The following is a 136748-nucleotide window of genomic DNA, read 5'->3' on the forward strand; positions in this document are numbered from 1 at the left end:
CTGAATAACTTGGTTTATGTGGGATACCAATAAAATTCCAAGACAAGGAATTTGCACCATCTACGTTGGGCCACCGGTGCCACTTGAATATCGGAAGGTGCCCCTCCTTGGGCTCCTTCTGGCATGGGCTTGAAAACCGGGGCAAGTAAGTAGACGTGGCGAGCACCCACGCTCCAGATGGGAATTGAGCCAGAGAAATGGGGAGCAGAAAAGAACGACATGAGGGAATCAGTCTTTCTGGAAACTGATCTGATTTCTTTATTTTGGGGTTTGCTTATATACGTTTTGTTACACATTGGGATGAATACACAGTCACGTGGGGGTCAGCAGTCCTGACCTTTATCAAAATCAGGTGCTTCACATAAAAAGGTCTTAGGGATTTTACATCATCTTCTGGCCATTAGACCTGTTGATATTTTATGATCCTTTCTTCCTGATAACCAAAAATCTTACTTTTTCGAAGGTTGTTTTTTCTTAAACCAGGCACCACCCTCCAAATAAAGTTGCATTCCTATAGGGTGAGGGTGTAGTGAGTTACAATCAAGAAAGGAATTTATTTAACCCAAGGTTCACATGATTAATCTTAAAGGTTAATTCTTATTTCTCCTATATGCTAGTTATATTCATTATAAGGGCAGGGAATATGGAGATTTAGCAGCAAACATCAGCCCAACAAATGAAAATCCTTTCACCAATGTTCCCCTTAAGATCTATTTAGTCTTAAGATAGTGATCAAGTTACCTTTTTACATAGCAAGGACACAGTGATTTATAACAAAGTACAGTGATCTATTACAAAAGAGAAAATTCATTAGCTCAAGAAGTCTAGTATTGCTAACATCAAAAACTATTCTATTTCCTTTTCTGAATTCCAAATACATTGATTAATATATTCCCAGGTGCCTGAGGATATGGAGGCCTGGAGGCAATCATTGACTCAACAATGAAAAAAGCCCTATGCTACTTAAGACTCTCAAAATACTCAAAAACTCTCTGTGCTGTTTATGGTTGAGAGGTAGTCAACAATCATGTGGCAGGAGTATGGATAATCCTGTTACACAAGCTAGTCTGTCAGCAGAGAGGTTTGACCTGAGACATCCTTGTCCCACCCAGAGCAGGGAATTAGCAGCAATTATTGACACAACAAATGAAAAACCCTTCACCAATATAATTCCTAACCAACCCACTATACTGACATTTTCCCAGAAGAATTTGCCTTTAGTAAGTCTAAAACATCTCGTGCCTCTCAGATTGGGAGGCTGTAAACAATCACATGCGGCCGGACGAACCTATACAGGCGGGCTAGATAACCTTCAGAGGAGTCCGTAAGCTGAAACACTCTTGTCATGCCCAGGAATTTTTGTTGCCTTGGAGCTGCACGTTTACTCCTTCTCCAAGAGAAAACGGTTATGGGGGAGAGCCCCCCGTAAAGTCAGAGGTGTAGGTGAGAGCATAAAACAGACTCTGGTTTTGGGGTAGATGCTCGGGAACAGTGGGTTTCCTGAGGCTTGATCACGCCTTTGCGTATGACAAGCTTCCTTCCTCATGACCTTTGCCATGGGTGGAGTTCCTCACACTGGCCCCCAGCACCTTGGACTGCAAGGAGATCCAACCCGTTCATCGTAAAAGAGACCAGTCCTAGGTGTTCATCGGAAGGACTGATGCTGAGGCTGAGACTCCAATACTTTGGCCATCTCATGTGAAGAGTTGACTCATTGGAAAAGACCCTCCCTGATGCTGGGGCAGGAGAAGGACGACAGAGGATGAGATGGCTGGATGGCATCACTGGCTCAATGCACATGAGTTTTGGTGAACTCTGGGAGTTGGTGATGGACAGGGAGGCCTGGCGTGCTGCAATTCATGGGGTTGCAAAGACTCAGACACGACTGAGCAACTGAACTGAACTGAATATGAAAATACATTAAGCCTCAGTGTCAGGCCTTCATCACCACAGCGGTCAGCTCTGCCCACTGAGCCACATGTTTGCCCACGAAAGTGTAGAATCGAGGCCAAAGTGAAATGTGAGGCAGATGTGGACAGAGAAGATCCAACTTGAAATAAAAGGGAGATGTCATGACTGAATCACCCAAGGGAAGCATGAAGTGTGTTCTCGGCCAGCTCAACAAGGAGAGGCTGTAAATTCCATTTGGCCTGTGCTCCCATGTGGAGTGGTGGGATGAGGAGGTGTCCCCCCATGTTTTTCTTCTCTGCTTGTCCCACAGGACCGTCTGCCCCAGTCAGTGCTGTTACTGCTGTCTTGCAAACTAGAGGTCAATTTACCACTTCCATTGTGTGTGTGTGTGTGGGGGGGGGGGGGGGGTGAGCAGTAGGGAGTGTCCGAGAGTGGACACTGGAGGATGGGCAAGGCGGCCTGGGGCAGAAGTCTGGGCTGCTCAGTTGTCTGGAACGACAGGAGGAACCAGGAGGGAAGGGGCTCCTCACTGAGGGCCCGGGGGTGGGGGGGGCTCAGTCAGCACCCTGCTTCCCCTTGGCCTGCTCCCTCCCAGGCGGGTGCATGGATTGTGCTGTCTGCCCCATGCCGAGCTCTGTGTGGGACCCCAGCCAGCCTCATCCCAGACCTCACCCGGTCCTCCCCAAAGGTCACCCGGATGTGGCTAAAGGCAGCAGACTCGGGGTTTCTTGGGGGGCTTGCGGCTGAAGGAGGCTGACTTGATGGTGTCTCAGGGCTCGTGACTCCCCTTTTAGGAATTCCTAACACAAGCTTCCCTGGTGGTTCAGAGGGTAAAGCATTTGCCTGCAATGCAGGAGACCTGGGTTTGATCCCTGGGTTCGATCCCTGGGTTCAGAAGATGCCCTGGAGAAGGAAATGGCAACCCACTCCAGTATGCTGGCCTGCAGAATCCCATAGACCATATAGTCCACAGGGTTGCAGGGTCGGACATGACTGAGTGACTTCACTTTCTTTTTCTAACACACGTTCATTTCGGGTCTTGGACTTGTACCACTGCACCGCCATTTTTTTGAAAACAGATCTGTCTACTCTCTCTGGCTTGCCTTGTTATTTTGGAAAGCTGGCTGTTCCCCTCATTCTCTGTTACTTTGGTTCCAGGGGTGGATCAGGAGGTTCAGCAAGAGGCGGCAACAGGGCATCTGGGGCATCTGCTCCTTGCCCCATGGGCTGGGGCAGCTGCGTGGGCTGGGGTGGCCATGGGGTGGCCATGGGCCGGGGCAGCCACATGGGCCGGGGTGACCATGGGGTGGCCGTGGGCAGGGGCAGCCGCGTGGGCCGGGGTGACCATGGGGTGGCCATGGGCCGGGGCAGCCACATGGGCCGGGGTGACCATGGGGTGGCCGTGGGCAGGGGCAGCCGCGTGGGCCAGGGTGGCCGTGGGGTGGCCGTGGGCAGGGGCAGCCACGTGGGCCAGGGTGGCCGCGTGGTGGCCGTGGGCAGGGGCAGCCACGTGGGCCGGGGTGGCCGTGGGGTGGCCATGGGCCGGGGTGGCCATGGGGTGGCCGTGGGCCAGGGTGGCCATGTGGGCAGCGCTTTTCTGGGTCAAATGTGCCCACATCCCTGCACAGTCTCTGGAGACCGCTAACAGGTGCCCTGCACGATGTAGGTCAACGCCCACATCTGTGAGCTCTTCCTGCGAGTCACAGGTCAAGCGCAGTTGGGCCCTCTGGCCAGGGCCTTGCGTGGGTGACAGGGAGGCATGGGCTCTGATCCGAGGTCTGGGGAGAGTCCCCTCCATCTGCAGGCTCCCCCACCGTGGGTGCAGCTCAGCTCCTCGCTGTCACGGGACTGAGGTGGCTTCCTGGCTGTCCAGCCTCTGTCCCTTCAAACCAGCGATGGTGGGCAGAGTCCTTCTCACCATCCAGCCTCTCTGACCCCTTTCAGAGGGCAGAGGAGACAGTGCTCCTTGTCTGCCAGGGTCTGTGTCACAGGTCAGACCCACTGGACCGTCTGGGATACAGTGCCAACCTCAGGTCTCTGGTCTTAGCCACTTCCCCAGGGTCCTTTGGCCCTGAGAGGGGACATATCCACAGGTCCAAGGATTGGGACGTGGAGTGGGCCTGTCGGCAGATCGGAGGCCCATAAACAGGGTGATGTCCAGTGAATCAAGCGCACACCCACCGAGAGCATCTGTGGGGAGAACAAAGAACAGCTCGCTGGCTATCTGCAGATGGCTGGCTCGACCCCACAGACCAGCTCACAAGCTGGAAAGGACAGCTTGTTCGTGCCAGGACTGGGGGCTCCTGGAGGCTGGGCCCTTCCTCCCTCAGGGGCCGCTCCTGGGCCCTGAGGGGCTGCAGCCGCTCTCCAGGGCTGGAGAGGGATGAGGACCTGGGGAGGACACAGGCCTCTTGGCTAAGCGGAAGACTTGGGCGACATGGGCAGGAGCTTACTCTGCTGGGTCCTTAATGTTTGCGGCGGTGACAAAGGCTTTTTAAGCTTATGTCTGTCACTTGGTGCTAAGAGCTCAGCCAGCTGGCTGAACTGGCTGAACCGCTGCTCCTTCAGGATGATGACTTAGATTCTGGGCTTCGGTCTCCTGGGTGAAGTTCACTGTGGGCTCCGTCTCTAACAGAAGCCACTCTGACTTCCATGGATGTCAGTGGAAAACAGAATTCGCTTCACTGTGACCGAATATAAACCTTAGTCTACCATTTTCCAACCATTTCTCGAAATAAGAGCCAATCAGCCTCACCTTTTACAGAACAATGACTGGTAATCATCCTTGACTGAATAAACGGACCCACTTTGTGCAGTGCATGCCTTCTTGCGTCTAGATTTCATTCTCTCTCCCTCTGGATTTTTAGCCTAAAAATCTTAAGTGAAGTCAGTCAGTTTTTGGAGAACAAGGAGCCACCAAGGGCAATATTTTCAAGGTTTTGGGACAAAGCCCTTCTCAGGAGCTGTTTGTTGTTAAACAAACAGGATGGGAGGTGGGAAACCAGAATGAGCTCTGGCCTCCCAGGTGCAGGGAGATTCTTGGAGCGCTCACTTGTGGCTCGCTCGTCTTAGACACTCTGCGCACAGAAGGCTCTGGGTGTGGGGCTGCCTGATCCCACAGGGTGTGGGGCTTGGGCTTGTCCCGGTCTGGGGGGAGACAGACTCTCCCTGGTCTGAATGGTGGGAAGCCATCTGCTCCTGACAGTGGGGGAGCAACCCGTGTCTGGGGGCCTTGGTGGTCTGACGGGAAGGGGGAGCGGTGACTGAAGGCCCATCCTCCTGCCCGTTACTGCCTGGCAGACTCAGGATGCCTGGGAACCACCTGCCCTGCCTAATGATGTGGCCTTTGGATGCTGTGTGAGGCCTCTCTTATATTTGGCTAAGCCCTTGCTGGCCTTACGATCCAGGCCACGGACTTGAATCTTACCACCTCTCCAGGTGGGTCCATCACACCCAGGTCCTCCCAGGTTGGGATGGAAGCTCTGAGAGTGCACGTTGTGCCCCAGCATCTCAGATGCTCTCACGGGACCAAGGGGGCGTCTGGAGTCCCACGGATGCCTGTCCGCTGAGTCAGTCACTGTTTACAGGTGGCATTAGGCAGGTGTGTCAGTCAGCACTGAGGAAGCAACACCGTGTGACACACTGCCCGGATACTCTGGCTGACAAGAGGCACTCATTCCCACATGCATGCACTGACTCTACCGCGTGTGTCTCGCCCTCCTTGTCCTCTGGCTCCCTGGCCTTGCTCCTCCCCATGACGGAGCATGAGAGACAGGGCCACATGCACATGTGCTAGCGCATTTGTTCTCGGGCATCTCACAGCACTTGATTGGCTGATGGAAATCTCATCGATGGGGCAGAAAACACACTGGAATCGCGTCTGGGGGAGCACAGGCATGTCATATGACAAAGGGTGTGTGCACAAGTCCTCTCACAGAGGCAGACGGGACAGGACCAGTGACCCCATCTGTCTACCTGGGCAGGGAGGAAAAGGGGGCCAGGTCCAGCAAGCACCCTTGCTTCCTTCTGCTCTGGTCACACCTGAATTTTATATACACTAATCCCTGCAGCCCTTCTTAGCAGAGTTGTGAAATGCTGATAAAAATCTGAGGATGAACAAACTTCAGGAGCTGACTCCTGAAGCCCAGGCCTCTCCTCTGATCTCGGAGCTTCTGTTAGAGCAGGAATCCTGATGCCTTGCTGTGTCCTTTGGATCCTGCTGGGCGCTGTGGGCAATGCCACACTGAAAGCAGCTGCTTCCTGCCCCTTCCCTTTCCAGGGGGCAGGTACCCAGTTGGGGACGGAGGGGTTGAGCTGCAACTCTGTACATGCTTTTGCAAGGGAACTGTCCCAGGCCAGGATTGACCAGGTGTCCCAGAGGGCAGGGCTGCTCCCTACTTCATTATGTCCTGGGGCATCCTCATCCATGAGGTTGGGAGGGTGACTGTTTCAGAACCACCAAGGTCGGTGCCTGATTGCTGAAGCAAGTCAGGTTTTCAAGAGGCTCCGGCTAAGTGCGGGAGATGCTCTGAGTCCCAGATGCAGTGTGAGCCTGGCAACACTTCCTTCCTGTGCAGACTCTGATGGCCAGGAGCTTCATGCTCAATTCCTGTATATTATGACCTTATTATAGGACCTAATGGATGGCATCATGGACTCGATGGACGTGAGTCTAAGTGAACACCGGGAGATGGTGATGGACAGGGAGGCTTGACCTGCTGTGATTCATGGGGTCGCAAAGAGTCGGACACGACTGAGTGACTGAACTGAACTGAACTGAATGTTTATTGGCTTTGAAAGTCAGCCATTTGGAATATTCTGGGATGATGGATCCAGGAGTTTCCCAGCCTCCTCTCCTGTTCTCACTCCTGCAGGATGGCCTCAATCTTCAGCCTCTGGCAGCCTCTTCCGCGAGGCCATCCAGGCAATGTGCCCCAGCTGTCACAGGGGATTTCTGCCCCCAGGCACGTGGACCACTGGGATGACGTCTTCCCAGGAAGGCCCGGGTGGCCCTGGCCTGTAAGTGGCCTTAGCCCTGCGGAGACCCCAGCAGAGCCCTGCTGGGAAGGAGGCCGTGCAGCCAGCAGATGCTCCCCGTGGTACCGCCAGCCCTGTGCGCACGGCGAGGGTGCCTGCTGTCCAGGACGACAGCTTCGCATTAACGATTAACTCAGACTTTGAACCCGAGCTCGGTAAACGTTGTGCTGAATCGGAAGGTCTGGAGACAAACATACAGGTTTTACCAGGTCGCACGCTGGCATTGCAATGATCTGTAAATCTGAGTTTTCTTCTGTTGTTCACTGTGGTTCTCCTGGACTCCCCAGACAGTACCTTAGTTTTCATTCTCTGCCAAGTCCCTGCAAAGTGGACGTTAAGAGGTAGGTATTTAAAGTACTGAGTATTTGAAATGGTCATATATTTTATGAATATATTTTGTTACAACATATTTTTAGTCTCATTATTTTATTAACAGTGTGGCTTTGCATCCAATTTTCTAACAATGAAAAGTTTAAAAGTTTAAGTGGTAGAAATTGTTCCAATTTGATGTTTTACTCATCTGCAGGCCGAACATTTCAATCACTTCTCTGTGTGGCTGGGTGCCCCTAAAAGTGCCTGTTTTGTGCACCTCGAGGGCCTAAGAAGTTCTCCTTTGGGGATGGGGTGAGGTTTGTTCCAGGAGGTGCAGCGCTTGCTCAGGGAACCTCTGAAGCACACGGTGAAGGCTGATGTCAGTGCCTTCAGGTTTCCATAGTAACCCCGGCTCCCTGCATGGGACCCTCAGGCAAGGACGTCGTCCCCTGGACCCAGAGCCTCATCCAAGCAAAGGGTGAGTGAGGAACATGGGTGGATCCAATGCCCCCCACCCTCCAGACCCGAGGGCAGTGCCCCCGCCAGGTGCACTGAGGAGTGCTCTTCCCTGGTGGTCCTCTGGGGGCTCTCCTTCCTCTGCCTGCGTCCCACGCGCCTCACGGGGTGATGCAGTCCCTCCCATCAGCTGGTAAAGAATCCGCCTGCAATGCAGGGGGCCCAGTTTCATTCCTGGGTTGGGAAGATCCACTGGAGAAGGGATAGGCTACCCACTCCAGTACTCTTGGGCTTCCCTTGTGGCTCTGCTGTTAAAGAATCCGCCTGCAATGCAGGAGACCTGGGTTCGATCCCTGGGATGGGGAGGTCCCCTGGAGAAGGGAAAGGCTGCCTACTCCAGTATTCTGGCCTAGAGAATCCCATGGACTGTATAGTCTCTGGGGTCAAAGAGCTGGACATGACTGATATAAGGTATATCAAGAACCATTTCCACTGTAGATTACATAAAAGAAACACTTTTATGTTGTAAAAATAAAGATACCCTAAATTTAAATGTTAAAAAGTGTGTGTTGGTGGGAATGTAAATTGATGCAACCACTATGAAAAAATTATGGTGGTTCCTCAAAATATTAAAAATAGGGTGACCTTAGGATCTAGCAACTTCACTTCTGGGTGTTTTTCTGAGGAAAACAAACACACTAACTTGAAAAGACACATGCTTTCTTATGTTCTTTGTAGCACTATTTACAACAGTGAAGATGAGGAACTGACCTAAGTGCCACTGATAGGTGAACAGATAGAGAAGCTGCAGTACATGAGCATAGTAGAATATTACTAACCCATGAAAAGAATAAAACCTTACCACCTGCGACAACATGGATGGACCGGGAGGGTTCTATGCTAAGTGAAGTATTAGAGAAAGACAAATCGTCTATGATTTCACTTATATGTGGAATCTAAAAAACACAGCAAGCAAACAGAAATGGAAACAGACCCGCAGACTCAGAGGATGTACAGTGGTTGCCACAGGGGAGAAGCTGGGGCACCAAGTGACACGGGTGATGGATCAGAGGCTCAGGCCTCCAGGGGTAAAGTGACTAGGTCTCGTGTGGGCGCCGGCATTGTAACAGCCTCGTGTGAAGACAGATGGCAACTCGACTTACCGCATTAGTCATTTGATAATGTCCACAAGGGTCAAATCATCTTGTACACCTGAAACTGATACAGTTCTGTAAGTCAAATGTACTTCAAAAATGGCCCAACAGCTTGGAAACAGTGGTTCATTTCTCCCCTTCCTGGGTGACTATTTGACAAACAGTGTTTGGTTCCAAAAGAAGCTGGGAAATGAAATACGTGTCATTCATGCTTTCTAATATTTGTGCGACACCCCCCCTTCTTCACGCTCAGATGCCCATGTTGGTTAGTGGGTTTCGACAACGTTCCTCCAACCCCCACCTGCCGGGAGCCAACACGGGAGACCCCACCATGACAAGGTCATGCAGAAGAGACCTAACGGGCAAGGTGGATCAGGACTTGAGGGACCCCCTGGACCTGCTCAGCATCTACCCCAAAACCAGAATCTGTCTGTCTCGCTATCTTATGCCTTTCACCAACTCCTCTAACATTAACAGGGGGCTATTCCCGACCACCTTTCTCTAAAGGAAATCAACTTAGAGCTCTAGTTAATAAGTCTCCTGGGCATAATTGGAGTGTTTCCATTCAAACCCCTCTGATGGCTTTCTAACTTGCCTGACAGGTTTATCTGGACTTTTACAACCACGCCTGTGATTGTTCACAGCCTCCCAACCACGAGAGGCACGGGAAGCTTAAAACATTCTAAAAATACAGAGCCTTTTGAGGAGTTAAAGTTATTAGAGTAGTACTGGTGGAGGGTTTCATTGTTGAACCAATGCTTGCTGCGAAGCTTTCATATCTTTCATTGTGTGCCTGGGAGTGCATTAATTAATATAGTTGATATATAGAAATATAAGTAATAGCCTTGGTATTAACAACATTAAACCTTAAGTTAATAAATTCTTTCTTTGTTATAGCCCACTGCACCTTTGCCCTATAGAAATGCAACTTTATCTAGTGGTTTAGGAGAATGGTGCTAGACTTTAGAAAAATCACCGTTAGAGAAAATAAGCTTTTTGGTTGATTAACCTTTATCAGAAGAAAGAGTCATAAAATGTTATCAGGCCTCCTGGCCAGAAGATGATGTAAATCATCTAATACCTTTGTAAATGGAAAGGTATGCAGAAAGAAAGCCTGGTCTCGATAAGGGTCAGGACTGCTGACCCTGCATGACTTTGCATCTTCCATTATTCTCTATGTGCAACTTAAGGTATAAAACCTCCTTTTGAAACTAAAGTTGTGGGCCTTGCTCACCGAAGCTTGGTCTCCCCGTGTCATTGTTTCCTTCTTTCTCTTTCTCTTTCTTTTTCAGGTTGATCCCCTGGAGCACAGAGGCCCTCTGAGTTCACTTTCCTGCCCGGGCTTCTAAGACCCTCTCAAGAAGGTGCTCTGCACCTTCATCCCATCGAGAAGGCACCTGAGGTCTTCGTGAACAGAGGAAGTCCCTTGCAGGGGCTTTATTGGCTTTCTGTGTAAACCAAGGAATAGCAACCTCTTCCTCTCCTCTACTTTCTTAACTGCAACATTCATTTGCTCTCTCTCTCTCTCTCTCTCTCTCTCGCCAATGCCGTCTCTCCTGAGGGTACCCTGGATCCTGCTGGGGCTGGACCCTGGCACCCACTCCTGTCCTCTAAGCCCCTTGGCCCGTGGAGATGTCATGGATTTAGTTTAGTTCACTCGGCTATTCTGTTAACTTGGCCAAATCATTCTAAGATCCGTCTCTTAGGGGTGGGGGCTGGTGGGTGGAGATTGGCCTGACTGTGGCTCCGTCAGCTTCATCCTGCCCCTGGGCTGTCTGTCAGTGTCCCCCACGGTGGACCCACAGGTGGGTTGCAGAGCCCCTCTGGGATGTGGGGGCTCTGCATCACTGTCTGCCCCCGACTTACTGCACACGAGGTATTACCAACTGCACAGGGTAGAGGGCTTTTCTCCCTACACGGAATCTCCCTACATGGAGTTTCAGCTTCAGCATCAGTCCCCCCAATGAATATTCACGGCTGATTTCCTTTAGGATTCACTGGTTTGATCTCCTTGCAGTCCAAGGGCCTCTCAAGGGTCTTCTCCAACACCACAGTTCAAAAGCATCAATACTTTGGCACTCAGCTTTCTTGCTAGTCCAACTCTCACATCCATACATGGCTACTGGAAAAACCATAGCCTTGACTAGACAGACCTTTGTAAGCCAAACAATGTCTCTGCTTTATAATATGCTGTCTAGGTTGGCTGTAGCTTTTCTTTCAAGGAGCAAGCGTCTTTTAATTTCATGGCTGCAGTCACCACCTGCAGTGATTTTGGAGCCCCGCAAAATAAAGTGTCACTGTTTCCATTGTTTCCCCATCTATTTGCTATGAAGTGATGGGACTGGATGCCATGATCTTAGTTTTCTGAATGTTGAGCTTTAAGTCAACTTTTTCACTCTCCTCTTTCATTTTCATCAAGAGGCTTTTGAGTTCCTCTTCACTTTCTGCCGTAAGGGTGGTGTCATCTGCATAGCTGAGGTTATTGATATTTCTCCTGACAATCTTGATTCCAGCTTGTGCTTCATTTAGCCTGGCATTTCACATGATATATTCTGCATATAAGTTAAATAAGCAGGGTGATGATATACAGCCTTGAAGTACTCCTTTCCAATTTGGAACCAGTTTGTTGTTCTATGTCTAGTTCTAACTGCTGCTTCTTGACCTGCATACAGGTTTCTCAGGATGCAGGTAAGGTGGTCTGGTATTCCCATCTCTTTAAGAATTTTCCACTGTTTGTTGTGATTCACACAGTCAAAGTCTTTAATGTAGTTGATGAAGCAGAAGTAGACATTTTTCTGGAATGCTCTTGCTTTTTCTATGATCCAATGAGTATTGGCAATTTGACCTCTGGTTCCTCTGCATTTTCTAAATCCAGCTTGAACATCTAGGTATTCTTGGTTCATGTACTGTTGAAGCCTGGCTTTGAGAATTTTGAGCGTTGCCTTGCTAGAATATGAGATAAGTGCAATTGTATGGTAGTTTGAACATTGTTTGGCACTGCCTATTTTGGGATTGGAATGAAAACTGACATTTCCTGTCCTGTGGCCATTTCTGAGTTTTCTAAATTTGGTGGTATATTGAGTGAAGCACTTTAACAGTGTCATCTTTTAGGGTTTGAAATAGCTCATCTGGAATTCCATCACCTCCACTAGCTTTGTTCATTGTGATGCTTCCTAAGGCCCACTTGAGTTTGCATTCCAAGATGTCTGGCTCTAGGTGAGTGATCACACCAGTAGGTTATCTGGGTCATAAGCTCTTTGTGTATTGCTGTTAGGTTTAAGTTCATTCTTTAAATTCTCTTAGGCAGTGCATGTCATGTGAGCTTTTTTAAAAATGGAAAGCTGCTTATTGGAAAAGCAGCTGTTCAGAGCATATGGGAGATATTAAGAAATACTGAGAAACCAGAATTGAGTGTTGAGCTTTTGAAAAACTGCTTCGAGTCTCCATATGGGGAGGTGAAACTTGAGGCACCTCATTACCCTTGATGTCAAAATCTGACAAAGACTTTAAATAAAGGAAAATTATGAAAACATGTCTTTCACGATAGCAAACAAAAAAATCCTAAACAAAAACTAGCCAAATTATATAGAAATGCTAATATGTCATGATGCAGTGGGTTTATTCCAGGAAAACAAGGGTGGTTTAAAGCTAAAAAGTCAATGTGACTCAACACTTAATCAGGTGAAAGAGAAAACCCCATCTCAATGGATGCAGGAAAAGTATTGATAAAATGCAAACTCCATTCATTGTGAAGCCTTTTAAGCGACACTAGGAACTGAAGGGAACCTCCTCAGTCCAATAAAGAGAGCAGGTAACTGCCCAGCCACAAGCAGCCTCGTGAGTTAGTAACGCTGCCGCCATGTGTGCTCCATAGCTCCCTAGGCGAGAAAAGCACGCCTCCTGATTTGGAAAGAGGAAACAAAATTCATAACGTGACTGTGTACAGACAAAGAAAGAATACATTTTAAAACTCCCCAAATTAACATGGAAACAGATCAATATTAAGAAATCACTTGTACTTCTCAATACCAGCGACAAATAGACAACAGAATCCTAAGACAGCATCCAGCGGTATGTGGATGCCATGTGCACTGAGAACCAATCCCAGCTGAAGGCAATGAAAGGTGAGTGGGGCGTCAAAAATTGACAGTTTTTAAATGTCAATCTTCCTCAAACTGGCTATAAATTCATTGTGATTCTAATCAATATTCACTGTGATTCTAATCAATATTCTAGCTGATTCCTTTTCTGGAAATCAACACTCTTACTTGGAACTCAATGTGTGTGGTCATCAGCCTCTGAGATGACCCAGGAACCCCCAACTCCCCTCCTGTAGCCACCCACCCCCCGCCCTCGCCAAAGTGGACTGGCCCAGGGACCCTCTTCAGTGAGGACACAGTGTCACTTCTGAAGCGCTGTTACCTTCACTCAAGGAAGCCACTTCTGGATTCCTGATTTACGCTCAGAGATAATAAGTGAGGGTGTTTACACTGCCGAGTTTTGGGCCCAGCCATAAATAACCAACACAATACAGAAGTGCAGAGGGCCTAGAAGAGCCAGAGCACGTGTGAGAACAAAGCTGGAGGACTTCCTGCGAAGCGACGGTGACTGAGACGGCGTGATGCCGGTGTGCGCTTTCCTGGTGGCTCAGTGGCAAAGAGTCAGCCTGCCATGCAGGAGCCGCAAGAGGCGTGGGTGCAATCCCTGGCTGGGGAAGGTTCCCTGGAGGAGGGCGTGGCAACCCCCTCCAGTATTCTTTCCTGGAGAATCCCATGGACAGAGGAGTCTGGCGGGCTACGGTCCACAGGGTTGCGAAGAGTTGGACCCGACTGAGCGACTAAGCACACAGGCACCCGTGACACTGATGTAAAAGCAGACAAATGGAGCCAAAGGACCAAACAGACGACACAGAAACCGCCCCTGATCCAGGCCACGGTGGCGCCTCACTGTGGGGAAAGGACGTTTCAAAAATAAAATGTGTGTGCTAGTTGGTTCAAGGTGGGAAAGAGTGAATTTTTGACTCTTTCCACATTTTATGCAAAAACAAATTCACATTCTAGGTGTACTGCAGGCCCACACGTGGATGAGGAAGCAGTCAAGATTTAAGCAGAAAGCAAAGAGCATGTCTTCCTTTTTCTGGGAGGTGAAGGCGTCTTAAGCAGGAAGCACACACTCGATAAACATGAGGAACCGGCTTGCTACTTGTGCGACGTTGTGATTAAGAACATCTGCTCATCAACAGACACAGCGAAGAAAGTGAAAATGCAGGTCACAGAACAGGAGGCTTTGTCTGTACCTGTTTATCTCTATATACGTACATGCATCAAAGCATCTCATCCAACGAAAACTACAAATTGCTCAAATACAGGCACAGCAAATAAAGTATTTACCACAGGCCCTTCAGAAAAGCAAAATATCCAGACAGCAAGTAAATAGCAAAAGGGCTAAAGTGTTACTCGTTAGGGAGTAAGGCGTAAAGCCCCAGCGTGACACCATGGCACACTCACCAAATGGCTGAAAAGAACTCACGTGCTGACTTGCGGCTGGCATGGCATGAGTGCAGCCATCACGCTGGAGGGCAGACAAAAGCCGTGTGTGTTCTGAGCCCGCAGCCCTCTGCCTCCCTGGCTCAGAGTCCCCACGGCCCCACGGATGCATGCGCTTGAGCTGCTGCCAGAGCGGGCAGCCTGAGGCAGGTCCAGGCTCAGTGACAGCGTCCGAGGGGAAAAGAGCTCCCGGGGATTTAACAGAAAGAGCCCAGCAGACTGGCTCCTGAGGGGAGACTCTTACCGAGATGACAGAAGCTCCAGAAGGAAGTTGCTGTGCAAATCTGTGACACAGCCAGGAACCTTTAAGCATTATTGAACAGCAGCCCTGGGGCCACAGAGGCTGGGAAGCGGGCTGGTTTCCAGACACCGTGGTGTGAAGGCGGGAGGTGCGGGCAGTCGTCTGCTGGTCACTAGTTCCCCAGAAGGATCAGACCAGTTACATTCATTGTTGCTTTACTAACCTGAAGTTGTTTCAGCAGGAAGCATCATGCGGATCAATATAATTAAACCTGCAGCAAATCTGAGGGGCTTTATTTTATCCTTTGATTTAACAGCTTTCCCTCTTTGATCTGGCTTGTAAAGAACTGAGCCTAAATGCCTGTGCGGCCCTTGTGTGGTGATTTGGTTGTAAGATTTCAAACTTTATTCAATTTCAATCATGGAAGAATCACATTTTATTATAGTTTTTAGGTATTTCCCAAAATTAAGTCCCAATGCCAGCAAAGTCATAACTGAGATGCCTGTTTAGATTACTGTAAAATAGGTATCTGATTTCTTTGAAACTATGGACCAGATAGTAACGGAAGACATTAAATTTTTCTTTTATATTGAACAATATTTCTGCAATATTAGACTCGGTGATTTATGACAATGGTGAACTGCTTTATTGAAATAATAGAGACAAATGAATTTCAGACAGAAAGCCTGGGAAACAGCAAACTGGACCCTGGGGTTCTAGAACATTCACTCTGACGGTACTTTCCACCTCCAGGTTGTGAGATTTGACGTCACCAGGTTGAAGCCGGGGCTGTTCCAGAAGCTTGGATGGATAGGCAGACGGACGAGCCCCAGGGTGCGGGTCTCCCTCGAAGTTCCAAGCAGGGAGCAGCAGCCCCACAGCCCTGCGCGTGGGGAGAAGCTGCTGGTAAAGAAAACACTTTTCTGAAAAAGCCTTAATTGGCGTAGAGGCAGCCGAGGGCTGGGCCTTGCTTTAGCGGGATTTAAGGGTTGGTAGCGATGGCACCCAACTCCAGTACTCTTGCCTGGAAAATCTCATGGACGGAGGAGCCTGGTGGGCTGCATTCCATGGGGTCTTGAAGAGTCGGACACAGCTGAGCGACTTCACTTTCACTTTTCACTTTTATGCATTGGAGAAGGAAATGGCAGCCCACTCCAGTGTTCTTGCCTGGAGAATCCCAGGGACTGGGGAGCCTGGTGGGCTGCCGTCTGTGGGGTCGCACAGAGTTGGACACGACTGAAGCGACGCAGCAGCAGCAGCTGTCGGTCTAGCTGTCTGTCTGGGGACTCCACCAGCTGCTGTGGGCGGTGCTTGCTGGGGGCCCGCCCACCATCTGCTGCGTCAGAGCGGAGGCCCCCAGGGGCGGCCTTAGGGCCCTCTGAAGGGCGCCTCCTCATTGTCCGATTCGGCAGCTCTCACAGCTGCGGGAGGCCGGCCTTTGTTTACGTGCCTGCGTACTGCAGTGAACTTGTGCACACACGCACACACACATGCGTGTTGGCTCCGGGGGGGCCCAGTGTACTCCCCGCAGGGTTGTGCGGCTGTAGATCGGGGCCTGACCTTCGCTGCCTCCCAGGAGGGTTGGTTCCCGTCACAGCAACACAGGGACTGTTGAGGAGCCGGGCTGGCGGGGGGGGGGGGGGGGGGGGGGGGGACAGTGAGAGGCAGGGGCGCCGGGGGTCTGAGACGCTGGCTGGAGACCCTCAGGGCCTCCCTAAGGGCACCTGAGACAGCGGTGAGGCTGGGTCACGTCCGTGTGTGAGATGTATCACCTGTAATACGGCTTGCTTTTAACAGAAAATGGAATGATGTATAGAAATAAAGCTTTGGGGAGACACAGAAGTTAATAGAAAAGGTAAAGCTGACCATTGCAGTCACAGGCAACAAGGAAAACAAGCCCTGGGAGAAATAACAATAGTTACAGGAAAAGGAATCGAATTAGAGGAAACACTGTCTCTGAGAGAGGAGGTCAGCAGTCTATCATGGGCTCCAGGCTTAACCTTGTGAAACTGCACGTTGAATTCTGTGGATTACGGTCCTGTGCATGTGTCCTGAAGAGCTGAGCTTCAAATGTCGAATTGCAACACATGGAAGCTGACTCTGCCCTTCAGACACCCGTCTCCCTCTGCTCCTGCTCCCTTGCTGCAGGCAACTCCGGAATTCTCGAAGTGCCATGTGCCGGGGTGGCCGACCTGACCTTGAGCTGGTGTTTGGGAATCCTTGCTCCAGGGATGCTGGATCATTCCGGGAGTGGAGGGGCAGCGAGAGTCCCGCGGGAGGAGGAGGCCCCGCGTTTGTGGGTGGTGGTCCAGGCGCCCACCGCCCTGCGTCTGCGGGAAGGCCCCCTTACTCTGCTTTCTGTGTCTCGTGCGTCCAGCTCTCTGTCTGGGACGGTGTGCTCGTGTCCTGGGGATGGACGGTCTGTGGGAGCCGTGTGCAGGGTCCCCGGAGCCCCGGGAGCATCACAGCGGCCGTCTGTGCATCTCTCCAGGACAGCCCGCCAGGCCCAGACACCATGCCCTCAGCTCAGGGTCTTATCTGGGAGGATTGGAAGCCGACATGTTATTATTGCTCCAGGAAAATGTCTTTTGCAGCAAACGTGTGCATGGTAGGGACGGCCATGTGAGGTGCCCAGGACCTGCCGTGACACAGGCGGAGAGACACCAGGGGAGCAGAGAGGTCAGGGTCAAAGTCAAGGAGCAGGTGGGGTCTAGCCGGGCCTGGCAGAGGTGGAGGGTGCAGCACCCCTGACCTCGGGGACTGGGGGCCAACGGGTCACCTCCGCCCGGAAGGTGGGCCTCTGACAGCTGCTCTGAAAGGAGAGGCCTCAGCGCTTGGGGTCCACACGGCCCCTCACTGACTGTCACCTGCTGTCCTGGGCACCAGGTGGCAGAGTAGCCGTAGGCCGCTCTCTGGGGTGGGAGTTCTGGTGATGACTGGTGTGTTGGCCACGGTGACCACACTGACTCTTCTGGTCTGGCCCCCCTACCCCTGTTCAGACTGCGGCATCCAGACAGGGGCCGGGGTGGCATGGACCGGAGCCCTCCTGCTTGAGGCTGTGAGCTTCTAGGGCTTGTTAAAAATCGTTCAACTTTAAAATAATTAGAGTTACAAAAAATGTTTGCAAAATAGTACAAGTAAGTCCAGGAAACCCTTCCCCCAGATTCCCCAGACATCATTGTGTTGCATTGAGTCATCATTCTTGTGCACCTGGCGCTTTCAGGTGGGCAGGGATCCAGGCAAGGGGAGGGTGGGCAGGGGGGTGGCTGGCTGGCTGGCTGGCTGGGTGGGCAGGTGGGCAGGTGGGTAGGTGGGTAGGTGGGTGCCTGGCTGGCTGGCTGGGTGGGCGGGTAGGTAGATAGGTGGGTGGCTGGCTGGGTGGATGGGTGGGCAGATGGGTGGCTGGCTGGCTGGGTGGGCGAGTGGCTAGGTGGGCAGATGGGTGGGTGGTAGGTAGAGGGAAGAGGGTGGTTGGATGGGCAGAGGGTGTGCATGTCTAACTCTTTTTCAGAGACTTCTTGATGTGCTTATTGTATCCAACGTGTCTAAATTACTAGAGCTGCAACTTCTAGATTCATAGTAAAGTATCCATATTATGAATATTTTAGTAATAATCACCCTGTTGATTGGCCTAGTTCATGACTGGCCCTTAAAAGCATCGGTTCCTTTCCTTCCGCATTTGAGGTCGGCAGCGGCGTCCGGAGCGCAGAGCTGCTTCTCCCTGCTACTCGCGCTGCGGGCTGGTCTGCAGTCACAGATGGGCGGCGCCTCAAGGGTTATTCTCCCTGACCACACCGTGTTTCTGACAAGTAATGCTTTATAAGCACGCGGCCTAAATTCTAGCAGCTGAGCACTCCCTGCCTTGAGAGAAGAGATATCACAAAGGCCAACAGCAGCAGAGTCATTTGCTGCCGCTTCGACCCTCAGGCTCCTGCCTGCTCGGCCTGTTTTGTCGGGGGTGGTGGGGAGGCAGGCAGACCGTAAGCCCACCCAGAGAAGAGCGGCCGTGGTGGGGGGCTCCCCAGGGCACAGGGAGAAATGCCGAGGGAGGGGAGGAAATGTTCTCACGTTTGGGGGCTGCAGAAGACACGAGAAAGTGTGGTGTGCAGTGATCAGAGGGCGGGGCCCAGCCTTGCAGGGATGATTCCAAGATGCTCCCCGGGAGGGAGGGAGGGCTGGGTGATGCTAGGTCTCATCGCTCTGGTTTTGAACTTGGTGGCACGTTCTGTTTGGTCCAGTCAGGAAGCACCCAGTATCTCCAAAGGTGTCTGAGATGGTGGGGGGACTGATTGCCTAAGACCAGGTGGTGCAGAGAGCCGGAGCGGCAGTGGCTCCATCGGTCACTCCTCACTGAGGAACAGTCAGGAGTGGCCCCGAGCATCTGCGCAGTGGCCCTCCCAGCAGAGCCCATGGCGCTGGGCAGAGGAGGGGCCTGACCCTGAGGTGGGGAAGCTTGGGCACCTGGGGAGGATGCGTGCAGGTGGGGTGGGGCTCTGGGGCCTGGGGCCGCCCACCCTAATAGCAGGGACCAGAATGCAGAGGGGGAGGGGAGGGGTCCGTCTTCGGCGAGGGTTGGGCGCACTGGGGAAGCCCTTCCAGGGGGTGGCCCCTTGAGTGCCCAGGCCTCCAGCGCTGGGGTGAACAGCACCTGCAGACCCCCGGGGCTGGGCAGAGCCCTCTCCCCCATGGCTCACCCTCCCGCTCCCAGGCTCACAGCCTGGCTCTGTGCTCTGCAGCAGACGCCTTCTCTGTGATGAGTTCACCTTCGGGCATGCTTCCTGGCAGCAGGGTCTTTCCAGCTTCAAGCCATTGAGGAAGGGTTCCTTTTCCAGACAGGCCCCCCACCCGACTTCTGGGTCCTCCAGCCTCCACTTAGATTGGTCCAGCTAGAACATAGTCAGGATTTGGCAAAATCAGCCGCATACAAACAAAGTAATTCTCTCTTGGAGCAAAACAGAAGGCACAGGACAACCTGGTGGAAAATGAGTCGTAAAACTTTAAAAAAAAAAACGTTTAAAATGTGTCTCAGCCACAACGGAAGAGAACTGAAGCTCCACACAGATTCCAGGACATGGGAGGGGATGAGACACGACCCTCAGATTCGTCGGGTCCCAGGCAGATGGGCTGTCGGAGCTCACTTCTCTGGGGTTTCGAGCCGACGGTGCAGCCACCCACGTCAAACGCAGACTCAGTCTGGAGACCATCCCCATTTCTGTGGCCAGCGGAGCCCCAAGCAAGTCAGATCTGCACCACACACGTGCAGATCAAACGATGTTTCTTTACAGGCTGACAAGCAACCTTTTAAGTTTGAATGTTTACTGTTTTCAGTCCTGATTCCGCTTCTATACCTTAATTCTGAATAGCCTTCCTTCCCACTCCCACCTTAGGTCCAGGGGGTGTATCTCCTCTCTGACTGCACCACAGGTGCTGACCCCTGAGCTGGTCACGTGTTGGATGAAGCACTGTGGCCTCATCACGCCCAACCGTGGCAGGCAGGGGACATCACTGGCGTTGGTGATACAGCTGGGGACCTGGGTTCAGCTGTGAGTCCACAGCCGGATGCCTCTGTTGACACAGGGCCCCTTAGAAACAGCACCGGATGAACGCTGGGCCTTTCTCTTCATGCCTGTTTCAGCTCTCACTTAAGAAGGCACATGCGCTTTCCAGAGAAATGTTGGGAAGAAGTGGGGAAGAATTAAAAGGGAAGAAAACACCAGATGTATTGCAAACAGAATGCATTTTACAGTGAACACCTGTCCGACTCACTAGGAACTGCCAGTTAGATCTCACCAGTCGCCTGTCTCCACTTCTCCGCCTTTTATTCTCCGTCCATCCTAGGTCGATGCCCATTCACAGTGTTTCTCCTTCTGGAGCAGAGCTCACACACAGTGAGTGCTTGAGCACTCGTGGAGCTTTGACACGGGTTACCCTGAACAGTGTGGGACGGACCCTGCAGAGACAAGGTTCCCAGGGCCCCTCCAGGTCCCCTGCCATTTCCCTGATGCAATCGTGGGTCTGACATGTCTCCACCAAGGGCTGGCCTGCCCGTGGCCTCACAGGACAGGATGCGTGACAGGCTCACCTGTCGAGACTCACCTGTGCGGTGGGGACAGGAGGGACCTCTGTGAACACTCCCTGTTCTCCACCCCTCCTGCCTGCGGGCTCCTCTGCAGCAGGATGTCTGGCTGCTGAGCGTCTGCTATGCCTCTTCTCTTCCTGAAAACGTCTGTTTCCATTGCCCCTGGGGGTCGGGGCTGCAGGGGCGGCACCGGCTTAGTTTTCTGGAGCTGCTGGGCATTCCCCCCGGCTTGTCTTCAATGTTCCCACTGGCGCTGTCAGCTGTGTGAATCCTGCCATTCTTCTTGTTGTGTGGTATTTACGCTTGACTCCCTATGGCTGGTCTGGCTTGGTGTTTGTTCAAATGTTTTCACCGTTATTATTATTTTTTTTGAGTGGTTTGTATTACTGAATTTTGATGTTATTTATTCTAGGTGTCAGTCCTTTGTCAAATATGTTTTTGAGAATTATATATATCTGCAGTCAGAGCAGTGATTTGATGAGCAAAGATTTTAATTTTGATAAAGTCTAATCGTCAAAGCTATGATTTTTCCAGTAGTCATGTATGGATGTGAGAGTTGGACCATAAAGAAAGCTGAGCGCTGAAGAATTGATGCTTTTGAACTGTGGTGTTGGAGAAGACTCTTCAGAATCCCTTGAACAGCAAGGAGACCAAACCAGTCCATCCTAAAGGAAATCAGTCCTGAATATTCATTGGAAGGACTGATGCTGAAGCTGAAGCTCCAATACTTTGGCCACCTCATGTGAAGAACTGACTCATTGGAAAAGACCCTGATGCTGGGAAAGATTGAAGGCAGGAGGAGAAGGGGATGACAGAGGATGAGATGGTTGGATGGCATCACTGACTCAATGGACATGAGTTTAACTAAGCTCCGGGAGTTGGTGATGGACAGGGAAGCCTGGCGTGCTGCAGTCCCTGGGGTTGCAGTGCAGAGTCAAACACGACTGACTGAACTGAGCTGAATCAACAGAAGTAATGTGAGTGTGTCCCTAATGCACGTTTACGTGGTTCATGTGTTCTTCCGGATTCCTGTATGTGTCATGTGAAATGTGGCGACTGTGCCCCCCACTGTGTAAGCCCACCACACACCCTGCTCTTTCGGTACAGGTGTTGCAGGCAGGACCTTGACACGAACTCTAAGTTGCGGTAGCTTTTTCTCTGAGCATCACATGCAGTTGATACTTTCCTGCAAAACCAGGGGCTGCATCTCAGTGTCCTGAACCCACACTGTGCAGCCTTTTGCTTTGTCACCACAACAAGGTTGGCCAGAGGGGAAGAATGCTGTGATGCAGGGTCTTCAGCAGCCTGGAAATTCCTGGAGGTGGTGCTGTCTGGGCACCAGTCGTCTGGTGTGGCTCCTGGCCCCACCATGGGGGAATCCAGCTAAACTGACAGGTCCCTGACCTCCAAACAGCCAAATGTCTCCTCGAAGTGTTCTGGGCACCCGTGTAACAGCATCTGGGCTGCTCACATTCCATAGAATGTGAGAGTGGTCGGCTATACCTGTCTGCTTCCTGGCGGCAGGCAGCGTAATGATGACTATTGAATGGTTTTCAGTTTATGTTGACAAACAGCCTCAGCCAACCCACTGAGAGAATAGTGCTGTCTGCATTCGGGGGCCCTTCACTTTAATGCAATTAGGTTTCCCTCCCCCTTCAGCTTCCAAGCAAAGCAGTGGTTCTGCCGTTAAAAGTCTGACACTTTAATTGGAGTTTCAATTAGAAATTTCAGGGTATGGAATTGTTACATGGCACCAGGTTTTGGTAGGAATGATGGCTTCACATATGAGTCATATGAAATCTTCATAGTTTCACTGGAGAGCTTTACTGAAGCCTAGTATGGGGGTTTTGAGGGTTTGTCCAAGACTGAGGAACAAACAATAATCTTCAGATCTCCACCCACCCTGGTAAATAGGCATGAAATTGAAAGGGAAAGTCCCACAGTCATGTCTGACTCTTTGCTTTCCATGGACTGCAGCCTGTCCCACTCCATGGAATTCTCCAGGCAAGAGTCCTGGGGTGGGTTGCTCTTCCTTCTCCAGGGGATCTTCCCAACCAGGGGATCGAGTCCAGGTGCCCCACATTACAGGCGGATTCTTTACCAGCTGAGCCACCAGGGAAGCCCAAATAGGCATGAGAGCGACCCAAACCGAAAATATCACCTCCAGTGGCATTTCTCCTAAAAGCACTGAAGTGGACCAATCAGCATTGCTAGATGGGAAGACGGGTAAGTGAAGGTCAAGGACATTGGCATCAAGAAGGACCTGGGAGAGGTATATGTGCAGGGCTGGCTCGTTACGGGGTTACACGTGCGTCACAGCCGACAGGCCTCTGCCTCTCGAGTCAGGACACTTCCTGACTGAGCCCGTGGGTGTTGACGCTGCTGTGACCTACATGAAATCGATGCTCCAATTCCAAGTGTGGGTTAAAAAGCGGTCACTGTGGGTTGTTGGTGGTGTTTCCCAAATTAAGCTGCTGACCGACTGGAAGGTCACAGACGAGGTGTCCATCAGCGGAGAGAAGGCCCGCTCCATCCATGGTGAGGAAATGAAAAGTGGCCTCGGGACACTCTTCCCCACAGACTGCAGACGCCGGGCTTGGGGGGACCCGAGGGGCCTCCTCGCCTCAACCCAGGGCCAACCCGCCACCCTCCTTCCTGTAGCTGCCCCCACGCCCCCCACACTCCCCACGCCTGCCCGCCCCTCCCCACACCCCACCCCGCCCCGCCTTCCTCTAGTCCAGCCGCCCTCCTTCCTGTAGCTGCCCCCACGCCCCCCACAGTCCCCACGCCTGCCCCCTCCTCCCCGCCCCACCTTCCTCTAGTCCCGCCGCCCTCCTTCCTGTAGCTGCCCCCACGCCCCCCACACTCCCCACGCCTGCGCCCTCCTCCCCGCCCCCCGCCCCGCCTTCCTCTAGTCCAGCCGCCCTCCTTCCTGTAGCTGCCCCCACGCCCCCCACACTCCCCACGCCTGCCCCCTCCTCCACCCCACCCCGCCTTCCTCTAGTCCCGCCGTCCTCCTTCCTGTAGCTGCCCCCACGCCCCCCACACTCCCCACGCCTGCCCCCTCCTCCCCGCCCCGCCTTCCTCTAGTCCCGCCGCCCTCCTTCCTGTAGCTGCCCCCATGCCCCCCACAGTCCCCACGCCTGCCCCCTCCTCCCCACCCCCCGCCCCGCCCTGCCTTCCTCTAATCCAGCCGCCCTCCTTCCTGTAGCTGCCCCCACGCCCCCCACACTCCCCACGCCTGCCCCCTCCTCCCCACCCCCCGCCCCGCCCCGCCTTCCTCTAGTCCCGCCGCCCTCGGCCCGTCCTTCCCTCCTGGACCCTCCCACCTGCCGAGACCCCAGGGCCGGGCCTCCACCCTGCACAGCTCTGGGCCCGGGGATGTCAGGGGGGCCTGGTCCCCCACCCCGGGCCGCCCCCTCCCTCACCTGCGTCCCCTGCGGGGCGCCAGGCCGCCCCTGACCCATCACTGTCTGACCGTCTCCCTCACGGGGTGGCTCATCCACTCCTGTGTCTCCCGCTGAGGACCCCACATTACCCCTAGGTGCCCAACCCCTGCTCACACTCCTGCTGACTGTGACTCTGAAATCCGGGGACAGCTGTCCTATGACCCTGCCACTCCCAGCTCCATGGTGTCACCAAACCTCACGGTGAAGTGGATGAACCAGTGGGAGGTGTTTCTCACTTAATCACAGACACGCCCACCTGACCATGTGTAACAAGACCCCACACAAGTTCTGATGATAGTTGAGGGTGAAATGCATGTTCTGGTGCCACTTTTTGGCATTTTAACCATTTTTCTCTCTCTTTCATCTGGGAGGTTTGCCTCTTCTGTGTTTCACTCACGTGCTGGTTGACTTTTTCTCAGGTTCTCTCCAGATTCATCTCTGAGGGAGTGTCCTTTGCTTCGTGCTCTGAAAAGTTCCTCTGACTTTACTCTTTACCTCACTCAAGGTAGGGCTTGACGTCCGGGTTGGAGCAGGCCTGTGGCCCTGCGGTCGCTCTGCCTGGGGTTTTCTGCCAATCAGGGCCTGTTTGGGCCACTGAGACGATCCTGGCTTGTTTCCGCTCATCCATCAGGTGCTGCTGCCCGTTGACTGGGGTTTACGAGTAATGACGTCTGTGTCGCTCGTACTTGGAGCTGCCCCATCGTGGGGTGCAGCCCACTCTCTCCCTGGGGCCCCATTCCCGTTAGAATGTGTAGAATTGGTTCAACTGTCCCTGCAAAGAGTCGATGTGACTTAGCAACTGAACGGCAGCAAGAGGAGGGGAGCCCAGCTCTCAGCTGGTGTGTTTTTAGCTCCATTTTGGAAAAAGAAAGACACGATGGAGAGAAGCATAGCTGTCACCCTGAGAAGTATCAAGGCAGCGATGGAGGTTTTAAATGACAGAGAAGTTGGTGTCCACACTGGAGGTACCACACGGCTGGCATTCAGAGGGAAGGTGCTGGAGACCATCACCCTCTTTGCAATTCAGCGACCCCACAGGCAGGTCAGCCGAGTGGCCCCTGCTTGCCGCTCACTCCTGCCGTCTGGGGTGAAGTCTGGGGTTGCAGTTGCATTTGCCCATCAGGCGGCCATAACAGAGTGTTATGGATGTAGTGCAAACAACACATTTCCCGTCTCCCGTCGTGGAGGCTGGAACCCAAGACCCAGGTGTGGGCAGGACCGGTCCTCCTGAGGCCTCTCCCCTTGGCCTGTGGATGGCCATCTCCTGCCCGTGTCCTCGCTTGGCCACCCTGTGTGTGTGGGTCTCTATGTCCTGACCTCCTCTTCCCACAAGGACACCGGGTCTATTGGATCAGGGCCCACCTGAATGGCCTCATTTAACTCAATTCTCTGTTCAAAGACCTTGCTGTCACAGGCAGGCCCGATGGGAGGTGCTGGGGGCAGGGCTGCCACACATGTGTCTGAGGGGCAGAATCTGGGCATCACGCCAGCCAGAGGCATTGCGGCCTTTGTGTGAAAGTGAGAGACCGGTATCCCCCACGGTTCTGGGGCTGAGCTCCCGGGGCAGAACCACGGCCTGCCTGAGGACTGAAACACTTGCGCCTACAGCTCCTGGGGAAGGACGTGGATTTGGAACTCGAGTTGGGACCTGGCTTAGTGTGTGGATGGCACCCACAGGCCGAGCAGACCCGCTCCAAAGTGGCCATGTCCTGGCGCCCTGCACTAAGCCAGGGCTCCCAGAATGAAGCCTCTGCCAAGTTCCTGTTAGGCCAAGCAGAGGGTTTGTGATCCACGTGGTGATGGTTGGAGCTGGAGGTACAGTGCAGACCTGTGGGGACTGAGCACAGATGTGGGCAGGATGAGATGACACTTTCAGACACGTCTATGCACGGGTCAGCACACGAGTGTCCCTTCAGGCATCGATGCCTCGCTCCGAGTATCTTGGAGGTCCTTGGTGTTTATTTACTGGACACCTTCCACCATTGCCTCCCACACGCGAGCCGCAGCTGTGGGTGTTTGGGACCGCCTGATTTTCTGTAACAGCAAAGAACATTTGCGGTTCACGCTACTTCTCCGTTATTCCCACATCTGCCCCCTTTGCCCTGGGATCACTAGATCTTCCCTGTTTACACCTCGGCCTCCCTCGTCGAGGGGGTGCGTCTGCCCAAGTGAGCTCTGTTACCTCTGATCAGCCCGAGGGGCGGTGCGGTTCTGAGAACTCCAGCCCGGACAAGAGCAGTGGAGGGGCGCGGACGTGGCCTTGGATCTGTCATCCCAGGAACAGACGCTGACTGTGGAATGGTGAAAGTGCCTGACTTTGACCCGGACTCTGACTCTGACCCCAAGCCTAACCCTTCCGATCTCATCTGCCCCATAGACACACAAGCTCCTCTTTAGTGGGGAAGACTTTTACTTTGAAAAATACTCTGACAGTAGGTAAGGTTCAGTTACTCAAGAAATACCTGCCTTCAGGCCCTGTGTGAAGCATTTCGGGGGCGCATCAGGTGAGCCGGTGAAGCAGGCTTGGGGATTGCCCGGCCTTGTAATGTTCCTTCACTGGTCCAGGTGCGCGCCCAGCGTGGATGGGTACAGAGAGCACTTTCCCGCAGAGGATTCAGTTGGCGGAGGCGACTCACCGTCCTTGCGGGGCGGGCGGAGGGTGTTCAGGAGGGCGGGACGCGGCCGGCGAAGAGGTGCGGGCGGTCACAGGCCCGTCGGTCGGGCGCCCTCTCCCCTGACCTCCGAGTCTCCGCCGCAGACACGGCTGAGCTCACCCGCCCCTCCCGCCGGCAGGAGGAAGGCGCCCGGAAAACGTCCGCTTTGGGGAACTCTGTCTCTGGGGTCCGTCTACCTGAGGGCAGCCTCGGGGTCCGTCAGGGCTCTGTGCCCGCCCCCGCTTCCCTCCGACGAGCGCTCGGCCCGCCGGCCGCAGCGGCCTCTCCGCGGTCCGCTCCGCGCTCGCCCCGCCTCCGCGCTCGCCCCGCCTCCGCGCTCGCCCCGCCTCCGCGCTCGCCCCGCCTCCGCGCTCGCCCCGCCTCCGCGCTCGCCCCGCCTCCGCGCTCGCCCCGCCTCCGCGCTCGCCCCTCCCCGCGCTGCCGGCACCGCCCCTCCCCGCGCTGCCGGCACCGCCCCTCCCCGCGCTGCCGGCACCGCCCCTCCCCGCGCTGCCGGCACCGCCCCTCCCCGCGCTGCCGGCACCGCCCCTCCCCGCGCTGCCGGCACCGCCCCTCCCCGCGCCGCCCCGGCTCCGCCCCTCCCGGCTCCGCCCCTCCCCGCGCTGCTGGCACCGCGCCGCCCCGGCTCCGCCCCTCCCGGCTCCGCCCCGGCGTCTTCGGGCGGGGAGGGAGACCAGGGGGCGCTTCTGCCCGCCCTGGGGTCTCGGCGTGAGGGCTCTGCGCCGGGCGTCCCAGCGCAGGGGCGGGCCGGCTCCCTGCGGCCGGCTCCGGGGGCCTCGCTGGCTGGGTCCCGCCCCTCAGGCCTCTCAGCTTCAGGGATGTGACATGAACGCCCTTTGTGGTGAGAAAAGAAGCGGAGGAGAGAGAGGAAAGGCTCACCCCGCGACCAGGAAAGCTGCAGTCGCAGGAGGGGGGAGGGGCCTCCCGGGGGGGCGGTGGGCAGGGGCGGGGTGCGGCCACCCAGTGTGGGCCCTGCCAGGCACCTGGCGTCTCAGGCCCCGTGCCCCTGCTGTGACGTCCGCTGGTCCCACTGAGACCCCACACGCTGCAGCCGTGGGCCCGGGCCAGACCGGGGGGCGGGGGGGGAGGTGGTGTGTCCCTCGGAGGGGCAGACTCAGTTCACTTCAGTCGCTCAGTCGTGTCTGGCTCTTTGCGACCCCATGAATCGCAGCACGCCAGGCCTCCCTGTTCATCACCATCTCCCGCAGTTCACTCAGACTCACGGCCATCGAGTCCGTGATGCCATCCAGCCATCTCATCCTCTGTCGTTCCCCTTCTCCTCCTGCCTCCAATCCCTCCCAGCATCAAAGTCTTTTCCAATGAGTCAACTCTTCGCATGAGGTGGCCAAAGTACTGGGGCTTCAGCTTTCGAATCATTCCTTCCAAAGAAATCCCAGGGTTGATCTCCTTCAGAATGGACTGGTTGGATCTCCTTGCAGTCCAAGGGACTCTCAAGAGTCTTCTCCAACACCACAGTTCAAAAGCATCCATTCTTCGACGCTCAGCCTTCTTCACAGTCCAGCTCTCACATCCACACATGACCACAGGAAAAACCATAGCCTTGACTAGACGGACCTTAGTCGGCAAAGTAATCTCTGCTTTTGAATATACTACGTAGGTTGGTCATAACTTTTCTTCCAAGGAGTAAGCATCTTTTATAGCGTAGTTAATAAAGCAGATATTTTTCTAGAATTCCCTTGCTGAGAATGGTCCAATGGATGTTTGGGAATTTGATATCTGGTTCCTCTGCCTTTTCTAAATCCAGCTTGTACATCTGAAAGTTTTTGGTTCACATACTGTTAAAGCCTAGCTTGGAGGATTTTGAGCATTACTTTGCTAGCATGTGAAATGAGTACAATTGTGTGGTAGTTTGAACATTGCCCTTCTTTGTGATTGGAATGAAAACTGACCTTTTCCAGTCTGAGTTTTCTCACTGCTGAATTTTCTAAATTTGCTGGCATATTGAGTGCAGCACTTTTATAGCATCATCTTTTAAGATTTGAAATAGCTCAACTGGAATTCCATCACCTCCACTAGCTTTGTTTATTTAGTAATGCTTCCTAAGGCCCACTTGACTTCACACTCCAGGATGTCTGGCTCTAGGTGAGTGACCACACCATCGTGTTTCTTTGGGTCGTTAAGACAGTTTTTGTATAGTTCTTCTGTGTATTCTTGCCACCTCTTCTTAATACCTTCTGCTTCTGTTAGATCCATACTGTTTCTTTTATTGGGCCCATCTTTGCATGAAATGTTCCCTTGGCATCTTTAATTTTCTTGAAGAGATCTCTAGTCTTTCCCATTCGATTGTTTTCCTCTATTTCTTTGCATTGCTCAATTAAGAAGGCTTTCTCTCTCCTTGCCATTCTTCGAAACTCTGCATACAGATGGGTGTATCTTTCCTTTCCTCTTTGCCTTTCGTTCCTCTATCTCAGCTATAACTCAGCACTTCTCAGTAAATGTGGGCATTTGCACAGGACACTTCTTCCCACCCATGTCTCCAGCCACCGCCACAGCTGGCACTCTGGCTGACAGCCAGGCCAGGAGAACATCAGTCCATGCCCCTCAGCCCCTGGATCCGGGTAGAACCTGAGCAGCTCTCGTCCCCAAGCCCCTGCCTCCGTGGGGGGTAATGTTCTATACGATGGCCTACACTGTGGGTCCTTGCCTCACTGTGTAGTGCCATGCCTAAGGTCTTGTTCATAGCCTGGCATTGCCCAGTGTGCTCGGACAGAAGCCAGAAAATATGTTCTCAGTTGGACCAGGCTCTATTATTTATGAAGTTCTATTTAATATTTGAAAATCAAAAGCTTGGAAAGAAAACATCCAACAGGGTCTCAGGGTAAACAAACAGGCCCTCTGATGGCATTCTGTGGGGCCTCAGCTGAGGGGCTGGGGAGACTGTGCTGACATCCGGATGAGCCTCCCAGGTTCTGTGTTAAAACTAAACACTCCAAATTAACTTTTGGAACTTACAGCACCCCTCATGGGTAAGGAGTTATCCATTTAATTTAGAAAAATTTACTCCTAGTCCTAAATACTACAATTTTCTTTACAAAGCAGAAGAAAGTACCTGTGGAGGCTGGAGCCAAGTCTGCCAACCTCCATGTGAATGTAGCTCCGAGATAACCAACCAGTGTGTCTACATTGGGGCAGGCTTATCTCCACTGGGGCAGGTGATCTACACGGGGGCAGGCATGACTGGAGCAGGTGTGTCTACACTGGGTCAGACGCGACTACAGGAGGGCTGGCATGTCTACACTGGGGCAGGTCCTTCCCTTGTTTGCTATACATTCTTTACCAGGAGTTCTGCACTTGGGGAAAGTTTAAAGCTACATCTTCCAGACAAATGAGAGCCAGCCGAGGTTGGATTCAGCTCCCGGGATGTTGAAAAGCTCCCAGCCCCACAGGACCAGCGGGCAGCTGAGCCGGGCCACAGCGCTGATGGTGGTGCTGCGCTCAGGAAGGAGGTTGCAGTGTGTTCACTGTTAGAGACAACCCAGGGCTCTAGGACCACTCTGGCCGCCTTGACCACCCTTGGCACGGAGAAGCCCTGAGCAGGCAGGCGGCAGACAGAGCCACCTGCGGGGGTGTGACCTTTGCGAAGGAGGCCGACGCCCGCAGGGAGGGAGCTGGCTCTCCCCCGCAGATCGCCATGTAGACCTGCAGACCGAGGGTGGAGCACGGGGAACCAAGGTTCCTGGGGCACTCTGAGCCCCTCCTGCCCTTGGCACACCCAGTGAGGGGCGAGGAGCAGAGCTGGGGGCGCACAAAGGTCCGCGCCCCCCCCCCCCCCCCCAGGGTCTAATTGCATCTCCACTCCCACCCCCACCCTCCCCTCCACAGGCACAGTTCAGATGCCCATTCTGTGTCTAAACTCTGAACCTGCTCCTTCTTCCACCCCACCTCCCACCTCCCCCAGGCAACCTCCCAAAGACACTGGGGTCCCTCAGGGGTAGGGTGAGTGGGCCCCCCATGGGCCACAGCCACAAGGAGGCATTTAGTCTCAGCCAGGAGCCCCTCCAGGTTACACGGAGACCTTCGTGCTTCATCCAGCTCGGCGTTTCTCATGATGTACTCTGCATATAAGTCAAATAAGCAGGGTGATAATATACAGCCTTGACGTACCCCTTTTCCTATTTGGAACCAGCCTGCTTTTCCATGTCCAGTTCTAACTGTTGCTTCCTGAGCTGCAGGTGGTCTGGTATTCCCATCTCTTTCAGAATTTTCCACAGTTTATTGTGATCCGCACAGTCAAAGGTGTTGGTGTAGTCAATAAAGCAGAAATAGATGATTTTTTGAAACTCTCTTGCTTTTTCTATAATCCAGTGGATGTTGGCAATTTGATCTCTGGTTCCTCTGCCTTTTCTCAAACCATCTTGAACATCTGGAAGTTCATGGTTCACATATTGTTGAAGCCTGGTTTGGAGAATTTTGAGCATTACTTTACTAGTGTGTGAGATGAGTGCAATTATGCGGTAGTATGAGCATTCTTTGGCATTGCCTTTCTTTGGGATTGGAATGAAAACTGACCTTTTCCAGTCCTGTGACTACTGCTGAGTTTTCCAAATTTGCTGACATATTGAGTGCAGCACTTTTACACTATCATCTTTTAGAATTTGAAATAGCTTTGTAGGACTGGCTGAAGAAGCACAAGCCCTATTTGCCGCATAAAAAACAGTACAGACCTAAACATATAAAGACTAAAAAATGAGGAGGGAAAGATTTTCCCACACAATGAAAGTCAAAAGAGGTGGAGTGGCAAATTGTTATATCAAATTTAAAATAACAGACGATGCTGCAAGTTAAATGACATTTCAGTTGAAGAAGAAAATTGTTAACATATGCACTCAAAAGCATATTACTACAGAGACACAAAGGGGAAACTGGAGTAACTCAAAAAGAAACACCTACACCAATAAGGATCAAAACAGAGAAACCCTTTACATAAACTGGGATGTAAATTGTATCTTCAGTACATTGCATCCAAATGGGAATAATTATTAAGTGCATAATTTTCAGAAGTCAATTTGGGGGTCACTTAGTAAATTTAATAACATTTTGTATCGAGATCTTTTTGACTAACATGTGAGCAAAGGCATCAAGTACAGAAAAGAAGCACCAAAAACAATGATGAAAATTACTGGGGAAAAGGGGAATCAAAAAATTCATAGATGATAGACAGACTAAAGGGAAACTAAAAGCCCCTAACAACGCATAAAGCAATCTCAATAACCAGAGAAAAGCTCAGAGCAAAGAAAGAAATGAAAAGGATTTAAAGTTAAAGGTAATAAAAAATAAAGACAATAATGAAGAAAGTAAATAAACAAAACTGTAGCTGAAGATTACAGAAACAATAAGATCACAATGAATCAGGACTATTTTGACATAAATGACAACTTCAGGAGAAAAGGATATGAGTTTAATAAGTTCAACCTCAAAGAATGAAAGACACCCAGAAACTGTAACAAAAATTACCAAGCTCTGAGATCCCCAACTATGGTGGAACTCTCTTGAAAGAAAAAGGCTGATCTTCACAGTGAATTTTCTAAGTCACTTTGAAAGCTCTTAGAACGCACGTGTAAAACACCTCTGAAAACAAGGCACAGTCTGTCCTGGCCAATGGCCACAAATTTAGAATATTACAGGCAATACACAGATAAAAATAGATCAAATTCAACAAGAATATAGAGCAAAACCACAAATACACATACTAATCAAGTCTCAAGAGAGGCCACAGATCCTTCAAACAATCTCAACATACTTTTTGGAGTCAACTACAGAAATAATCAGAAGAAATGAATGCAGGTTGGAAAAAGGAAACAGTGGGACAGGAAACCCCTGTGATGCCATCAAAATTGTGTTTAAGTTAATGAAGCAAAATGTCCCAGGATAGAAATATAGCAGAAGTCTCTTTTCCAAATTCCCCTCAATGAAAAAAAAAAAAAAGAATCAAATCACATTACCAATTACAACATAATAATACAGCTAGGGACAAAGGAGCTGTGAGGGAGAGAGGAAAATTCCATGCTCCAGGGTGGGAGAATAAAATATTGTGAAAAATATTATATATAACCTCAAACAATTATCATGGGCAATTTTTCACAAGTTTTAATCATTCCCAGTCAAAGAATATGAGTGTTCACTCAGAGACAGCTAAGCAGATTAAAGAATGGATGGAGGCCAGAGGATAACAGTGGATATTAATGACCATCTTTTAAGTGGTGCTGGGAAAACTGGCCAGTATGTAAAAAAATTGAGAGCCACGTGCCTACACCAAAAATAAAATGCAAAATGATTACAAAGTCCCCTGTAAAAACCATAACTTTTAAAAACTTATTTATGATACATAAATATAACAAGCAATCTTATCTAATTATTTCAGCAAGAACCTTCTGTGATCCTACCACACAAAATGAAAATAAAAACAAGACCTATAAATTAAAGTTAAAAACTTTGTACAGATAAACCAGGTTGAAAAAAGACCTCAGAAAGGGAGAAGAAAGAATAAAATGAAAAAAGAAAAAAATAAACTGACAAAGGAGATTACTTCCAAGACTATTTGGGCGCTAAATAACTCAATAAGAATGCACAGCCCAATAAAAATGGGCACAACCAAAACACTCTTCAAGTATATGGATGCTAATAAAAAATGAAGATGCTAAAATAAACGTCTCCTTTTAGCAAAACTACATGAGACAATGGAAATATCAGAAACTCACAATAGTGTGTGGAGAGTGTGGTGAAAGGGGAAAGTGTTCACTGTGGTGGAATTAAAGAACACTAGAGAAAGGCCATGGATAGTCCTCAAAACAAACAAACAAACAAACAACTGGAAGTGAACAGCTAACCCGCACTGGCATACCATAATAAAACCACCACTGAAACAGGCATGAATCCAAAATATACTAGTAAATATACAGCAAGCACTGTTTATCAGCCAAGGAAATAGGAAGGAAAAAGACATTGATGACTGTGGGATCAATGTGGAATATATAAAAAGACTGTCGAACATATAGCTATACAAGAACTCATCTGAGTCACTTGCAGTAAAGGTGGATGAACAATTATATCATAGAAAGTAAATGAGGAAAGGAAAAGACACAGCGGGAATCTAGAACATGATGAAGAAACATTTACAGTTAGTACAAGGGAAAATAATGAAAAAGGCTACATAGAATGGGGCGGGGGGAGAGAGGAGGATGGGAAAGAGAAAATAGCGGGAAAATAACGACCATATAAAAAGAAAAGCCGGGGAATGCACTGTGGACTCAAAGTGAGGCCTGCTATAATTAACACCTGGATAAAACAGGTGGTCGGGTAGAGAGGGACATGAAAAAAGTACAGATATTTTCTTAGGACAGAAATACATACACTCATTAAAATACAATTAAAAGTGGGATTTGGAGAAATGGAACATTCACAAAACTCTAAGGGAACTAGGAGAAAAGAACTAAACTAAAGTGATGAAAATGAAATGAAAGCTACTAGCACAATTTAAGAAGGCTGAAACAAAATGGTATAACACAGTAGTTGAAACTTGGACTTTGAAGTTGTACGAAAACAAACGGTAAACTTAAAATACGAAAACAAACTGGACGCCCCTGCAGGGCGCTGAGGGCCGCGGTGGCTGCTAGCATGGGGTTGAGCGAGGGGCCGGCGGGCTCAGCCCAGAGCGGGCGCCTCCTTCACCCGCCAAGTCCAACGCCGGGGGCCCGGCTGTTGCGGCTCCCGGGGAGCGGGGGCCGTGCGGGCCGCAAACCCGGAGAGCGGCGGCTGGACCGAGGCGCTGCGGGCCGCCGTGGCCGAGCTGCGCGCAGGCGCCGTGGTGGCCATCCCCACCGATGCGCTGTAAGGCCTGGCCTGCTTGGCGAGCTGCTCGGAAGCACTGGGCGCCGTGTACCGTATCAAGGGCCGCAGCGAGACCAAGCCGCTGGCCGTATGCCTGGGCCGCGTGGCCGACATCTACAGGTACTGCCATGGGAGAGTACCTGAGGAGCTCCTGAAGGACCTGTTGCCAGGACCGGTGACCCTGGTGATGGAACGCTCAGAGGAGCTCAACAAGGACCTGAATCCTTTCACTCCTCTTGTAGGCGTCCGGATTCCTGACCACACCTTCATGCAGGACTTGGCCCAGGTGTTTGGGGGGCCACTCGCTCTCACCAGTGCCAACCTCAGCTCCCAGTCCAGCCCTCTGAATGTTGAGGAATTCCAGGACCTGTGGCCTCACTTGTCCTTGATCATTGATGGGGGACCAACTGGGGACGGCCAGAGCCCAGAGTGTCAACTAGGCTCAACTGTGGTTGACTTGTCTGTGCCTGGAAAGTTTGGCATCATTCGTCCTGGTTGTGCCCTTGAAAGTACTTCAGCCATCCTCCAGGAGTATGGGCTGCTCCCCTCACATGGATCCTGCTTGTGACACTCTGGAGGAGGGAAGGCCCAGTGACTGGTGCTGGACACTATGTGTCCAACCGCTGGTAGTTGGCAAAGCCTCATTTGCAGAGGCTGCTAGGGCTATAGTGTTAGTAGTCTGACCTTTTAAGGCAGAGTTTCTTTCTGAACTGTATAGACCAGAACTCAGAAGCTGCTGGTTAAGCCTCACACCTGGTTTGGGAGGTTATAATAAGTCCATTCCTAGGAGAGCCAGGTTTCTTCTTCCTTTGATTTTTGAAAAATAAATAACCAGTTTGCAATCTAATGAGAGCCTCTTATCTGGTGGGTAGTGGCATTTAAGGTCCAAATCAGCTAATGCATCAGTTGATGCTTTTTTAAGAGTCTCAAGTGACCAAAGGCACTTTGTGCTTCTGAAGTCGGATCCAGGTTAGGATAAAACCTGTGGAGCCATAGGCCAAATACTACTTCCTCTGAACCAGGGCTGGTTCTGTGCTGTAATTGCCTGGCAGAGTCATCATTTTTGTCTAATGATGGGAAGTAAGCTCGGTTGGGAAGGGGTGTCCAAATTATTGAAGAATGTTGGAAAACCTCTGCTGTTCTTTTTAGCCACTTTTTTCTTATTTATTCATAATACAAATTATAATTTCTTATACCTGTAATACCTTTATTTAAATCCAGTGTCTACTCTGCAGCCTTTATATATAAAGTATTAAACATAATTATTGTTGGGCATTTGAACTTTGTTTTTTCTTTAATAGAAAAGAATGCTATTAAACATCTTTGTAAATGTTTAAAAAAAAAAAAAAAGAAAAAGAAAAGAAAACAAACTGAACAACTAGAAAGACACCCTACACGAAAGAAAGAAGGCTGAACCAACAGGAAGAAAAAAAATTGTAACTTTCATACTAAGTGATCTGTACGAGAATTTCGAGACGTGAATGTATAAGCCTACATTGGTTATCTTAAAAAGACAAGCAACAAAAAGCAAAAAAAGAAAATAATATATAAGCATGATTAAAAGAAGAAAGCAAAAAGCAAAAACAAAAAAGGAAAGGAAAAAAAGGAAAATAAAAAAGACAGGGAGAGAGAAAAGGAGCTGAAGAAATGAATCCAAAGTTGCAGCAAGCCTATGTCTTTCGAAATGAGCTTGCTTTGGGTCTCGACCAATGGTCCTGAAGGGAGAAAAGCATATGTGCCACTCTCCCAGCATCTTTTGGTGCTAGGACCCTGAACACTAGAAGAGTGTCCAGTGAGAAGCATTGAAATCGGAGTGGACCTCACTGGAGAACAAAGTTGAAGCAAGGGTTTATTTTCTGGGGAGGGATTGTCCTCAGGCAGCGGTCTGGGGTGGGGAGACCCCTAAAGGGGAGAGGGTAGGTGGGCAGACATGTTTCCAGAAGTGTGTTAGGATGTGAATGGTGAGCCCATGGAATTCCTCTGCAGCCCGCATTTGTGTGCTGAACTTGGAAGGCCTGCAGTGAATCTCTAGCGGGCAAGGCTGGAAGGCCAATGCCCCCGAATCATTCTCATCCAGAGCCCTTTGGCCCAGGCGGCCAGGTCAGAAGTGCGTGTGGGGCTTTGCCGGGGTCCAGCCCCCGCAGGATCCAGGGGAACCTGAAGGAAAAGTGGCCTCGGCAGATGATTTAGAGAGAGAAATAAGGAAAGAATATTGTAGATAAGAAAATAGAGGAGAGAGAGAGGCTGATATTCCTTGGTTTCCATAGAAAGTCAATAAAACTTCGAGACAAGAAGTTTGCCCCCTTCACGGAGGCCACAGGTGCCTTCCGGGTCTCCCGAGTGAATGAAGATGCAGAACCTCTTCCCGTTCAGGTCTTAGAAATCCGGGCAGATAAGTGAACGCACGGAGCCTCTATGCTCCAAGGATCAGCCTGAAAAAGAAAGTAAGAGAGAAAAACAGAGAAAAAAGAAAAACACAGGGTTACCAAGCTTCTTCAAGTGAGGCCCATTGTTTTTATTTTCAAAAGGGTCTTTTATACCTTTACTTGTACATAGAGGGAAATGAAAGATGCAAAGTCATACAGAGTCAGCCCAAACATTACGTCTATTTTGTCTTTATCGAAAACAAGATTATTTCTGCAAACCTTTCCCAAAAACAATATTGTGTACATTATCTTCTGGCCTTGGAGGCCTGTGAACATTTTATGACCCTCTTTTGATAAAGGCTGTTCAACCAGAAAACTTATTTTCCCTTGAAATGTTTTTTCTTATATTTCTGATCTATATCAGCCTCACAAAGTATTAAACAAGTTACATTCTCACGGAGCAAAGGTGCAGCGAGTTACAAGAAAGGACCAATCAGCTCAAGAGTCTGCTGTAGCTAATTTCAGGCTGCACCTGTTTTTCTTACTCTCCAACTATGTTAACTAATGCACTCCCAGGTGCACAGTGGATTAGAGATATGGGAACTTAGCAACACGCATTGGCCCAATAAAGAAGTCCTATGCCTAGTACTACTCGAATAACTTTTAACTCTTTGAAAGGCTCCATGTTTTAGGCTTTCCATGCCTCTCACAGAAGGGAGGCTGTAAATAATCATATGATTAGCTGCAACAGTCTGGATATATTTGCCAAGCAAGATATAATGCTAAAAGAGGGGGTTTTGATTGGAAATATTTCTCTCATGTACAGGAGACTTATAAGCTATAGTCCCAAGATGATTTCCTCCAGAGAAAAGTGGTCAGGAATAGCAACCAGTTAATGTCAGAGGAGATGGTGAAAGTCATGAAATAGAAAAATGGACAGATTCGGGTTTTGGAGTGGATGCTCGAGAAAGACTAGGGAGCCCATTGAGTTCTGAAGACTTGCTTAACAGTTCTCTTCCACACGACCTTGTCATGGGTGGGATCTTCCGGGGTGGCTCCAGGCAGGGCTTTGCCAAGGGGAATTCCCCGAGAAAACTGTTGGTGGTTGGATGGTGGGAGTGGGAGTGGGCATGGCCTCAATTGCCTGAGCGAATGAGGAGCATGCGGGATGTGCGGGGTTAGGGCGGTGGGGAGGTCCCCAAAGGACCGAGGGGGCGGGTTTCGGGGCCTTTCTGGAGCCCAGCATCTGAGGGAAGGAGGAATCGGCGTGCAGCTGCAGGTAAGAGATGGAAAAACACTTGGGCTTGGTTTGCAGAGACCAGGGAGCTGCTTCTGAGCACAGGGGAGGTGTGCGCCCGGCTCCCTTCAACGTCTTAGCCGGAGGGCAAGGTTGTCGGGCCAGCGCCGCTGGTGCGGATGCCCTTCGGGGACCCTCTGTCCCTGAGGGGCCGTCGCCGGCGGTCGGGCGCCCCCAGCGGGGTGACTTGGCTCCTGGGTCAGCGGGGCTGGCGCGTGGCCAGAAAGTCGCCCTGAGTTGGAGGGGGCCTTGGGGGGTGGGCGCTGGGCTTCAGAATCTGGGGAACACGTGCTACGTGAATGCGGCGCTGCAGTGTCTGAGCCACACGCCGCCCCTGGCCAGCTGGCTGGTGTCCCGGCAGCCCGCCACCCTCTGTCCGGCCGGCGGCTGCTGCACGCTCTGTGCCATGCGAGCTCACGTGACCCGAGCCCTCCTTCACGCGGGAGAGGTGATCCGGCCCCGCAAGGACCTGCTGGCGGGCTTCCACAGACACCAGCAGGAAGATGCCCACGAGTTTCTGATGTTCACTCTGCATGGCATGCAGCAAGGGTGCCTGAGTGCATCCCAGCCGTCGGGCCACGCCTCCGAGGACACCAGCGTCGTCCGTCAGATCTTCGGCGGGACGTGGAGGTCTCGGATCCAGTGTCTCCACTGCCTCGGTGTCTCGGACACGTTCGACCCTTATCTGGACATCAGCCTGGATATCACGGCGGCTCCGAGTGTGGAGCAAGCTCTGAGAGAGCTGGTCAAGCCCGAGAAGCTGGAGGCGGAAAATGCCTATGACTGTGGCGTTTGTCTCCGGAAGGTGCCTGCCACCAAGAGGTTGACTTTGCACAGCACGTCCCAGGTCCTGGTGCTGGTGCTGAAGCGGTTCACACAGCTGAGCGGGGCCAAAAGGGCTGAGGAGGCGCGCTATCCCCAGTGCCTGGACGTGCAGCCCTACACGTCTGAGCGGAAGGCAGGGCCCCTGGGCTACGTGCTCTTTGCCGTGCTGGTGCACTCCGGGTGGAGCTGTGAGCGAGGACACTACTTTTGTTACGTCCGAGCGGGCAACGGCCAATGGTATGAGATGGACGATGCCAAGGTGACCGCCTGTGCCGAGACTGCTGCCCTGAGCCAGGGCGCCTACGTCCTGTTCTACGCCCGGGAGGGTGCGTGGGAAGGGGGCGCTGGGCGAGGGGCGGCGGCCCCCCTCGGGGCTGACCCCACAGACCCCGGGCAGCCTGCAGGAGACGCCAGCGGCAGAGCTCCTGGGTCGCAGGAGTCCCCGGGGGACACAGAGGCCGAAGGGATGAGCTTAGAGCAGTGGAGACGCCTGCAAGAACACGACCGACCGAAGCCGGCCTTGGAGCTCCGCGAGATCCAGGCTGCCCTGCCTGCCGGCGCAGTCGTGATTCACCGGTCCAGACACGGAGGAGGGAGAAACCGCCCGCCGCCCGCACAGGAGCACCACCGGCTCGACCGGCCCAGCACGGACACCCCGGCTCCGGGGCCGACGGACGTCGGCCAGGGCCCTTGTGCCAGCGGGAGGGCCAGAGCGACCAAGGGGAGGAACAAGAAGCCGCGGCCATCTCTGGGGCTGTGGCGGTAGGCCGGCTCCGATGCACATGCGTGCAGACGCCCAGGCACACTCTGTGTGCGGCACGCCCTGGGCGACGCAGCAAGAGTGCCGACGAGGAGCGAGTTCCTCTCTGGCGGTGAGGACGATGCGGCCTTCGGGGAAAAGGCGGGGCCTGGAGTGAGCCCGGGGTCTCGGCGTTCCCGGGGAACGGGTTCGTGCCCGAGCGGCTCAGCTCTCGAGGGCTGGCTCTGCTGGGAAGTCGCCGGAGCGAATGGGGTGCGTGAGCGGGTCTGAGCACGGTGCGAGGGCCTCCCACTTCTGCGAGCCTGGGAGAGTCCTCTCTGGATGGGACTTTGGGTGTGGCTTTGCCTTTCTTCCCCCGTCTCCAGTCCCTGGCCGCGCCGCTGGCCTCTGGTGAGTGACGCGGCCTGGAGACGCCTCACAGAACGCTCACAGCCAGCCGAGCAAGGAGACGATCTCCGGAGCCCTTCGGGGCTTGGGGGGGGGGGGGGGGGGTTGGGGGGGGGGTTGGGGTGGGGTGGTGGGGGTGTGGGGGAGGTGCAGGGAAGAGCGGATGCAGGTCCACGAACCGTGTCCTTCCGGCCGGCCAGGCTCTCGAAAATGCCCCAAACGTCGAGCAGCGTCTGCGGAGAAGATGGGCAGGCGGTCTTTATGGGTGGCTGCCCTCGGGAGGCCTCGTGCTCCTAGGCAGAGTGTCCGGCAGGAATGAGGCGGGGATCCGTGTGTCCCCGACAGGACGCTCATCCGCAAAGTTCCCTGGGGCTCCATTTCCGGTGCAAGGAGTATGCTGGAGAAGCGCCGAGTGCCAAACAGGAGAAGCGATCCACGATGCCATGAGCACCACCGACGGCACCGCCAGCACCGACACGAAGGTCGAGGGGAGAAAGGCGAGCCAGCTAGTCCCAAAGAAACCTCTCCACCAGCATTGCACCGGGGCCTAGGTGGAGATCCGTCGCGCAGCGTTCATTTCTGAAAGCAAAGGTCCTCCCCGCACTGAGGAAAGACCCGAGCCTACCCTAGATTGGGAGAGCAAGACAACTGGACTTCCGACTCTGCCCGTCCTGCCTGGCAGTCAGTTGTCTCTTCCAGCTGGGCCCCGGACAAACGCCGCTGGACGCGAGGAGATGCGGCCGGCCTCCAAAGTGCCCGGGGCGGTGGGGGAAACTCTCCTCCCCTAGCTGCTTTCTCGACTGCCTCATGATTCCCGTGACCCGGTGGAGGGGGGCCTGAGGACCTTTATCGATCACCTCTTGCGTTTTATTTCTGTTTCTTGGCTGACGGCTGCGAACCCCAAACCCTCCAGCAAAGGGCAGACCGGGAATGTGCGGTTTAACATCCCAGACCTCGAGGGACAACTCTGGCTGCTGACTGCGCGAGTCGGCGTGGCAAGGAACAGAGAACGTTCCGATGGCTCGTTTTCCCCGCATGGTTCCCTAGAGCGCGCCACGGCCTCCACACATGGAGAGGAAAGAGAATGATGAGCGGTATCTTCCCCCAAGAACACGAACAAGCGTGCCCCGCGCGAGGACGTGGAGCCACCCACAGCCCTCCCTCATCATCACCACCCATCTTCCTCCACCCCATCGTCTCCAATGCACTTGCTGCTTGCCCCACCCACCCCCTCTGGAGAAGAGGAAGGAGGAGACGGAGGAAAAGGAGAAGAGTGGCGACTGGAGCGGCGTGGCAGAGCGAGTGGGAAGGTGGCCTTACGCTGGGGCCAATCCGTGCCAAAGCGAGAAAGATACTGGCTGATCTCGCTTCTCTGTGCCAAGGGAAAGAGGCAAGGGGACAGCAAGGGTGTGAGCACTTGGACGATAAAGCACAAAGCGGTAGGGTCCTGGGATGGCATGGGGAAGCAGGACGTGGGAGGGGTGCAAGAGGCTAAGGAAGAAAGCGGGGTCAGGGCCGTTCTCTCCTAGCAAGGATCAACGGAATCAATGCTTCAGCTACGTATGTGAAACACGTGGACCGTGAAACCCCCATCGTCCTGGAAGGCAAGCATAATGTCCAGGACGGGAGAGCAAACAAACACACCTGTCCCACACCGAGAAGGAAAGCGACAGTCATCCTCCTCCAGGAGGGAAACCTTTTGTATACCTTGAGTTATAAGGCGTCTTGAGCCCTGGGATGGGAAAGACGACTGTATGAGTCCACTAGTGTATATAAAATAGAAAAAGAGAATAAAAGCAACAAAAAAATAACAAAATGAACACAAAATCAAAAAAATAAATAAATAAATAAATAAATGGAAAACCAAAAAAAAAAAAAAACCCTCAAAAAACCCAAAACAAAAAAAGAGAGCAACAACAACAACAACAATCAGAACAAATGGAAGAAGGAAAAGGAAGGAAAATAGGCAACGGAGACACAAAAGGAGCTGAAGCAATGAATCCAGAGTTGCAGCAAGCCTATGCCTTTCGGAACGAGCTCGCTTTGGGGCTTGACCAACGGCCCTGAAGGGAGAGAAGCACATGTGTCCCTCTCCCGGCAGCTTTTGGTGCCAGGACCCTGAACGCTCGAAGAGTGTCCAGTGAGAAAGCCTAGAATTCGGAGTGGACCTCACTGGAGAGCAAAGTTGAGGCAAGGGTTTCTTGTTGTCTGGGGAGGGGTTGTGTCAGGCAGGGGTCTGGGGTGGGGAGACCCCTAAAGGGGAGAGGGTAGGTGGGCAGACATGTTTCCAGAAGTGTGTTAGGATGTGAATGGTGAGCCCACGGCATTCCTCTGCAGCCCGCATTTGTGTGCTGAACTTGGAAAGCCCGCAGTGAATCTCTAGCGGGCAAGGCTGGAAGGCCCAATGGCCCCGAATCATTTGCATCCGGAGCCCTTTGGTCCAGGGGGCCAGGTCGGAAGTGCGTGCGGGGCTTCCTCGAGGGGAATTCCCCGAGAAAAGTGGGAATTCAGTGGTTGGATGGCGGGAGTGGGAGTGGGCAGGCCCTCGGCCGCCTCAGCGAATGAGGAGATTGCACGTGCGGGGGTGGGGCTGTGGGGACGCCCCCAAAGGGCCGAGGGGGCGGGGCCCGGGCCCTTTTTGGAGACGACGGTCTGAGGGAAGGAGGCACCGGCGTGCAGCTGCAGCTGGAGATGGAAACCCTCGTGGGCCTTGTTTGCAGAGCCCCGGGGGCTGCTTCTGAGCACGGGGGAGGTGCGCGTCCGGCTCCCTTCAACGTCTTAGCCGGAGGGCAAGGTTGTCGGGCCAGCGCCGCTGGTGCGGATGCCCTTCGGGGACCCTCTGTCCCTGAGGGGCCGTCGCCGGCGGTCGGGCGCCCCCAGCGGGGTGACTTGGCTCCTGGGTCAGCGGGGCTGGCGCGTGGCCAGAAAGTCGCCCTGAGTTGGAGGGGGCCGTGGGGGGTGGGCGCTGGGCTTCAGAATCTGGGGAACACGTGCTACGTGAATGCGGCGCTGCAGTGTCTGAGCCACACGCCGCCCCTGGCCAGCTGGCTGGTGTCCCGGCAGCCCGCCACCCTCTGTCCGGCCGGCGGCTGCTGCACGCTCTGTGCCATGCGAGCTCACGTGACCCGAGCCCTCCTTCACGCGGGAGAGGTGATCCGGCGCCGCAAGGACCTGCTGGCGGGCTTCCACAGACACCAGCAGGAAGATGCCCACGAGTTTCTGATGTTCACTCTGCATGGCATGCAGCAAGGGTGCCTGAGTGCATCCCAGCCGTCGGGCCACGCCTCCGAGGACACCAGCGTCGTCCGTCAGATCTTCGGCGGGACGTGGAGGTCTCGGATCCAGTGTCTCCACTGCCTCGGTGTCTCGGACACGTTCGACCCTTATCTGGACATCAGCCTGGATATCACGGCGGCTCCGAGTGTGGAGCAAGCTCTGAGAGAGCTGGTCAAGCCCGAGAAGCTGGAGGCGGAAAATGCCTATGACTGTGGCGTTTGTCTCCGGAAGGTGCCTGCCACCAAGAGGTTGACTTTGCACAGCACGTCCCAGGTCCTGGTGCTGGTGCTGAAGCGGTTCACACAGCTGAGCGGGGCCAAAAGGGCTGAGGAGGCGCGCTATCCCCAGTGCCTGGACGTGCAGCCCTACACGTCTGAGCGGAAGGCAGGGCCCCTGGGCTACGTGCTCTATGCCGTGCTGGTGCACTCCGGGTGGAGCTGTGAGCGAGGACACTACTTTTGTTACGTCCGAGCGGGCAACGGCCAATGGTATGAGATGGACGATGCCAAGGTGACCGCCTGTGCCGAGACTGCTGCCCTGAGCCAGGGCGCCTACGTCCTGTTCTACGCCCGGGAGGGTGCGTGGGAAGGGGGCGCTGGGCGAGGGGCGGCGGCCCCCCTCGGGGCTGACCCCACAGACCCCGGGCAGCCTGCAGGAGACGCCAGCGGCAGAGCTCCTGGGTCGCAGGAGTCCCCGGGGGACACAGAGGCCGAAGGGATGAGCTTAGAGCAGTGGAGACGCCTGCAAGAACACGACCGACCGAAGCCGGCCTTGGAGCTCCGCGAGATCCAGGCTGCCCTGCCTGCCGGCGCAGTCGTGATTCACCGGTCCAGACACGGAGGAGGGAAAAACCGCCCGCCGCCCGCACAGGAGCACCACCGGCTCGACCGGCCCAGCACGGACACCCCGGCTCCGGGGCCGACGGACGTCGGCCAGGGCCCTTGTGCCAGCGGGAGGGCCAGAGCGACCAAGGGGAGGAACAAGAAGCCGCGGCCATCTCTGGGGCTGTGGCGGTAGGCCGGCTCCGATGCACATGCGTGCAGACGCCCAGGCACACTCTGTGTGCGGCACGCCCTGGGCGACGCAGCAAGAGTGCCGACGAGGAGCGAGTTCCTCTCTGGCGGTGAGGACGATGCGGCCTCCGGGGAAAAGGCGGGGCCTGGAGTGAGCCCGGGGTCTCGGCGTTCCCGGGGAACGGGTTCGTGCCCGAGCGGCTCAGCTCTCGAGGGCTGGCTCTGCTGGGAAGTCGCCGGAGCGAATGGGGTGCGTGAGCGGGTCTGAGCACGGTGCGAGGGCCTCCCACTTCTGCGAGCCTGGGAGAGTCCTCTCTGGATGGGACTTTGGGTGTGGCTTTGCCTTTCTTCCCCCGTCTCCAGTCCCTGGCCGCGCCGCTGGCCTCTGGTGAGTGACGCGGCCTGGAGACGCCTCACAGAACGCTCACAGCCAGCCGAGCAAGGAGACGATCTCCGGAGCCCTTCGGGGCTGGGGGGTGGGGTGGGGTGGGGGTAGGGGGGTGGGTGTGGGGGGGTGGGGGGGTGGGGGAGGTGCAGGGAAGAGCGGATGCAGGTCCACGAACCGTGTCCTTCCGGCCGGCCAGGCTCTCGAAAATGCCCCAAACGTCGAGCAGCGTCTGCGGAGAAGATGGGCAGGCGGTCTTTATGGGTGGCTGCCCTCGGGAGGCCTCGTGCTCCTAGGCAGAGTGTCCGGCAGGAATGAGGCGGGGATCCGTGTGTCCCCGACAGGACGCTCATCCGCAAAGTTCCCTGGGGCTCCATTTCCGGTGCAAGGAGTATGCTGGAGAAGCGCCGAGTGCCAAACAGGAGAAGCGATCCACGATGCCATGAGCACCACCGACGGCACCGCCAGCACCGACACGAAGGTCGAGGGGAGAAAGGCGAGCCAGCTAGTCCCAAAGAAACCTCTCCACCAGCATTGCACCGGGGCCTAGGTGGAGATCCGTCGCGCAGCGTTCATTTCTGAAAGCAAAGGTCCTCCCCGCACTGAGGAAAGACCCGAGCCTACCCTAGATTGGGATAGCAAGACAACTGGACTTCCGACTCTGCCCGTCCTGCCTGGCAGTCAGTTGTCTCTTCCAGCTGGGCCCCGGACAAACGCCGCTGGACGCGAGGAGATGCGGCCGGCCTCCAAAGTGCCCGGGGCGGTGGGGGAAACTCTCCTCCCCTAGCTGCTTTCTCGACTGCCTCATGATTCCCGTGACCCGGTGGAGGGGGGCCTGAGGACCTTTATCGATCACCTCTTGCGTTTTATTTCTGTTTCTTGGCTGACGGCTGCGAACCCCAAACCCTCCAGCAAAGGGCAGACCGGGAATGTGCGGTTTAACATCCCAGACCTCGAGGGACAACTCTGGCTGCTGACTGCGCGAGTCGGCGTGGCAAGGAACAGAGAACGTTCCGATGGCTCGTTTTCCCCGCATGGTTCCCTAGAGCGCGCCACGGCCTCCACACATGGAGAGGAAAGAGAATGATGAGCGGTATCTTCCCCCAAGAACACGAACAAGCGTGCCCCGCGCGAGGACGTGGAGCCACCCACAGCCCTCCCTCATCATCACCACCCATCTTCCTCCACCCCATCGTCTCCAATGCACTTGCTGCTTGCCCCACCCACCCCCTCTGGAGAAGAGGAAGGAGGAGACGGAGGAAAAGGAGAAGAGTGGCGACTGGAGCGGCGTGGCAGAGCGAGTGGGAAGGTGGCCTTACGCTGGGGCCAATCCGTGCCAAAGCGAGAAAGATACTGGCTGATCTCGCTTCTCTGTGCCAAGGGAAAGAGGCAAGGGGACAGCAAGGGTGTGAGCACTTGGACGATAAAGCACAAAGCGGTAGGGTCCTGGGATGGCATGGGGAAGCAGGACGTGGGAGGGGTGCAAGAGGCTAAGGAAGAAAGCGGGGTCAGGGCCGTTCTCTCCTAGCAAGGATCAACGGAATCAATGCTTCAGCTACGTATGTGAAACACGTGGACCGTGAAACCCCCATCGTCCTGGAAGGCAAGCATAATGTCCAGGACGGGAGAGCAAACAAACACACCTGTCCCACACCGAGAAGGAAAGCGACAGTCATCCTCCTCCAGGAGGGAAACCTTTTGTATACCTTGAGTTATAAGGCGTCTTGAGCCCTGGGATGGGAAAGACGACTGTATGAGTCCACTAGTGTATATAAAATAGAAAAAGAGAATAAAAGCAACAAAAAAATAACAAAATGAACACAAAATCAAAAAAATAAATAAATAAATAAATAAATGGAAAACCAAAAAAAAAAAAAAACCCTCAAAAAACCCAAAACAAAAAAAGAGAGCAACAACAACAACAACAATCAGAACAAATGGAAGAAGGAAAAGGAAGGAAAATAGGCAACGGAGACACAAAAGGAGCTGAAGCAATGAATCCAGAGTTGCAGCAAGCCTATGCCTTTCGGAACGAGCTCGCTTTGGGGCTTGACCAACGGCCCTGAAGGGAGAGAAGCACATGTGTCCCTCTCCCGGCAGCTTTTGGTGCCAGGACCCTGAACGCTCGAAGAGTGTCCAGTGAGAAAGCCTAGAATTCGGAGTGGACCTCACTGGAGAGCAAAGTTGAGGCAAGGGTTTCTTGTTGTCTGGGGAGGGGTTGTGTCAGGCAGGGGTCTGGGGTGGGGAGACCCCTAAAGGGGAGAGGGTAGGTGGGCAGACATGTTTCCAGAAGTGTGTTAGGATGTGAATGGTGAGCCCACGGCATTCCTCTGCAGCCCGCATTTGTGTGCTGAACTTGGAAAGCCCGCAGTGAATCTCTAGCGGGCAAGGCTGGAAGGCCCAATGGCCCCGAATCATTTGCATCCGGAGCCCTTTGGTCCAGGGGGCCAGGTCGGAAGTGCGTGCGGGGCTTCCTCGAGGGGAATTCCCCGAGAAAAGTGGGAATTCAGTGGTTGGATGGCGGGAGTGGGAGTGGGCAGGCCCTCGGCCGCCTCAGCGAATGAGGAGATTGCACGTGCGGGGGTGGGGCTGTGGGGACGCCCCCAAAGGGCCGAGGGGGCGGGGCCCGGGCCCTTTTTGGAGACGACGGTCTGAGGGAAGGAGGCACCGGCGTGCAGCTGCAGCTGGAGATGGAAACCCTCGTGGGCCTTGTTTGCAGAGCCCCGGGGGCTGCTTCTGAGCACGGGGGAGGTGCGCGTCCGGCTCCCTTCAACGTCTTAGCCGGAGGGCAAGGTTGTCGGGCCAGCGCCGCTGGTGCGGATGCCCTTCGGGGACCCTCTGTCCCTGAGGGGCCGTCGCCGGCGGTCGGGCGCCCCCAGCGGGGTGACTTGGCTCCTGGGTCAGCGGGGCTGGCGCGTGGCCAGAAAGTCGCCCTGAGTTGGAGGGGGCCGTGGGGGGTGGGCGCTGGGCTTCAGAATCTGGGGAACACGTGCTACGTGAATGCGGCGCTGCAGTGTCTGAGCCACACGCCGCCCCTGGCCAGCTGGCTGGTGTCCCGGCAGCCCGCCACCCTCTGTCCGGCCGGCGGCTGCTGCACGCTCTGTGCCATGCGAGCTCACGTGACCCGAGCCCTCCTTCACGCGGGAGAGGTGATCCGGCGCCGCAAGGACCTGCTGGCGGGCTTCCACAGACACCAGCAGGAAGATGCCCACGAGTTTCTGATGTTCACTCTGCATGGCATGCAGCAAGGGTGCCTGAGTGCATCCCAGCCGTCGGGCCACGCCTCCGAGGACACCAGCGTCGTCCGTCAGATCTTCGGCGGGACGTGGAGGTCTCGGATCCAGTGTCTCCACTGCCTCGGTGTCTCGGACACGTTCGACCCTTATCTGGACATCAGCCTGGATATCACGGCGGCTCCGAGTGTGGAGCAAGCTCTGAGAGAGCTGGTCAAGCCCGAGAAGCTGGAGGCGGAAAATGCCTATGACTGTGGCGTTTGTCTCCGGAAGGTGCCTGCCACCAAGAGGTTGACTTTGCACAGCACGTCCCAGGTCCTGGTGCTGGTGCTGAAGCGGTTCACACAGCTGAGCGGGGCCAAAAGGGCTGAGGAGGCGCGCTATCCCCAGTGCCTGGACGTGCAGCCCTACACGTCTGAGCGGAAGGCAGGGCCCCTGGGCTACGTGCTCTATGCCGTGCTGGTGCACTCCGGGTGGAGCTGTGAGCGAGGACACTACTTTTGTTACGTCCGAGCGGGCAACGGCCAATGGTATGAGATGGACGATGCCAAGGTGACCGCCTGTGCCGAGACTGCTGCCCTGAGCCAGGGCGCCTACGTCCTGTTCTACGCCCGGGAGGGTGCGTGGGAAGGGGGCGCTGGGCGAGGGGCGGCGGCCCCCCTCGGGGCTGACCCCACAGACCCCGGGCAGCCTGCAGGAGACGCCAGCGGCAGAGCTCCTGGGTCGCAGGAGTCCCCGGGGGACACAGAGGCCGAAGGGATGAGCTTAGAGCAGTGGAGACGCCTGCAAGAACACGACCGACCGAAGCCGGCCTTGGAGCTCCGCGAGATCCAGGCTGCCCTGCCTGCCGGCGCAGTCGTGATTCACCGGTCCAGACACGGAGGAGGGAGAAACCGCCCGCCGCCTGCACAGGAGCACCACCGGCTCGACCGGCCCAGCACGGACACCCCGGCTCCGGGGCCGACGGACGTCGGCCAGGGCCCTTGTGCCAGCGGGAGGGCCAGAGCGACCAAGGGGAGGAACAAGAAGCCGCGGCCATCTCTGGGGCTGTGGCGGTAGGCCGGCTCCGATGCACATGCGTGCAGACGCCCAGGCACACTCTGTGTGCGGCACGCCCTGGGCGACGCAGCAAGAGTGCCGACGAGGAGCGAGTTCCTCTCTGGCGGTGAGGACGATGCGGCCTCCGGGGAAAAGGCGGGGCCTGGAGTGAGCCCGGGGTCTCGGCGTTCCCGGGGAACGGGTTCGTGCCCGAGCGGCTCAGCTCTCGAGGGCTGGCTCTGCTGGGAAGTCGCCGGAGCGAATGGGGTGCGTGAGCGGGTCTGAGCACGGTGCGAGGGCCTCCCACTTCTGCGAGCCTGGGAGAGTCCTCTCTGGATGGGACTTTGGGTGTGGCTTTGCCTTTCTTCCCCCGTCTCCAGTCCCTGGCCGCGCCGCTGGCCTCTGGTGAGTGACGCGGCCTGGAGACGCCTCACAGAACGCTCACAGCCAGCCGAGCAAGGAGACGATCTCCGGAGCCCTTCGGGGCTGGGGGGGGGGGGTGGGGTGGGGGTAGGGGGGCGGGGGGGGAGGTGCAGGGAAGAGCGGATGCAGGTCCACGAACCGTGTCCTTCCGGCCGGCCAGGCTCTCGAAAATGCCCCAAACGTCGAGCAGCGTCTGCGGAGAAGATGGGCAGGCGGTCTTTATGGGTGGCTGCCCTCGGGAGGCCTCGTGCTCCTAGGCAGAGTGTCCGGCAGGAATGAGGCGGGGATCCGTGTGTCCCCGACAGGACGCTCATCCGCAAAGTTCCCTGGGGCTCCATTTCCGGTGCAAGGAGTATGCTGGAGAAGCGCCGAGTGCCAAACAGGAGAAGCGATCCACGATGCCATGAGCACCACCGACGGCACCGCCAGCACCGACACGAAGGTCGAGGGGAGAAAGGCGAGCCAGCTAGTCCCAAAGAAACCTCTCCACCAGCATTGCACCGGGGCCTAGGTGGAGATCCGTCGCGCAGCGTTCATTTCTGAAAGCAAAGGTCCTCCCCGCACTGAGGAAAGACCCGAGCCTACCCTAGATTGGGATAGCAAGACAACTGGACTTCCGACTCTGCCCGTCCTGCCTGGCAGTCAGTTGTCTCTTCCAGCTGGGCCCCGGACAAACGCCGCTGGACGCGAGGAGATGCGGCCGGCCTCCAAAGTGCCCGGGGCGGTGGGGGAAACTCTCCTCCCCTAGCTGCTTTCTCGACTGCCTCATGATTCCCGTGACCCGGTGGAGGGGGGCCTGAGGACCTTTATCGATCACCTCTTGCGTTTTATTTCTGTTTCTTGGCTGACGGCTGCGAACCCCAAACCCTCCAGCAAAGGGCAGACCGGGAATGTGCGGTTTAATATCTCAGACCTCGAGGGACAACTCTGGCTGCTGACTGCGCGAGTCGGCGTGGCAAGGAACAGAGAACGTTCCGATGGCTCGTTTTCCCCGCATGGTTCCCTAGAGCGCGCCACGGCCTCCACACATGGAGAGGAAAGAGAATGATGAGCGGTATCTTCCCCCAAGAACACGAACAAGCGTGCCCCGCGCGAGGACGTGGAGCCACCCACAGCCCTCCCTCATCATCACCACCCATCTTCCTCCACCCCATCGTCTCCAATGCACTTGCTGCTTGCCCCACCCACCCCCTCTGGAGAAGAGGAAGGAGGAGACGGAGGAAAAGGAGAAGAGTGGCGACTGGAGCGGCGTGGCAGAGCGAGTGGGAAGGTGGCCTTACGCTGGGGCCAATCCGTGCCAAAGCGAGAAAGATACTGGCTGATCTCGCTTCTCTGTGCCAAGGGAAAGAGGCAAGGGGACAGCAAGGGTGTGAGCACTTGGACGATAAAGCACAAAGCGGTAGGGTCCTGGGATGGCATGGGGAAGCGGGACGTGGGAGGGGTGCAAGAGGCTAAGGAAGAAAGCGGGGTCAGGGCCGTTCTCTCCTAGCAAGGATCAACGGAATCAATGCTTCAGCTACGTATGTGAAACACGTGGACCGTGAAACCCCCATCGTCCTGGAAGGCAAGCATAATGTCCAGGACGGGAGAGCAAACAAACACACCTGTCCCACACCGAGAAGGAAAGCGACAGTCATCCTCCTCCAGGAGGGAAACCTTTTGTATACCTTGAGTTATAAGGCGTCTTGAGCCCTGGGATGGGAAAGACGACTGTATGAGTCCACTAGTGTATATAAAATAGAAAAAGAGAATAAAAGCAACAAAAAAATAACAAAATGAACACAAAATCAAAAAAATAAATAAATAAATAAATAAATGGAAAACCAAAAAAAAAAAAAAACCCTCAAAAAACCCAAAACAAAAAAAGAGAGCAACAACAACAACAACAATCAGAACAAATGGAAGAAGGAAAAGGAAGGAAAATAGGCAACGGAGACACAAAAGGAGCTGAAGCAATGAATCCAGAGTTGCAGCAAGCCTATGCCTTTCGGAACGAGCTCGCTTTGGGGCTTGACCAACGGCCCTGAAGGGAGAGAAGCACATGTGTCCCTCTCCCGGCAGCTTTTGGTGCCAGGACCCTGAACGCTCGAAGAGTGTCCAGTGAGAAAGCCTAGAATTCGGAGTGGACCTCACTGGAGAGCAAAGTTGAGGCAAGGGTTTCTTGTTGTCTGGGGAGGGGTTGTGTCAGGCAGGGGTCTGGGGTGGGGAGACCCCTAAAGGGGAGAGGGTAGGTGGGCAGACATGTTTCCAGAAGTGTGTTAGGATGTGAATGGTGAGCCCACGGCATTCCTCTGCAGCCCGCATTTGTGTGCTGAACTTGGAAAGCCCGCAGTGAATCTCTAGCGGGCAAGGCTGGAAGGCCCAATGGCCCCGAATCATTTGCATCCGGAGCCCTTTGGTCCAGGGGGCCAGGTCGGAAGTGCGTGCGGGGCTTCCTCGAGGGGAATTCCCCGAGAAAAGTGGGAATTCAGTGGTTGGATGGCGGGAGTGGGAGTGGGCAGGCCCTCGGCCGCCTCAGCGAATGAGGAGATTGCACGTGCGGGGGTGGGGCTGTGGGGACGCCCCCAAAGGGCCGAGGGGGCGGGGCCCGGGCCCTTTTTGGAGACGACGGTCTGAGGGAAGGAGGCACCGGCGTGCAGCTGCAGCTGGAGATGGAAACCCTCGTGGGCCTTGTTTGCAGAGCCCCGGGGGCTGCTTCTGAGCACGGGGGAGGTGCGCGTCCGGCTCCCTTCAACGTCTTAGCCGGAGGGCAAGGTTGTCGGGCCAGCGCCGCTGGTGCGGATGCCCTTCGGGGACCCTCTGTCCCTGAGGGGCCGTCGCCGGCGGTCGGGCGCCCCCAGCGGGGTGACTTGGCTCCTGGGTCAGCGGGGCTGGCGCGTGGCCAGAAAGTCGCCCTGAGTTGGAGGGGGCCGTGGGGGGTGGGCGCTGGGCTTCAGAATCTGGGGAACACGTGCTACGTGAATGCGGCGCTGCAGTGTCTGAGCCACACGCCGCCCCTGGCCAGCTGGCTGGTGTCCCGGCAGCCCGCCACCCTCTGTCCGGCCGGCGGCTGCTGCACGCTCTGTGCCATGCGAGCTCACGTGACCCGAGCCCTCCTTCACGCGGGAGAGGTGATCCGGCCCCGCAAGGACCTGCTGGCGGGCTTCCACAGACACCAGCAGGAAGATGCCCACGAGTTTCTGATGTTCACTCTGCATGGCATGCAGCAAGGGTGCCTGAGTGCATCCCAGCCGTCGGGCCACGCCTCCGAGGACACCAGCGTCGTCCGTCAGATCTTCGGCGGGACGTGGAGGTCTCGGATCCAGTGTCTCCACTGCCTCGGTGTCTCGGACACGTTCGACCCTTATCTGGACATCAGCCTGGATATCACGGCGGCTCCGAGTGTGGAGCAAGCTCTGAGAGAGCTGGTCAAGCCCGAGAAGCTGGAGGCGGAAAATGCCTATGACTGTGGCGTTTGTCTCCGGAAGGTGCCTGCCACCAAGAGGTTGACTTTGCACAGCACGTCCCAGGTCCTGGTGCTGGTGCTGAAGCGGTTCACACAGCTGAGCGGGGCCAAAAGGGCTGAGGAGGCGCGCTATCCCCAGTGCCTGGACGTGCAGCCCTACACGTCTGAGCGGAAGGCAGGGCCCCTGGGCTACGTGCTCTATGCCGTGCTGGTGCACTCCGGGTGGAGCTGTGAGCGAGGACACTACTTTTGTTACGTCCGAGCGGGCAACGGCCAATGGTATGAGATGGACGATGCCAAGGTGACCGCCTGTGCCGAGACTGCTGCCCTGAGCCAGGGCGCCTACGTCCTGTTCTACGCCCGGGAGGGTGCGTGGGAAGGGGGCGCTGGGCGAGGGGCGGCGGCCCCCCTCGGGGCTGACCCCACAGACCCCGGGCAGCCTGCAGGAGACGCCAGCGGCAGAGCTCCTGGGTCGCAGGAGTCCCCGGGGGACACAGAGGCCGAAGGGATGAGCTTAGAGCAGTGGAGACGCCTGCAAGAACACGACCGACCGAAGCCGGCCTTGGAGCTCCGCGAGATCCAGGCTGCCCTGCCTGCCGGCGCAGTCGTGATTCACCGGTCCAGACACGGAGGAGGGAGAAACCGCCCGCCGCCCGCACAGGAGCACCACCGGCTCGACCGGCCCAGCACGGACACCCCGGCTCCGGGGCCGACGGACGTCGGCCAGGGCCCTTGTGCCAGCGGGAGGGCCAGAGCGACCAAGGGGAGGAACAAGAAGCTGCGGCCATCTCTGGGGCTGTGGCGGTAGGCCGGCTCCGATGCACATGCGTGCAGACGCCCAGGCACACTCTGTGTGCGGCACGCCCTGGGCGACGCAGCAAGAGTGCCGACGAGGAGCGAGTTCCTCTCTGGCGGTGAGGACGATGCGGCCTCCGGGGAAAAGGCGGGGCCTGGAGTGAGCCCGGGGTCTCGGCGTTCCCGGGGAACGGGTTCGTGCCCGAGCGGCTCAGCTCTCGAGGGCTGGCTCTGCTGGGAAGTCGCCGGAGCGAATGGGGTGCGTGAGCGGGTCTGAGCACGGTGCGAGGGCCTCCCACTTCTGCGAGCCTGGGAGAGTCCTCTCTGGATGGGACTTTGGGTGTGGCTTTGCCTTTCTTCCCCCGTCTCCAGTCCCTGGCCGCGCCGCTGGCCTCTGGTGAGTGACGCGGCCTGGAGACGCCTCACAGAACGCTCACAGCCAGCCGAGCAAGGAGACGATCTCCGGAGCCCTTCGGGGCTGGGGGGGGGTGGGGTGAGGGGGGGGGTGGGTGTGGGGGGATGGGGGGGTGGGGGAGGTGCAGGGAAGAGCGGATGCAGGTCCACGAACCGTGTCCTTCCGGCCGGCCAGGCTCTCGAAAATGCCCCAAACGTCGAGCAGCGTCTGCGGAGAAGATGGGCAGGCGGTCTTTATGGGTGGCTGCCCTCGGGAGGCCTCGTGCTCCTAGGCAGAGTGTCCGGCAGGAATGAGGCGGGGATCCGTGTGTCCCCGACAGGACGCTCATCCGCAAAGTTCCCTGGGGCTCCATTTCCGGTGCAAGGAGTATGCTGGAGAAGCGCCGAGTGCCAAACAGGAGAAGCGATCCACGATGCCATGAGCACCACCGACGGCACCGCCAGCACCGACACGAAGGTCGAGGGGAGAAAGGCGAGCCAGCTAGTCCCAAAGAAACCTCTCCACCAGCATTGCACCGGGGCCTAGGTGGAGATCCGTCGCGCAGCGTTCATTTCTGAAAGCAAAGGTCCTCCCCGCACTGAGGAAAGACCCGAGCCTACCCTAGATTGGGATAGCAAGACAACTGGACTTCCGACTCTGCCCGTCCTGCCTGGCAGTCAGTTGTCTCTTCCAGCTGGGCCCCGGACAAACGCCGCTGGACGCGAGGAGATGCGGCCGGCCTCCAAAGTGCCCGGGGCGGTGGGGGAAACTCTCCTCCCCTAGCTGCTTTCTCGACTGCCTCATGATTCCCGTGACCCGGTGGAGGGGGGCCTGAGGACCTTTATCGATCACCTCTTGCGTTTTATTTCTGTTTCTTGGCTGACGGCTGCGAACCCCAAACCCTCCAGCAAAGGGCAGACCGGGAATGTGCGGTTTAATATCTCAGACCTCGAGGGACAACTCTGGCTGCTGACTGCGCGAGTCGGCGTGGCAAGGAACAGAGAACGTTCCGATGGCTCGTTTTCCCCGCATGGTTCCCTAGAGCGCGCCACGGCCTCCACACATGGAGAGGAAAGAGAATGATGAGCGGTATCTTCCCCCAAGAACACGAACAAGCGTGCCCCGCGCGAGGACGTGGAGCCACCCACAGCCCTCCCTCATCATCACCACCCATCTTCCTCCACCCCATCGTCTCCAATGCACTTGCTGCTTGCCCCACCCACCCCCTCTGGAGAAGAGGAAGGAGGAGACGGAGGAAAAGGAGAAGAGTGGCGACTGGAGCGGCGTGGCAGAGCGAGTGGGAAGGTGGCCTTACGCTGGGGCCAATCCGTGCCAAAGCGAGAAAGATACTGGCTGATCTCGCTTCTCTGTGCCAAGGGAAAGAGGCAAGGGGACAGCAAGGGTGTGAGCACTTGGACGATAAAGCACAAAGCGGTAGGGTCCTGGGATGGCATGGGGAAGCGGGACGTGGGAGGGGTGCAAGAGGCTAAGGAAGAAAGCGGGGTCAGGGCCGTTCTCTCCTAGCAAGGATCAACGGAATCAATGCTTCAGCTACGTATGTGAAACACGTGGACCGTGAAACCCCCATCGTCCTGGAAGGCAAGCATAATGTCCAGGACGGGAGAGCAAACAAACACACCTGTCCCACACCGAGAAGGAAAGCGACAGTCATCCTCCTCCAGGAGGGAAACCTTTTGTATACCTTGAGTTATAAGGCGTCTTGAGCCCTGGGATGGGAAAGACGACTGTATGAGTCCACTAGTGTATATAAAATAGAAAAAGAGAATAAAAGCAACAAAAAAATAACAAAATGAACACAAAATCAAAAAAATAAATAAATAAATAAATAAATGGAAAACCAAAAAAAAAAAAAACCCTCAAAAAACCCAAAACAAAAAAAGAGAGCAACAACAACAACAACAATCAGAACAAATGGAAGAAGGAAAAGGAAGGAAAATAGGCAACGGAGACACAAAAGGAGCTGAAGCAATGAATCCAGAGTTGCAGCAAGCCTATGCCTTTCGGAACGAGCTCGCTTTGGGGCTTGACCAACGGCCCTGAAGGGAGAGAAGCACATGTGTCCCTCTCCCGGCAGCTTTTGGTGCCAGGACCCTGAACGCTCGAAGAGTGTCCAGTGAGAAAGCCTAGAATTCGGAGTGGACCTCACTGGAGAGCAAAGTTGAGGCAAGGGTTTCTTGTTGTCTGGGGAGGGGTTGTGTCAGGCAGGGGTCTGGGGTGGGGAGACCCCTAAAGGGGAGAGGGTAGGTGGGCAGACATGTTTCCAGAAGTGTGTTAGGATGTGAATGGTGAGCCCACGGCATTCCTCTGCAGCCCGCATTTGTGTGCTGAACTTGGAAAGCCCGCAGTGAATCTCTAGCGGGCAAGGCTGGAAGGCCCAATGGCCCCGAATCATTTGCATCCGGAGCCCTTTGGTCCAGGGGGCCAGGTCGGAAGTGCGTGCGGGGCTTCCTCGAGGGGAATTCCCCGAGAAAAGTGGGAATTCAGTGGTTGGATGGCGGGAGTGGGAGTGGGCAGGCCCTCGGCCGCCTCAGCGAATGAGGAGATTGCACGTGCGGGGGTGGGGCTGTGGGGACGCCCCCAAAGGGCCGAGGGGGCGGGGCCCGGGCCCTTTTTGGAGACGACGGTCTGAGGGAAGGAGGCACCGGCGTGCAGCTGCAGCTGGAGATGGAAACCCTCGTGGGCCTTGTTTGCAGAGCCCCGGGGGCTGCTTCTGAGCACGGGGGAGGTGCGCGTCCGGCTCCCTTCAACGTCTTAGCCGGAGGGCAAGGTTGTCGGGCCAGCGCCGCTGGTGCGGATGCCCTTCGGGGACCCTCTGTCCCTGAGGGGCCGTCGCCGGCGGTCGGGCGCCCCCAGCGGGGTGACTTGGCTCCTGGGTCAGCGGGGCTGGCGCGTGGCCAGAAAGTCGCCCTGAGTTGGAGGGGGCCGTGGGGGGTGGGCGCTGGGCTTCAGAATCTGGGGAACACGTGCTACGTGAATGCGGCGCTGCAGTGTCTGAGCCACACGCCGCCCCTGGCCAGCTGGCTGGTGTCCCGGCAGCCCGCCACCCTCTGTCCGGCCGGCGGCTGCTGCACGCTCTGTGCCATGCGAGCTCACGTGACCCGAGCCCTCCTTCACGCGGGAGAGGTGATCCGGCGCCGCAAGGACCTGCTGGCGGGCTTCCACAGACACCAGCAGGAAGATGCCCACGAGTTTCTGATGTTCACTCTGCATGGCATGCAGCAAGGGTGCCTGAGTGCATCCCAGCCGTCGGGCCACGCCTCCGAGGACACCAGCGTCGTCCGTCAGATCTTCGGCGGGACGTGGAGGTCTCGGATCCAGTGTCTCCACTGCCTCGGTGTCTCGGACACGTTCGACCCTTATCTGGACATCAGCCTGGATATCACGGCGGCTCCGAGTGTGGAGCAAGCTCTGAGAGAGCTGGTCAAGCCCGAGAAGCTGGAGGCGGAAAATGCCTATGACTGTGGCGTTTGTCTCCGGAAGGTGCCTGCCACCAAGAGGTTGACTTTGCACAGCACGTCCCAGGTCCTGGTGCTGGTGCTGAAGCGGTTCACACAGCTGAGCGGGGCCAAAAGGGCTGAGGAGGCGCGCTATCCCCAGTGCCTGGACGTGCAGCCCTACACGTCTGAGCGGAAGGCAGGGCCCCTGGGCTACGTGCTCTATGCCGTGCTGGTGCACTCCGGGTGGAGCTGTGAGCGAGGACACTACTTTTGTTACGTCCGAGCGGGCAACGGCCAATGGTATGAGATGGACGATGCCAAGGTGACCGCCTGTGCCGAGACTGCTGCCCTGAGCCAGGGCGCCTACGTCCTGTTCTACGCCCGGGAGGGTGCGTGGGAAGGGGGCGCTGGGCGAGGGGCGGCGGCCCCCCTCGGGGCTGACCCCACAGACCCCGGGCAGCCTGCAGGAGACGCCAGCGGCAGAGCTCCTGGGTCGCAGGAGTCCCCGGGGGACACAGAGGCCGAAGGGATGAGCTTAGAGCAGTGGAGACGCCTGCAAGAACACGACCGACCGAAGCCGGCCTTGGAGCTCCGCGAGATCCAGGCTGCCCTGCCTGCCGGCGCAGTCGTGATTCACCGGTCCAGACACGGAGGAGGGAGAAACCGCCCGCCGCCTGCACAGGAGCACCACCGGCTCGACCGGCCCAGCACGGACACCCCGGCTCCGGGGCCGACGGACGTCGGCCAGGGCCCTTGTGCCAGCGGGAGGGCCAGAGCGACCAAGGGGAGGAACAAGAAGCCGCGGCCATCTCTGGGGCTGTGGCGGTAGGCCGGCTCCGATGCACATGCGTGCAGACGCCCAGGCACACTCTGTGTGCGGCACGCCCTGGGCGACGCAGCAAGAGTGCCGACGAGGAGCGAGTTCCTCTCTGGCGGTGAGGACGATGCGGCCTCCGGGGAAAAGGCGGGGCCTGGAGTGAGCCCGGGGTCTCGGCGTTCCCGGGGAACGGGTTCGTGCCCGAGCGGCTCAGCTCTCGAGGGCTGGCTCTGCTGGGAAGTCGCCGGAGCGAATGGGGTGCGTGAGCGGGTCTGAGCACGGTGCGAGGGCCTCCCACTTCTGCGAGCCTGGGAGAGTCCTCTCTGGATGGGACTTTGGGTGTGGCTTTGCCTTTCTTCCCCCGTCTCCAGTCCCTGGCCGCGCCGCTGGCCTCTGGTGAGTGACGCGGCCTGGAGACGCCTCACAGAACGCTCACAGCCAGCCGAGCAAGGAGACGATCTCCGGAGCCCTTCGGGGCTGGGGGGTGGGGTGGGGTGGGGGTAGGGGGGCGGGGGGGGAGGTGCAGGGAAGAGCGGATGCAGGTCCACGAACCGTGTCCTTCCGGCCGGCCAGGCTCTCGAAAATGCCCCAAACGTCGAGCAGCGTCTGCGGAGAAGATGGGCAGGCGGTCTTTATGGGTGGCTGCCCTCGGGAGGCCTCGTGCTCCTAGGCAGAGTGTCCGGCAGGAATGAGGCGGGGATCCGTGTGTCCCCGACAGGACGCTCGTCCGCAAAGTTCCCTGGGGCTCCATTTCCGGTGCAAGGAGTATGCTGGAGAAGCGCCGAGTGCCAAACAGGAGAAGCGATCCACGATGCCATGAGCACCACCGACGGCACCGCCAGCACCGACACGAAGGTCGAGGGGAGAAAGGCGAGCCAGCTAGTCCCAAAGAAACCTCTCCACCAGCATTGCACCGGGGCCTAGGTGGAGATCCGTCGCGCAGCGTTCATTTCTGAAAGCAAAGGTCCTCCCCGCACTGAGGAAAGACCCGAGCCTACCCTAGATTGGGATAGCAAGACAACTGGACTTCCGACTCTGCCCGTCCTGCCTGGCAGTCAGTTGTCTCTTCCAGCTGGGCCCCGGACAAACGCCGCTGGACGCGAGGAGATGCGGCCGGCCTCCAAAGTGCCCGGGGCGGTGGGGGAAACTCTCCTCCCCTAGCTGCTTTCTCGACTGCCTCATGATTCCCGTGACCCGGTGGAGGGGGGCCTGAGGACCTTTATCGATCACCTCTTGCGTTTTATTTCTGTTTCTTGGCTGACGGCTGCGAACCCCAAACCCTCCAGCAAAGGGCAGACCGGGAATGTGCGGTTTAATATCTCAGACCTCGAGGGACAACTCTGGCTGCTGACTGCGCGAGTCGGCGTGGCAAGGAACAGAGAACGTTCCGATGGCTCGTTTTCCCCGCATGGTTCCCTAGAGCGCGCCACGGCCTCCACACATGGAGAGGAAAGAGAATGATGAGCGGTATCTTCCCCCAAGAACACGAACAAGCGTGCCCCGCGCGAGGACGTGGAGCCACCCACAGCCCTCCCTCATCATCACCACCCATCTTCCTCCACCCCATCGTCTCCAATGCACTTGCTGCTTGCCCCACCCACCCCCTCTGGAGAAGAGGAAGGAGGAGACGGAGGAAAAGGAGAAGAGTGGCGACTGGAGCGGCGTGGCAGAGCGAGTGGGAAGGTGGCCTTACGCTGGGGCCAATCCGTGCCAAAGCGAGAAAGATACTGGCTGATCTCGCTTCTCTGTGCCAAGGGAAAGAGGCAAGGGGACAGCAAGGGTGTGAGCACTTGGACGATAAAGCACAAAGCGGTAGGGTCCTGGGATGGCATGGGGAAGCGGGACGTGGGAGGGGTGCAAGAGGCTAAGGAAGAAAGCGGGGTCAGGGCCGTTCTCTCCTAGCAAGGATCAACGGAATCAATGCTTCAGCTACGTATGTGAAACACGTGGACCGTGAAACCCCCATCGTCCTGGAAGGCAAGCATAATGTCCAGGACGGGAGAGCAAACAAACACACCTGTCCCACACCGAGAAGGAAAGCGACAGTCATCCTCCTCCAGGAGGGAAACCTTTTGTATACCTTGAGTTATAAGGCGTCTTGAGCCCTGGGATGGGAAAGACGACTGTATGAGTCCACTAGTGTATATAAAATAGAAAAAGAGAATAAAAGCAACAAAAAAATAACAAAATGAACACAAAATCAAAAAAATAAATAAATAAATAAATAAATGGAAAACCAAAAAAAAAAAAAACCCTCAAAAAACCCAAAACAAAAAAAGAGAGCAACAACAACAACAACAATCAGAACAAATGGAAGAAGGAAAAGGAAGGAAAATAGGCAACGGAGACACAAAAGGAGCTGAAGCAATGAATCCAGAGTTGCAGCAAGCCTATGCCTTTCGGAACGAGCTCGCTTTGGGGCTTGACCAACGGCCCTGAAGGGAGAGAAGCACATGTGTCCCTCTCCCGGCAGCTTTTGGTGCCAGGACCCTGAACGCTCGAAGAGTGTCCAGTGAGAAAGCCTAGAATTCGGAGTGGACCTCACTGGAGAGCAAAGTTGAGGCAAGGGTTTCTTGTTGTCTGGGGAGGGGTTGTGTCAGGCAGGGGTCTGGGGTGGGGAGACCCCTAAAGGGGAGAGGGTAGGTGGGCAGACATGTTTCCAGAAGTGTGTTAGGATGTGAATGGTGAGCCCACGGCATTCCTCTGCAGCCCGCATTTGTGTGCTGAACTTGGAAAGCCCGCAGTGAATCTCTAGCGGGCAAGGCTGGAAGGCCCAATGGCCCCGAATCATTTGCATCCGGAGCCCTTTGGTCCAGGGGGCCAGGTCGGAAGTGCGTGCGGGGCTTCCTCGAGGGGAATTCCCCGAGAAAAGTGGGAATTCAGTGGTTGGATGGCGGGAGTGGGAGTGGGCAGGCCCTCGGCCGCCTCAGCGAATGAGGAGATTGCACGTGCGGGGGTGGGGCTGTGGGGACGCCCCCAAAGGGCCGAGGGGGCGGGGCCCGGGCCCTTTTTGGAGACGACGGTCTGAGGGAAGGAGGCACCGGCGTGCAGCTGCAGCTGGAGATGGAAACCCTCGTGGGCCTTGTTTGCAGAGCCCCGGGGGCTGCTTCTGAGCACGGGGGAGGTGCGCGTCCGGCTCCCTTCAACGTCTTAGCCGGAGGGCAAGGTTGTCGGGCCAGCGCCGCTGGTGCGGATGCCCTTCGGGGACCCTCTGTCCCTGAGGGGCCGTCGCCGGCGGTCGGGCGCCCCCAGCGGGGTGACTTGGCTCCTGGGTCAGCGGGGCTGGCGCGTGGCCAGAAAGTCGCCCTGAGTTGGAGGGGGCCGTGGGGGGTGGGCGCTGGGCTTCAGAATCTGGGGAACACGTGCTACGTGAATGCGGCGCTGCAGTGTCTGAGCCACACGCCGCCCCTGGCCAGCTGGCTGGTGTCCCGGCAGCCCGCCACCCTCTGTCCGGCCGGCGGCTGCTGCACGCTCTGTGCCATGCGAGCTCACGTGACCCGAGCCCTCCTTCACGCGGGAGAGGTGATCCGGCGCCGCAAGGACCTGCTGGCGGGCTTCCACAGACACCAGCAGGAAGATGCCCACGAGTTTCTGATGTTCACTCTGCATGGCATGCAGCAAGGGTGCCTGAGTGCATCCCAGCCGTCGGGCCACGCCTCCGAGGACACCAGCGTCGTCCGTCAGATCTTCGGCGGGACGTGGAGGTCTCGGATCCAGTGTCTCCACTGCCTCGGTGTCTCGGACACGTTCGACCCTTATCTGGACATCAGCCTGGATATCACGGCGGCTCCGAGTGTGGAGCAAGCTCTGAGAGAGCTGGTCAAGCCCGAGAAGCTGGAGGCGGAAAATGCCTATGACTGTGGCGTTTGTCTCCGGAAGGTGCCTGCCACCAAGAGGTTGACTTTGCACAGCACGTCCCAGGTCCTGGTGCTGGTGCTGAAGCGGTTCACACAGCTGAGCGGGGCCAAAAGGGCTGAGGAGGCGCGCTATCCCCAGTGCCTGGACGTGCAGCCCTACACGTCTGAGCGGAAGGCAGGGCCCCTGGGCTACGTGCTCTATGCCGTGCTGGTGCACTCCGGGTGGAGCTGTGAGCGAGGACACTACTTTTGTTACGTCCGAGCGGGCAACGGCCAATGGTATGAGATGGACGATGCCAAGGTGACCGCCTGTGCCGAGACTGCTGCCCTGAGCCAGGGCGCCTACGTCCTGTTCTACGCCCGGGAGGGTGCGTGGGAAGGGGGCGCTGGGCGAGGGGCGGCGGCCCCCCTCGGGGCTGACCCCACAGACCCCGGGCAGCCTGCAGGAGACGCCAGCGGCAGAGCTCCTGGGTCGCAGGAGTCCCCGGGGGACACAGAGGCCGAAGGGATGAGCTTAGAGCAGTGGAGACGCCTGCAAGAACACGACCGACCGAAGCCGGCCTTGGAGCTCCGCGAGATCCAGGCTGCCCTGCCTGCCGGCGCAGTCGTGATTCACCGGTCCAGACACGGAGGAGGGAGAAACCGCCCGCCGCCTGCACAGGAGCACCACCGGCTCGACCGGCCCAGCACGGACACCCCGGCTCCGGGGCCGACGGACGTCGGCCAGGGCCCTTGTGCCAGCGGGAGGGCCAGAGCGACCAAGGGGAGGAACAAGAAGCCGCGGCCATCTCTGGGGCTGTGGCGGTAGGCCGGCTCCGATGCACATGCGTGCAGACGCCCAGGCACACTCTGTGTGCGGCACGCCCTGGGCGACGCAGCAAGAGTGCCGACGAGGAGCGAGTTCCTCTCTGGCGGTGAGGACGATGCGGCCTCCGGGGAAAAGGCGGGGCCTGGAGTGAGCCCGGGGTCTCGGCGTTCCCGGGGAACGGGTTCGTGCCCGAGCGGCTCAGCTCTCGAGGGCTGGCTCTGCTGGGAAGTCGCCGGAGCGAATGGGGTGCGTGAGCGGGTCTGAGCACGGTGCGAGGGCCTCCCACTTCTGCGAGCCTGGGAGAGTCCTCTCTGGATGGGACTTTGGGTGTGGCTTTGCCTTTCTTCCCCCGTCTCCAGTCCCTGGCCGCGCCGCTGGCCTCTGGTGAGTGACGCGGCCTGGAGACGCCTCACAGAACGCTCACAGCCAGCCGAGCAAGGAGACGATCTCCGGAGCCCTTCGGGGCTGGGGGGTGGGGTGGGGTGGGGGTAGGGGGGCGGGGGGGGAGGTGCAGGGAAGAGCGGATGCAGGTCCACGAACCGTGTCCTTCCGGCCGGCCAGGCTCTCGAAAATGCCCCAAACGTCGAGCAGCGTCTGCGGAGAAGATGGGCAGGCGGTCTTTATGGGTGGCTGCCCTCGGGAGGCCTCGTGCTCCTAGGCAGAGTGTCCGGCAGGAATGAGGCGGGGATCCGTGTGTCCCCGACAGGACGCTCGTCCGCAAAGTTCCCTGGGGCTCCATTTCCGGTGCAAGGAGTATGCTGGAGAAGCGCCGAGTGCCAAACAGGAGAAGCGATCCACGATGCCATGAGCACCACCGACGGCACCGCCAGCACCGACACGAAGGTCGAGGGGAGAAAGGCGAGCCAGCTAGTCCCAAAGAAACCTCTCCACCAGCATTGCACCGGGGCCTAGGTGGAGATCCGTCGCGCAGCGTTCATTTCTGAAAGCAAAGGTCCTCCCCGCACTGAGGAAAGACCCGAGCCTACCCTAGATTGGGATAGCAAGACAACTGGACTTCCGACTCTGCCCGTCCTGCCTGGCAGTCAGTTGTCTCTTCCAGCTGGGCCCCGGACAAACGCCGCTGGACGCGAGGAGATGCGGCCGGCCTCCAAAGTGCCCGGGGCGGTGGGGGAAACTCTCCTCCCCTAGCTGCTTTCTCGACTGCCTCATGATTCCCGTGACCCGGTGGAGGGGGGCCTGAGGACCTTTATCGATCACCTCTTGCGTTTTATTTCTGTTTCTTGGCTGACGGCTGCGAACCCCAAACCCTCCAGCAAAGGGCAGACCGGGAATGTGCGGTTTAACATCTCAGACCTCGAGGGACAACTCTGGCTGCTGACTGCGCGAGTCGGCGTGGCAAGGAACAGAGAACGTTCCGATGGCTCGTTTTCCCCGCATGGTTCCCTAGAGCGCGCCACGGCCTCCACACATGGAGAGGAAAGAGAATGATGAGCGGTATCTTCCCCCAAGAACACGAACAAGCGTGCCCCGCGCGAGGACGTGGAGCCACCCACAGCCCTCCCTCATCATCACCACCCATCTTCCTCCACCCCATCGTCTCCAATGCACTTGCTGCTTGCCCCACCCACCCCCTCTGGAGAAGAGGAAGGAGGAGACGGAGGAAAAGGAGAAGAGTGGTGACTGGAGCGGCGTGGCAGAGCGAGTGGGAAGGTGGCCTTACGCTGGGGCCAATCCGTGCCAAAGCGAGAAAGATACTGGCTGATCTCGCTTCTCTGTGCCAAGGGAAAGAGGCAAGGGGACAGCAAGGGTGTGAGCACTTGGACGATAAAGCACAAAGCGGTAGGGTCCTGGGATGGCATGGGGAAGCGGGACGTGGGAGGGGTGCAAGAGGCTAAGGAAGAAAGCGGGGTCAGGGCCGTTCTCTCCTAGCAAGGATCAACGGAATCAATGCTTCAGCTACGTATGTGAAACACGTGGACCGTGAAACCCCCATCGTCCTGGAAGGCAAGCATAATGTCCAGGACGGGAGAGCAAACAAACACACCTGTCCCACACCGAGAAGGAAAGCGACAGTCATCCTCCTCCAGGAGGGAAACCTTTTGTATACCTTGAGTTATAAGGCGTCTTGAGCCCTGGAATGGGAAAGACGACTGTATGAGTCCACTAGTGTATATAAAATAGAAAAAGAGAATAAAAGCAACAAAAAAATAACAAAATGAACACAAAATCAAAAAAATAAATAAATAAATAAATAAATGGAAAACCAAAAAAAAAAAAAAAAAACCCTCAAAAAACCCAAAACAAACAAAGAGAGCAACAACAACAACAACAATCAGAACAAATGGAAGAAGGAAAAGGAAGGAAAATAGGCAACGGAGACACAAAAGGAGCTGAAGCAATGAATCCAGAGTTGCAGCAAGCCTATGCCTTTCGGAACGAGCTCGCTTTGGGGCTTGACCAACGGCCCTGAAGGGAGAGAAGCACATGTGTCCCTCTCCCGGCAGCTTTTGGTGCCAGGACCCTGAACGCTCGAAGAGTGTCCAGTGAGAAAGCCTAGAATTCGGAGTGGACCTCACTGGAGAGCAAAGTTGAGGCAAGGGTTTCTTGTTGTCTGGGGAGGGGTTGTGTCAGGCAGGGGTCTGGGGTGGGGAGACCCCTAAAGGGGAGAGGGTAGGTGGGCAGACATGTTTCCAGAAGTGTGTTAGGATGTGAATGGTGAGCCCACGGCATTCCTCTGCAGCCCGCATTTGTGTGCTGAACTTGGAAAGCCCGCAGTGAATCTCTAGCGGGCAAGGCTGGAAGGCCCAATGGCCCCGAATCATTTGCATCCGGAGCCCTTTGGTCCAGGGGGCCAGGTCGGAAGTGCGTGCGGGGCTTCCTCGAGGGGAATTCCCCGAGAAAAGTGGGAATTCAGTGGTTGGATGGCGGGAGTGGGAGTGGGCAGGCCCTCGGCCGCCTCAGCGAATGAGGAGATTGCACGTGCGGGGGTGGGGCTGTGGGGACGCCCCCAAAGGGCCGAGGGGGCGGGGCCCGGGCCCTTTTTGGAGACGACGGTCTGAGGGAAGGAGGCACCGGCGTGCAGCTGCAGGTAGGAGATGGAAACCCTCGTGGGCCTTGTTTGCAGAGCCCCGGGGGCTGCTTCTGAGCACGGGGGAGGTGCGCGTCCGGCTCCCTTCAACGTCTTAGCCGGAGGGCAAGGTTGTCGGGCCAGCGCCGCTGGTGCGGATGCCCTTCGGGGACCCTCTGTCCCTGAGGGGCCGTCGCCGGCGGTCGGGCGCCCCCAGCGGGGTGACTTGGCTCCTGGGTCAGCGGGGCTGGCGCGTGGCCAGAAAGTCGCCCTGAGTTGGAGGGGGCCGTGGGGGGTGGGCGCTGGGCTTCAGAATCTGGGGAACACGTGCTACGTGAATGCGGCGCTGCAGTGTCTGAGCCACACGCCGCCCCTGGCCAGCTGGCTGGTGTCCCGGCAGCCCGCCACCCTCTGTCCGGCCGGCGGCTGCTGCACGCTCTGTGCCATGCGAGCTCACGTGACCCGAGCCCTCCTTCACGCGGGAGAGGTGATCCGGCCCCGCAAGGACCTGCTGGCGGGCTTCCACAGACACCAGCAGGAAGATGCCCACGAGTTTCTGACGTTCACTCTGCATGGCATGCAGCAAGGGTGCCTGAGTGCATCCCAGCCATCAGGCCACGCCTCCGAGGACACCAGCGTCGTCCGTCAGATCTTCGGCGGGACGTGGAGGTCTCGGATCCAGTGTCTCCACTGCCTCGGTGTCTCGGACACGTTCGACCCTTATCTGGACATCAGCCTGGATATCACGGCGGCTCCGAGTGTGGAGCAAGCTCTGAGAGAGCTGGTCAAGCCCGAGAAGCTGGAGGCGGAAAATGCCTATGACTGTGGCGTTTGTCTCCGGAAGGTGCCTGCCACCAAGAGGTTGACTTTGCACAGCACGTCCCAGGTCCTGGTGCTGGTGCTGAAGCGGTTCACACAGCTGAGCGGGGCCAAAAGGGCTGAGGAGGCGCGCTATCCCCAGTGCCTGGACGTGCAGCCCTACACGTCTGAGGGGACGGCAGGGCCACTGGGCTACGTGCTCTATGCCGTGCTGGTGCACTCCGGGTGGAGCTGTGAGCGAGGACACTACTTTTGTTACGTCCGAGCGGGCAACGGCCAATGGTATGAGATGGACGATGCCAAGGTGACCGCCTGTGCCGAGACTGCTGCCCTGAGCCAGGGCGCCTACGTCCTGTTCTACGCCCGGGAGGGTGCGTGGGAAGGGGGCGCTGGGCGAGGGGCGGCGGCCCCCCTCGGGGCTGACCCCACAGACCCCGGGCAGCCTGCAGGAGACGCCAGCGGCAGAGCTCCTGGGTCGCAGGAGTCCCCGGGGGACACAGAGGCCGAAGGGATGAGCTTAGAGCAGTGGAGACGCCTGCAAGAACACGACCGACCGAAGCCGGCCTTGGAGCTCCGCGAGATCCAGGCTGCCCTGCCTGCCGGCGCAGTCGTGATTCACCGGTCCAGACACGGAGGAGGGAGAAACCGCCCGCCGCCCGCACAGGAGCACCACCGGCTCGACCGGCCCAGCACGGACACCCCGGCTCCGGGGCCGACGGACGTCGGCCAGGGCCCTGGTGCCAGCGGGAGGGCCAGAGCGACCAAGGGGAGGAACAAGAAGCCGCGGCCATCTCTGGGGCTGTGGCGGTAGGCCGGCTCCGATGCACATGCGTGCAGACGCCCAGGCACACTCTGTGTGCGGCACGCCCTGGGCGACGCAGCAAGAGTGCCGACGAGGAGCGAGTTCCTCTCTGGCGGTGAGGACGATGCGGCCTCCGGGGAAAAGGCGGGGCCTGGAGTGAGCCCGGGGTCTCGGCGTTCCCGGGGAACGGGTTCGTGCCCGAGCGGCTCAGCTCTCTAGGGCTGGCTCTGCTGGGAAGTCGCCGGAGCGAATGGGGTGCGTGAGCGGGTCTGAGCACGGTGCGAGGGCCTCCCACTTCTGCGAGCCTGGGAGAGTCCTCTCTGGATGGGACTTTGGGTGTGGCTTTGCCTTTCTTCCCCCGTCTCCAGTCCCTGGCCGCGCCGCTGGCCTCTGGTGAGTGACGCGGCCTGGAGACGCCTCACAGAACGCTCACAGCCAGCCGAGCAAGGAGACGATCTCCGGAGCCCTTCGGGGCTGGGGGGGGGTGGGGTGAGGGGGGGGTGGGTGTGGGGGGGTGGGGGGGTGGGGGAGGTGCAGGGAAGAGCGGATGCAGGTCCACGAACCGTGTCCTTCCGGCCGGCCAGGCTCTCGAAAATGCCCCAAACGTCGAGCAGCGTCTGCGGAGAAGATGGGCAGGCGGTCTTTATGGGTGGCTGCCCTCGGGAGGCCTCGTGCTCCTAGGCAGAGTGTCCGGCAGGAATGAGGCGGGGATCCGTGTGTCCCCGACAGGACGCTCATCCGCAAAGTTCCCTGGGGCTCCATTTCCGGTGCAAGGAGTATGCTGGAGAAGCGCCGAGTGCCAAACAGGAGAAGCCATCCACGATGCCATGAGCACCACCGACGGCACCGCCAGCACCGACACGAAGGTCGAGGGGAGAAAGGCGAGCCAGCTAGTCCCAAAGAAACCTCTCCACCAGCATTGCACCGGGGCCTAGGTGGAGATCCGTCGCGCAGCGTTCATTTCTGAAAGCAAAGGTCCTCCCCGCACTGAGGAAAGACCCGAGCCTACCCTAGATTGGGATAGCAAGACAACTGGACTTCCGACTCTGCCCGTCCTGCCTGGCAGTCAGTTGTCTCTTCCAGCTGGGCCCCGGACAAACGCCGCTGGACGCGAGGAGATGCGGCCGGCCTCCAAAGTGCCCGGGGCGGTGGGGGAAACTCTCCTCCCCTAGCTGCTTTCTCGACTGCCTCATGATTCCCGTGACCCGGTGGAGGGGGGCCTGAGGACCTTTATCGATCACCTCTTGCGTTTTATTTCTGTTTCTTGGCTGACGGCTGCGAACCCCAAACCCTCCAGCAAAGGGCAGACCGGGAATGTGCGGTTTAACATCTCAGACCTCGAGGGACAACTCTGGCTGCTGACTGCGCGAGTCGGCGTGGCAAGGAACAGAGAACGTTCCGATGGCTCGTTTTCCCCGCATGGTTCCCTAGAGCGCGCCACGGCCTCCACACATGGAGAGGAAAGAGAATGATGAGCGGTATCTTCCCCCAAGAACACGAACAAGCGTGCCCCGCGCGAGGACGTGGAGCCACCCACAGCCCTCCCTCATCATCACCACCCATCTTCCTCCACCCCATCGTCTCCAATGCACTTGCTGCTTGCCCCACCCACCCCCTCTGGAGAAGAGGAAGGAGGAGACGGAGGAAAAGGAGAAGAGTGGCGACTGGAGCGGCGTGGCAGAGCGAGTGGGAAGGTGGCCTTACGCTGGGGCCAATCCGTGCCAAAGCGAGAAAGATACTGGCTGATCTCGCTTCTCTGTGCCAAGGGAAAGAGGCAAGGGGACAGCAAGGGTGTGAGCACTTGGACGATAAAGCACAAAGCGGTAGGGTCCTGGGATGGCATGGGGAAGCGGGACGTGGGAGGGGTGCAAGAGGCTAAGGAAGAAAGCGGGGTCAGGGCCGTTCTCTCCTAGCAAGGATCAACGGAATCAATGCTTCAGCTACGTATGTGAAACACGTGGACCGTGAAACCCCCATCGTCCTGGAAGGCAAGCATAATGTCCAGGACGGGAGAGCAAACAAACACACCTGTCCCACACCGAGAAGGAAAGCGACAGTCATCCTCCTCCAGGAGGGAAACCTTTTGTATACCTTGAGTTATAAGGCGTCTTGAGCCCTGGGATGGGAAAGACGACTGTATGAGTCCACTAGTGTATATAAAATAGAAAAAGAGAATAAAAGCAACAAAAAAATAACAAAATGAACACAAAATCAAAAAAATAAATAAATAAATAAATAAATGGAAAACCAAAAAAAAAAAAAAAACCCTCAAAAAACCCAAAACAAAAAAAGAGAGCAACAACAACAACAACAATCAGAACAAATGGAAGAAGGAAAAGGAAGGAAAATAGGCAACGGAGACACAAAAGGAGCTGAAGCAATGAATCCAGAGTTGCAGCAAGCCTATGCCTTTCGGAACGAGCTCGCTTTGGGGCTTGACCAACGGCCCTGAAGGGAGAGAAGCACATGTGTCCCTCTCCCGGCAGCTTTTGGTGCCAGGACCCTGAACGCTCGAAGAGTGTCCAGTGAGAAAGCCTAGAATTCGGAGTGGACCTCACTGGAGAGCAAAGTTGAGGCAAGGGTTTCTTGTTGTCTGGGGAGGGGTTGTGTCAGGCAGGGGTCTGGGGTGGGGAGACCCCTAAAGGGGAGAGGGTAGGTGGGCAGACATGTTTCCAGAAGTGTGTTAGGATGTGAATGGTGAGCCCACGGCATTCCTCTGCAGCCCGCATTTGTGTGCTGAACTTGGAAAGCCCGCAGTGAATCTCTAGCGGGCAAGGCTGGAAGGCCCAATGGCCCCGAATCATTTGCATCCGGAGCCCTTTGGTCCAGGGGGCCAGGTCGGAAGTGCGTGCGGGGCTTCCTCGAGGGGAATTCCCCGAGAAAAGTGGGAATTCAGTGGTTGGATGGCGGGAGTGGGAGTGGGCAGGCCCTCGGCCGCCTCAGCGAATGAGGAGATTGCACGTGCGGGGGTGGGGCTGTGGGGACGCCCCCAAAGGGCCGAGGGGGCGGGGCCCGGGCCCTTTTTGGAGACGACGGTCTGAGGGAAGGAGGCACCGGCGTGCAGCTGCAGCTGGAGATGGAAACCCTCGTGGGCCTTGTTTGCAGAGCCCCGGGGGCTGCTTCTGAGCACGGGGGAGGTGCGCGTCCGGCTCCCTTCAACGTCTTAGCCGGAGGGCAAGGTTGTCGGGCCAGCGCCGCTGGTGCGGATGCCCTTCGGGGACCCTCTGTCCCTGAGGGGCCGTCGCCGGCGGTCGGGCGCCCCCAGCGGGGTGACTTGGCTCCTGGGTCAGCGGGGCTGGCGCGTGGCCAGAAAGTCGCCCTGAGTTGGAGGGGGCCGTGGGGGGTGGGCGCTGGGCTTCAGAATCTGGGGAACACGTGCTACGTGAATGCGGCGCTGCAGTGTCTGAGCCACACGCCGCCCCTGGCCAGCTGGCTGGTGTCCCGGCAGCCCGCCACCCTCTGTCCGGCCGGCGGCTGCTGCACGCTCTGTGCCATGCGAGCTCACGTGACCCGAGCCCTCCTTCACGCGGGAGAGGTGATCCGGCCCCGCAAGGACCTGCTGGCGGGCTTCCACAGACACCAGCAGGAAGATGCCCACGAGTTTCTGATGTTCACTCTGCATGGCATGCAGCAAGGGTGCCTGAGTGCATCCCAGCCGTCGGGCCACGCCTCCGAGGACACCAGCGTCGTCCGTCAGATCTTCGGCGGGACGTGGAGGTCTCGGATCCAGTGTCTCCACTGCCTCGGTGTCTCGGACACGTTCGACCCTTATCTGGACATCAGCCTGGATATCACGGCGGCTCCGAGTGTGGAGCAAGCTCTGAGAGAGCTGGTCAAGCCCGAGAAGCTGGAGGCGGAAAATGCCTATGACTGTGGCGTTTGTCTCCGGAAGGTGCCTGCCACCAAGAGGTTGACTTTGCACAGCACGTCCCAGGTCCTGGTGCTGGTGCTGAAGCGGTTCACACAGCTGAGCGGGGCCAAAAGGGCTGAGGAGGCGCGCTATCCCCAGTGCCTGGACGTGCAGCCCTACACGTCTGAGCGGAAGGCAGGGCCCCTGGGCTACGTGCTCTATGCCGTGCTGGTGCACTCCGGGTGGAGCTGTGAGCGAGGACACTACTTTTGTTACGTCCGAGCGGGCAACGGCCAATGGTATGAGATGGACGATGCCAAGGTGACCGCCTGTGCCGAGACTGCTGCCCTGAGCCAGGGCGCCTACGTCCTGTTCTACGCCCGGGAGGGTGCGTGGGAAGGGGGCGCTGGGCGAGGGGCGGCGGCCCCCCTCGGGGCTGACCCCACAGACCCCGGGCAGCCTGCAGGAGACGCCAGCGGCAGAGCTCCTGGGTCGCAGGAGTCCCCGGGGGACACAGAGGCCGAAGGGATGAGCTTAGAGCAGTGGAGACGCCTGCAAGAACACGACCGACCGAAGCCGGCCTTGGAGCTCCGCGAGATCCAGGCTGCCCTGCCTGCCGGCGCAGTCGTGATTCACCGGTCCAGACACGGAGGAGGGAGAAACCGCCCGCCGCCCGCACAGGAGCACCACCGGCTCGACCGGCCCAGCACGGACACCCCGGCTCCGGGGCCGACGGACGTCGGCCAGGGCCCTTGTGCCAGCGGGAGGGCCAGAGCGACCAAGGGGAGGAACAAGAAGCCGCGGCCATCTCTGGGGCTGTGGCGGTAGGCCGGCTCCGATGCACATGCGTGCAGACGCCCAGGCACACTCTGTGTGCGGCACGCCCTGGGCGACGCAGCAAGAGTGCCGACGAGGAGCGAGTTCCTCTCTGGCGGTGAGGACGATGCGGCCTCCGGGGAAAAGGCGGGGCCTGGAGTGAGCCCGGGGTCTCGGCGTTCCCGGGGAACGGGTTCGTGCCCGAGCGGCTCAGCTCTCGAGGGCTGGCTCTGCTGGGAAGTCGCCGGAGCGAATGGGGTGCGTGAGCGGGTCTGAGCACGGTGCGAGGGCCTCCCACTTCTGCGAGCCTGGGAGAGTCCTCTCTGGATGGGACTTTGGGTGTGGCTTTGCCTTTCTTCCCCCGTCTCCAGTCCCTGGCCGCGCCGCTGGCCTCTGGTGAGTGACGCGGCCTGGAGACGCCTCACAGAACGCTCACAGCCAGCCGAGCAAGGAGACGATCTCCGGAGCCCTTCGGGGCTGGGGGGTGGGGTGGGGTGGGGGTAGGGGGGCGGGGGGGGAGGTGCAGGGAAGAGCGGATGCAGGTCCACGAACCGTGTCCTTCCGGCCGGCCAGGCTCTCGAAAATGCCCCAAACGTCGAGCAGCGTCTGCGGAGAAGATGGGCAGGCGGTCTTTATGGGTGGCTGCCCTCGGGAGGCCTCGTGCTCCTAGGCAGAGTGTCCGGCAGGAATGAGGCGGGGATCCGTGTGTCCCCGACAGGACGCTCATCCGCAAAGTTCCCTGGGGCTCCATTTCCGGTGCAAGGAGTATGCTGGAGAAGCGCCGAGTGCCAAACAGGAGAAGCGATCCACGATGCCATGAGCACCACCGACGGCACCGCCAGCACCGACACGAAGGTCGAGGGGAGAAAGGCGAGCCAGCTAGTCCCAAAGAAACCTCTCCACCAGCATTGCACCGGGGCCTAGGTGGAGATCCGTCGCGCAGCGTTCATTTCTGAAAGCAAAGGTCCTCCCCGCACTGAGGAAAGACCCGAGCCTACCCTAGATTGGGAGAGCAAGACAACTGGACTTCCGACTCTGCCCGTCCTGCCTGGCAGTCAGTTGTCTCTTCCAGCTGGGCCCCGGACAAACGCCGCTGGACGCGAGGAGATGCGGCCGGCCTCCAAAGTGCCCGGGGCGGTGGGGGAAACTCTCCTCCCCTAGCTGCTTTCTCGACTGCCTCATGATTCCCGTGACCCGGTGGAGGGGGGCCTGAGGACCTTTATCGATCACCTCTTGCGTTTTATTTCTGTTTCTTGGCTGACGGCTGCGAACCCCAAACCCTCCAGCAAAGGGCAGACCGGGAATGTGCGGTTTAACATCTCAGACCTCGAGGGACAACTCTGGCTGCTGACTGCGCGAGTCGGCGTGGCAAGGAACAGAGAACGTTCCGATGGCTCGTTTTCCCCGCATGGTTCCCTAGAGCGCGCCACGGCCTCCACACATGGAGAGGAAAGAGAATGATGAGCGGTATCTTCCCCCAAGAACACGAACAAGCGTGCCCCGCGCGAGGACGTGGAGCCACCCACAGCCCTCCCTCATCATCACCACCCATCTTCCTCCACCCCATCGTCTCCAATGCACTTGCTGCTTGCCCCACCCACCCCCTCTGGAGAAGAGGAAGGAGGAGACGGAGGAAAAGGAGAAGAGTGGCGACTGGAGCGGCGTGGCAGAGCGAGTGGGAAGGTGGCCTTACGCTGGGGCCAATCCGTGCCAAAGCGAGAAAGATACTGGCTGATCTCGCTTCTCTGTGCCAAGGGAAAGAGGCAAGGGGACAGCAAGGGTGTGAGCACTTGGACGATAAAGCACAAAGCGGTAGGGTCCTGGGATGGCATGGGGAAGCGGGACGTGGGAGGGGTGCAAGAGGCTAAGGAAGAAAGCGGGGTCAGGGCCGTTCTCTCCTAGCAAGGATCAACGGAATCAATGCTTCAGCTACGTATGTGAAACACGTGGACCGTGAAACCCCCATCGTCCTGGAAGGCAAGCATAATGTCCAGGACGGGAGAGCAAACAAACACACCTGTCCCACACCGAGAAGGAAAGCGACAGTCATCCTCCTCCAGGAGGGAAACCTTTTGTATACCTTGAGTTATAAGGCGTCTTGAGCCCTGGAATGGGAAAGACGACTGTATGAGTCCACTAGTGTATATAAAATAGAAAAAGAGAATAAAAGCAACAAAAAAATAACAAAATGAACACAAAATCAAAAAAATAAATAAATAAATAAATAAATAAATGGAAAACCAAAAAAAAAAAAAAAAAACCCTCAAAAAACCCAAAACAAACAAAGAGAGCAACAACAACAACAACAATCAGAACAAATGGAAGAAGGAAAAGGAAGGAAAATAGGCAACGGAGACACAAAAGGAGCTGAAGCAATGAATCCAGAGTTGCAGCAAGCCTATGCCTTTCGGAACGAGCTCGCTTTGGGGCTTGACCAACGGCCCTGAAGGGAGAGAAGCACATGTGTCCCTCTCCCGGCAGCTTTTGGTGCCAGGACCCTGAACGCTCGAAGAGTGTCCAGTGAGAAAGCCTAGAATTCGGAGTGGACCTCACTGGAGAGCAAAGTTGAGGCAAGGGTTTCTTGTTGTCTGGGGAGGGGTTGTGTCAGGCAGGGGTCTGGGGTGGGGAGACCCCTAAAGGGGAGAAGGTAGGTGGGCAGACATGTTTCCAGAAGTGTGTTAGGATGTGAATGGTGAGCCCACGGCATTCCTCTGCAGCCCGCATTTGTGTGCTGAACTTGGAAAGCCCGCAGTGAATCTCTAGCGGGCAAGGCTGGAAGGCCCAATGGCCCCGAATCATTTGCATCCGGAGCCCTTTGGTCCAGGGGGCCAGGTCGGAAGTGCGTGCGGGGCTTCCTCGAGGGGAATTCCCCGAGAAAAGTGGGAATTCAGTGGTTGGATGGCGGGAGTGGGAGTGGGCAGGCCCTCGGCCGCCTCAGCGAATGAGGAGATTGCACGTGCGGGGGTGGGGCTGTGGGGACGCCCCCAAAGGGCCGAGGGGGCGGGGCCCGGGCCCTTTTTGGAGACGACGGTCTGAGGGAAGGAGGCACCGGCGTGCAGCTGCAGGTAGGAGATGGAAACCCTCGTGGGCCTTGTTTGCAGAGCCCCGGGGGCTGCTTCTGAGCACGGGGGAGGTGCGCGTCCGGCTCCCTTCAACGTCTTAGCCGGAGGGCAAGGTTGTCGGGCCAGCGCCGCTGGTGCGGATGCCCTTCGGGGACCCTCTGTCCCTGAGGGGCCGTCGCCGGCGGTCGGGCGCCCCCAGCGGGGTGACTTGGCTCCTGGGTCAGCGGGGCTGGCGCGTGGCCAGAAAGTCGCCCTGAGTTGGAGGGGGCCGTGGGGGGTGGGCGCTGGGCTTCAGAATCTGGGGAACACGTGCTACGTGAATGCGGCGCTGCAGTGTCTGAGCCACACGCCGCCCCTGGCCAGCTGGCTGGTGTCCCGGCAGCCCGCCACCCTCTGTCCGGCCGGCGGCTGCTGCACGCTCTGTGCCATGCGAGCTCACGTGACCCGAGCCCTCCTTCACGCGGGAGAGGTGATCCGGCCCCGCAAGGACCTGCTGGCGGGCTTCCACAGACACCAGCAGGAAGATGCCCACGAGTTTCTGATGTTCACTCTGCATGGCATGCAGCAAGGGTGCCTGAGTGCATCCCAGCCGTCGGGCCACGCCTCCGAGGACACCAGCGTCGTCCGTCAGATCTTCGGCGGGACGTGGAGGTCTCGGATCCAGTGTCTCCACTGCCTCGGTGTCTCGGACACGTTCGACCCTTATCTGGACATCAGCCTGGATATCACGGCGGCTCCGAGTGTGGAGCAAGCTCTGAGAGAGCTGGTCAAGCCCGAGAAGCTGGAGGCGGAAAATGCCTATGACTGTGGCGTTTGTCTCCGGAAGGTGCCTGCCACCAAGAGGTTGACTTTGCACAGCACGTCCCAGGTCCTGGTGCTGGTGCTGAAGCGGTTCACACAGCTGAGCGGGGCCAAAAGGGCTGAGGAGGCGCGCTATCCCCAGTGCCTGGACGTGCAGCCCTACACGTCTGAGCGGAAGGCAGGGCCCCTGGGCTACGTGCTCTATGCCGTGCTGGTGCACTCCGGGTGGAGCTGTGAGCGAGGACACTACTTTTGTTACGTCCGAGCGGGCAACGGCCAATGGTATGAGATGGACGATGCCAAGGTGACCGCCTGTGCCGAGACTGCTGCCCTGAGCCAGGGCGCCTACGTCCTGTTCTACGCCCGGGAGGGTGCGTGGGAAGGGGGCGCTGGGCGAGGGGCGGCGGCCCCCCTCGGGGCTGACCCCACAGACCCCGGGCAGCCTGCAGGAGACGCCAGCGGCAGAGCTCCTGGGTCGCAGGAGTCCCCGGGGGACACAGAGGCCGAAGGGATGAGCTTAGAGCAGTGGAGACGCCTGCAAGAACACGACCGACCGAAGCCGGCCTTGGAGCTCCGCGAGATCCAGGCTGCCCTGCCTGCCGGCGCAGTCGTGATTCACCGGTCCAGACACGGAGGAGGGAGAAACCGCCCGCCGCCCGCACAGGAGCACCACCGGCTCGACCGGCCCAGCACGGACACCCCGGCTCCGGGGCCGACGGACGTCGGCCAGGGCCCTTGTGCCAGCGGGAGGGCCAGAGCGACCAAGGGGAGGAACAAGAAGCCGCGGCCATCTCTGGGGCTGTGGCGGTAGGCCGGCTCCGATGCACATGCGTGCAGACGCCCAGGCACACTCTGTGTGCGGCACGCCCTGGGCGACGCAGCAAGAGTGCCGACGAGGAGCGAGTTCCTCTCTGGCGGTGAGGACGATGCGGCCTCCGGGGAAAAGGCGGGGCCTGGAGTGAGCCCGGGGTCTCGGCGTTCCCGGGGAACGGGTTCGTGCCCGAGCGGCTCAGCTCTCGAGGGCTGGCTCTGCTGGGAAGTCGCCGGAGCGAATGGGGTGCGTGAGCGGGTCTGAGCACGGTGCGAGGGCCTCCCACTTCTGCGAGCCTGGGAGAGTCCTCTCTGGATGGGACTTTGGGTGTGGCTTTGCCTTTCTTCCCCCGTCTCCAGTCCCTGGCCGCGCCGCTGGCCTCTGGTGAGTGACGCGGCCTGGAGACGCCTCACAGAACGCTCACAGCCAGCCGAGCAAGGAGACGATCTCCGGAGCCCTTCGGGGCTGGGGGGTGGGGTGGGGTGGGGGTAGGGGGGCGGGGGGGGAGGTGCAGGGAAGAGCGGATGCAGGTCCACGAACCGTGTCCTTCCGGCCGGCCAGGCTCTCGAAAATGACCCAAACGTCGAGCAGCGTCTGCAGAGAAGATGGGCAGGCGGTCTTTATGGGTGGCTGCCCTCGGGAGGCCTCGTGCTCCTAGGCAGAGTGTCCGGCAGGAATGAGGCGGGGATCCGTGTGTCCCCGACAGGACGCTCATCCGCAAAGTTCCCTGGGGCTCCATTTCCGGTGCAAGGAGTATGCTGGAGAAGCGCCGAGTGCCAAACAGGAGAAGCGATCCACGATGCCATGAGCACCACCGACGGCACCGCCAGCACCGACACGAAGGTCGAGGGGAGAAAGGCGAGCCAGCTAGTCCCAAAGAAACCTCTCCACCAGCATTGCACCGGGGCCTAGGTGGAGATCCGTCGCGCAGCGTTCATTTCTGAAAGCAAAGGTCCTCCCCGCACTGAGGAAAGACCCGAGCCTACCCTAGATTGGGATAGCAAGACAACTGGACTTCCGACTCTGCCCGTCCTGCCTGGCAGTCAGTTGTCTCTTCCAGCTGGGCCCCGGACAAACGCCGCTGGACGCGAGGAGATGCGGCCGGCCTCCAAAGTGCCCGGGGCGGTGGGGGAAACTCTCCTCCCCTAGCTGCTTTCTCGACTGCCTCATGATTCCCGTGACCCGGTGGAGGGGGGCCTGAGGACCTTTATCGATCACCTCTTGCGTTTTATTTCTGTTTCTTGGCTGACGGCTGCGAACCCCAAACCCTCCAGCAAAGGGCAGACCGGGAATGTGCGGTTTAACATCTCAGACCTCGAGGGACAACTCTGGCTGCTGACTGCGCGAGTCGGCGTGGCAAGGAACAGAGAACGTTCCGATGGCTCGTTTTCCCCGCATGGTTCCCTAGAGCGCGCCACGGCCTCCACACATGGAGAGGAAAGAGAATGATGAGCGGTATCTTCCCCCAAGAACACGAACAAGCGTGCCCCGCGCGAGGACGTGGAGCCACCCACAGCCCTCCCTCATCATCACCACCCATCTTCCTCCACCCCATCGTCTCCAATGCACTTGCTGCTTGCCCCACCCACCCCCTCTGGAGAAGAGGAAGGAGGAGACGGAGGAAAAGGAGAAGAGTGGCGACTGGAGCGGCGTGGCAGAGCGAGTGGGAAGGTGGCCTTACGCTGGGGCCAATCCGTGCCAAAGCGAGAAAGATACTGGCTGATCTCGCTTCTCTGTGCCAAGGGAAAGAGGCAAGGGGACAGCAAGGGTGTGAGCACTTGGACGATAAAGCACAAAGCGGTAGGGTCCTGGGATGGCATGGGGAAGCGGGACGTGGGAGGGGTGCAAGAGGCTAAGGAAGAAAGCGGGGTCAGGGCCGTTCTCTCCTAGCAAGGATCAACGGAATCAATGCTTCAGCTACGTATGTGAAACACGTGGACCGTGAAACCCCCATCGTCCTGGAAGGCAAGCATAATGTCCAGGACGGGAGAGCAAACAAACACACCTGTCCCACACCGAGAAGGAAAGCGACAGTCATCCTCCTCCAGGAGGGAAACCTTTTGTATACCTTGAGTTATAAGGCGTCTTGAGCCCTGGGATGGGAAAGACGACTGTATGAGTCCACTAGTGTATATAAAATAGAAAAAGAGAATAAAAGCAACAAAAAAATAACAAAATGAACACAAAATCAAAAAAATAAATAAATAAATAAATAAATGGAAAACCAAAAAAAAAAAAAACCCTCAAAAAACCCAAAACAAAAAAAGAGAGCAACAACAACAACAACAATCAGAACAAATGGAAGAAGGAAAAGGAAGGAAAATAGGCAACGGAGACACAAAAGGAGCTGAAGCAATGAATCCAGAGTTGCAGCAAGCCTATGCCTTTCGGAACGAGCTCGCTTTGGGGCTTGACCAACGGCCCTGAAGGGAGAGAAGCACATGTGTCCCTCTCCCGGCAGCTTTTGGTGCCAGGACCCTGAACGCTCGAAGAGTGTCCAGTGAGAAAGCCTAGAATTCGGAGTGGACCTCACTGGAGAGCAAAGTTGAGGCAAGGGTTTCTTGTTGTCTGGGGAGGGGTTGTGTCAGGCAGGGGTCTGGGGTGGGGAGACCCCTAAAGGGGAGAGGGTAGGTGGGCAGACATGTTTCCAGAAGTGTGTTAGGATGTGAATGGTGAGCCCACGGCATTCCTCTGCAGCCCGCATTTGTGTGCTGAACTTGGAAAGCCCGCAGTGAATCTCTAGCGGGCAAGGCTGGAAGGCCCAATGGCCCCGAATCATTTGCATCCGGAGCCCTTTGGTCCAGGGGGCCAGGTCGGAAGTGCGTGCGGGGCTTCCTCGAGGGGAATTCCCCGAGAAAAGTGGGAATTCAGTGGTTGGATGGCGGGAGTGGGAGTGGGCAGGCCCTCGGCCGCCTCAGCGAATGAGGAGATTGCACGTGCGGGGGTGGGGCTGTGGGGACGCCCCCAAAGGGCCGAGGGGGCGGGGCCCGGGCCCTTTTTGGAGACGACGGTCTGAGGGAAGGAGGCACCGGCGTGCAGCTGCAGCTGGAGATGGAAACCCTCGTGGGCCTTGTTTGCAGAGCCCCGGGGGCTGCTTCTGAGCACGGGGGAGGTGCGCATCCGGCTCCCTTCAACGTCTTAGCCGGAGGGCAAGGTTGTCGGGCCAGCGCCGCTGGTGCGGATGCCCTTCGGGGACCCTCTGTCCCTGAGGGGCCGTCGCCGGCGGTCGGGCGCCCCCAGCGGGGTGACTTGGCTCCTGGGTCAGCGGGGCTGGCGCGTGGCCAGAAAGTCGCCCTGAGTTGGAGGGGGCCGTGGGGGGTGGGCGCTGGGCTTCAGAATCTGGGGAACACGTGCTACGTGAATGCGGCGCTGCAGTGTCTGAGCCACACGCCGCCCCTGGCCAGCTGGCTGGTGTCCCGGCAGCCCGCCACCCTCTGTCCGGCCGGCGGCTGCTGCACGCTCTGTGCCATGCGAGCTCACGTGACCCGAGCCCTCCTTCACGCGGGAGAGGTGATCCGGCGCCGCAAGGACCTGCTGGCGGGCTTCCACAGACACCAGCAGGAAGATGCCCACGAGTTTCTGATGTTCACTCTGCATGGCATGCAGCAAGGGTGCCTGAGTGCATCCCAGCCGTCGGGCCACGCCTCCGAGGACACCAGCGTCGTCCGTCAGATCTTCGGCGGGACGTGGAGGTCTCGGATCCAGTGTCTCCACTGCCTCGGTGTCTCGGACACGTTCGACCCTTATCTGGACATCAGCCTGGATATCACGGCGGCTCCGAGTGTGGAGCAAGCTCTGAGAGAGCTGGTCAAGCCCGAGAAGCTGGAGGCGGAAAATGCCTATGACTGTGGCGTTTGTCTCCGGAAGGTGCCTGCCACCAAGAGGTTGACTTTGCACAGCACGTCCCAGGTCCTGGTGCTGGTGCTGAAGCGGTTCACACAGCTGAGCGGGGCCAAAAGGGCTGAGGAGGCGCGCTATCCCCAGTGCCTGGACGTGCAGCCCTACACGTCTGAGCGGAAGGCAGGGCCCCTGGGCTACGTGCTCTATGCCGTGCTGGTGCACTCCGGGTGGAGCTGTGAGCGAGGACACTACTTTTGTTACGTCCGAGCGGGCAACGGCCAATGGTATGAGATGGACGATGCCAAGGTGACCGCCTGTGCCGAGACTGCTGCCCTGAGCCAGGGCGCCTACGTCCTGTTCTACGCCCGGGAGGGTGCGTGGGAAGGGGGCGCTGGGCGAGGGGCGGCGGCCCCCCTCGGGGCTGACCCCACAGACCCCGGGCAGCCTGCAGGAGACGCCAGCGGCAGAGCTCCTGGGTCGCAGGAGTCCCCGGGGGACACAGAGGCCGAAGGGATGAGCTTAGAGCAGTGGAGACGCCTGCAAGAACACGACCGACCGAAGCCGGCCTTGGAGCTCCGCGAGATCCAGGCTGCCCTGCCTGCCGGCGCAGTCGTGATTCACCGGTCCAGACACGGAGGAGGGAGAAACCGCCCGCCGCCTGCACAGGAGCACCACCGGCTCGACCGGCCCAGCACGGACACCCCGGCTCCGGGGCCGACGGACGTCGGCCAGGGCCCTGGTGCCAGCGGGAGGGCCAGAGCGACCAAGGGGAGGAACAAGAAGCCGCGGCCATCTCTGGGGCTGTGGCGGTAGGCCGGCTCCGATGCACATGCGTGCAGACGCCCAGGCACACTCTGTGTGCGGCACGCCCTGGGCGACGCAGCAAGAGTGCCGACGAGGAGCGAGTTCCTCTCTGGCGGTGAGGACGATGCGGCCTCCGGGGAAAAGGCGGGGCCTGGAGTGAGCCCGGGGTCTCGGCGTTCCCGGGGAACGGGTTCGTGCCCGAGCGGCTCAGCTCTCGAGGGCTGGCTCTGCTGGGAAGTCGCCGGAGCGAATGGGGTGCGTGAGCGGGTCTGAGCACGGTGCGAGGGCCTCCCACTTCTGCGAGCCTGGGAGAGTCCTCTCTGGATGGGACTTTGGGTGTGGCTTTGCCTTTCTTCCCCCGTCTCCAGTCCCTGGCCGCGCCGCTGGCCTCTGGTGAGTGACGCGGCCTGGAGACGCCTCACAGAACGCTCACAGCCAGCCGAGCAAGGAGACGATCTCCGGAGCCCTTCGGGGCTGGGGGGTGGGGTGGGGTGGGGGTAGGGGGGCGGGGGGGGAGGTGCAGGGAAGAGCGGATGCAGGTCCACGAACCGTGTCCTTCCGGCCGGCCAGGCTCTCGAAAATGCCCCAAACGTCGAGCAGCGTCTGCGGAGAAGATGGGCAGGCGGTCTTTATGGGTGGCTGCCCTCGGGAGGCCTCGTGCTCCTAGGCAGAGTGTCCGGCAGGAATGAGGCGGGGATCCGTGTGTCCCCGACAGGACGCTCATCCGCAAAGTTCCCTGGGGCTCCATTTCCGGTGCAAGGAGTATGCTGGAGAAGCGCCGAGTGCCAAACAGGAGAAGCGATCCACGATGCCATGAGCACCACCGACGGCACCGCCAGCACCGACACGAAGGTCGAGGGGAGAAAGGCGAGCCAGCTAGTCCCAAAGAAACCTCTCCACCAGCATTGCACCGGGGCCTAGGTGGAGATCCGTCGCGCAGCGTTCATTTCTGAAAGCAAAGGTCCTCCCCGCACTGAGGAAAGACCCGAGCCTACCCTAGATTGGGATAGCAAGACAACTGGACTTCCGACTCTGCCCGTCCTGCCTGGCAGTCAGTTGTCTCTTCCAGCTGGGCCCCGGACAAACGCCGCTGGACGCGAGGAGATGCGGCCGGCCTCCAAAGTGCCCGGGGCGGTGGGGGAAACTCTCCTCCCCTAGCTGCTTTCTCGACTGCCTCATGATTCCCGTGACCCGGTGGAGGGGGGCCTGAGGACCTTTATCGATCACCTCTTGCGTTTTATTTCTGTTTCTTGGCTGACGGCTGCGAACCCCAAACCCTCCAGCAAAGGGCAGACCGGGAATGTGCGGTTTAACATCTCAGACCTCGAGGGACAACTCTGGCTGCTGACTGCGCGAGTCGGCGTGGCAAGGAACAGAGAACGTTCCGATGGCTCGTTTTCCCCGCATGGTTCCCTAGAGCGCGCCACGGCCTCCACACATGGAGAGGAAAGAGAATGATGAGCGGTATCTTCCCCCAAGAACACGAACAAGCGTGCCCCGCGCGAGGACGTGGAGCCACCCACAGCCCTCCCTCATCATCACCACCCATCTTCCTCCACCCCATCGTCTCCAATGCACTTGCTGCTTGCCCCACCCACCCCCTCTGGAGAAGAGGAAGGAGGAGACGGAGGAAAAGGAGAAGAGTGGTGACTGGAGCGGCGTGGCAGAGCGAGTGGGAAGGTGGCCTTACGCTGGGGCCAATCCGTGCCAAAGCGAGAAAGATACTGGCTGATCTCGCTTCTCTGTGCCAAGGGAAAGAGGCAAGGGGACAGCAAGGGTGTGAGCACTTGGACGATAAAGCACAAAGCGGTAGGGTCCTGGGATGGCATGGGGAAGCGGGACGTGGGAGGGGTGCAAGAGGCTAAGGAAGAAAGCGGGGTCAGGGCCGTTCTCTCCTAGCAAGGATCAACGGAATCAATGCTTCAGCTACGTATGTGAAACACGTGGACCGTGAAACCCCCATCGTCCTGGAAGGCAAGCATAATGTCCAGGACGGGAGAGCAAACAAACACACCTGTCCCACACCGAGAAGGAAAGCGACAGTCATCCTCCTCCAGGAGGGAAACCTTTTGTATACCTTGAGTTATAAGGCGTCTTGAGCCCTGGAATGGGAAAGACGACTGTATGAGTCCACTAGTGTATATAAAATAGAAAAAGAGAATAAAAGCAACAAAAAAATAACAAAATGAACACAAAATCAAAAAAATAAATAAATAAATAAATAAATGGAAAACCAAAAAAAAAAAAAAAAACCCTCAAAAAACCCAAAACAAACAAAGAGAGCAACAACAACAACAACAATCAGAACAAATGGAAGAAGGAAAAGGAAGGAAAATAGGCAACGGAGACACAAAAGGAGCTGAAGCAATGAATCCAGAGTTGCAGCAAGCCTATGCCTTTCGGAACGAGCTCGCTTTGGGGCTTGACCAACGGCCCTGAAGGGAGAGAAGCACATGTGTCCCTCTCCCGGCAGCTTTTGGTGCCAGGACCCTGAACGCTCGAAGAGTGTCCAGTGAGAAAGCCTAGAATTCGGAGTGGACCTCACTGGAGAGCAAAGTTGAGGCAAGGGTTTCTTGTTGTCTGGGGAGGGGTTGTGTCAGGCAGGGGTCTGGGGTGGGGAGACCCCTAAAGGGGAGAGGGTAGGTGGGCAGACATGTTTCCAGAAGTGTGTTAGGATGTGAATGGTGAGCCCACGGCATTCCTCTGCAGCCCGCATTTGTGTGCTGAACTTGGAAAGCCCGCAGTGAATCTCTAGCGGGCAAGGCTGGAAGGCCCAATGGCCCCGAATCATTTGCATCCGGAGCCCTTTGGTCCAGGGGGCCAGGTCGGAAGTGCGTGCGGGGCTTCCTCGAGGGGAATTCCCCGAGAAAAGTGGGAATTCAGTGGTTGGATGGCGGGAGTGGGAGTGGGCAGGCCCTCGGCCGCCTCAGCGAATGAGGAGATTGCACGTGCGGGGGTGGGGCTGTGGGGACGCCCCCAAAGGGCCGAGGGGGCGGGGCCCGGGCCCTTTTTGGAGACGACGGTCTGAGGGAAGGAGGCACCGGCGTGCAGCTGCAGGTAGGAGATGGAAACCCTCGTGGGCCTTGTTTGCAGAGCCCCGGGGGCTGCTTCTGAGCACGGGGGAGGTGCGCGTCCGGCTCCCTTCAACGTCTTAGCCGGAGGGCAAGGTTGTCGGGCCAGCGCCGCTGGTGCGGATGCCCTTCGGGGACCCTCTGTCCCTGAGGGGCCGTCGCCGGCGGTCGGGCGCCCCCAGCGGGGTGACTTGGCTCCTGGGTCAGCGGGGCTGGCGCGTGGCCAGAAAGTCGCCCTGAGTTGGAGGGGGCCGTGGGGGGTGGGCGCTGGGCTTCAGAATCTGGGGAACACGTGCTACGTGAATGCGGCGCTGCAGTGTCTGAGCCACACGCCGCCCCTGGCCAGCTGGCTGGTGTCCCGGCAGCCCGCCACCCTCTGTCCGGCCGGCGGCTGCTGCACGCTCTGTGCCATGCGAGCTCACGTGACCCGAGCCCTCCTTCACGCGGGAGAGGTGATCCGGCCCCGCAAGGACCTGCTGGCGGGCTTCCACAGACACCAGCAGGAAGATGCCCACGAGTTTCTGACGTTCACTCTGCATGGCATGCAGCAAGGGTGCCTGAGTGCATCCCAGCCATCAGGCCACGCCTCCGAGGACACCAGCGTCGTCCGTCAGATCTTCGGCGGGACGTGGAGGTCTCGGATCCAGTGTCTCCACTGCCTCGGTGTCTCGGACACGTTCGACCCTTATCTGGACATCAGCCTGGATATCACGGCGGCTCCGAGTGTGGAGCAAGCTCTGAGAGAGCTGGTCAAGCCCGAGAAGCTGGAGGCGGAAAATGCCTATGACTGTGGCGTTTGTCTCCGGAAGGTGCCTGCCACCAAGAGGTTGACTTTGCACAGCACGTCCCAGGTCCTGGTGCTGGTGCTGAAGCGGTTCACACAGCTGAGCGGGGCCAAAAGGGCTGAGGAGGCGCGCTATCCCCAGTGCCTGGACGTGCAGCCCTACACGTCTGAGGGGACGGCAGGGCCACTGGGCTACGTGCTCTATGCCGTGCTGGTGCACTCCGGGTGGAGCTGTGAGCGAGGACACTACTTTTGTTACGTCCGAGCGGGCAACGGCCAATGGTATGAGATGGACGATGCCAAGGTGACCGCCTGTGCCGAGACTGCTGCCCTGAGCCAGGGCGCCTACGTCCTGTTCTACGCCCGGGAGGGTGCGTGGGAAGGGGGCGCTGGGCGAGGGGCGGCGGCCCCCCTCGGGGCTGACCCCACAGACCCCGGGCAGCCTGCAGGAGACGCCAGCGGCAGAGCTCCTGGGTCGCAGGAGTCCCCGGGGGACACAGAGGCCGAAGGGATGAGCTTAGAGCAGTGGAGACGCCTGCAAGAACACGACCGACCGAAGCCGGCCTTGGAGCTCCGCGAGATCCAGGCTGCCCTGCCTGCCGGCGCAGTCGTGATTCACCGGTCCAGACACGGAGGAGGGAGAAACCGCCCGCCGCCCGCACAGGAGCACCACCGGCTCGACCGGCCCAGCACGGACACCCCGGCTCCGGGGCCGACGGACGTCGGCCAGGGCCCTGGTGCCAGCGGGAGGGCCAGAGCGACCAAGGGGAGGAACAAGAAGCCGCGGCCATCTCTGGGGCTGTGGCGGTAGGCCGGCTCCGATGCACATGCGTGCAGACGCCCAGGCACACTCTGTGTGCGGCACGCCCTGGGCGACGCAGCAAGAGTGCCGACGAGGAGCGAGTTCCTCTCTGGCGGTGAGGACGATGCGGCCTCCGGGGAAAAGGCGGGGCCTGGAGTGAGCCCGGGGTCTCGGCGTTCCCGGGGAACGGGTTCGTGCCCGAGCGGCTCAGCTCTCGAGGGCTGGCTCTGCTGGGAAGTCGCCGGAGCGAATGGGGTGCGTGAGCGGGTCTGAGCACGGTGCGAGGGCCTCCCACTTCTGCGAGCCTGGGAGAGTCCTCTCTGGATGGGACTTTGGGTGTGGCTTTGCCTTTCTTCCCCCGTCTCCAGTCCCTGGCCGCGCCGCTGGCCTCTGGTGAGTGACGCGGCCTGGAGACGCCTCACAGAACGCTCACAGCCAGCCGAGCAAGGAGACGATCTCCGGAGCCCTTCGGGGCTGGGGGGGGGTGGGGTGAGGGGGGGGGTGGGTGTGGGGGGGTGGGGGGGTGGGGGAGGTGCAGGGAAGAGCGGATGCAGGTCCACGAACCGTGTCCTTCCGGCCGGCCAGGCTCTCGAAAATGCCCCAAACGTCGAGCAGCGTCTGCGGAGAAGATGGGCAGGCGGTCTTTATGGGTGGCTGCCCTCGGGAGGCCTCGTGCTCCTAGGCAGAGTGTCCGGCAGGAATGAGGCGGGGATCCGTGTGTCCCCGTCAGGACGCTCATCCGCAAAGTTCCCTGGGGCTCCATTTCCGGTGCAAGGAGTATGCTGGAGAAGCGCCGAGTGCCAAACAGGAGAAGCGATCCACGATGCCATGAGCACCACCGACGGCACCGCCAGCACCGACACGAAGGTCGAGGGGAGAAAGGCGAGCCAGCTAGTCCCAAAGAAACCTCTCCACCAGCATTGCACCGGGGCCTAGGTGGAGATCCGTCGCGCAGCGTTCATTTCTGAAAGCAAAGGTCCTCCCCGCACTGAGGAAAGACCCGAGCCTACCCTAGATTGGGATAGCAAGACAACTGGACTTCCGACTCTGCCCGTCCTGCCTGGCAGTCAGTTGTCTCTTCCAGCTGGGCCCCGGACAAACGCCGCTGGACGCGAGGAGATGCGGCCGGCCTCCAAAGTGCCCGGGGCGGTGGGGGAAACTCTCCTCCCCTAGCTGCTTTCTCGACTGCCTCATGATTCCCGTGACCCGGTGGAGGGGGGCCTGAGGACCTTTATCGATCACCTCTTGCGTTTTATTTCTGTTTCTTGGCTGACGGCTGCGAACCCCAAACCCTCCAGCAAAGGGCAGACCGGGAATGTGCGGTTTAACATCTCAGACCTCGAGGGACAACTCTGGCTGCTGACTGCGCGAGTCGGCGTGGCAAGGAACAGAGAACGTTCCGATGGCTCGTTTTCCCCGCATGGTTCCCTAGAGCGCGCCACGGCCTCCACACATGGAGAGGAAAGAGAATGATGAGCGGTATCTTCCCCCAAGAACACGAACAAGCGTGCCCCGCGCGAGGACGTGGAGCCACCCACAGCCCTCCCTCATCATCACCACCCATCTTCCTCCACCCCATCGTCTCCAATGCACTTGCTGCTTGCCCCACCCACCCCCTCTGGAGAAGAGGAAGGAGGAGACGGAGGAAAAGGAGAAGAGTGGCGACTGGAGCGGCGTGGCAGAGCGAGTGGGAAGGTGGCCTTACGCTGGGGCCAATCCGTGCCAAAGCGAGAAAGATACTGGCTGATCTCGCTTCTCTGTGCCAAGGGAAAGAGGCAAGGGGACAGCAAGGGTGTGAGCACTTGGACGATAAAGCACAAAGCGGTAGGGTCCTGGGATGGCATGGGGAAGCGGGACGTGGGAGGGGTGCAAGAGGCTAAGGAAGAAAGCGGGGTCAGGGCCGTTCTCTCCTAGCAAGGATCAACGGAATCAATGCTTCAGCTACGTATGTGAAACACGTGGACCGTGAAACCCCCATCGTCCTGGAAGGCAAGCATAATGTCCAGGACGGGAGAGCAAACAAACACACCTGTCCCACACCGAGAAGGAAAGCGACAGTCATCCTCCTCCAGGAGGGAAACCTTTTGTATACCTTGAGTTATAAGGCGTCTTGAGCCCTGGAATGGGAAAGACGACTGTATGAGTCCACTAGTGTATATAAAATAGAAAAAGAGAATAAAAGCAACAAAAAAATAACAAAATGAACACAAAATCAAAAAAATAAATAAATAAATAAATAAATAAATGGAAAACCAAAAAAAAAAAAAAAAACCCTCAAAAAACCCAAAACAAACAAAGAGAGCAACAACAACAACAACAATCAGAACAAATGGAAGAAGGAAAAGGAAGGAAAATAGGCAACGGAGACACAAAAGGAGCTGAAGCAATGAATCCAGAGTTGCAGCAAGCCTATGCCTTTCGGAACGAGCTCGCTTTGGGGCTTGACCAACGGCCCTGAAGGGAGAGAAGCACATGTGTCCCTCTCCCGGCAGCTTTTGGTGCCAGGACCCTGAACGCTCGAAGAGTGTCCAGTGAGAAAGCCTAGAATTCGGAGTGGACCTCACTGGAGAGCAAAGTTGAGGCAAGGGTTTCTTGTTGTCTGGGGAGGGGTTGTGTCAGGCAGGGGTCTGGGGTGGGGAGACCCCTAAAGGGGAGAAGGTAGGTGGGCAGACATGTTTCCAGAAGTGTGTTAGGATGTGAATGGTGAGCCCACGGCATTCCTCTGCAGCCCGCATTTGTGTGCTGAACTTGGAAAGCCCGCAGTGAATCTCTAGCGGGCAAGGCTGGAAGGCCCAATGGCCCCGAATCATTTGCATCCGGAGCCCTTTGGTCCAGGGGGCCAGGTCGGAAGTGCGTGCGGGGCTTCCTCGAGGGGAATTCCCCGAGAAAAGTGGGAATTCAGTGGTTGGATGGCGGGAGTGGGAGTGGGCAGGCCCTCGGCCGCCTCAGCGAATGAGGAGATTGCACGTGCGGGGGTGGGGCTGTGGGGACGCCCCCAAAGGGCCGAGGGGGCGGGGCCCGGGCCCTTTTTGGAGACGACGGTCTGAGGGAAGGAGGCACCGGCGTGCAGCTGCAGGTAGGAGATGGAAACCCTCGTGGGCCTTGTTTGCAGAGCCCCGGGGGCTGCTTCTGAGCACGGGGGAGGTGCGCGTCCGGCTCCCTTCAACGTCTTAGCCGGAGGGCAAGGTTGTCGGGCCAGCGCCGCTGGTGCGGATGCCCTTCGGGGACCCTCTGTCCCTGAGGGGCCGTCGCCGGCGGTCGGGCGCCCCCAGCGGGGTGACTTGGCTCCTGGGTCAGCGGGGCTGGCGCGTGGCCAGAAAGTCGCCCTGAGTTGGAGGGGGCCGTGGGGGGTGGGCGCTGGGCTTCAGAATCTGGGGAACACGTGCTACGTGAATGCGGCGCTGCAGTGTCTGAGCCACACGCCGCCCCTGGCCAGCTGGCTGGTGTCCCGGCAGCCCGCCACCCTCTGTCCGGCCGGCGGCTGCTGCACGCTCTGTGCCATGCGAGCTCACGTGACCCGAGCCCTCCTTCACGCGGGAGAGGTGATCCGGCCCCGCAAGGACCTGCTGGCGGGCTTCCACAGACACCAGCAGGAAGATGCCCACGAGTTTCTGACGTTCACTCTGCATGGCATGCAGCAAGGGTGCCTGAGTGCATCCCAGCCATCAGGCCACGCCTCCGAGGACACCAGCGTCGTCCGTCAGATCTTCGGCGGGACGTGGAGGTCTCGGATCCAGTGTCTCCACTGCCTCGGTGTCTCGGACACGTTCGACCCTTATCTGGACATCAGCCTGGATATCACGGCGGCTCCGAGTGTGGAGCAAGCTCTGAGAGAGCTGGTCAAGCCCGAGAAGCTGGAGGCGGAAAATGCCTATGACTGTGGCGTTTGTCTCCGGAAGGTGCCTGCCACCAAGAGGTTGACTTTGCACAGCACGTCCCAGGTCCTGGTGCTGGTGCTGAAGCGGTTCACACAGCTGAGCGGGGCCAAAAGGGCTGAGGAGGTGCGCTATCCCCAGTGCCTGGACGTGCAGCCCTACACGTCTGAGGGGACGGCAGGGCCACTGGGCTACGTGCTCTATGCCGTGCTGGTGCACTCCGGGTGGAGCTGTGAGCGAGGACACTACTTTTGTTACGTCCGAGCGGGCAACGGCCAATGGTATGAGATGGACGATGCCAAGGTGACCGCCTGTGCCGAGACTGCTGCCCTGAGCCAGGGCGCCTACGTCCTGTTCTACGCCCGGGAGGGTGCGTGGGAAGGGGGCGCTGGGCGAGGGGCGGCGGCCCCCCTCGGGGCTGACCCCACAGACCCCGGGCAGCCTGCAGGAGACGCCAGCGGCAGAGCTCCTGGGTCGCAGGAGTCCCCGGGGGACACAGAGGCCGAAGGGATGAGCTTAGAGCAGTGGAGACGCCTGCAAGAACACGACCGACCGAAGCCGGCCTTGGAGCTCCGCGAGATCCAGGCTGCCCTGCCTGCCGGCGCAGTCGTGATTCACCGGTCCAGACACGGAGGAGGGAGAAACCGCCCGCCGCCCGCACAGGAGCACCACCGGCTCGACCGGCCCAGCACGGACACCCCGGCTCCGGGGCCGACGGACGTCGGCCAGGGCCCTGGTGCCAGCGGGAGGGCCAGAGCGACCAAGGGGAGGAACAAGAAGCCGCGGCCATCTCTGGGGCTGTGGCGGTAGGCCGGCTCCGATGCACATGCGTGCAGACGCCCAGGCACACTCTGTGTGCGGCACGCCCTGGGCGACGCAGCAAGAGTGCCGACGAGGAGCGAGTTCCTCTCTGGCGGTGAGGACGATGCGGCCTCCGGGGAAAAGGCGGGGCCTGGAGTGAGCCCGGGGTCTCGGCGTTCCCGGGGAACGGGTTCGTGCCCGAGCGGCTCAGCTCTCGAGGGCTGGCTCTGCTGGGAAGTCGCCGGAGCGAATGGGGTGCGTGAGCGGGTCTGAGCACGGTGCGAGGGCCTCCCACTTCTGCGAGCCTGGGAGAGTCCTCTCTGGATGGGACTTTGGGTGTGGCTTTGCCTTTCTTCCCCCGTCTCCAGTCCCTGGCCGCGCCGCTGGCCTCTGGTGAGTGACGCGGCCTGGAGACGCCTCACAGAACGCTCACAGCCAGCCGAGCAAGGAGACGATCTCCGGAGCCCTTCGGGGCTGGGGGGGGGTGGGGTGAGGGGGGGGGTGGGTGTGGGGGGGAGGTGCAGGGAAGAGCGGATGCAGGTCCACGAACCGTGTCCTTCCGGCCGGCCAGGCTCTCGAAAATGCCCCAAACGTCGAGCAGCGTCTGCGGAGAAGATGGGCAGGCGGTCTTTATGGGTGGCTGCCCTCGGGAGGCCTCGTGCTCCTAGGCAGAGTGTCCGGCAGGAATGAGGCGGGGATCCGTGTGTCCCCGACAGGACGCTCATCCGCAAAGTTCCCTGGGGCTCCATTTCCGGTGCAAGGAGTATGCTGGAGAAGCGCCGAGTGCCAAACAGGAGAAGCGATCCACGATGCCATGAGCACCACCGACGGCACCGCCAGCACCGACACGAAGGTCGAGGGGAGAAAGGCGAGCCAGCTAGTCCCAAAGAAACCTCTCCACCAGCATTGCACCGGGGCCTAGGTGGAGATCCGTCGCGCAGCGTTCATTTCTGAAAGCAAAGGTCCTCCCCGCACTGAGGAAAGACCCGAGCCTACCCTAGATTGGGATAGCAAGACAACTGGACTTCCGACTCTGCCCGTCCTGCCTGGCAGTCAGTTGTCTCTTCCAGCTGGGCCCCGGACAAACGCCGCTGGACGCGAGGAGATGCGGCCGGCCTCCAAAGTGCCCGGGGCGGTGGGGGAAACTCTCCTCCCCTAGCTGCTTTCTCGACTGCCTCATGATTCCCGTGACCCGGTGGAGGGGGGCCTGAGGACCTTTATCGATCACCTCTTGCGTTTTATTTCTGTTTCTTGGCTGACGGCTGCGAACCCCAAACCCTCCAGCAAAGGGCAGACCGGGAATGTGCGGTTTAACATCTCAGACCTCGAGGGACAACTCTGGCTGCTGACTGCGCGAGTCGGCGTGGCAAGGAACAGAGAACGTTCCGATGGCTCGTTTTCCCCGCATGGTTCCCTAGAGCGCGCCACGGCCTCCACACATGGAGAGGAAAGAGAATGATGAGCGGTATCTTCCCCCAAGAACACGAACAAGCGTGCCCCGCGCGAGGACGTGGAGCCACCCACAGCCCTCCCTCATCATCACCACCCATCTTCCTCCACCCCATCGTCTCCAATGCACTTGCTGCTTGCCCCACCCACCCCCTCTGGAGAAGAGGAAGGAGGAGACGGAGGAAAAGGAGAAGAGTGGCGACTGGAGCGGCGTGGCAGAGCGAGTGGGAAGGTGGCCTTACGCTGGGGCCAATCCGTGCCAAAGCGAGAAAGATACTGGCTGATCTCGCTTCTCTGTGCCAAGGGAAAGAGGCAAGGGGACAGCAAGGGTGTGAGCACTTGGACGATAAAGCACAAAGCGGTAGGGTCCTGGGATGGCATGGGGAAGCAGGACGTGGGAGGGGTGCAAGAGGCTAAGGAAGAAAGCGGGGTCAGGGCCGTTCTCTCCTAGCAAGGATCAACGGAATCAATGCTTCAGCTACGTATGTGAAACACGTGGACCGTGAAACCCCCATCGTCCTGGAAGGCAAGCATAATGTCCAGGACGGGAGAGCAAACAAACACACCTGTCCCACACCGAGAAGGAAAGCGACAGTCATCCTCCTCCAGGAGGGAAACCTTTTGTATACCTTGAGTTATAAGGCGTCTTGAGCCCTGGAATGGGAAAGACGACTGTATGAGTCCACTAGTGTATATAAAATAGAAAAAGAGAATAAAAGCAACAAAAAAATAACAAAATGAACACAAAATCAAAAAAATAAATAAATAAATAAATAAATGGAAAACCAAAAAAAAAAAAAAAAACCCTCAAAAAACCCAAAACAAACAAAGAGAGCAACAACAACAACAACAATCAGAACAAATGGAAGAAGGAAAAGGAAGGAAAATAGGCAACGGAGACACAAAAGGAGCTGAAGCAATGAATCCAGAGTTGCAGCAAGCCTATGCCTTTCGGAACGAGCTCGCTTTGGGGCTTGACCAACGGCCCTGAAGGGAGAGAAGCACATGTGTCCCTCTCCCGGCAGCTTTTGGTGCCAGGACCCTGAACGCTCGAAGAGTGTCCAGTGAGAAAGCCTAGAATTCGGAGTGGACCTCACTGGAGAGCAAAGTTGAGGCAAGGGTTTCTTGTTGTCTGGGGAGGGGTTGTGTCAGGCAGGGGTCTGGGGTGGGGAGACCCCTAAAGGGGAGAGGGTAGGTGGGCAGACATGTTTCCAGAAGTGTGTTAGGATGTGAATGGTGAGCCCACGGCATTCCTCTGCAGCCCGCATTTGTGTGCTGAACTTGGAAAGCCCGCAGTGAATCTCTAGCGGGCAAGGCTGGAAGGCCCAATGGCCCCGAATCATTTGCATCCGGAGCCCTTTGGTCCAGGGGGCCAGGTCGGAAGTGCGTGCGGGGCTTCCTCGAGGGGAATTCCCCGAGAAAAGTGGGAATTCAGTGGTTGGATGGCGGGAGTGGGAGTGGGCAGGCCCTCGGCCGCCTCAGCGAATGAGGAGATTGCACGTGCGGGGGTGGGGCTGTGGGGACGCCCCCAAAGGGCCGAGGGGGCGGGGCCCGGGCCCTTTTTGGAGACGACGGTCTGAGGGAAGGAGGCACCGGCGTGCAGCTGCAGGTAGGAGATGGAAACCCTCGTGGGCCTTGTTTGCAGAGCCCCGGGGGCTGCTTCTGAGCACGGGGGAGGTGCGCGTCCGGCTCCCTTCAACGTCTTAGCCGGAGGGCAAGGTTGTCGGGCCAGCGCCGCTGGTGCGGATGCCCTTCGGGGACCCTCTGTCCCTGAGGGGCCGTCGCCGGCGGTCGGGCGCCCCCAGCGGGGTGACTTGGCTCCTGGGTCAGCGGGGCTGGCGCGTGGCCAGAAAGTCGCCCTGAGTTGGAGGGGGCCGTGGGGGGTGGGCGCTGGGCTTCAGAATCTGGGGAACACGTGCTACGTGAATGCGGCGCTGCAGTGTCTGAGCCACACGCCGCCCCTGGCCAGCTGGCTGGTGTCCCGGCAGCCCGCCACCCTCTGTCCGGCCGGCGGCTGCTGCACGCTCTGTGCCATGCGAGCTCACGTGACCCGAGCCCTCCTTCACGCGGGAGAGGTGATCCGGCCCCGCAAGGACCTGCTGGCGGGCTTCCACAGACACCAGCAGGAAGATGCCCACGAGTTTCTGACGTTCACTCTGCATGGCATGCAGCAAGGGTGCCTGAGTGCATCCCAGCCGTCGGGCCACGCCTCCGAGGACACCAGCGTCGTCCGTCAGATCTTCGGCGGGACGTGGAGGTCTCGGATCCAGTGTCTCCACTGCCTCGGTGTCTCGGACACGTTCGACCCTTATCTGGACATCAGCCTGGATATCACGGCGGCTCCGAGTGTGGAGCAAGCTCTGAGAGAGCTGGTCAAGCCCGAGAAGCTGGAGGCGGAAAATGCCTATGACTGTGGCGTTTGTCTCCGGAAGGTGCCTGCCACCAAGAGGTTGACTTTGCACAGCACGTCCCAGGTCCTGGTGCTGGTGCTGAAGCGGTTCACACAGCTGAGCGGGGCCAAAAGGGCTGAGGAGGTGCGCTATCCCCAGTGCCTGGACGTGCAGCCCTACACGTCTGAGGGGACGGCAGGGCCACTGGGCTACGTGCTCTATGCCGTGCTGGTGCACTCCGGGTGGAGCTGTGAGCGAGGACACTACTTTTGTTACGTCCGAGCGGGCAACGGCCAATGGTATGAGATGGACGATGCCAAGGTGACCGCCTGTGCCGAGACTGCTGCCCTGAGCCAGGGCGCCTACGTCCTGTTCTACGCCCGGGAGGGTGCGTGGGAAGGGGGCGCTGGGCGAGGGGCGGCGGCCCCCCTCGGGGCTGACCCCACAGACCCCGGGCAGCCTGCAGGAGACGCCAGCGGCAGAGCTCCTGGGTCGCAGGAGTCCCCGGGGGACACAGAGGCCGAAGGGATGAGCTTAGAGCAGTGGAGACGCCTGCAAGAACACGACCGACCGAAGCCGGCCTTGGAGCTCCGCGAGATCCAGGCTGCCCTGCCTGCCGGCGCAGTCGTGATTCACCGGTCCAGACACGGAGGAGGGAGAAACCGCCCGCCGCCTGCACAGGAGCACCACCGGCTCGACCGGCCCAGCACGGACACCCCGGCTCCGGGGCCGACGGACGTCGGCCAGGGCCCTTGTGCCAGCGGGAGGGCCAGAGCGACCAAGGGGAGGAACAAGAAGCCGCGGCCATCTCTGGGGCTGTGGCGGTAGGCCGGCTCTGATGCACATGCGTGCAGACGCCCAGGCACACTCTGTGTGCGGCACGCCCTGGGCGACGCAGCAAGAGTGCCGACGAGGAGCGAGTTCCTCTCTGGCGGTGAGGACGATGCGGCCTCCGGGGAAAAGGCGGGGCCTGGAGTGAGCCCGGGGTCTCGGCGTTCCCGGGGAACGGGTTCGTGCCCGAGCGGCTCAGCTCTCGAGGGCTGGCTCTGCTGGGAAGTCGCCGGAGCGAATGGGGTGCGTGAGCGGGTCTGAGCACGGTGCGAGGGCCTCCCACTTCTGCGAGCCTGGGAGAGTCCTCTCTGGATGGGACTTTGGGTGTGGCTTTGCCTTTCTTCCCCCGTCTCCAGTCCCTGGCCGCGCCGCTGGCCTCTGGTGAGTGACGCGGCCTGGAGACGCCTCACAGAACGCTCACAGCCAGCCGAGCAAGGAGACGATCTCCGGAGCCCTTCGGGGCTGGGGGGGGGTGGGGTGAGGGGGGGGGTGGGTGTGGGGGGGAGGTGCAGGGAAGAGCGGATGCAGGTCCACGAACCGTGTCCTTCCGGCCGGCCAGGCTCTCGAAAATGCCCCAAACGTCGAGCAGCGTCTGCGGAGAAGATGGGCAGGCGGTCTTTATGGGTGGCTGCCCTCGGGAGGCCTCGTGCTCCTAGGCAGAGTGTCCGGCAGGAATGAGGCGGGGATCCGTGTGTCCCCGACAGGACGCTCATCCGCAAAGTTCCCTGGGGCTCCATTTCCGGTGCAAGGAGTATGCTGGAGAAGCGCCGAGTGCCAAACAGGAGAAGCCATCCACGATGCCATGAGCACCACCGACGGCACCGCCAGCACCGACACGAAGGTCGAGGGGAGAAAGGCGAGCCAGCTAGTCCCAAAGAAACCTCTCCACCAGCATTGCACCGGGGCCTAGGTGGAGATCCGTCGCGCAGCGTTCATTTCTGAAAGCAAAGGTCCTCCCCGCACTGAGGAAAGACCCGAGCCTACCCTAGATTGGGATAGCAAGACAACTGGACTTCCGACTCTGCCCGTCCTGCCTGGCAGTCAGTTGTCTCTTCCAGCTGGGCCCCGGACAAACGCCGCTGGACGCGAGGAGATGCGGCCGGCCTCCAAAGTGCCCGGGGCGGTGGGGGAAACTCTCCTCCCCTAGCTGCTTTCTCGACTGCCTCATGATTCCCGTGACCCTGTGGAGGGGGGCCTGAGGACCTTTATCGATCACCTCTTGCGTTTTATTTCTGTTTCTTGGCTGACGGCTGCGAACCCCAAACCCTCCAGCAAAGGGCAGACCGGGAATGTGCGGTTTAACATCTCAGACCTCGAGGGACAACTCTGGCTGCTGACTGCGCGAGTCGGCGTGGCAAGGAACAGAGAACGTTCCGATGGCTCGTTTTCCCCGCATGGTTCCCTAGAGCGCGCCACGGCCTCCACACATGGAGAGGAAAGAGAATGATGAGCGGTATCTTCCCCCAAGAACACGAACAAGCGTGCCCCGCGCGAGGACGTGGAGCCACCCACAGCCCTCCCTCATCATCACCACCCATCTTCCTCCGCCCCATCGTCTCCAATGCACTTGCTGCTTGCCCCACCCACCCCCTCTGGAGAAGAGGAAGGAGGAGACGGAGGAAAAGGAGAAGAGTGGCGACTGGAGCGGCGTGGCAGAGCGAGTGGGAAGGTGGCCTTACGCTGGGGCCAATCCGTGCCAAAGCGAGAAAGATACTGGCTGATCTCGCTTCTCTGTGCCAAGGGAAAGAGGCAAGGGGACAGCAAGGGTGTGAGCACTTGGACGATAAAGCAGAAAGCGGTAGGGTCCTGGGATGGCATGGGGAAGCGGGACGTGGGAGGGGTGCAAGAGGCTAAGGAAGAAAGCGGGGTCAGGGCCGTTCTCTCCTAGCAAGGATCAACGGAATCAATGCTTCAGCTACGTATGTGAAACACGTGGACCGTGAAACCCCCATCGTCCTGGAAGGCAAGCATAATGTCCAGGACGGGAGAGCAAACAAACACACCTGTCCCACACCGAGAAGGAAAGCGACAGTCATCCTCCTCCAGGAGGGAAACCTTTTGTATACCTTGAGTTATAAGGCGTCTTGAGCCCTGGAATGGGAAAGACGACTGTATGAGTCCACTAGTGTATATAAAATAGAAAAAGAGAATAAAAGCAACAAAAAAATAACAAAATGAACACAAAATCAAAAAAATAAATAAATAAATAAATAAATGGAAAACCAAAAAAAAAAAAAAAAACCCTCAAAAAACCCAAAACAAACAAAGAGAGCAACAACAACAACAACAATCAGAACAAATGGAAGAAGGAAAAGGAAGGAAAATAGGCAACGGAGACACAAAAGGAGCTGAAGCAATGAATCCAGAGTTGCAGCAAGCCTATGCCTTTCAGAACGAGCTCGCTTTGGGGCTTGACCAACGGCCCTGAAGGGAGAGAAGCACATGTGTCCCTCTCCCGGCAGCTTTTGGTGCCAGGACCCTGAACGCTCGAAGAGTGTCCAGTGAGAAAGCCTAGAATTCGGAGTGGACCTCACTGGAGAGCAAAGTTGAGGCAAGGGTTTCTTGTTGTCTGGGGAGGGGTTGTGTCAGGCAGGGGTCTGGGGTGGGGAGACCCCTAAAGGGGAGAGGGTAGGTGGGCAGACATGTTTCCAGAAGTGTGTTAGGATGTGAATGGTGAGCCCACGGCATTCCTCTGCAGCCCGCATTTGTGTGCTGAACTTGGAAAGCCCGCAGTGAATCTCTAGCGGGCAAGGCTGGAAGGCCCAATGGCCCCGAATCATTTGCATCCGGAGCCCTTTGGTCCAGGGGGCCAGGTCGGAAGTGCGTGCGGGGCTTCCTCGAGGGGAATTCCCCGAGAAAAGTGGGAATTCAGTGGTTGGATGGCGGGAGTGGGAGTGGGCAGGCCCTCGGCCGCCTCAGCGAATGAGGAGATTGCACGTGCGGGGGTGGGGCTGTGGGGACGCCCCCAAAGGGCCGAGGGGGCGGGGCCCGGGCCCTTTTTGGAGACGACGGTCTGAGGGAAGGAGGCACCGGCGTGCAGCTGCAGCTGGAGATGGAAACCCTCGTGGGCCTTGTTTGCAGAGCCCCGGGGGCTGCTTCTGAGCACGGGGGAGGTGCGCGTCCGGCTCCCTTCAACGTCTTAGCCGGAGGGCAAGGTTGTCGGGCCAGCGCCGCTGGTGCGGATGCCCTTCGGGGACCCTCTGTCCCTGAGGGGCCGTCGCCGGCGGTCGGGCGCCCCCAGCGGGGTGACTTGGCTCCTGGGTCAGCGGGGCTGGCGCGTGGCCAGAAAGTCGCCCTGAGTTGGAGGGGGCCGTGGGGGGTGGGCGCTGGGCTTCAGAATCTGGGGAACACGTGCTACGTGAATGCGGCGCTGCAGTGTCTGAGCCACACGCCGCCCCTGGCCAGCTGGCTGGTGTCCCGGCAGCCCGCCACCCTCTGTCCGGCCGGCGGCTGCTGCACGCTCTGTGCCATGCGAGCTCACGTGACCCGAGCCCTCCTTCACGCGGGAGAGGTGATCCGGCCCCGCAAGGACCTGCTGGCGGGCTTCCACAGACACCAGCAGGAAGATGCCCACGAGTTTCTGACGTTCACTCTGCATGGCATGCAGCAAGGGTGCCTGAGTGCATCCCAGCCATCAGGCCACGCCTCCGAGGACACCAGCGTCGTCCGTCAGATCTTCGGCGGGACGTGGAGGTCTCGGATCCAGTGTCTCCACTGCCTCGGTGTCTCGGACACGTTCGACCCTTATCTGGACATCAGCCTGGATATCACGGCGGCTCCGAGTGTGGAGCAAGCTCTGAGAGAGCTGGTCAAGCCCGAGAAGCTGGAGGCGGAAAATGCCTATGACTGTGGCGTTTGTCTCCGGAAGGTGCCTGCCACCAAGAGGTTGACTTTGCACAGCACGTCCCAGGTCCTGGTGCTGGTGCTGAAGCGGTTCACACAGCTGAGCGGGGCCAAAAGGGCTGAGGAGGTGCGCTATCCCCAGTGCCTGGACGTGCAGCCCTACACGTCTGAGGGGACGGCAGGGCCCCTGGGCTACGTGCTCTATGCCGTGCTGGTGCACTCCGGGTGGAGCTGTGAGCGAGGACACTACTTTTGTTACGTCCGAGCGGGCAACGGCCAATGGTATGAGATGGACGATGCCAAGGTGACCGCCTGTGCCGAGACTGCTGCCCTGAGCCAGGGCGCCTACGTCCTGTTCTACGCCCGGGAGGGTGCGTGGGAAGGGGGCGCTGGGCGAGGGGCGGCGGCCCCCCTCGGGGCTGACCCCACAGACCCCGGGCAGCCTGCAGGAGACGCCAGCGGCAGAGCTCCTGGGTCGCAGGAGTCCCCGGGGGACACAGAGGCCGAAGGGATGAGCTTAGAGCAGTGGAGACGCCTGCAAGAACACGACCGACCGAAGCCGGCCTTGGAGCTCCGCGAGATCCAGGCTGCCCTGCCTGCCGGCGCAGTCGTGATTCACCGGTCCAGACACGGAGGAGGGAGAAACCGCCCGCCGCCCGCACAGGAGCACCACCGGCTCGACCGGCCCAGCACGGACACCCCGGCTCCGGGGCCGACGGACGTCGGCCAGGGCCCTTGTGCCAGCGGGAGGGCCAGAGCGACCAAGGGGAGGAACAAGAAGCCGCGGCCATCTCTGGGGCTGTGGCGGTAGGCCGGCTCCGATGCACATGCGTGCAGACGCCCAGGCACACTCTGTGTGCGGCACGCCCTGGGCGACGCAGCAAGAGTGCCGACGAGGAGCGAGTTCCTCTCTGGCGGTGAGGACGATGCGGCCTCCGGGGAAAAGGCGGGGCCTGGAGTGAGCCCGGGGTCTCGGCGTTCCCGGGGAACGGGTTCGTGCCCGAGCGGCTCAGCTCTCGAGGGCTGGCTCTGCTGGGAAGTCGCCGGAGCGAATGGGGTGCGTGAGCGGGTCTGAGCACGGTGCGAGGGCCTCCCACTTCTGCGAGCCTGGGAGAGTCCTCTCTGGATGGGACTTTGGGTGTGGCTTTGCCTTTCTTCCCCCGTCTCCAGTCCCTGGCCGCGCCGCTGGCCTCTGGTGAGTGACGCGGCCTGGAGACGCCTCACAGAACGCTCACAGCCAGCCGAGCAAGGAGACGATCTCCGGAGCCCTTCGGGGCTGGGGGTGGGGGGGGGTGGGGGTGGAGGGGTGGGGGGGTGGGGGAGGTGCAGGGAAGAGCGGATGCAGGTCCACGAACCGTGTCCTTCCGGCCGGCCAGGCTCTCGAAAATGCCCCAAACGTCGAGCAGCGTCTGCGGAGAAGATGGGCAGGCGGTCTTTATGGGTGGCTGCCCTCGGGAGGCCTCGTGCTCCTAGGCAGAGTGTCCGGCAGGAATGAGGCGGGGATCCGTGTGTCCCCGACAGGACGCTCATCCGCAAAGTTCCCTGGGGCTCCATTTCCGGTGCAAGGAGTATGCTGGAGAAGCGCCGAGTGCCAAACAGGAGAAGCGATCCACGATGCCATGAGCACCACCGACGGCACCGCCAGCACCGACACGAAGGTCGAGGGGAGAAAGGCGAGCCAGCTAGTCCCAAAGAAACCTCTCCACCAGCATTGCACCGGGGCCTAGGTGGAGATCCGTCGCGCAGCGATCATTTCTGAAAGCAAAGGTCCTCCCCGCACTGAGGAAAGACCCGAGCCTACCCTAGATTGGGATAGCAAGACAACTGGACTTCCGACTCTGCCCGTCCTGCCTGGCAGTCAGTTGTCTCTTCCAGCTGGGCCCCGGACAAACGCCGCTGGACGCGAGGAGATGCGGCCGGCCTCCAAAGTGCCCGGGGCGGTGGGGGAAACTCTCCTCCCCTAGCTGCTTTCTCGACTGCCTCATGATTCCCGTGACCCGGTGGAGGGGGGCCTGAGGACCTTTATCGATCACCTCTTGCGTTTTATTTCTGTTTCTTGGCTGACGGCTGCGAACCCCAAACCCTCCAGCAAAGGGCAGACCGGGAATGTGCGGTTTAACATCTCAGACCTCGAGGGACAACTCTGGCTGCTGACTGCGCGAGTCGGCGTGGCAAGGAACAGAGAACGTTCCGATGGCTCGTTTTCCCCGCATGGTTCCCTAGAGCGCGCCACGGCCTCCACACATGGAGAGGAAAGAGAATGATGAGCGGTATCTTCCCCCAAGAACACGAACAAGCGTGCCCCGCGCGAGGACGTGGAGCCACCCACAGCCCTCCCTCATCATCATCACCCATCTTCCTCCACCCCATCGTCTCCAATGCACTTGCTGCTTGCCCCACCCACCCCCTCTGGAGAAGAGGAAGGAGGAGACGGAGGAAAAGGAGAAGAGTGGCGACTGGAGCGGCGTGGCAGAGCGAGTGGGAAGGTGGCCTTACGCTGGGGCCAATCCGTGCCAAAGCGAGAAAGATACTGGCTGATCTCGCTTCTCTGTGCCAAGGGAAAGAGGCAAGGGGACAGCAAGGGTGTGAGCACTTGGACGATAAAGCACAAAGCGGTAGGGTCCTGGGATGGCATGGGGAAGCGGGACGTGGGAGGGGTGCAAGAGGCTAAGGAAGAAAGCAGGGTCAGGGCCGTTCTCTCCTAGCAAGGATCAACGGAATCAATGCTTCAGCTACGTATGTGAAACACGTGGACCGTGAAACCCCCATCGTCCTGGAAGGCAAGCATAATGTCCAGGACGGGAGAGCAAACAAACACACCTGTCCCACACCGAGAAGGAAAGCGACAGTCATCCTCCTCCAGGAGGGAAACCTTTTGTATACCTTGAGTTATAAGGCGTCTTGAGCCCTGGAATGGGAAAGACGACTGTATGAGTCCACTAGTGTATATAAAATAGAAAAAGAGAATAAAAGCAACAAAAAAATAACAAAATGAACACAAAATTAAAAAAATAAACAAATAAATAAATAAATGGAAAACCAAAAAAAAAAAAAAAAAAACCCTCAAAAAACCCAAAACAAACAAAGAGAGCAACAACAACAACAACAATCAGAACAAATGGAAGAAGGAAAAGGAAGGAAAATAGGCAACGGAGACACAAAAGGAGCTGAAGCAATGAATCCAGAGTTGCAGCAAGCCTATGCCTTTCGGAACGAGCTCGCTTTGGGGCTTGACCAACGGCCCTGAAGGGAGAGAAGCATATGTGTCCCTCTCCCGGCAGCTTTTGGTGCCAGGACCCTGAACGCTCGAAGAGTGTCCAGTGAGAAAGCCTAGAATTCGGAGTGGACCTCACTGGAGAACAAAGTTGAGGCAAGGGTTTCTTGTTGTCTGGGGAGGGGTTGTGTCAGGCAGGGGTCTGGGGTGGGGAGACCCCTAAAGGGGAGAGGGTAGGTGGGCAGACATGTTTCCAGAAGTGTGTTAGGATGTGAATGGTGAGCCCACGGCATTCCTCTGCAGCCCGCATTTGTGTGCTGAACTTGGAAAGCCCGCAGTGAATCTCTAGCGGGCAAGGCTGGAAGGCCCAATGGCCCCGAATCATTTGCATCCGGAGCCCTTTGGTCCAGGGGGCCAGGTCGGAAGTGCGTGCGGGGCTTCCTCGAGGGGAATTCCCCGAGAAAAGTGGGAATTCAGTGGTTGGATGGCGGGAGTGGGAGTGGGCAGGCCCTCGGCCGCCTCAGCGAATGAGGAGATTGCACGTGCGGGGGTGGGGCTGTGGGGACGCCCCCAAAGGGCCGAGGGGGCGGGGCCCGGGCCCTTTTTGGAGACGACGGTCTGAGGGAAGGAGGCACCGGCGTGCAGCTGCAGCTGGAGATGGAAACCCTCGTGGGCCTTGTTTGCAGAGCCCCGGGGGCTGCTTCTGAGCACGGGGGAGGTGCGCGTCCGGCTCCCTTCAACGTCTTAGCCGGAGGGCAAGGTTGTCGGGCCAGCGCCGCTGGTGCGGATGCCCTTCGGGGACCCTCTGTCCCTGAGGGGCCGTCGCCGGCGGTCGGGCGCCCCCAGCGGGGTGACTTGGCTCCTGGGTCAGCGGGGCTGGCGCGTGGCCAGAAAGTCGCCCTGAGTTGGAGGGGGCCGTGGGGGGTGGGCGCTGGGCTTCAGAATCTGGGGAACACGTGCTACGTGAATGCGGCGCTGCAGTGTCTGAGCCACACGCCGCCCCTGGCCAGCTGGCTGGTGTCCCGGCAGCCCGCCACCCTCTGTCCGGCCGGCGGCTGCTGCACGCTCTGTGCCATGCGAGCTCACGTGACCCGAGCCCTCCTTCACGCGGGAGAGGTGATCCGGCCCCGCAAGGACCTGCTGGCGGGCTTCCACAGACACCAGCAGGAAGATGCCCACGAGTTTCTGATGTTCACTCTGCATGGCATGCAGCAAGGGTGCCTGAGTGCATCCCAGCCGTCGGGCCACGCCTCCGAGGACACCAGCGTCGTCCGTCAGATCTTCGGCGGGACGTGGAGGTCTCGGATCCAGTGTCTCCACTGCCTCGGTGTCTCGGACACGTTCGACCCTTATCTGGACATCAGCCTGGATATCACGGCGGCTCCGAGTGTGGAGCAAGCTCTGAGAGAGCTGGTCAAGCCCGAGAAGCTGGAGGCGGAAAATGCCTATGACTGTGGCGTTTGTCTCCGGAAGGTGCCTGCCACCAAGAGGTTGACTTTGCACAGCACGTCCCAGGTCCTGGTGCTGGTGCTGAAGCGGTTCACACAGCTGAGCGGGGCCCAAAGGGCTGAGGAGGTGCGCTATCCCCAGTGCCTGGACGTGCAGCCCTACACGTCTGAGCGGAAGGCAGGGCCCCTGGGCTACGTGCTCTATGCCGTGCTGGTGCACTCCGGGTGGAGCTGTGAGCGAGGACACTACTTTTGTTACGTCCGAGCGGGCAACGGCCAATGGTATGAGATGGACGATGCCAAGGTGACCGCCTGTGCCGAGACTGCTGCCCTGAGCCAGGGCGCCTACGTCCTGTTCTACGCCCGGGAGGGTGCGTGGGAAGGGGGCGCTGGGCGAGGGGCGGCGGCCCCCCTCGGGGCTGACCCCACAGACCCCGGGCAGCCTGCAGGAGACGCCAGCGGCAGAGCTCCTGGGTCGCAGGAGTCCCCGGGGGACACAGAGGCCGAAGGGATGAGCTTAGAGCAGTGGAGACGCCTGCAAGAACACGACCGACCGAAGCCGGCCTTGGAGCTCCGCGAGATCCAGGCTGCCCTGCCTGCCGGCGCAGTCGTGATTCACCGGTCCAGACACGGAGGAGGGAGAAACCGCCCGCCGCCCGCACAGGAGCACCACCGGCTCGACCGGCCCAGCACGGACACCCCGGCTCCGGGGCCGACGGACGTCGGCCAGGGCCCTTGTGCCAGCGGGAGGGCCAGAGCGACCAAGGGGAGGAACAAGAAGCCGCGGCCATCTCTGGGGCTGTGGCGGTAGGCCGGCTCCGATGCACATGCGTGCAGACGCCCAGGCACACTCTGTGTGCGGCACGCCCTGGGCGACGCAGCAAGAGTGCCGACGAGGAGCGAGTTCCTCTCTGGCGGTGAGGACGATGCGGCCTCCGGGGAAAAGGCGGGGCCTGGAGTGAGCCCGGGGTCTCGGCGTTCCCGGGGAACGGGTTCGTGCCCGAGCGGCTCAGCTCTCGAGGCCTGGCTCTGCTGGGAAGTCGTCAGAGTGAATGGGGTGCGTGAGCGGGTCTGAGCACGGTGCGAGGGCCTCCCACTTCTGCGAGCCTGGGAGAGTCCTCTGGGGATGGGACTTTGGGTGTGGCTTTGCCTTTCTTCCCCCGTCTCCAGTCCCTGGCCGCGCCGCTGGCCTCTGGTGAGTGACGCGGCCTGGAGACGCCTCACAGAACGCTCACAGCCAGCCGAGCAAGGAGACGATCTCCGGAGCCCTTCGGGGCTGGGAGGGGCGGGGGGTGGGGGTGGAGGGGTGGGGGGGTGGGGGAGGTGCAGGGAAGAGCGGATGCAGGTCCACGAACCGTGTCCTTCCGGCCGGCCAGGCTCTCGAAAATGCCCCAATCGTCGAGCAGCGTCTGCGGAGAAGATGGGCAGGCGGTCTTTATGGGTGGCTGCCCTCGGGAGGCCTCGTGCTCCTAGGCAGAGTGTCCGGCAGGAATGAGGCGGGGATCCGTGTGTCCCCGACAGGACGCTCGTCCGCAAAGTTCCCTGGGGCTCCATTTCCGGTGCAAGGAGTATGCTGGAGAAGCGCCGAGTGCCAAACAGGAGAAGCGATCCACGATGCCATGAGCACCACCGACGGCACCGCCAGCACCGACACGAAGGTCGAGGGGAGAAAGGCGAGCCAGCTAGTCCCAAAGAAACCTCTCCACCAGCATTGCACCGGGGCCTAGGTGGAGATCCGTCGCGCAGCGTTCATTTCTGAAAGCAAAGGTCCTCCCCGCACTGAGGAAAGACCCGAGCCTACCCTAGATTGGGATAGCAAGACAACTGGACTTCCGACTCTGCCCGTCCTGCCTGGCAGTCAGTTGTCTCTTCCAGCTGGGCCCCGGACAAACGCCGCTGGACGCGAGGAGATGCGGCCGGCCTCCAAAGTGCCTGGGGCGGTGGGGGAAACTCTCCTCCCCTAGCTGCTTTCCCGACTGCCTCATGATTCCCGTGACCCGGTGGAGGGGGGCCTGAGGACCTTTATCGATCACCTCTTGCGTTTTATTTCTGTTTCTTGGCTGACGGCTGCGAACCCCAAACCCTCCAGCAAAGGGCAGACCGGGAATGTGCGGTTTAACATCTCAGACCTCGAGGGACAACTCTGGCTGCTGACTGCGCGAGTCGGCGTGGCAAGGAACAGAGAACGTTCCGATGGCTCGTTTTCCCCGCATGGTTCCCTACAGCGCGCCATGCCCTCCACACATGGAGAGGAAAGAGAATGATGAGCGGTATCTTCCCCCAAGAACACGAACAAGCGTGCCCCGCGCGAGGACGTGGAGCCACCCACAGCCCTCCCTCATCATCACCACCCATCTTCCTCCGCCCCATCGTCTCCAACGCACTTGCTGCTTGCCCCACCCACCCCCTCTGGAGAAGAGGAAGGAGGAGAAGGAGGAAAAGGAGAAGAGTGGCGACTGGAGCGGCGTGGCAGAGCGAGTGGGAAGGTGGCCTTACGCTGGGGCAAATCCGTGCCAAAGCGAGAAAGACACTGGCTGATCTCGCTTCTCTGTGCCAAGGGAAAGAGGCAAGGGGACAGCAAGGGTGTGAGCACTTGGACGATAAAGCACAAAGCGGTAGGGTCCTGGGATGGGATGGGGAAGCGGGACGTGGGAGGGGTGCAAGAGGCTAAGGAAGAAAGCGGGGTCAGGGCCGTTCTCTCCTAGGAAGGATCAACGGAATCAACGCTTCAGCTAAGTATGTGAAACACGTGGACCGTGAAACCCCCATCGTCCTGGAAGGCAAGCATAATGTCCAGGACGGGAGAGCAAACAAACACACCTGTCCCACACCGAGAAGGAAAGCGACAGTCATCCTCCTCCAGGAGGGAAACCTTTTGTATACCTTGAGTTATAAGGCGTCTTGAGCCCTGGGATGGGAAAGACGACTGTATGAGTCCACTAGTGTATATAAAATAGAAAAAGAGAATAAAAGCAACAAAAAAATAACAAAATGAACACAAAATTAAAAAAATAAATAAATAAATAAATGGAAAACAAACAAAAAAAAATACCCTCAAAAAACCCAAAACAAACAAAGAGAGCAACAACAACAACAACAATCAGAACAAATGGAAGAAGGAAAAGGAAGGAAAATAGGCAACGGAGACACAAAAGGAGCTGAAGCAATGAATCCAGAGTTGCAGCAAGCCTATGCCTTTCGGAACGAGCTCGCTTTGGGGCTTGACCAACGGCCCTGAAGGGAGAGAAGCATATGTGTCCCTCTCCCGGCAGCTTTTGGTGCCAGGACCCTGAGCGCTCGAAGAGTGTCCATTGAGAAAGCCTAGAATTCGGAGTGGACCTCACTGGAGAGCAAAGTTGAGGCAAGGGTTTCTTGTTGTCTGGGGAGGGGTTGTGTCAGGCAGGGGTCTGGGGTGGGGAGACCCCTAAAGGGGAGAGGGTAGGTGGGCAGACATGTTTCCAGAAGTGTGTTAGGATGTGAATGGTGAGCCCACGGCATTCCTCTGCAGCCCGCATTTGTGTGCTGAACTTGGAAAGCCCGCAGTGAATCTCTAGCGGGCAAGGCTGGAAGGCCCAATGGCCCCGAATCATTTGCATCCGGAGCCCTTTGGTCCAGGGGGCCAGGTCGGAAGTGCGTGCGGGGCTTCCTCGAGGGGAATTCCCCGAGAAAAGTGGGAATTCAGTGGTTGGATGGCGGGAGTGGGAGTGGGCAGGCCCTCGGCCGCCTCAGCGAATGAGGAGATTGCACGTGCGGGGGTGGGGCTGTGGGGACGCCCCCAAAGGGCCGAGGGGGCGGGGCCCGGGCCCTTTTTGGAGACGACGGTCTGAGGGAAGGAGGCACCGGCGTGCAGCTGCAGGTAGGAGATGGAAACCCTCGTGGGCCTTGTTTGCAGAGCCCCGGGGGCTGCTTCTGAGCACGGGGGAGGTGCGCGTCCGGCTCCCTTCAACGTCTTAGCCGGAGGGCAAGGTTGTCGGGCCAGCGCCGCTGGTGCGGATGCCCTTCGGGGACCCTCTGTCCCTGAGGGGCCGTCGCCGGCGGTCGGGCGCCCCCAGCGGGGTGACTTGGCTCCTGGGTCAGCGGGGCTGGCGCGTGGCCAGAAAGTCGCCCTGAGTTGGAGGGGGCCGTGGGGGGTGGGCGCTGGGCTTCAGAATCTGGGGAACACGTGCTACGTGAATGCGGCGCTGCAGTGTCTGAGCCACACGCCGCCCCTGGCCAGCTGGCTGGTGTCCCGGCAGCCCGCCACCCTCTGTCCGGCCGGCGGCTGCTGCACGCTCTGTGCCATGCGAGCTCACGTGACCCGAGCCCTCCTTCACGCGGGAGAGGTGATCCGGCCCCGCAAGGACCTGCTGGCGGGCTTCCACAGACACCAGCAGGAAGATGCCCACGAGTTTCTGATGTTCACTCTGGATGGCATGCAGCAAGGGTGCCTGAGTGCATCCCAGCCGTCGGGCCACGCCTCCGAGGACACCAGCGTCGTCCGTCAGATCTTCGGCGGGACGTGGAGGTCTCGGATCCAGTGTCTCCACTGCCTCGGTGTCTCGGACACGTTCGACCCTTATCTGGACATCAGCCTGGATATCACGGCGGCTCCGAGTGTGGAGCAAGCTCTGAGAGAGCTGGTCAAGCCCGAGAAGCTGGAGGCGGAAAATGCCTATGACTGTGGCGTTTGTCTCCGGAAGGTGCCTGCCACCAAGAGGTTGACTTTGCACAGCACGTCCCAGGTCCTGGTGCTGGTGCTGAAGCGGTTCACACAGCTGAGCGGGGCCAAAAGGGCTGAGGAGGCGCGCTATCCCCAGTGCCTGGACGTGCAGCCCTACACGTCTGAGCGGAAGGCAGGGCCCCTGGGCTACGTGCTCTATGCCGTGCTGGTGCACTCCGGGTGGAGCTGTGAGCGAGGACACTACTTTTGTTACGTCCGAGCGGGCAACGGCCAATGGTATGAGATGGACGATGCCAAGGTGACCGCCTGTGCCGAGACTGCTGCCCTGAGCCAGGGCGCCTACGTCCTGTTCTACGCCCGGGAGTGTGTGTGGGAAGGGGGCGCTGGGCGAGGGGCGGCGGCCCCCCTCGGGGCTGACCCCACAGACCCCGGGCAGCCTGCAGGAGACGCCAGCGGCAGAGCTCCTGGGTCGCAGGAGTCCCCGGGGGACACAGAGGCCGAAGGGATGAGCTTAGAGCAGTGGAGACGCCTGCAAGAACACGACCGACCGAAGCCGGCCTTGGAGCTCCGCGAGATCCAGGCTGCCCTGCCTGCCGGCGCAGTCGTGATTCACCGGTCCAGACACGGAGGAGGGAGAAACCGCCCGCCGCCCGCACAGGAGCACCACCGGCTCGACCGGCCCAGCACGGACACCCCGGCTCCGGGGCCGACGGACGTCGGCCAGGGCCCTTGTGCCAGCGGGAGGGCCAGAGCGACCAAGGGGAGGAACAAGAAGCCGCGGCCATCTCTGGGGCTGTGGCGGTAGGCCGGCTCCGATGCACATGCGTGCAGACGCCCAGGCACACTCTGTGTGCGGCACGCCCTGGGCGACGCAGCAAGAGTGCCGACGAGGAGCGAGTTCCTCTCTGGCGGTGAGGACGATGCGGCCTCCGGGGAAAAGGCGGGGCCTGGAGTGAGCCCGGGGTCTCGGCGTTCCCGGGGAACGGGTTCGTGCCCGAGCGGCTCAGCTCTCGAGGGCTGGCTCTGCTGGGAAGTCGCCGGAGCGAATGGGGTGCGTGAGCGGGTCTGAGCACGGTGCGAGGGCCTCCCACTTCTGCGAGCCTGGGACAGTCCTCTGGGGATGGGACTTTGGGTGTGGCTTTGCCTTTCTTCCCCCGTCTCCAGTCCCTGGCCGCGCCGCTGGCCTCTGGTGAGTGATGCGGCCTGGAGACGCCTCACAGAACGCTCACAGCCAGCCGAGCAAGGAGACGATCTCCGGAGCCCTTCGGGGCTGGGGGTGGGGGGGGGTGGGGGTGGAGGGGTGGGGGGGTGGGGGAGGTGCAGGGAAGAGCGGATGCAGGTCCACGAACCGTGTCCTTCCGGCCGGCCAGGCTCTCGAAAATGCCCCAAACGTCGAGCAGCGTCTGCGGAGAAGATGGGCAGGCGGTCTTTATGGGTGGCTGCCCTCGGGAGGCCTCGTGCTCCTAGGCAGAGTGTCCGGCAGGAATGAGGCGGGGATCCGTGTGTCCCCGACAGGACGCTCATCCGCAAAGTTCCCTGGGGCTCCATTTCCGGTGCAAGGAGTATGCTGGAGAAGCGCCGAGTGCCAAACAGGAGAAGCGATCCACGATGCCATGAGCACCACCGACGGCACCGCCAGCACCGACACGAAGGTCGAGGGGAGAAAGGCGAGCCAGCTAGTCCCAAAAAACCTCTCCACCAGCATTGCACCGGGGCCTAGGTGGAGATCCGTCGCGCAGCGTTCATTTCTGAAAGCAAAGGTCCTCCCCGCACTGAGGAAAGACCCGAGCCTACCCTAGATTGGGATAGCAAGACAACTGGACTTCCGACTCTGCCCGTCCTGCCTGGCAGTCAGTTGTCTCTTCCAGCTGGGCCCCGGACAAACGCCGCTGGACGCGAGGAGATGCGGCCGGCCTCCAAAGTGCCCGGGGCGGTGGGGGAAACTCTCCTCCCCTAGCTGCTTTCCCGACTGCCTCATGATTCCCGTGACCCGGTGGAGGGGGGCCTGAGGACCTTTATCGATCACCTCTTGCGTTTTATTTCTGTTTCTTGGCTGACGGCTGCGAACCCCAAACCCTCCAGCAAAGGGCAGACCGGGAATGTGCGGTTTAACATCTCAGACCTCGAGGGACAACTCTGGCTGCTGACTGCGCGAGTCGGCGTGGTGGCAAGGAACAGAGAACGTTCCGATGGCTCGTTTTCCCCGCATGGTTCCCTACAGCGCGCCATGCCCTCCACACGTGGAGAGGAAAAAGAATGATGAGCGGTATCTTCCCCCAAGAACACGAACAAGCGTGCCCCGCGCGAGGACGTGGAGCCACCCACAGCCCTCCCTCATCATCACCACCCATCTTCCTCCGCCCCATCGTCTCCAACGCACTTGCTGCTTGCCCCACCCACCCCCTCTGGAGAAGAGGAAGGAGGAGAAGGAGGAAAAGGAGAAGAGTGGCGACTGGAGCGGCGTGGCAGAGCGAGTGGGAAGGTGGCCTTACGCTGGGGCAAATCCGTGCCAAAGCGAGAAAGACACTGGCTGATCTCGCTTCTCTGTGCCAAGGGAAAGAGGCAAGGGGACAGCAAGGGTGTGAGCACTTGGACGATAAAGCACAAAGCGGTAGGGTCCTGGGATGGGATGGGGAAGCGGGACGTGGGAGGGGTGCAAGAGGCTAAGGAAGAAAGCGGGGTCAGGGCCGTTCTCTCCTAGGAAGGATCAACGGAATCAACGCTTCAGCTACGTATGTGAAACACGTGGACCGTGAAACCCCCATCGTCCTGGAAGGCAAGCATAATGTCCAGGACGGGAGAGCAAACAAACACACCTGTCCCACACCGAGAAGGAAAGCGACAGTCATCCTCCTCCAGGAGGGAAACCTTTTGTATACCTTGAGTTATAAGGCGTCTTGAGCCCTGGAATGGGAAAGACGACTGTATGAGTCCACTAGTGTATATAAAATAGAAAAAGAGAATAAAAGCAACAAAAAAATAACAAAATGAACACAAAATCAAAAAAATAAATAAATAAATAAATAAATGGAAAACCAAAAAAAAAAAAAAAAAAAAAAACCCTCAAAAAACCCAAAACAAACAAAGAGAGCAACAACAACAACAACAATCAGAACAAATGGAAGAAGGAAAAGGAAGGAAAATAGGCAACGGAGACACAAAAGGAGCTGAAGCAATGAATCCAGAGTTGCAGCAAGCCTATGCCTTTCGGAACGAGCTCGCTTTGGGGCTTGACCAATGGCCCTGAAGGGAGAGAAGCATATGTGTCCCTCTCCCGGCAGCTTTTGGTGCCAGGACCCTGAACGCTCGAAGAGTGTCCAGTGAGAAAGCCTAGAATTCGGAGTGGACCTCACTGGAGAGCAAAGTTGAGGCAAGGGTTTCTTGTTGTCTGGGGAGGGGTTGTGTCAGGCAGGGGTCTGGGGTGGGTAGTCCCCTAACGGGGAGAGGGTAGGTGGGCGGACATATGTTTCCAGAAGTGTCTTAGGATGTGAATGTTGAGCCCTCGGAATTCCCCTGCATGCATGAATTCATTCATTTCATTTCAGTTTGTAGTAACTAGTGTTCCTCTCTTGGCAACCCCGTGGACTGCCGCTCGGCAGGCTTCCGTACCTTCGCACAGTCTCAGAGTTTTCAGTCTAACATCCTTGGTGTTGTTGGCTCCATCCTTTTATCTCATAGTCTGTTGCTTTCTTTTCCTGCCTCAATCTTTCCCAACATCAGGGTCTTTTCAAATTAGTCATTTCTTTTCATCAGATTTCCAAATCATTGGAGTTTCACCTTCAGTATCAGTCCTTCCAGTAAGCATCCAGGACTGATTTCCTTTAGGATGGGCTGGTTTTACCTCTTTGCAGCCAAGGTACTGTCAAGAGTCTTCTCCAATACCACAGTTTTCAAGCATCAGTTCTTTGGTTCTCAGCTTTCTTTGTAGTCCATTTCTCTCGTTCATACATGCCTATTGGGCAAACCATAGCCTTAACTCAAAGAACCTTTGTTGGCAAATAATGTCTCTGCTTTTTCATATGCTGTGTTGGTTAGTCATAACTCTTTTTCCAAGGAGCAAGCATCTTTTAATTTCCTGGCTACAGTCACCGTCTGCAATCATTTTGAAGCTCCAAAATAATATAAGCTGAGTTCTCCGCCACAGCAGCAAGGAGACGTTGAGGCAGAAACCCCCAAATAAGCCATTTCTGGCTCACAGACTGTGAGCAGTTTAATAGGCAAGGTTGAAGAGTGCAGTCTTGGAGTAATGCTGTCAGAGAGGAACAGAAAGCACAGTCTACCAGGAACCAGGAACTGACCCCACCCGCGAGCACCATCGCCCACCAGCCTCCCTCCAGACACAAGGCCCACATTCCCAGCCTCAGCTGGCGGCTCACTGCGGCCCCCATGTCTCTGTGTGAGGGCCGCCTGCTCTCAGACGCGCCTCTCCTAGAACTGTGCCGGCCCAGCGCCTTCCCTTCAGCCTGGTCCCCGCAGCAAGGCGCTTTAGACCCTCCTGACCAGTGACTCCAAGCCCTCCCTCACAACGCCCTGTTTTATTTTCTGTAGAGCTCTTGTTCTTTTCCTTGCCCTGTCTGGGTTCCATACTTTTCTCTTTCTTCACTCCAGACCGAGAGCTCCTTGAAAGGCAGGGGCCGCTGGTCATTTTCAGCACTGTCCTCGGTACCACTGAGTCACCTGGCATAGTGACTACTCACAGCCTGGGTGCTGAGTAAATAAACGGGAGGTCCTGGGGCTCCCCTTCCCCTTCTGTCCAGGTCAGTTTCTTGAGATGATCACTCTTACTAGGAAGCACATGCTGTTTCTGAGGCGGGAGCATGGCCACAATGACCTCCGCCATCCTTTTTCTCTCTCCAGTTGCTCCAGCAAAGCTCAGCCAGCAGCCCCGACCTGGTGCCTCCTGGTGGCCCGCGCTAGCATTGCAGGACTAACCGGAACCTTCATTCGAGTCTTCAAAGCGGAGGCTCTCCAGAGTTCCAGAGATGAAAGTGTGCTTCAGGCAGGCTTCCAGGGCTGTGGAGAGACCCAGGAATCGCCTTCTGATGTTTCATTTCCTCTCCTCTCTTTGGCGTTTAGTTCGCTCGTGTTGCATCCTCGGCTCACACAGGACGATGATTTCCTCCTGCTTTCAGATGAGAACCTCTAGAACCCGGCTAGGGCTGGTCTCCTTTCTGGAACCCTGACTCGGAGTCCACAACTGTGCCCTCTCCTGCCCAACACAAGCCCTTGTTCCTTCAGCTCCTCTCTCGTCTGAGGGGCCTCTGTGAGTGGAAAGCATTTTTCCAAGCTCTCAGAACACAGGGGTCAAAGGTGGAGAACCGAGGTCGACAGATTTCCCAAGCGTACTGAGTGAACCCTTGGGGGGTGCAATAGCAAGCACACAATGTTTAGGAAAGGAAAGCAAGTCCTTCTGTCCTGTAGCACCGTCTATACTGGGGAACGGGGTGTGTGCTCGGCCTGGGTTTAAAAGCCCGGAAAGGTGGACTGTGGGACTGAGCCAGTGTTCACTGGAGAACCCTGTGGAGAGGGCCCACGCCCGGGCAGGACTCAGGGAGCGTGGAGAATCCCCTCGCGCTCTGGGCTTCTGGACGCTTCGCCCATTGCCAGGCGCGGGGTGTGCAGGCCCCTGCTCCATGGCAGGGCTGCCTCCAGCCCTTCCTGCGCTCCCAGCACTGACACTGTGTGCTCTCTTCCTTTACCATCTCACATCGCCCCCCACCATGGACCCTGTTTCTGCTTGTGCCTGCTTGTGTGAGCATGAAAATGCACAGAGAATAATGGCCCAAATGGGGCCAGGTTGGGAGAGTTCACCAGGAACTTAGGGTCTCTCACTTGCAAAGCAAGCATGAAGGATAGGACTGCGAACTGGCTTAGGGAGCTGGGGTCCTCGCCTTCCTACCGGCCTCTGCTCACACACTGTGTTCCGGACAGTCTGCCTCTTTCTAGGCTTTAGTTTTCAAACTGTACCGAGAGGGCTTGGATCAGAAGCTGCATAAGCGCAGGCACAGGCAAACGTGTCCTCTGACTCCAGCAGCAGTAGGCGGGTCGTTGGCCTGGGTGGTCTCAGGAGGCCTGTGCTGCTGATGTGGGCAGAGGCAGGCGAGCTTGTAGCAGGATGGCCAGGACACCTGCCCCGTCCCAGCACCAGCCAGAGGGCATGTGCAGGCCCGGGGACAGTGAGCACACTTGTGCCCCGCCTCCCTGCACAGGCACCAACACTGGACCAAGGGCTCTGCTCAGAAGGTGAGTTCTTTCGGATACCCCACCTGCAGCCCCTAAAAGGCACACATTTTCTGGAGCCCTAAGGACAGATAATTCACATGGAAGTGGTTCCCAGCAAGTAAATGGAATGTGAAAGGGGTGTTTGCCGTGTATACGCTCAGGCTATGGAAACACGCCCCGTGATGTGCCATACATTTCCCCTTTACGACCGAATGAAATAAGCCCAAGGAACACATGTTGATGATGGAAAATCCACAGATAAAGGTTGCTGGTCCCAGAATCTCTGACTGGAGGAAAATCAATAAGAAGAATCACTTGCTATTTGAAAGTGATTTTTGTTTTATTTTTATGAGCTATTAAATGAAGAGAGCTTGCCAGGTGGTGCTAATGGTAACAACTGAGAGTGTTAGCAGCCTTGGTAGGGAGGTCAAAGGTCCCAAAGCAGCAGGAAGAAATAAACTGCAAGTGACACCTGTTCTGTGAACCTAACTTTTCTCAAACCTTGAGCTAAACAATGCGTTTTTCTTATGGAAATGTTTTTCTTCAGCTATGCTAATGAAACTATGTACTTGCTTTGGGATCCCACTTTCTTCAAATCGGTTCTGCCTAAGACTAACTTTTGTCTCAAACCTTGGGCTGATAATGGCTCAACAAATCAGTATTCATGTCAATTGTTTTCTGGCTGGGGATGACACACCTTGTGCCATTCTATCTCAAAAATGCTTATTGTGGGAGAGGGGCCTGGTGAAACTCCCTCAGCCTGAGGCGTCTCTCTGCCTGAGATGAAGTCTGCCCAAACCCATGTCCATTGAGTCGGTGATGCCATCCAACCATCACATCCTCTGTCATCCCCTCCTGCCCTCAATCTATCTTTCCCAGCATCAGGGTCTTTGCAAATGAGTCAGCTCTTCGCATCAGGTGGCCAAAGTATTGGAGTTTCACCTTCAGCATCAGTCCTTCCAGTGGATATTCAAGACTGATTTCCTTAAGGATGGACTGGTTGGATCTCCTTGCTGTCCAAGGGACTCTCAAGAGTCTTCTCTCTCAGGACTATGTACCTAGTAGCCATGGGGATAAGATGTCTTTGACCGAACTGGCCTCCCATACTGACAAACATGAGATTCCATATCAAGATTTCCCATTGCCAAAAAGATTGTAATACTCCCCTCTACAGTCAGTCACCTTTGTAAGCTTTACGGCACCCACTGGTGTAGGCTGCAGTGTCTCACCAGCTGGCTTCTGGTTATGAATCATGGCTGTAACCTGACTGTATCTCCCTTTAACACTTTCCAGGGTAGGTTTAAGGAATTTGGGGATGAGTACACTTAAGGTATATAAGGTTTCCACAGAAGTCGGTCGGGGTCCTTGGCTAAGAGGAGACTCTGCCTTGGGCCTGCCGGTGTAATAAACTGCACTCCACTATCTGCATGCCAAAGCCTTTGACTGTGTGGATCACAATAAACTGTGGAAAATTCTGAAGGAGATGGGAATACCAGACCACCTGCCCTGCCCTTGAGAAACCTGTATGCAGGTCAGGAAGCAACAGTTAGAACTGGACATGGAACAACAGACTGGTTCCAAATAGGAAAAGGAGTATGTCAAGGCTGTATATTGTCACCCTGGTTATTTAAGTTATATGCAGAGTACATCATGAGAAACGCTGAGCTGGAAGAGCACAAGCTCGAATCAAGATTGCCGGGAGAAATATAAATAACCTCAGATATGCAGATGACACCACCCTCATGGCAGAAAGTGAAGAACTAAAGAGCCTCTTGATGAAACTGAAAGAGGAGAGTGAAAAAGTTGGCTTAAAGCTCAACATTCAGAAAACGAAGACCATGGCATCCGGTCCCATCACTTCATGGCAAATAGATGGGGAAACAGTGGAGACAGTGTCAGATTTTATTTTGGGGGGCTCCAAAATCACTGCAGCTGGTGACTGCAGCCATGAAATTAAAATATGCTTACTCCTGGAAGGAAAGTTATGACCAACCTAGACAGTATTATTAAAAAGCAGAGACATTACTTTGTCAACAAAGGTCCATCTAGTCAAGGCTATGGTTTTTCCAGTGGTCATGTATGGAGGTGAGAGCTGGACTATAAAGAAAGCTGAGCACCGAAGAATTGATGCTTTTGAACTGTGGTGTTGGAGAAGGCTCTTGAGAGTCCCTTGGACGGCAAGGAGATCCAACCAGTCCATCCTAAATTAGATCAGTCCTGGGTGCTCATTGCAAGGACTGATGTTCATGCTGAAACGCCAATACTTTGGCCACCTGATGCAAAGAGGTGAGTCATTTGAAAAGACCCTGATGCGGGGAATGATTGAGGGCAGCAGGAAAAGGGGACGACAGAGGATGTGATGGTTGGATGGCATCACCAACTCAATGGATATGGGTTTGGGTAGACTCGGGTGTTGGTTATGGACAGGGGGGCCTGATATGCTGTGATTCATGGGGTCACAAAGAGTCAGACACGACTGAGCAACTGAACTGAACTGACTATCTGCATTGTCCTTCTGAGTGAGTTTGTTTCCCAGAACTCGTGGCTACAGCTGATTCGCTAAATGAGGGAAAAGCACAGTTTGATTCCCTACCTGACAAGCTCCAAGGTATACCGGCTGTATCCCATTGCTTCAGATAGCTATTGATTCCTTGGAATTAACTTTGAACTCCTATTTTCAAATGGCAAAAAGTCCATAGATTTTCCACTTCCACCTTCTGTTTCAGTTATTTGTGATTGTGATCAAGGCTGTATAGTAGTTTAGAAAATTTTATTCCAAGCACAGCAGCTGTCCTCTGTGTCTAATGGGTTAAACATCCAGTGGAGAATCTGATGGTGGATACTGGGGGCTCTTTTCTAGGAATTGAAATGGATATGGTCACTGTGGCACAGAATAGAGGCATCTCCCCCCACGCCCACCCCCCCGAAGACCTAAAAGCCAGGTGACACTCTTATTCTTCAAGCATGGCTCCAAGGAGTCGGGCACACCCTAGGCATGAGAGCAGGCACGGCTGGATCAGAGCATCACAAGTGCACTCTGCAGGTAGGCTGAGCACTGAGATTTTCCGTGACTTGGCATTCATGAACAGTACGAAAAAGCAAAAAGATATGACACTGAAAACCCGCTCAGGTCAGTGAGAGTCCAGTGTGCTACTGGAGAAGAGTGGAGAAATAGCTCCAGAATGAATGAAGAGGCTGAGCCAAAGTGGAACCGGCTCCCAGTTGTGGAGGTGTCTCATGGAGAAAGTAAAGTTGGATGCTGTAAAGAACGATATTGCATAGGAACCTGTAATGTTAGGTCCATGAATCAAGGTACATTGGAAGTGGTCAAACAGGAGACGGCAACAGTGAACATCGACATTTTAATCAGTGAACTAAAATGGATGGGAATGGACGAATTTAATTCAGATGACCATTATATTTATTACCGTGGGCAAGAATCCCTTAGGAGAAATGGAGTAGTCCTCAAGGTCAACAAAAGAGTCTGAAATGCAGTACTTGGGTGCAATCTCAAAAATGACAGAATGATCTCGGTTCATTTCCAAGGCACACCATTCAGCATCAAAATAATTCAAGTCTGTGCCCCAACCACTAATGCCGGAGAAGAACAACACCTTCTAGAATTAACAACAAAAAAAGTTCTTTTCATCATAAGGGTTGTTGTTCAGTCGCTCAGTCGTGTCTGACTCTTGTGACCCGATGGACTGAAGTACAGACTCTCTGTCCTTCAACATCGCCCAGAGTTTGCTCAAACTCATGTCCACTGAGTCAGTGATGCCATCCAACTGTCTCATCCTCCGCCATCCCCTCCTCCTCCTGCCCTCAGTCCTTCCCAGCATCAGGGTCTTTTCTAATGAGCCAGCTCTCTGCCTCAGGTGCCCTCAGTCCTTCCCAGCATCAGGGTCTTCTCTAATGAGCCAGCCGTCCGCATCAGGGCCAGAGCACTGGAGGTTCAGTTTTAGCATCAGTCCTTCCCGTGAACATTCTGGGTTGATTTCCTGTCAGGTTGGCTGGTTTCATGTCCTTGCTGTCCAGGGGACTCTCGAAAGTCTCCTCCAGCACAACAGTTCCAAGGCGTCAGTTCTTTTGTGCTCAGTCTTTTTTATTGTCCAACTCTCACGTCTACACACGACTCCTGGAAAAACCACAGATTTGACTCTATGGACCTTTGTAGGCAAAGTCTCTCTGCTTTTTAATATGCTGTCTAGGTTCATCCTAGCTTTTCTTCTAAGGAGCAAGCATCTTTTAACTTCATGGCTGCAGTCAACAAACTACAGTGATTTGGGAAACCAAGAAAATAAAGTCTGTTACTGTATCTGTTTTCCATTCTATTTGCCATGAAGTGATGGGACTGGATGCCATGATCGTCATTTTTATTTTTATGTTGAGCTTTAAACCAGCTTTTTCACTCTCCTCTTTCACCTTCATCAGGAGACGCTTTTGTTCCTCTTTGCTTTCTGCCATAAGGGTGGTGTCATCTGCATATCTGAGGTTATCAATATTTCTCCCGACAATCTTGATTCCAGCTTGTGATTCATCCAGCCTAGCATTTCGCATGATGTATTCTGCATATAAGTTAAATAAGCAGGGTGACAATATACAGCCTTGACATACTCCTTTCCCAATTGTGAACCAGTCAGTTGGTTCCATTTCATGTTCTAACTGTTGCTTCTTGACCTGCATACAGGTTTCTCAGGAGGCAGGTAACGTGATCTGGTATTCCCATCTCTCGAAGAATTTTCCACAGTTTGTTGCGATCCACACTGTCGAAGCCTTTAGCATAGTCAAGGAAGCAGAAGTAGATGTCTTTCTGGAGCTCTCTTGCTTTCTCTATGATCCAACGGATGTTGGAAATTTGATCTCTGGTTTCTCTGCCTTTTCCAAATCCAGCTTGAACATCTGGAAGTTCTTGGTTCACATACTGTTGAGCCTGGCTTGGAGAATTTTGAGCATTACTTTGCTAGCATGTGAAATAAGTGCCATTGTGCAGTAGTTTGAACATTCTTTGGCATTGCCCTTCTTTGCGATTGGAATGAAAACTGACTTTTTCTAGTCCTGTGGCCACTGCAGAGTTTTCCAAATTTGGGGGGCATATTGAGTGCAGCACTTTCACAGCATCATCTTTTAGGATTTGAAATAGCTCAGTTGGAATTCCATCACCTCCACTAGCTTTGTTTGTAGTGACTGGAATGCAAAAGTAGGAAGTCAAGAGATACCTGGAGTAACAGGCACGTTTGGTCTTGGAATACAAAATGAAGCAAGGCAAAAGCTAACAGAGTTTTGCCAAGAGAACATGCCGGTCATAGCAAACACCCTCTTCCAACAACACAAGAGATGGCTACACATGGACATCACCAGATTGTCAGTACCAAAATCAGATTGAAGGGGACGACCGAGGATGAGATGCCTGGATGGCATCACGGACGTGATGGACGTGAGTCTGAGTGAACTCCGGGAGATGATAACGGACAGGGAGCAATTCATGGGGTCGCAAAGAGTCGGACACGACTGAGCGACTGAAATGAACTGAACTGAACTGATATTCTTTGCATCCAAAGATGGAAAAGCTCTGTACAGTCAGCAAAAACAAGACCAGGAGTTATCTATGGCTCAGATAATGAGCTCATTATTGCAAAATTCAAACTTAAATTGAAGAAAGTAGGGAAAACCATTAGGCCATTCAGGTATGATGTAATCAAATCCCTATGGTTATACAGTGGAGGTGACAAATAAATTCAAGGGATTTAGGTCTGATAGAGTGTCTGAAGAACTACGGATGGAAGTTCGTAAAATTTTACAGGAGGCAGTGACCAAAACCATCCCCCAAAGAAAGAAATGGTTGTCAGAGGAGGCCTTACAAAGAGCTGAGAAAAGAAGAGATGTGAAAGGCAAAAGAGAAAAGGAAAGATATACCCATCTGAATGCAGAGTTCCAAAGAATAGAAAGGAGAGATAAGAAAATCTTCTTAACTGAACAACGCAAAGAAATAGAGAAAAGCAATAGAATGGGAAAGACTAGAGAGCTCATTGAGAAAACTGGAGATATGCACAATGTGATAGTTGCCAAGCTAAACTTTATTTGGGGCAAAATGAGGACTGCAGTCCGGGAGACAGTGCCTCAGATTACTCTGAGAGTCTGCTCCAAAGAGGCAGTGGGGGAAGGTCAATATATAAGATTTTGGTGAATGGGGAGTTCAATGCAATCAAGCGCTTATTTTACAAAAGGTTTTCTGCTGGTCACGATGTCACCATGAAGGGATTTAGTGGTTTTCTAGATATGAAGAAATGTGAGAATTGGGATCAAGAAATCAGTTCCTGAAAGTATCTGACTATCTAAGAGGCCTGTTCCGCCAGTTTCCCTGGGGCAGGGTGCCTGGCTCTCCACCCTCAGTCCCCCTCAGCGGATGCTGAAGGTCAGCACCTCAGCAGCACAGGGTTCCGTCTCCGCTGAGGCAGCTGGCAAATCCCCTGCTGTGGGTCAGTCCCTGCTGAATGCTCTTTACAAGTGCCGATTTGTAGCTGACAGTGATATCGTGTGGAAGTAGTTGAGAAAATATTGAAAAGGTAGAACTGAGCTGTATTAAAACGCACTAGGTTAGGTTTGTCAGCCGCGAATGGGCACTTGCAATGGTCCCGTGCCTTCTGCCTCTGCAAGGGTTAAATAATGTGCTGCTGCAGCTGCTGATTTTCAACACCCCCTGAAAGGAGTTCAGGGTGGAGAGCAGGAATGAAGCCTCTCTGCTGTGGGAAAAGCTGGTGGAACAAGTCTTCAGATAGATATTTTCAGGAGTCAAGTTTATAAGGCCAATTCTTTATCGCCTGGTATCTAGAAAAGTGCTAAAATCCTTCATGGTGGTTGAGTCGGCAGGTTTTATATTTTAAGGAATCAGAATTTATTATACGTTTGCCTTCCCATTGAGAAATGGAATATTTCCTGCCATAATGAAGAAGGAATTCATAGGGTCTGGACTCCATCTTAGGCCTGTTCATGCTGGTCATGCTCAGCCACCTTTCCAATGGACTCTGAACTCTGGGTTTAATGCCTATGAAAAAAAAAAAAAGCAGAAGGATAAGACCCCCTCCAGACAGGGGAACCGTGAAGATCGTATCTAGGTTACTCATCGCCTAAGAGAAAACATACACTATCACCCCTTCCTCCAGACAAGCCATAAAATCTTCTGTATCGGAGTGTAACCTCGGGCTTATTGATATTTGGCTTATTGTTTGACTCTTTGAGGACATGAGCACATAGCACGTGAATGATGGGGTTATTGGGATTGTATTTTCCTTGGTTTATGTACGTCTCAAGGAATTTGGAGTGGTGGGTTCAGACACGTACACATGGGGTATAAAAGATTTTCACAAATGCTGGTCGGGGTCCTTGGCTAAGGGGAGACTCTGCCTTGGGCCCGCCGGTGTAGTAAACTGAACTCCAGTATCTGCATTGTCCTGAGTGAGTTTGTTTCCCAGAATGAGTGGCTACAACAATAACAGTAACAAATGACTTCACAGGCATCAGTGCTGCAGCCACCAGCCAAAGCTGAGCTGGTGACGCCCTGAGGGGACTCGGGAGGGAAAGGCTATCTGCCCTTTGGCAGCCTTCAGACTGCAGCTCTGCCCCATGGCGAGCCCCGAGGGAACTCAAGATGGGAAAATGCGGTAGGATAGAGATGGGTCCCAGGCTGGACACCTGGTGATTGTCACGGGGAGTCAAGTTGAAGCTTTGCTCTCACCCAGACACTCCCAGGACAAAGCTAGTGGCAAACAGCGAGCTCTGCTGAAGTAAAGAGATACAGTGCCCTCTCCTCAGGAGGACATCCTGTCCACGCGTGTGCAGGAAGGCTTGTTGAGGGTCAGAAAGGGAGGGGAGTCCCGCCCCATAAGTGTGGACATACACCTACTGGCCTGTGTGGTGGAATCCATATTAGCAAAAATTTGCACAAGCATCTTAGGGTCGAAGGACCAGCCAGGTGTGAGAAAAAAAAAAACAAAATAATTGGCCAAATGTAAACAAAGACCCCATATAAGGGCACTCCTATAGAAATGCTTTAAATCGGCTCCTTACTGCGCTCCCCGTTCAGCACACCCGTGCTCCTCTCCCAGTCTGTGTTACCGTCATGCTTCTGACATAATTAATTATTTCTCTGGGTGCTCTCCTACATGTTGTGCTGTGTCTCTATATAAAAAACTTTGCACCTGTTCTGCAGTTTTTGCTTCCTTGAAACATTTTTGCTTTCAAATGGAGTAAGAATCAAGGAACTTAGCCTGTAGCCTCTAGCCACTGGTGGACTGGCAGCTAGGTTCATTTCCTATGGGGGAAATAAGATCCTACTTCAAGACCAAGACTGTGCCCCCCAGTGCAGGGGGCTGGGGTTCCATCCCTGGTCAAGGAATTAGGTCCCACATGCCACAACTAAAATGTCCCACGTGCCACAGCTAAGTCCTGGCACAGCCAAATAAATAAATAAATAAAGACTGCTATTCCTTCCAGAACAAAACTACAGGATCCTGTCCCCAAACAGCTGAGATGCATATCAAAGGAGTGATTTCAGTGAGCCCAGACTCTTGCATCTTCCCACACATAGAAAAGTGCTAAATTCATTCCCTGTTTTGAAATCCTAAAAATTCCTGCTGAATAAAACATAACTCTAAAATTTAGGTTGTGCATAATTTTTAAGCCAGCACTTCACTGTCTTTAAGGGAATAAAATTATTTGTAACACATGTAATATACACTTCTTGGGGGCTTCTGTGGTGGCTCAGATGGTACAAAATCCACCTGCCAATGCAAGAGACCTGGGTTTGATCCCCGGGTCAGGAAGATCCCCTGGAGAAGGAAATGGCAACCCACTCCAGGATTCTTGCCTGGGAAATCTCACGGACAGAGGTCTCAAAGGGTCAGACACAGCTGAGTGACGTTACAACAACAACATCTGCAACAACAACGACATCTGCTTAGACTTGCTTATGTCCTATCTGTCACGTTATCTATCCACGGAGAAGGTTTTCTGTAGACCTGAGATGTGTATTCTGGTTCCATTGGGTGGAATGTTCTCTATATGTCTCTTAATTTAATTTGGTCTAAAGTCTGGTTTAATTCCAACATGTCATTCTTGATTTTCTGTTTGGATGATCTATCCATTGCTAAGAGTGAGATGTTGAAACCCCCTACATTTTTGTAATGTTGTCTATTTTTTTTCCTATAGATCTGTTATTGTTTGCTTAAAATACTTAGGTGATCCAATGTTGTTTTATATATTTGCATATGTATGAGTGTGTGTATGTATACTTTTTGATGTATTAACCCTTTGTCATACAATGGCCTCCTTGATGTTTGTATCGTTTTTTCTTAAAGTCTATTTTGTCTGATATAAGAATTACTATGCCCCCTTTCTTTCGGATTTCAGTTCTGTGAAATACCTTTATCTATCCCCTCGCTTTGAGCCTTTGTGTATCCCTAAAGCTGAAGTGAGTTTCTTGTAGACAGCATATAGTCGGGTCTTATTTTTCATAAGCATCTGTGTCCTTTTGTTGGTGCACCCACTCTGGTTGCATTTAGACTGGGTGTGGATGTGTGAGAACCGACTCCTGCCATCTGAGTGATGCTTTCTGGTTGTTGTTTGTCTCCATTGATTCCTCTTCCCTTCGTTTCTGACTTTTGTAAACTTGTGGCTCTTCATCGGGGTATTGTTTCCCCTTTCTATATTTCCTGCATCTACTCTAGATTTTTACTGTGGTTACCATGAAGCTTACATTAAAATGTATACCTAAAGCCGTTTCTCTTGTGCTGATTGCAGCCTGTCTTTATTCGCCAATTAAGTGGCCCCCATTCACCTCTTCCTCTGTAATGCTTTGATGGTCCCGTTCTCTCTGTTATGCTGTGTTTGGTAATAAGGTGGATTAGCTGTAGTTACTTTTAGTCATCCTTTCCTTGAGCCTTTACACTTGAAGTTGTTCATATAGCCCTCTTCTAAGTAATCGGAATTAACTAAATCTGACTGTATATTTTTACCTTACCTAGTGTGTTATATACTTTTGTGTGTGTTCGTGTGTTACTTTGCATCTTTTTTATTCTGCTTGAACTTCTTCAGCTTCTTTGCAAGGCAGATCTGGTGGTGATGAACTCCCTCAGCTTTTTTTAGGAAAGCTTTTATTTTCCCTTCATATTTGAAGGATAAGTTTGGTGAATAGAGTTTTCCTGGTTGGCAGTTTTTATTGCTCTGCCCTCTGAATATTCCATTTTACTCTCTCCTGGCCTGTAGTTTTCTTCTGAGAAATCCCCTGCTAGCCTCACGGGGCTTCCTGTGTCAGTTATAGTCATCCTGTAAGTAAATCAGACATTCCTATTTTAGATAGGAAAATTTAATCAGTATTTTGTAACAACAGTAAGGAAAGTTGTCGTGGTCTGGGCGCTGGTTGGAAAAGAATTTCCTGACATGAGACAGAGTGAGAGGGAAATAAAGTTTATTCGAGTGGGAGATGCTATTAGAGGGCCAGCTCAAGAGAGAACTGTCTTTGAACAGGGGCCCTTAGTCCAGTTTTATACCCAGGCTACAGGAAGCAGGATAGGGGTCTTGCGGGTCATTTGCTGATTGGATGAGAAGGGCACGGTGGGGAGTAAGGCAAAGACCTTCTCCCTATGGGCCAGGAGGGGAGACAGGTTTTACTACTCAGGAGGACCTGAAATCCATTAGTAGGTACATCCTGGGGGAGGGAAGGACGGTCAGGGCGGGTCCTCCGTTCCTGCGTTCCCTTCCCCTTGGTCTTCTCTGCTCTTCTGTCCTTGGGTCTCCACCTTCCTCCCTCTCTTTATTTTTAGGGCCCATCCTTTGGCCCCGTTTGATTCCCTGCTCACGTCTAACTATCTGCCTATTTCCCTTCTCAGGCATTTGGGAATCTGGCCTCAGGGGAAAAGGGGACGATGACCACTCTGGCTTCTTCAGGCTGTAGGGGCGTCGTGGGGCTCTAGGTTCCCTTTGCCTGCTCTCTGCCAGGGTGCCTTTACGGAAGGAGATGAGAGTCCATGGAATGATAAGGCGGCTTGTTTCAGCGTTGTCTGGGTGTTGGCCAGGGAATATTCTTGTCAAACTATCACTTGGAGATTTGTTGTATTCTAGAAGAAGCAAATTTAACAAGAAAGGTAAAGATACATGGCCCAAAGATTGAGAGAAGCAGAAAAGCTCCCGAGGAGCTGGGGGAGAACCAGGATCAGACATTGGGCCGTGACGTTAGTGTCTCTCTAGGTGCAAGAAGAGGCGAGAAGCTGGGCTCATAATAACCTTTACCTGAAAACACCCAAGTCTCTGCCGGCCGGTTCTTCTGGGTTTTTCCCAGAGCACAGAGTGCCTTATTTCTCATCTCCACCCTGAACTCCTTTCAAGGTCAGCAGCTTGTAGTGGTCATGATGTAATCTTTGTTGGGACAGCTGGCAAGTGCCAACTTCCAGTCAGCTGGGTCCATTCATAGCCACAGATTTGACCATGCTTTGGGGGCATTTCACGGCCTTTGTGTTCCGGGTCTAATGAAGATTCCATTGACAGGCCACTGTGTGCTGTTACTATACCAGACCTTGCAAGTAGCAAAAGTCTCAGGGCCATACCTATCTTACTAGCCTCTTGGCCCAGGAGAATATTTCCTCTTGTTGCTTCTTTCCATATCTAGAGTTACATTATTACAGTCATTGATCTCATCGGTTCAGTTCAGTTCAGTCGCTCAGTCGTGTCCGACTCTTTGCTACCCCATGAATCACAGCACGACAGGCCTCCCTGTCCATCACCAACTCCCGGAGTTCACCCAACTCCCGGAGTTCACCCAGACACATCCATCGAGTTAGTGATGTCATCCAGCAATCTCATCCTCTGTCATCCCTTTCTCCTCCTGCCTCCAATCCCTCCCAGCATCAGAGTCTTTTCCAATGAGTCAACTCTTCACATGAGGTGGCCAAAGTACTGGAGTTTCAGCTTTAGCATCACTCCTTCCAAAGAACACCCAGGACTGATCTCCTTTAGAATGGACTGGTTGGATCTCCTTGCAGTCCAAGGGACTCTCAAGAGTCTTCTCCAACACCACAGTTCAAAAGCATTAGGAACTGCATATCAGCAAGTTATCACGTCAGTCATTCATTTAGTAACGTAAGAAACAATCTTCTGAAACAAGCAACATGGAAAATCATAGAGCTAGCAGGTATTAGTAAGGTCACAATCAAGAATTTAAGTCAAGAACTTTCATTAGGTAGAGCCCAGTATACCCCAGGTCATCTGACACAGTTAAGTGATTATAGCCAGATATAATCTCCTGGTTGTACACCATGGAGGATCTGACCTTCATCCAAAGATTGGTTATGAGATAAGCTTTAGAAACAAACTTAGAGTGTCCTTTTCAGTAACTTAATTAATTAAACCTTTTAGCAATATAACAACAAGGAACTATCTCAGAAGTGAGTCGTGGTAAACACAGACCTCAACTAACAAAACTAGAACTTAATATTCAGTGAAATATGTATTTTTTGTCATTGTGAGGACATTAACCCTGTAGCCAGGGAAGGCTTTAACCCATCAACTAAAAATGAGGTTTGTCAGGGAGCTGGGAAAAGCCAAGCAGCCGCCTTGGATTTCCTATAGCCCTGACTCTTTGATTTACAGCTACTGTTCATGCATTTTTAATTCCCCATTTTAGGAGTAGACTGTTGCCATGTTTTAAGGACATCAGAATAGCAAAAGTCTAACAGTGAGGGGTTATTAAACAGAATGAGCTTTTACATGTTCCATAATCTTAAATAATGCTTATTTACTTTACCAGAGTAACAAAAGATTTTAAAAACAAATGTAAATCACTTAAAGACAAAGAAATTCATAATCTGTTTTTGAAAGCTTCATTCTAAGAAAACTTTGTTTCCTTAACATAGAGAGTGGACTAAATCCCAGCCTGGTACCAGCTTATCAGATAACAAACAAATAAAATGTGTTTATTGGTGAATCTTAGAAGTCTTTTCCATAAATCTTGAAGTAGCAGTATTCTTGCAAAGGCATCAGTATGAGACCATAGAAGGCATGCTTAAAATCTGATTAAATTGCAATTGACAAAGTAGCCTGATCATTGCTGTGATATGTAACACTTTAATATGATAACTAGAATTGTAACTGACAACATTTTACCAGGACATATCAGATTTTCATGAATTTCACATACCTTCTAGGATATCTATATTAGTAACATCAACCATACAATATAACCTGACAAGATTCATTACTTCTCCAACAATGCTTCCCATGTAATTTAACATGTCAGATGAACTCAGGTAGTTTAGTATCTCTCTTTGGGATGTCTCAGGGGCCCTGTGAAGCACCCCAAAGTTAGCTAGAAGTCAATGATTTCGGAAATGTTTTCAATAAATATCAAACGGGTTTATAACACTCAGTCGGATTGGATCATATAGGTCACTATGAAACAATAGTTACTCACTTAGCCAAAGTTAACAAAAGATTTCAAAGGTAAACAGATCACTTCAGAGATAAAGAAACTTAAAATCCATTATCAAAGGAAGTTAAACGTCTCAAGAAAACTTGTAATTATGCACAAAACATCTGACGCCCAGGGTCTCTCCTGAGCCCACCGTTTCCTCCCCCAGGTCAGAGGAGAACACGGGGGACCACACCAGGCCTCTCAGGGTCTGTTACCCTCGTGAGGCATGTCTGAGGGTCTGGGGGTCAGACAGAGCCTGTATCAAAGGGGCTGAGGGGCCAGCTCCTCTCCTGTGGCCCAGCTGTGAATTCTGCAGGCTCACTTTCTACTCCTCGCGGTGACCAAGAATCTATAGCTTCCCAGGGAGGACCCTTCCATATTTTAACAAGTGTAGTAAAGGGTCCTCCCTGTCGTTGTATGTTTTATTTTCCATCAGAGATTTGAACAAGCAGTGACGCACTCCGTCAAGCCCTCATGTAATGTAGACACTTCTAAGAAGGGTTCAAGATAAAACTTAAAAAAAAATAATAATAAAGGTCCTAGGCAATTGAACCACTTGAGCTGTGACATAAAATCATGTCCTTTAATCTAGTTTATTCATTGTGGATAGCACCCCAGAATAATACTTTAAACGTCATAGTGGGCTTTTTGCCCTTATTTCTGAAGGCCTCTGCTGGTGGGCCCCACGTGTCTGAGGAGATCCGTATGTGAACATGAAACAGCATCATCTCCAGGCTGGTGAACGTTGCCATCTCCTCTTCTCTGCAAGGGAAACACCACCTCGGCTCACCCCCAGCTATTTTGCACTGTCAGGAACGGAGGCCAACAAAGCCCCTGTGCTGTACTCATAAGTGTAACTGGATCCCTTAGAAACCAGCCCAGCTAATTGCCACCCTCAGGAGCTCTGACACCTTGCTACTCAAAGTGCAGCCCGTGATCCGCAGGAACTGGCGTTTCCTAGGAGCCTGTGAGAAATGCAGAGCCCCAGGCCTGCCCCATCCGCTGCCTCCAAGGCCGTAAGCATCCTTTACTTTACTGAGAGGAAGGGAAGACTGCAGAGCCTGATGCAAAGCTCAAGGCTTTATCTTTCTCAGCAATTGTGAAAGCACATGTCATCCTTCCACCATTCTCTTTTTTTCTTAATTGATGCATAGCTGACCTATCCCTTCATGTTCATTTTGGATGCGCAACATAATGACTCACTATTTGTATATATTGTGACACTATCGCCATGATAAGTCCATCTCACGCCCATCATCTCACACTGTGACATCTTTTGTGCGTGTGTGATGACGACTTTTTAGATCCACTCTTTCAGCAACTTTCAAATACAGAAAATAATTTTTTTAAATAGTATTATTAGCTATAGTTGCCATGCTACTCATGATGATCCCAGGAGTTACTTTTCTGTAATTGGAAGTTTGTGCCTTTTGATCACCTTCACCTACTTCACACACCCGCAGCCCACCTTCTGCAAACACCAATCTGTGCCCTGGATTGAGGACCTTGGTGCTTTGCTTTTTATTTATTTATTTTTTAAGATGCCACATGTAAGTGAGCTCAGCCTTTCCCTGTGCACCTGTAAGACTAGTGCAGGTCTTAGTAGGTCCTGGATCTGTTACCCTCTCAACATTCCATGCGGAGTCTTGGCTGCTGTGTGAGAATGATCATTCAGTGGATGGTGAACTCGGTAAGATGGGAATGTGATCTCCTCCCTCTGCCTGTCATGGGGCAGATTCTCCCAGGCCTGGTGTGTGGCTCTGGGGCACTTCCCCTCCACATCAGTAAAGTGTGTGGTCATTCAGTAATGACTCTGTTTCCAACAATTGTGATAATGGACATCACCCTTGATAAACATTTCATTAATTAGAGCAACTGTTGTTTGGAAACACAAGTCCAGACTTGAATCTCTCCCTTTGAAATGTCAAACATCTGGCAGGAAAACAACTCCCTAGGAGACTTTCCCCTAGTTTTTAGTCACAGAGTCAACAAACCATGAAAACTTCACATGTTCTATAGGCCTTTACAGAAGGTTGCTTTTACATTAACTAAGCCGCAGGAGTGGGTTTGAACCTGCCCTAATCCTAGGTGATGCAGAACTGACTTCTGTAACTCAGGGAACATTAATTGTGCTCTTGGAATCTATGGACAGATAGGAATGAGAATTCACTCATATGAAAAGCCACAAGCAAAGATCTTAAGCCTTTCTCAAATTTTAATTGCAGGTATGGCTGGCAGAGTTTTGCCCTGTATAGTTCCCATTTCAGAGATTGTTGAAAGCTTTGAATTAAGTGAGATTCCTGTGGGGAGGACCCCTTGTGTTTCTAGAGTCCAAGTTTCAACCTGATTGATTAGTCCCCCCAGAGGACCCTGGGGTGAGGGAATTAAAGCCAGTTGATTATCAATCACTTTCCAGTGTCAGCATTTACGGGAAGATAAAGGCTGCCATAAGTTAACTTCTCCATTGTGCAAGCATGGCTAGTTCCTAGACCTTCAGAGACAACACTTGGTTATTTGGCTGCAGTGCTTTGCTGCTGCCGCTGCTAAGTCGCTGCAGTCGTGTCCAACTCTGTGCGACCCCATAGACGGCAGCCCACCAGGCTCCCCCGTCCCTGGGATTCCCCAGGCAAGAACACTGGAATGGGTTGCCATTTCCTTCTCCAATGCATGAAAGTGGAAAGTGAAAACTGAAAGTGAAGTCACTCAGTCATGTCTGACCCTAAGCGACCACATAGACTGCAGCCTTCCAGGCTCCTTTATCCATGTGATTTTCCAGGCAAGAGTACTGGAGTGGGGTGCCATTGCCTTTTCCAACAGTGCTTTAGGACCCAGGAAACTATGTGGCCAAGTGCATGACTATGTGGTTTTGGTGGCTATTCTCTGAACTGTGTAACTGGAGAAAGATCTCAGAAATTATGCAGATTATTTTATGTGTGTACCAAGCAGCTGTCACTTTTAACTCTTTTATCCACAGCCTAATCTTGAATCTCAAGTTCAGTACAGTGAATGTTCAACCAAATGTCTTGGAGCAAATGGAACAGGCTGGGGGTAAGCCTAAAGATTAATACATGTCCAAGCTGATGAACGTTAGTGATTACCTCGTCCAGTCTCCAAACCCTCCGAAGATGTGTGGCATCTCCAGATCATCACAGAGCCAGGCCCCTCCCAGCACACCCCTATCATTCATCCTTCAACCATCCATTCAACAGTGACCGAGAATCAACTCGTGTCAGGAGCCAGGAAAGAACCATGAGCAAGACACAGCCCTGCTCTCCCAGAGTTTTCCGTCCAGCAGGAGATTACATAAGAACTGGCAATCTGAAGAATGTGACAGAGGGGGAATGCAGGTGCTCGGGGAGCTGGTGGAAGGGTTAGGGAAGACTCCCCTGAACAAGGAGTGTTGAACATGAAGATGAAATGGTGGGAGCTGGTGGAACAAGGGGTAGGGAGAGGAGCTCCCCAGGCAGGAGGAGCGGCATGTATAAAGCCTTGACTCAGAGGGAAACGTATGGTGCCAGGCACTCAAAGAAGCCCAGGATGGCAGGGAGATTAGCGTGAGGAGAAACACAGGGGTCATTCATGGAAGGTCCTGGAATCTTGGGTCTGGTGGTAGTGAGAAACTACTGAAATTTTTAAGGAGGATTTGGGTTTTTATTTTTTTAGTTGCATTTTCTGCTGTAGGAAGGATAGGTTGGAAGGAATGCAGAGAGACCCTTTGGGGGCAGGGGGCAGGCAGAGATGCGAAATTTGACAAATCAAGGCAGAAAAGGGTGGGAGATTCAATTAAGGGGTGACATTTGAGACAGAAAGTAGAGTAAACATCACTCTGAGAACTCGATTCAGCTTGACCATTCTCCTGAGAGGTTTTCCTGGTGGCTCAGATGGTAAAGAATCCACCTGCAATGAGGGAGACCCGGGTTCAATCCCTGGGTTGGGAAGATCTTCTGGAGGAGGGCCTGGCAACCCACTCCAGTATTAGTCTTGCCAGGAGAATCCCCAGGAACAGAAGAACCTGCAGGGCTACAGTCCATGGGGTCACAAAGAGACACAACTTAGCAGCTGAGTAGCAACTGAGTACACAGGCGCAGTGTTCATTCTGGTGAGATTTCTGAGAGCAATGTAACCAGCTGGACATCTACCCACAGGAGGTTTGTTCTAAAGAACAAAATGCACAATGTAATGTGAACAAAATTCACAATGCTTCTAATGTATAGCTCTCAGCATATGTGTTAAAAAACAAACAAATAAACAAAAAACCCTACCATATTTCTAGAGTGGAGGTGGGCAAACTTCTATAAAGATCCAGAGAGTAAATATTTTAGCTTTGCCATATGACATCTGTTGGATCCACTCAGCTCAGTCGTTGTATCCAAGAAGCACCACAGATAAGAAGTACATGAAGAGCCTGTTTTAAGAAAACACTCCTTATAGACAATGAAATCTGGATGAATGTGAGTATAATGAATAGAATTTTCATGCTGCAAATATTAACTTTAAGAATTATTTTCAACCATTTCATTTCAGTTCAGTCGCTCAGTCGTGTCCGACTCTTTGCAACCCCATGAATCGCAGCACACCAGGCCTCCCTGTTCATCACCATCTCCGGGAGTTCACTCAGACTTATGTCCATCGAGTCCGTGATGCCATCCAGCCATCTCATCCTTGGTCATCCCTTTCTCCTTACTGCCCCCAATCCCTCCCAGCATCAGAGTCTTTTCCAATGAGTCAGCTCTTCGCATGAGGTGGCCAAACTACTGGAGTTTCAGCTTTAGCATCATTCCCTCCAAAGAAATCCGAGGGCTGATCTCCTTCAGAATGGACTGGTTGGATCTCCTTGCAGTCCAAGGGACTCTCAAGAGTCTTCTCCAACACCACAGTTCAAAAGTATCCATTCCTCGGCGCTCAGCCTTCTTCACAGTCCAACTCTCACATCCATACATGACTACTGGAAAAACCATAGCCTTGACTAGACGGACCTTAGTCGGCAAAGTAATGTCTCTGCTTTTGAATATGCTATCTAGGTTGGTCATCACTTTTCTTCCAAGGAGTAAGCGTCTTTTAATTTCATGGCTGCAGTCACCATCTGCAGTGATTTTGGAGCCCAGAAAAATAAAGTGTGACACTGTTTCCCCATCTATTTCCTATGAAGTGATGGGACCGGATGCCATGATCTTCATTTTCTGAATGTTGAGCTTTAAGCCAACTTTTTCACTCTCCTCTTTCACTTTCATCAAGAGGCTTTTTAGCTCCTCTTCACTTTCTGCTATAAGGGTGGTGTCATCTGCATATCTGAGGTTATTGATATTTCTCCCAGCGATCTTGATTCCAGCTTGTGTTTCTTCCAGTCCAGCGTTTCTCATGATGTACTCTGCATAGAAGTTAAATAAGCAGGGTGACAATATACAGCCTTGACGTACACCTTTTCCTATTTGGAACCAGTCTGTTGTTCCATAGCCAGTTCTAACTGTTGCTTCCTGGCCTGCATACAGATTTCTCAAGAGGCAGGTCAGGTGGTCTGGTATTCCCATCTCTTTCGGAATTTTCCACAGTTTATTGTGATCCACACAGTCAAAAGCTTTGGCATAGTCAATAAAGCAGAAATAGATGTTTTTCTGGAACTCTCTTGCTTTTTCCATGATCCAGCGGATGTTGGCAATTTGATCTCTGGTTCCTCTGCCTTTTCTAAAACCAGCTTGAACATCAGGGAGTTCACGGTTCATGTATTACTGAAGCCTGGCTTGGAGAATTTTGAGCATTACTTTACTAGCATGTGAGATGAGTGCAATTGTGTGGTAGTTTGAGCATTCTTTGGCATTGCCTTTCTTTGGAATTGGGATGAAAACTGACCTTTTCTAGTCCTGTGACCACTGCTGAGTTTTCCAAATTTGTTGGCATAATGAGTGCAGCACTTTCACAGCATCATCTTTCAGGATTTGAAATAGCTCAACTGGAATTCCATCACCTCCACTAGCTTTGTTCATAGTGATGTTTTCTAAGGCCCACTTGAATTCATATTCCAGGATGTCTGGCTCTAGATGAGTGATCACATCATCATGATTATCTGGGTCGTGAAGATCTTTTTTTACATTTCTTCCGTGTATTCTTGCCACCTCTTCTTAATATCTTCTGCTTCTGTTAGGTCCATACCATTTCTGTCCTTTATCGAGCCCATCTTTGCAAGAAATTTTCCCTTGGTATCTCTAATTTTCTTGAAGAGATCTCTAGTCTTCCCCATTCTACTGTTTTCCTCGATTTCTTTGCATTGATCGCTGAAGAAGGCTTTCTTATCTTTTCGTGCTAATCTTTGGAACTCTGCCTTCAGATGCCTATATCTTTCCTTTTCTCCTTTGCTTTTTGCCTCCCTTCTTTTCACAGCTATTTGTAAGGCCTCCCCAAACAGCCATTTTGCTTTTTTGCATTTCTTTTCCATGGGGATGGTCTTGATCCCTGTCTCCTGTACAATGTCACGAACCTCATTCCATACTTTCTCAGGCACTCTATCTATCAGATCGAGGCCCTTAAATCTATTTCTCACTTCCACTGTATAATCATTAGGGATTTGATTTAGGTCACACCTGAATGGTCTAGTGGTTTTCCCTACTTTCTTCAATTTAAGTCTGAATTTGGTAATAAGGAGTTCATGCTCTGAGCCACAGTCAGCTCCTGGTCTTGTTTTTGTTGACTGTATACAGCTTCTCCATCTTTGGCTGTGAAGAATATAATCAGTCTGATTTCGGTGTTGACCATCTGGTGATGTAGAGTCTTGTCTTGTGTTGTTGGAAGAGGGTGTTTGCTATGACCAGTGCATTTTCTTGGCAAAACTCTATTAGTCTTTGCCCTGCTTCATTCCGCATTCCAAGGCCAAATTTGCCTGTTACTCCAGGAGTTTCTTGACTTCCTACTTTTGCATTCCAGTCCCCTATAATGAAAAGAACATCTTTTGGGGGTGTTAGTTCTAAAAGGTCTTGTAGGTCTACATAAAACTGTTCATCTTCAGCTTCTTCAGCATTACTGGTTGGGGCATAGACTTGGATAACTGTGATATTGAATGGTTTGCCTTGGAGACGAACAGAGATCATTCTGTCGTTTTTGAGATTGCATCCAAGTACTGCATTTCAGACTCTTTTGTTGACCATGATGGTTACTCCATTTCTTCTGAGGGATTCCTGCCCGCAGTAGTAGATATAATTGTCATCTGAATTAAATTCACCCATTCCAGTCCATTTTAGTTCGCTGATTCCTAGAATGTCGACATTCACCCTTGCCATCTCTTGTTTGGCCACTTCCAATTTGCCTTGATTCATGGACCTGACATTCCAGGTTCCTATGTAATATTGCTCTTTACAGCATCGGATCTTGCTTCTATCACCAGTCACATGCACAACTGGGTATTGTTTTTGTTTTGGCTCCATCCCTTCATTCTTTCAACCATTTAAAGATATAAAAACTATTTTTAGCTTTCAGGCCCTACCAGCACAATCTGGGAGTGGAATTTGGTCCATTGGATGTAAGATGCAATGGCCTATTCTATCCATTTATAGTGGACTCTCCCACCCATAGGGACCACCATTCCAAAACACAGTGATTGTGCTATGTGCTGTAACTAGGAAACCTATACTCAGAAAACAAAACCCGAATTACCAAAACCTGCCTGAGGTGTGAGAGGTTCAAGTCCTCCCCCGCGCCAGGATACTCCGCGCCCCGCCCCGCCTCCCACTCATGCGTGGCCGCCTTGTTACTGCCAAAATCTCGCCTTTCTCTGCCCACCAATGCTCAATTAAAAAATACGGGAGACGGAATTTTGGAAGAATTAGACGGCTTTACTCCTCAGCTGGCCAAGGGGAGCACACAGCAGGCTAGCCCCCCAGGAACAGGGCCCTGTCCCCTCCTGGGGGGCCTGAGAGACTGGGTACAGCCTGGGTCTCCTGGATCTGGCAGCCTGCCACCTTCCTCCCAAAATGCAAATGGCTCTAAGGGGTGA

General features: G+C 56.0%; 16 protein-coding genes across 16 annotated transcripts; all 16 read left to right on the forward strand.

Moving 5' to 3' along the window:
- Window positions 1–38360: 38360 nt before the first annotated feature.
- LOC128048677 (ubiquitin carboxyl-terminal hydrolase 17-like protein 6) lies at window positions 38361–39962 on the forward strand. Its single transcript, XM_052641104.1, has one exon. It carries the CDS (start codon window positions 38361–38363, stop codon window positions 39960–39962), a length of 1602 nt encoding a protein of 533 aa, XP_052497064.1.
- Window positions 39963–43034: 3072 nt separating this feature from the next.
- On the forward strand, window positions 43035–44636 carry LOC128048824 (ubiquitin carboxyl-terminal hydrolase 17-like protein 6). Its single transcript, XM_052641265.1, has one exon. It carries the CDS (start codon window positions 43035–43037, stop codon window positions 44634–44636), a length of 1602 nt encoding a protein of 533 aa, XP_052497225.1.
- Window positions 44637–47707: 3071 nt separating this feature from the next.
- LOC128048665 (ubiquitin carboxyl-terminal hydrolase 17-like protein 6) lies at window positions 47708–49309 on the forward strand. The gene has a single exon (XM_052641092.1). It carries the CDS (start codon window positions 47708–47710, stop codon window positions 49307–49309), a length of 1602 nt encoding a protein of 533 aa, XP_052497052.1.
- A 3053-nt stretch (window positions 49310–52362) lies between these two features.
- On the forward strand, window positions 52363–53964 carry LOC128048392 (ubiquitin carboxyl-terminal hydrolase 17-like protein 6). Its single transcript, XM_052640772.1, has one exon. It carries the CDS (start codon window positions 52363–52365, stop codon window positions 53962–53964), a length of 1602 nt encoding a protein of 533 aa, XP_052496732.1.
- Window positions 53965–57030: 3066 nt separating this feature from the next.
- Window positions 57031–58632, forward strand: LOC128048668 (ubiquitin carboxyl-terminal hydrolase 17-like protein 6). The gene has a single exon (XM_052641095.1). The coding sequence runs from the start codon at window positions 57031–57033 to the stop codon at window positions 58630–58632; it is 1602 nt and encodes a 533-aa protein (XP_052497055.1).
- Window positions 58633–61683: 3051 nt separating this feature from the next.
- On the forward strand, window positions 61684–63285 carry LOC128048666 (ubiquitin carboxyl-terminal hydrolase 17-like protein 6). The gene has a single exon (XM_052641093.1). It carries the CDS (start codon window positions 61684–61686, stop codon window positions 63283–63285), a length of 1602 nt encoding a protein of 533 aa, XP_052497053.1.
- A 3056-nt stretch (window positions 63286–66341) lies between these two features.
- LOC128048667 (ubiquitin carboxyl-terminal hydrolase 17-like protein 6) lies at window positions 66342–67943 on the forward strand. The gene has a single exon (XM_052641094.1). The coding sequence runs from the start codon at window positions 66342–66344 to the stop codon at window positions 67941–67943; it is 1602 nt and encodes a 533-aa protein (XP_052497054.1).
- Window positions 67944–71010: 3067 nt separating this feature from the next.
- On the forward strand, window positions 71011–72612 carry LOC128048646 (ubiquitin carboxyl-terminal hydrolase 17-like protein 6). Its single transcript, XM_052641071.1, has one exon. The coding sequence runs from the start codon at window positions 71011–71013 to the stop codon at window positions 72610–72612; it is 1602 nt and encodes a 533-aa protein (XP_052497031.1).
- A 3060-nt stretch (window positions 72613–75672) lies between these two features.
- Window positions 75673–77274, forward strand: LOC128048647 (ubiquitin carboxyl-terminal hydrolase 17-like protein 6). The gene has a single exon (XM_052641072.1). The coding sequence runs from the start codon at window positions 75673–75675 to the stop codon at window positions 77272–77274; it is 1602 nt and encodes a 533-aa protein (XP_052497032.1).
- A 3051-nt stretch (window positions 77275–80325) lies between these two features.
- On the forward strand, window positions 80326–81927 carry LOC128048664 (ubiquitin carboxyl-terminal hydrolase 17-like protein 6). The gene has a single exon (XM_052641091.1). It carries the CDS (start codon window positions 80326–80328, stop codon window positions 81925–81927), a length of 1602 nt encoding a protein of 533 aa, XP_052497051.1.
- Window positions 81928–84982: 3055 nt separating this feature from the next.
- On the forward strand, window positions 84983–86584 carry LOC128048663 (ubiquitin carboxyl-terminal hydrolase 17-like protein 6). Its single transcript, XM_052641089.1, has one exon. It carries the CDS (start codon window positions 84983–84985, stop codon window positions 86582–86584), a length of 1602 nt encoding a protein of 533 aa, XP_052497049.1.
- Window positions 86585–89658: 3074 nt separating this feature from the next.
- Window positions 89659–91260, forward strand: LOC128048661 (ubiquitin carboxyl-terminal hydrolase 17-like protein 6). Its single transcript, XM_052641087.1, has one exon. The coding sequence runs from the start codon at window positions 89659–89661 to the stop codon at window positions 91258–91260; it is 1602 nt and encodes a 533-aa protein (XP_052497047.1).
- A 3056-nt stretch (window positions 91261–94316) lies between these two features.
- LOC128048662 (ubiquitin carboxyl-terminal hydrolase 17-like protein 6) lies at window positions 94317–95918 on the forward strand. Its single transcript, XM_052641088.1, has one exon. The coding sequence runs from the start codon at window positions 94317–94319 to the stop codon at window positions 95916–95918; it is 1602 nt and encodes a 533-aa protein (XP_052497048.1).
- Window positions 95919–98973: 3055 nt separating this feature from the next.
- On the forward strand, window positions 98974–100575 carry LOC128048660 (ubiquitin carboxyl-terminal hydrolase 17-like protein 6). The gene has a single exon (XM_052641086.1). It carries the CDS (start codon window positions 98974–98976, stop codon window positions 100573–100575), a length of 1602 nt encoding a protein of 533 aa, XP_052497046.1.
- A 3060-nt stretch (window positions 100576–103635) lies between these two features.
- Window positions 103636–105237, forward strand: LOC128048645 (ubiquitin carboxyl-terminal hydrolase 17-like protein 6). Its single transcript, XM_052641070.1, has one exon. It carries the CDS (start codon window positions 103636–103638, stop codon window positions 105235–105237), a length of 1602 nt encoding a protein of 533 aa, XP_052497030.1.
- Window positions 105238–108289: 3052 nt separating this feature from the next.
- Window positions 108290–109891, forward strand: LOC128048752 (ubiquitin carboxyl-terminal hydrolase 17-like protein 6). The gene has a single exon (XM_052641175.1). It carries the CDS (start codon window positions 108290–108292, stop codon window positions 109889–109891), a length of 1602 nt encoding a protein of 533 aa, XP_052497135.1.
- The last annotated feature ends 26857 nt before the right edge of the window (window positions 109892–136748 follow it).

The sequence above is a fragment of the Budorcas taxicolor genome, chromosome 5, assembly GCF_023091745.1.
Source record: "Budorcas taxicolor isolate Tak-1 chromosome 5, Takin1.1, whole genome shotgun sequence".
NCBI classification, from domain to species: Eukaryota; Metazoa; Chordata; class Mammalia; order Artiodactyla; family Bovidae; genus Budorcas; species Budorcas taxicolor.

Excerpts from the sequence above, each read along its gene's own strand:
- LOC128048664 (XM_052641091.1), top strand. The coding sequence starts at position 80,326 with ATGGAAACCCTCGTGGGCCTTGTTTGCAGAGCCCCGGGGGCTGCTTCT.
- LOC128048752 (XM_052641175.1), top strand. The coding sequence starts at position 108,290 with ATGGAAACCCTCGTGGGCCTTGTTTGCAGAGCCCCGGGGGCTGCTTCT.
- LOC128048666 (XM_052641093.1), top strand. The coding sequence starts at position 61,684 with ATGGAAACCCTCGTGGGCCTTGTTTGCAGAGCCCCGGGGGCTGCTTCT.
- LOC128048677 (XM_052641104.1), top strand. The coding sequence starts at position 38,361 with ATGGAAAAACACTTGGGCTTGGTTTGCAGAGACCAGGGAGCTGCTTCT.
- LOC128048660 (XM_052641086.1), top strand. The coding sequence starts at position 98,974 with ATGGAAACCCTCGTGGGCCTTGTTTGCAGAGCCCCGGGGGCTGCTTCT.
- LOC128048645 (XM_052641070.1), top strand. The coding sequence starts at position 103,636 with ATGGAAACCCTCGTGGGCCTTGTTTGCAGAGCCCCGGGGGCTGCTTCT.
- LOC128048824 (XM_052641265.1), top strand. The coding sequence starts at position 43,035 with ATGGAAACCCTCGTGGGCCTTGTTTGCAGAGCCCCGGGGGCTGCTTCT.
- LOC128048663 (XM_052641089.1), top strand. The coding sequence starts at position 84,983 with ATGGAAACCCTCGTGGGCCTTGTTTGCAGAGCCCCGGGGGCTGCTTCT.
- LOC128048665 (XM_052641092.1), top strand. The coding sequence starts at position 47,708 with ATGGAAACCCTCGTGGGCCTTGTTTGCAGAGCCCCGGGGGCTGCTTCT.
- LOC128048392 (XM_052640772.1), top strand. The coding sequence starts at position 52,363 with ATGGAAACCCTCGTGGGCCTTGTTTGCAGAGCCCCGGGGGCTGCTTCT.
- LOC128048646 (XM_052641071.1), top strand. The coding sequence starts at position 71,011 with ATGGAAACCCTCGTGGGCCTTGTTTGCAGAGCCCCGGGGGCTGCTTCT.
- LOC128048647 (XM_052641072.1), top strand. The coding sequence starts at position 75,673 with ATGGAAACCCTCGTGGGCCTTGTTTGCAGAGCCCCGGGGGCTGCTTCT.
- LOC128048667 (XM_052641094.1), top strand. The coding sequence starts at position 66,342 with ATGGAAACCCTCGTGGGCCTTGTTTGCAGAGCCCCGGGGGCTGCTTCT.
- LOC128048662 (XM_052641088.1), top strand. The coding sequence starts at position 94,317 with ATGGAAACCCTCGTGGGCCTTGTTTGCAGAGCCCCGGGGGCTGCTTCT.
- LOC128048661 (XM_052641087.1), top strand. The coding sequence starts at position 89,659 with ATGGAAACCCTCGTGGGCCTTGTTTGCAGAGCCCCGGGGGCTGCTTCT.
- LOC128048668 (XM_052641095.1), top strand. The coding sequence starts at position 57,031 with ATGGAAACCCTCGTGGGCCTTGTTTGCAGAGCCCCGGGGGCTGCTTCT.